This window comes from Prionailurus viverrinus, chromosome D2 (assembly GCF_022837055.1).
Source record: "Prionailurus viverrinus isolate Anna chromosome D2, UM_Priviv_1.0, whole genome shotgun sequence".
NCBI classification, from domain to species: Eukaryota; Metazoa; Chordata; class Mammalia; order Carnivora; family Felidae; genus Prionailurus; species Prionailurus viverrinus.
The window spans coordinates 30,745,662-30,873,172 of NC_062571.1; the positions used below are offsets into that span (position 1 = coordinate 30,745,662).

At 40.3% G+C, this 127,511-nt stretch overlaps 3 protein-coding genes across 5 annotated transcripts; all 3 read left to right on the forward strand.

Annotated features, from left to right (window-relative positions):
• Nucleotides 1-3,822: 3,822 nt before the first annotated feature.
• On the forward strand, nucleotides 3,823-19,067 carry SRGN (serglycin). Its single transcript, XM_047825955.1, has 3 exons — nucleotides 3,823-3,979; nucleotides 13,792-13,939; nucleotides 18,114-19,067. The coding sequence occupies exons 1-3, from the start codon at nucleotides 3,904-3,906 to the stop codon at nucleotides 18,379-18,381; spliced, it is 492 nt and encodes a 163-aa protein (XP_047681911.1). The 5' UTR covers nucleotides 3,823-3,903; the 3' UTR covers nucleotides 18,382-19,067.
• Nucleotides 19,068-38,253: 19,186 nt separating this feature from the next.
• On the forward strand, nucleotides 38,254-69,877 carry VPS26A (VPS26 retromer complex component A). Of its 2 annotated transcripts, none has more exons than XM_047825851.1 (9): nucleotides 38,254-38,363; nucleotides 45,345-45,494; nucleotides 55,532-55,607; nucleotides 56,770-56,926; nucleotides 57,787-57,951; nucleotides 60,729-60,835; nucleotides 63,388-63,456; nucleotides 66,192-66,334; nucleotides 69,280-69,877. In XM_047825851.1, exons 1-9 carry the CDS (start codon nucleotides 38,361-38,363, stop codon nucleotides 69,391-69,393), a joined length of 984 nt encoding a protein of 327 aa, XP_047681807.1. In that variant the 5' UTR covers nucleotides 38,254-38,360; the 3' UTR covers nucleotides 69,394-69,877. The 2 variants fall into 2 exon arrangements, with proteins under 2 accessions (XP_047681807.1, XP_047681806.1); XM_047825850.1 differs by lacking the exon at nucleotides 38,254-38,363 and adding an exon at nucleotides 38,495-38,713.
• A 12,051-nt stretch (nucleotides 69,878-81,928) lies between these two features.
• SUPV3L1 (Suv3 like RNA helicase) lies at nucleotides 81,929-108,589 on the forward strand. Of its 2 annotated transcripts, XM_047826173.1 has the most exons (15): nucleotides 81,929-82,309; nucleotides 88,939-89,016; nucleotides 89,843-89,950; nucleotides 91,242-91,356; nucleotides 92,523-92,691; nucleotides 94,579-94,690; nucleotides 97,241-97,318; nucleotides 98,668-98,759; nucleotides 100,143-100,323; nucleotides 100,871-100,964; nucleotides 101,894-102,113; nucleotides 103,385-103,465; nucleotides 103,843-104,019; nucleotides 107,063-107,211; nucleotides 107,848-108,589. In XM_047826173.1, exons 1-15 carry the CDS (start codon nucleotides 82,033-82,035, stop codon nucleotides 108,278-108,280), a joined length of 2,364 nt encoding a protein of 787 aa, XP_047682129.1. In that variant the 5' UTR covers nucleotides 81,929-82,032; the 3' UTR covers nucleotides 108,281-108,589. The 2 variants fall into 2 exon arrangements, with proteins under 2 accessions (XP_047682129.1, XP_047682130.1); XM_047826174.1 differs by lacking the exons at nucleotides 81,929-82,309; nucleotides 88,939-89,016; nucleotides 89,843-89,950; ... (1 more) ...; nucleotides 92,523-92,691; nucleotides 94,579-94,690 and adding an exon at nucleotides 95,633-95,680.
• Nucleotides 108,590-127,511: the final 18,922 nt, after the last annotated feature.

Consider the following 127,511-nt stretch of genomic DNA (forward strand, 5'->3'; position numbering starts at 1 on the left):
CAGTTCTTAAGTGCTGATCTCTGATTCAACTTTCTCTCTTTTTTTTTTTTAAGTTTGTTTGTTTGTTAGTTAGTTTATTTATTTATTTATTTATTTATTTATTTAGAGAGCAAGAGAGAGCACACAACCTGGGAAGGGGCAGAGAGAGAAAGAGGGAGAGAGAGAATCCCAAGCAGGCTCCATGCTGTCAGCAAAGAGCTTGACACCTGTGCCTCCAACCCACCACCCGTGAGGTCATGATCTGAGCCAAAATAAAAAATCAGGACGCTTAACCGACTGAGCCACTCAGTTGCCTCTGATTCAACTTCTTTGATATCATTGTGCCCCAAAGGAGGGAGATACAAATTAAAACCACAATGAGATACCACCTCACACTAGTCAGAATGACCAACATTAACAACTCAGGCAACAACAGATGTTGGGGAGGATGTGGAGAAAGAGGGTCTCTTTTGCATTGCTGGTGGGAATGCAAGCTGGTGCGGCCACTCTGGAAAACAGTATGGAGGTTCCTCAAAAAGTCAATAATAGGGGCGCCTGGGTGGCTCAGTCGGTTAAGCGGCCGACTTCGGCTCAGGTCATGATCTCGCGGTCCATGAGTTCGAGCCCCACGTCGGGCTCTGTGCTGACAGCTCAGAGCCTGGAGCCTGTTTCAGATTCTGTGTCTCCCTCTCTCTGACCCTCCCCCGTTCATGCTCTGTCTCTCTCTGTCTCAAAAATAAATAAACGTTAAAAAAAAAAAAGTTAAAAATAGAACTACCCTATGAGCCAGCAATTGCACTACTAGGTATTTATCCAAGGGATACAGGTGTGCTGTTTCAAAGGGGCACATGCACCCCAATGTTTATAGCAGTGCTATTGACAATAGCCAAAGTACAGAAAGAACCCAAATGTCCATCAACGGATGAATGGATAAAGAAGATGTGGTATATATATATATATATACACACACACACACACACACACACACACACACACACACAATGGGGTATTACTCAGCAATCAAAAAGAATGAAATCTTGCCATTTGCAACAATGTGGATAGAATTAGAGGGTATTATGCTAAGCGAAATTAATCAGAGAAAGACAAATATCATATGGCTTCACTTATATGTGGAATTTAAGATACAAAACAGTTGAACATAAGGGAAGGGAAGCACAAATAATATAAAAACTGGGAGGGGGACAAAACATAAGAGACTCTTAAATATAGAGAACTGAGGGTCGCTGGAGGGGTTGTGGGTGGGATATTAAGGGGTATTAAGGAAGACACTTGTTGGGATGAGCACGGGGTATTACACATAGTGGATGAATCACTGGAATCTACTCCTGAAATCATTATTGCACTGTACACTAACTTGGATCTAAATTTAGAAATTAATTAATTAATTAATTAAAAAAAAGAAAAAAGCAGTTGCTCAACTGACTAAGCCACTCAGGTGCCCCAAAACAGATCTGCTTTTAAAAAGACCACCCTGAAACCAATAGCTAGTGGGAAGCCATGTTGTTGTTTTTAATATTTTGTTTATTTTTGAGAAAGAGAGACGGAGTATGGGCAGGGGCAGAGAGAGAGGGAGACACAGAATCGGAAGCAGGCTCCAGGCTCTGAGCTGTCAGCACAGAGCTCAACATGGGGCTCGAACCCCTGAGCCTCAAGATTATGACCTGAGCCGAAGTCAGATGCTTAACCAACTGAGCCACCCAGGCACCCTGGTGAAAAGTCATGTTTATGTGAAGAGGGGAGGAGGCGGGGTACATTACTTTTTAGATGTGGAACTGGTGTGTGTCCTGTTCCAGGTGATTGTTAAGGAATGAAGATGCCCATGTTACGGGCAAATCAATTGCGTGTGAAATAAAACAGATGCATTTAAGGTTGCCTGGTAACTGAAGAATGAAGTCCAGAACAGAATTTGCCTTTTAAAATTATGGAGAACAGGCTTATTGTACAGGGTAAGGTTTAAGGACAGATAAATATCCTCTTTGGTTAATGGAGGAAATTGGGGGCAAGAAGAATGGTAGGTCCCCAGCCCAGAGGGGCGCCGCTAACGCACTCCTCATAGGGTACGCCGTGAGCTTCCTCGGGCACCCTCTCATTGGTTCCCCTCACCATTGTCAGAACCGGAGCAGGGGGCCCAACGTCCCTTAGCTGCTAAGTGAGGGAGTCAAGTTAGGACCCAGGACTTCTGGATGCCACATGCATTTGTCCTGCTCCTCTGCAGCTTAAAGAAGACTAGGGAAATGAAACTGGAGGAAGGCTGTTTGGGAAAAGAAACTGTTGGTTGTCAGAGTAGCGGGAGAAGAGCAAATGGTTGAGAATGCGGCACCATTAAAAAAAAAAAAAATCACCATGATCCAGAGAAGGAAAAAATGAAGTACCCAAAGGAAAAAGGCCTCCAAAATGATCATTTTCAATCAGGAGCTCTAAGCAGTTCTGTGGTTTTGCAGGGCTTACTGGAGCTATTGTTTTCGGGCCAGGGCTTTAAATTGGGGGATAGGGTTAAAAAAGACCAGAGATGAGGGCTGTTATTTCAAGCTGAAACCAATATTCCATACTGGGGAACTCACTAGGTTTGTGAGTTTTGGGGTTGGGTACAGCTAAAGAGGGGTCCCTGGTCTCACTTCCAGATGGTTCTGAGGACCGTCAAGATGTGCATTCTTCATAGCTCTTGTGGACTTAGACCACAACTACTCAGCGATTAGATTCTGAGGCCTGTCCTTAGCAGGAAATGGTAAAGGAATCAGCAGGAAGCTGAAAACAAGAGAACGGAAACCCCTCCCTCCTGTCAAAGGACCGACAACAGTGAGGGTGAAAATGGAAAGTGGGGGCTGTAGGGATAGGCATGTGGAAATGGAGAGTGGTTGAACCTTGAATAGAAGGCAACAGTGTGTGTCCCCAGGCGAGAACACGTGTTCAACTGTTATGTCTATCCTGCAACTTTAATGTGGAGCCTCTACCCGGTGTTCCTCAGTCCCCCAGAAGTCTATGCATGATTCCCAGGACCTGAGAAACAGCCACTCCTTTAGTTACAGGGGGCAGCGCAGCATGAGCTCCAGCAGCCCACTGGGCGGACACAACACACCTTGTTTCTGATGCCCAGCTCATTCAAGGCCAGAGAACCCAAAATTCAAGGTGGAAACTTTTACCAGGAGAAAAGGTGAAAGCATAAATGGAATTGCATCATAAGAAATACTTGGTGTGGAGGGGCAGAGAAATGCAAAGTCGTTTTTCTGTTGTGCCCAAGTGCTTGGTAACCAGAAATCCTCGCTCCATTCTTGAGGCAGAGGGAGAGCCAGGGATCGATCCAATGGAAGCAACAGAGTCCAATAAGAAACCTGTTCTCTGAAACCGGAGAACACTTTTTTTGTAGATGAGAACTCAGCTTTGAACTTTTACCTCTCAAGCTCGACTCAGTGACTTGTGCTACTCCTGACAGAAAGGAAAATTAACATTTTATGTTGAAGGTCCTCAGTATGAAAAGGCAGTGCCCAGCTCCCCCTCATCCACAGGGCCGTGGACTCTTCATGTTAAAAATCTTGTGTTCAGATTGCTAATTGAGGAGAGGAAAAACCGACTCTACTGAATGCTGATTCTACTGTTTTAGTGGGAAAACAATTTCTAACAGGCAAGTGTGAAACAACAAAACTTTTGAAAAAGCAGACCTGGGGAGAGTTCAGTGCAGTTTCATAATGGGTATGAATAGTTATTTTGCTGTCTTTTTTTTTTTTTTTTTTATCTTTCTGGGTTTTGATGTGGATCTCTTTCTATTTGTTCAGGAAATTGTGACGTGTGTTCTGGGCAGGGTTTGAGGTTTTGGAACTTTTTCTAAAAGGGACAGAGTGCACCCTGCTACATTTCCTAATCGTGAAGTTGGTGTCCAGGCAGCAGGACCGAAGTGAGCTGGTCACAATGCAAAGGCTCCTCCAGGGCACTACGTTTGTCCTGGCTCTTGCCCTCCTCCTGGTTTTTGATTCTTCAGTTCAAGGTAAGACCCGGGAAACTTGTACCCCCCGCCCCCCGCTGTAATCTTTGTAAGCCCCATGTTTCCCACAAATGATAATATTCACTTTAAGATACAGAATGTATTGTGGGAGAAAGTATGCAAGGAAAAAATATTTGGGGTGGCTAAACTCCTTAATGTGAGTTTGGTTAAGTTTGGTACCAAGAAGGATGAGGCTCTGGAGGCAGGTGTGGCCTTGTAAGCTCTCACAATGGTTGAAACGTGCTCTTTTATTTTGGGATGAAAAGGTATAGTTTATAAACATTTTTTTTAATGTATATTTTCTTTTATTGAGAGAGAGAGAGAGAGAGAGAGAGAGAGACAGAGGGAGAGAGAATCCCAAGCAGGCTCAGCGCTGTCAGCACAGAGTCGCATGCGGGGCTCTATCCCACGAACCCTGAGATCATGACCTGAGTTGAGATCAAGAGTCCCACACTTAACTGACGGAGGCACACAGGCACCCCTAGTTTATAAACTTTCAGAAATTCAAGAAAGTAATATAGAAAAATACCTATGTGTCTATGGAGAAAGTGGCACTGTTGAGTGCCTATCCCTTAGGGTTTCTATCAGTCCCAAGTTTTCCTATATTATGGTGGTGTCATAATTACTCTAACAGTGGGAAATGATATATTTGTAGAAATCAGAGTAAATTTGTTTCTTTTTCCCTTTTTAAAAAAAACTTGGTTCTTAGTGAAAATTCAGTTATGGCTAGACATAGTACAAACCCTCTCAGAGTTTATAAAGAGGCCAAAGAATTTTAGTGTCTGTGCTGTTGCTCAGAGAGACATTACATCTGGAAATTTCTTGTTAGATTTCTCTATGATCCAGGGTTGTTTAGTCAGACTGAAACAACTTAAAGTCTTAATGACTAAGACAACGAAAATTAACAGTTTGTAGGAAAGATACAATTTCTTCTCCTTTGGTAAATAAGGGATCATGTCTAAACAAGGCAGAAGGTCATGACCTGATAAATAGACGGGAGAATTTATGGTAGAAACACATTTAAGGTTCCCCAAATTGTACAGGAAATACTGACTCCTAGTGACATACATGTCTCGGATTTGTTTCTTCAAAGTGACTCTAATGGTCTTGTTTTTACTTTTGGTGGAAATGAAATCATATAGGGGATCTCAGATATGTTCGTCATGTACTGGAAATTTATAAAATTATTTTCTTCTTGTTATGCATTTATTGAAGAAAATAACAGCAAGTAGTGTTGCTGAAACTTTTTTATGAATCTATTTATTTAAAAAAAATTTTTTTTACATGTATTTATTTTTGAGAGACGGAGAGAGACAGAGCACAAGTGGGGGAGGGGCCGAGGGAGAGGGAGACACAGAATCCAAAGCAGGCTCCAGGCTCTGAGCTGTCAGCACAGAGCCCGAGGCGGGGCTCGAACTCACAAACCACAAGATCGTGACCTGAGCTGAAGTCAGATGCTTAACCAACTGAGCCACGCAGGAGCCCCAAATCTATTTATTTTTTACAGTATAAAACATTATTGATTGTAGGGAACAGGCTTGGGTCTTTTAGGGAAAATCTTCAGCTTGATGAGGTAATTCCCTAGTGTGTTGTGACAAGATCCAGGGTAATGAGGTCTATATTTGTAGCACAGATTTGAGTGACCAGTTGGTGGGGAGAGGGGGTGGGGTGTGGGGGGAGTCCACCCTGGCAAGAGCTAAGTTAGTCTTTACGTATTCAGAATTTCCCTCAAATATCACGTTCCCCACAAAGATTCAGTAGGTAAAACTGGAATTAAAGCAAAAACATTCCTTATGTAGTAGGTATTCATCAGAAAGAAGTGAAGAAACCATGATGAAACTGTACAAAGTACTAGCATTTATATCATCACCTGGTAGGTTTAGCTCTTTGTTGGAAAAGGAACCAAGAAAGAGAGAATGAATGAACTGAAAAACTAGGGTATTTCCAAAGGAGAAGTGCACTTGGTGTTGGAATGAAGGGTTTGTGCCCACGTCTCAATAGGAAGGGAGGGGCGCCTGGGTGGCTCGGTCAGTTAAGCGTCCGACTTCGGCTCAGGTCATGATCTCACGGTCCGTGAGTTCGAGTCCCACGTCGGGCTCTGTGCTGACCGCTCAGAGTCCGGAGCCTGTTTCAGATTCTGTGTCTCCCTCTCTCTCTGCCCCTCCCCTGTTCATGCTCTGTCTCTCTCTGTCTAAAAAATAAATAAACGTTAAAAAAAAAATTCAATAGGAAGGGAAATAGATGCCCACCCGGGGCTGTGTGTGCGAGTGACGGCAAGCTCAAGGCTGCAGTGGAAAGAGCCACGCCACTATTTCACCACACATCCACGTGATGCCAGGTGTGATCTGACAGTGTTTTTCCTCCATCTTTTAAAAAATATTTACTCAAACCACTGGTTTGACTGAACTGATCAAATTAACTAGGCTTTTGGCTTGCTTTTACTGCACATATTCAAAATATCTTAGATTACTGTATTTGTTTGCAAAGACTGCCCAGTATCCCAGACTGGTGTGGCTTAAACAACAGAAGTTTATTTCCTCACAGTTCTGGAGACTAGAAGTCCAAGATCAAGATGTCGGTGGGGTTGGTTTCATTCTGAAGCCTCTTTCCTTGCCTTGAAGATGCCCATCTCTCTGTGTCTTCATATGGTCCTTCCTCTGTGTGTGTCTGTGTCCTGATCTCTTCTTCATAAGAGACACCAGCCATATTGGATTATAAGGACCCAGCCATATTGGATTAGGGTCTATCTATATGACCTCATTTGACCTTAATTACCTCTTTTTAGTCCCTATCTCCAGATACAACCCCATTCTGAGGTATTGAGAGTTAGGGCTTCGACACACAAATTGAGGGGACACAACTCAGCCCCTATCAGTTACTGTAAGTCAAACCCAAGTAAAGACATGACGTAAAATCATGTCTATTAGGGGCAAAGAAATGGAAATTTGGCAATGCATGGGAGACCCTGGAGAGCACAGGTGGCCATCGATTTAATGTAGAGCTCCAGGGGATTATTGATTATTGATAAGGTCTGTGAATCCTAAAGTCTTTTATTGCCCCCCTTTTAATTTTTTTCATGTTTATTTATTTATTTTGAGAGGAGAGTGGGGTGGAGAGGGACAGAGGGAGAGAGGGAGAGAGAGAGTCCCAAGCAGACTCCGCATTCTGTGGGGTGTCATCTGACAAACCATGACATCATGACGTGAGCCAAAATCAAGAACTGGATGCTTAACTGACTGAGCCACACAGGTGCCCCGCCCCTCTTTTTAAAAGATGCCCATAAAGAGAGAAAATGGAAAATCCACGAGCAGTTGTGGCCAGATCATGTGTTCACTCCACACTATTGGGTTATAGTAGATATTGATTCCACCCATGTGTGCTGCTGTTTGATTGTAAAGTGATTTCATGTACATTCTCTCGTAAATGATCATCACATTTCCTGTGAAGAGGAATTAACACCACTTTATAGAAGAGAAGATTCATTTGCTTTTTAGACCAACCGCTTGCAAAATATTTTGAGACTTTAGGCCAGAAGTGGCCATCTGATTTCAAGGACAGAGTTAACTTTCTACTGCAACTTGACTGTCTTCTAGGTAGAGATTTTCTTTTTTCTTTACTGGTCTTTTCTTTTCTCTTCTTTTCTTTCTTTTTAAAGTTTTTATTTTTAAGTAATCACTATATCCAATGTGGGACTTGAACTTACAACCCTGAGATCAAGAGTAACGTGTTCTACTGACTGAGTCAGCCAGGTGCCTCAAGTTTTTCTTTCTTTAAAACAAAAAACCTTGTTTTGGCTGTAGTAAACTTGCTATAAAGTTTACCAGCGAATTGAGGTATAGAGAGGGAGAAATTGAAAGTAAACTGGGAACATTTACAGCTTGGCAAGCCATGCAAGGGTGGGGGAACCTTATCTATCTTGTAGAATTGATTGTCTAGTAGGAAGCAACTCCAACTTAGTGATGTCTGTTTCCATGCTACCCAAACAACGAACAAAATGGCCTTTTTTTTTTTTTTTTTAACCCTCCGCATGGCAGTTTCTGCTTAAGTTTCTCTAACATACCTGCAGCAGATATCCATTAAGAATAGGAAATTGGCTGGGGCGCCTGGGTGGCGCAGTCGGTTAAGTGTCCGACTTCAGCCAGGTCACGATCTCGCAGTCCGTGAGTTCGAGCCCCGCGTCAGGCTCTGGGCTGGTGGCTCAGAGCCTGGAGCCTGTTTTCGATTCTGTGTCTCCCTCTCTCTCTGCCCCTCCCCTGTTCATGCTCTGTCTCTCTCTGTCCCCCAAAAATAAATAAACGTTGAAAAAAAGAAATTAAAAAAAAAAAGAATAGGAAATTGGCAAATTGTGATGATGTTGGGGAAAAATTGGTACTACAATATATAAAGATGCAGAGAGATTACTGGGGTAATGTTCATTCACAGAAAGCATTTTGTATAAAGTGGGACTAGTGACTTTGTGTGTATGTGGGGGTGGCGAGCAATGAGGAAAGGGTTCTAAATAATTTACCCTTCTTTTCCCTGGAATCTACCACAAAGTTCACCAGCAGATCCAGTAGGTGGGGCCTTTGGAGAAGATAACCCTTGTGTCCACTAACATTCTCTCTTTTATTTTTTCCAATTATGGTAATCAGTAATCATGAGGCATTTCTCTCAAGCAAGATAGGAGTCAAGATATTCCCACAACATCGGGGGCTGGAACTGTTGAATTCACATCCTGCCAACACCCTTCAATAGATATGTCAGGAACATCGTGTCTGTAACCATGTTCTTTATTTTAATCCAACTGAAAATTATCAATCCCAAATTAGATACACTTTTCTGGGGGGGGGGTGACTTCTACCTTTGATTTCTTTATGAGTTTTTAAACAGCTTTATTGAAATAGCATTCACATACCATAGAGTTCATCCATTCAAAGTGTACAATTCAAAGTTTTTAAATTATATTCACAGATATATGCAACTATCACTATAGTCAATTTTAGAACATTTTCGTCAACCCCCAAAAGAAGCCCCTCTTTTTTTAAAAAAATATTTTATTTTAAAGTAATCCCTACACCCAGTGTGAGGCCTGAACTTACAACCCTGAGATCAGGAGTCATGCATTTTACCCACTGAGTCAGTCAGGCATCCCAAGAAGCCCCTCTTTATAAATTTTAAAAGCTGAGACTCTGAATTCTGGGGGGAGTTTTGTATTTTAGAATTTGTTTTCATGAGTTTATGAAAGCTGTATTATGCCAACAAAATGATAGGGTCTTTCACCTGGACGCTTCCCCGTAAAGTTTTAGTTTTACTTTTCTGTTTAACTTCCTATCTATGCAAACATTCTCTCAGCTTGATAGCACATCGGCTGCCTGTAAAGGAGAAGGCAAACATCTACAGTGCCCAAAATGTTAGCCTCTGAGCATTTGAAGTGGGGTGAATCCAAACTGAAATGTGCTGTTAGTGCAAAATATGCACCCAGACTTACATGAAAAGAAAAACGTAAAATATTCATTAATAACTTACATTGCTTATATGTTAAATGGCAATATCTGAATACATTGGTTAAATGAAATGTCTTGAAATTAATTCCACTTGTCTCTTTCTACTTTAAAAAATAGAGCTGCTATGACATTGAAAATTCCACACGTGGGCGCCTGGGTGGCCCAGTGGGTTAAGCGTAGGACTTAGGCTCGGGTCATGATCCTGTGAGTCCGAGCCTCCGTTCAGGCTCTGTGCTGACAGCTCAGAACCTGAAGCCTACTTCAGGCTGCCCCTCCCCCGCTCTGTTTCTGTCTCTCTCAAGTATAAATAAACATTAAAAAAAAAAGAATATTTCATACATGGTTGTCTGAACACTTCTATTGGACAGCGCTGTTCTAGACAGCACAGAGTGTGAAGACATCGCCCTCTGCTGGACATGTTGGATTTTTTCTTCTTTTTTTCTTTTTTTTAGTCCCACCTACAAGGCAGGGCTTTTAAGTAGCAAGCACTCAATGCCAAACTTACGCTTGAGGAAAGAATCAGAGGAGAAAGGTAAACCATACCAATACCAGGTGCAAAGATTTGTGCTAGATGTTTTACATACTTTCATCTCACTGTAAAGGAACTGTTTGGGATACTATTATTCATCTTTGAAAGATGAGAAATTGAGAATCAGACAGATGCTAAATGGTAGAATGAGTGTTTAAATTCTGATGTCTTTATAAGTTGTCCACTAGCAGAGATTGGTCATTGTGGTCTCCTTCTCATCGGAGAAACTAGTGTTTAAGGAGCTCTGACCATGGTGCCAGTTATTATTCTAAGAACCTAACATTTATATCTCATTATCAGATCTATTACTGTTCTCATTTCATGGATGAAGAAATTGAGCTACACAGAGGTTAAGTAAGTTGGTCAAGGTCACACAGCTAGTAAGGGGCATTGGATGTCATCTTGCTACCTTACCTCCAGTCTCCAGACAGTGACAGAACTAACCTATGTTGGATGACTAGCTGTCTCAGGCCAGATACAGTTAGCGATATTCAGGAACCATGGGGAAAATTGTGATAGTAGTTCCAAAGGTAAGAAAGAAAGAAACAAACAAACCAACCAACCAGCGGGAGAATATTTACTTTCTTACATTAGTGTCTTTATCTTTGCAAGGAATATTGTTATTTATAGAAATTTATAAAACAAAATGAGAAGAAAATCACCAAAGAGTCTATCACTATATTTTTGTGGATTTCCTCAAATTTCTCCCCAATATCTGTTTACATGGTTGCATTAACAACTACTATGCAGCATGGTGTTCTGCCTTTTTCACTCATTTTTAAATATAGAGTTTCCCATGATGTTACATAGTCTTTTCTATAACCACTACTTTTTAACTTTTTTGTCAATATTCCCTCATATGAATGACTAATAATGAGATTTTTAACTGTTTTGATCTAGTTATTTCCTGTTTCCCTAGTTTAAATAGTACTAAGGTGAATAGTTTCATGTATTTTTTATACATTGTATTTTACCTATATCTATATATCTCTTTATAGATATAAAATGTGTATCATATATCTTAATGATGTAATAACTTGGTTAATCAGAGCTATTAGGACAAAGTTGAGTACAAATAGACATAATAGAGAATCATAAAGAAAGAGGACATTTTGAAAAAGTTCTGTGGTTCTGCAGTCTTTTAAGAACAAAGTCCTTGGCCATCCTATTGAGAGGTAAAGTGAACTTGACTTTGATATCAACCTCTGATAATTGCTGTCAGAAGAGAACAGGACATAGTATGTGCATACTCTTCTAGAAACAGATACTGGGGGTGACCCCAAAACTCCAAAGTTCATGGTCTCTGGGGATGTTGGGTAATGAGATTAGGGGTCATTTTTCTTTTTTTTTTTTTTGTTTAATACATTTTTCAAAATTTCCTATAATAAGCTCATATTTCTTTTCTCCTTTTAAAAAATAAAGTTATTTAAGTTTATTTATTTTAAGAGAAAGAGAGTGTAGAGGAAGGGCAAAGAGAGAGAGAGAGAGAGAGAGAGAATCCCAGGCAGGCTCCATGCTATCAGCATGGAGCCCTATGTGGGGCTCGAACACACGAACCATGAGATCATGACCTGAGGCAAAACCAAGAGTCAGAAGCTTAACCAACAGAGCCACCCAGGCGCCCTGTAACATAAATGTTATTTTAAAAAATTGCAACAAAAGCAGTCTAGATGTAAGGAATATCTAAACAGACTGCCCATTTCTAGAGGAGAGTGCTGTAAAAGGTAAAGACACCTTTCCATTAGACCCTGAATTAAAACAATGTCAGGAAACCCTGTCAAATTGCTGTAGGAGTCCATTTATGTAAAATTATAGAAGATATAAACTAATTTTTTAAGTTTATTTATTTATTTACTTTTGAGAGAGAGAGGGCGAGCAGAGGAAGGGAAGAGAGAGAGGGAGAGAGAGAATCCCAAGCAGGCTTCGTGCTGTCAGCACAGAGCCTGATGCAGGGCTCAAACTCATGAACTGTAAGATCATGCATGACCTGAGCCAAAAATCAAGATTTGGAGGCTTAACTGACTGAGCCACCCAGTAGTCCCTAAACTAATTTATGATGACAGGAAGCAGATGAATTGTTGTAGGGGGCTTGCAGAAGTGTGTCAAGAGGAGGGAGGGCAGTCAGGGTCCTTCCTTCCTCTGTCTTCTGCCTACCAATCCCCTCCACAAAGGCAATCAGTATGTTGTGTAACTTTTCAGAGGTTCAAGATACATATATGCAAGCATATATGTAAATATATTCTTAAAAACACAAACACACACAAATGTTAACACAATGCACAGTGTTCCTTACTTTGTTTTAAATTTAATAATCTACCTTGGAGAATCTATATCAGTGTCCAGAGAGCTGCCTCATTCTTTTTTTTTTTTTTAAGTTTATTTATTTGTTTTGAGAGAGAGAGCAACTGGGATAGAGGCAGAGAGAGAGAGAATCCCAAGCAGGCTCTGCACTGTCAGTGCAAAGCTCAACGTGGGGCCTCAAACCCACGAACCACAAGACGTGGCCTGAAATCAAGAGTCCGACGCTTAACCAACTGAGCCACCCAGGCACCCCTGCCTCATTCTTTTAATAGCTGTACCTTAACATGTAATTTTCCAATCTTTTACTATTGCAAAAAAAAAAAAAAAAAAAAGTTGCCGTGATTGTCCATAGCACTGGGTTTTTTGTTTGTTTTCTGAAACAGTTGTTACCATTTCCACTTTGATCTGTACAGACAACAATGTACTGGGTTTTAAAACCACTTTTCCTGCTTTTCAAGGATTCTAAACATGCCCTTTCTTGCTAGGTGATTATTAGTTGCCCTTGTGTGAATAAAACATGGGCTTCGGGTGGGGAGGAGATGAACCTTTTGAAGTATGGGGAAGTATTTCTCACCACCGGGCTTCCATTCTTGCTAAAGTGAAGAATAGACAGTTTATTTCATGAATTAATAAGGCATCTCCTGTATTACCTTCTAACACCAGATTTGGAGACTTCTGTGTAGAAACTAAACTCAAAAGAAGCTGTGACAAACTAGGGTATTCCAACCAGTCTGTCCCTCTGCGAATAGAACAGCCTGGTTCTTCTGAAATCTCTGACTGGATCTGAGGGCAAAGAAAGAGGGCAAGTTTTTATTAACTTTTCATTCCTAAGAACATCATATGGCCCTAAAGAACTAGGGCCCCGTAATGTCTTAGGTACTACTTGGTGTCTTCCTTAATCTTTCTGAATGTGATTTGGCTCATCTCTATAAGAAGGGGCAGGCTTTGGGGGTCAGATATGGGTTTGAATACTGGGCCCTTCAATACCCATGTGGCCTCAGTTTTCCTTTGCGTAAAGTGGAGAGAATAGTACAAAAATAATAATAGTTAACACTACCAAGTGTTTATTGTGTTCCTGGCACTATGTTAACGTCTTTACATGCATTTCTCATTTAATTTTGAGGACCAGCTTATGAGAAAAAACGACACTGTTAGCATCTTCATTTCACAGAGGGGGCTCAGGGAAGTGAAGGTTTCCCAGGTCACCAGTAGCATAGCTGGGACTTTACTCCAGGTGGCTGATTGCCCAAGCCTATTCTAACCTTAAACCCTGGGCTACTTTATGGGGTTGTCGGGAGGACAATGTATCTAAAAGGCTGGCGCACAGTGGATGCTGCTATTCTATTTATGGTCATACTATTTATGGTCTATTTATGGTCATGCCCACACCTTACCTTCTACCAAATTTAGAATTCATTTAATCAACAATTTCTTCTGGACAGAGTGATGAGAAGCTGTGTGAGAGGTACTTAGTAACCACATGGGTTCCTTTTTTGGGGTAGGTTCTCCTGTGCGGAGGGCCAGGTACCAGTGGGTACGCTGTAATCCTGAGAGTAATTCTGCAAACTGCATTGATGAAAAAGGACCAATGTTCAACCTGCTTCCAGATGAAACCAACAGAATCCTCCCTCCAAGGACTGACCCTTTTTTGTAAGTGAACTTTCTCTGATCTTACTTTCACTGACTGCTGTTGAGACCTTGGCTTGGAGATGGGAGGGTTGTCCAGTGTGTTTTTCTTCAGGCTCTTGCCTTGGTGGCTTGGTTTTCGCCACACAGTACACGGTAAAGCTGTATACTGTATTTACTGGTGTGTGAGATGCGCAAGAATGCACGATTCATCCAAACTTTTGCAAGGTCTTTTTGTGGTGGCAGAGACAAAAACCAACTACTTTTCACCAACAAGTATTGGAAATGATTGAGCATTATTCTGTTTATGTAAATAGAGCATGTTATATATTAAAATCCAATAGGAGTCTGGCAACTGCGTGCATAAATAAAATGCAGTATTTCGCTAGAGTGGACTATTATTTGGCCAAATAAGGAACGAATTGTGCGATCACATGGATCTATCCTGAAAACATTATGCAAAGTGAAAAAAACCAGACACAAAAAGCCACACCTTGCATGATTCTATCCATATGAAATGCCCAGAATAGTCAATTCTACAGAGGTGGAAAATAGATGAGTGGTCACCAGGGGCTGGAGGAGAGGGAGGAATACAGAATGATTGCTAATAGGGGTTATTAAAATATCCTGAGAGGGGCGCCTGGGTGACTTGGTCCGTTAAGCGTCTGACTTCGACTCAGGTCATGATCTCATGGTCCGTGAGTTCAAGCCCCACGTCGGGCTCTGTGCTGACTGCTCAGAGCCTGCAACCTGTTTCGGATTCTGTGTCTTCCTCTTTCTCGGCCCCTCCCCTGTTCATGCTCTGTCTCTCTCTGTCTCAAAAATAAATAAACGTTAAAAAAAAATTTTTAAATAAATAAATAAAATAAAATAAAATATCCTGAGGTTAGATAGTAGTGATGAAAAAAGAAATTAGGGAAGAGAAGAATAAATGGCCATGGCTTATCAGAGACAAAGCCAAACCTCTTCTTGATGAAATAAAACCTGATTTAAACTTGCAAAAAAGATCCAATAGGAATTCATAAGTAACAAAAATGGAATTGTCTTCGAATCAATTGTTTTAGTAAGCAGCAAAGTCGTATAACAGGTAGCAAAAATGCGTTATGAAAAGGATTATCATAAAGGTTTAATCTTCAGACTTGGAAGATTAACCCTAGAAAATTACTCTCCTCAAAGCCAGGGAAGTCATCATGCCCAAACCAGGTGAGGCCATCATCACTCAGCAGGGGAGGGGGGAGGTCCTGGCGGGGGAGGGGGGGGTCCTGGAGACCCTCTTCGTTGCTGGCACTCACTGCATAAGAGATTACATCGTCACCATCCTCAAAATGTCGCTCTGCAATCCTGCTCCTATGCCTCTACTTCCTTTTTTTTTCTTTTTTTTTTTTTTTATAACCTTTATTCAGTATTGAGAGTCAGAGAGACAGAGCATGAGCGGGGGGAGGGGGAAGGGGAGAGGGACGGGCAGAGAGCATGGGAAACACAGAATCCAAAGCAGGCTTCAGGCTCTGAGCTGTCAGCACAGAGCCTGATGTGGGGCTCGAACTCACGAACCGTGAGATCATGACCTGAGCTGAAGTTGGATGCTTAACCAACTGAGCCACCCGGGCACCCCTCCTGTACCTCTTCTTTTAGTCCACAGCATTAAGCTTGAAATTGATTTTGTAGCATCCTCCATTATTTTAACTTCTGAGTTTCCACAGTAATTCATTTAAAGCTAAAATGTTGGAGGAATAACCCAAGTTCTCCCAAACAACTATTTTTACACCATTTCTTCTCTCCTTAAGTCTCTACAATCTTCTCTTTCCTCAGCCGGGAAATTTTCCATCTCACTCTGACACCCCAGACACTTAGGAGTGAACAGTTCTTGCTTCTGTGTTAGTCCCAGGCCCATTTGCCCTCCTATCCATTCTTTTTCCTTTCCTCTTCCTTCTCTCTATTGGGTAAGGGGTGAGGACTCATCCCATGGTCTGCATCTCTCAAGGTCCCTGATCTGTGGCTGAGTTTGGACAATGGAAGGCACAGAAGGGAGACCAGAGAGCTTGAGAGGCAGGGAGAGATCAGGATGTTTCTTCTCCTCGGTCCCTGCCTTGAGTGGCACCTCTGGCAGGACTGTGTCTCCTCCATGACTTCGGCTCCCACCAGATACCCCTAGTAGCTGGGCTCAGGGAAATCCACCTCCTTCCATTGTCCCTTTAGCCCAGGGGGAGAAGTATCTTCTCTCATCTCTGGGTTTCCTCGCTATCCCCTATCTGGCTTCACTGCTTTTCCATCACACATTAAGTAGTTTCCTGTGTTAAATATTGAGATGAGTTTCCTGATTGGACTCTGTGGCAGCTTCTAGGGCCATTCCTCCTTGTTCTGGGGATCCTACCTCTACACGCCTTTTCTAGGACTTCAGTTCTGCAGTGACTCCTGTGAGACCAGCATCTTGTTTCCACCGGGGTGCAGAATTCTCTAGCATCTCAGGCAGTTAGCTAGAATCCCTTCTTTGACTCTGCATCCTGTCCAGCTATTGCCCGTTCTCTGCTCCTCTTCACAGTAACACTTACCGAAAAGGATGCTTCCTGTCTCCCCATCCCTCTACCCCTTCTGTTTGGACTTCCGTTCATTTCTACCTTCCCCTCAGAATGTTTGGTGAGGTCACAATTACTCCTGGTTAACACATCCACTCTTTACTTCTCTGTGTTTGGCTTTCTCAACTTCTTAATTGCCTTCAAAACAGTTGATGCCCCCACCCTGGAAATGCTTTCTTCTCTAGGCTTCCACGGCCCCACCTTATCTTGAGTTTTCTTCTACTTCCCTGACTATTCATTCTCCTCTGTTCAATATTTAATATATTGATATGGCCCTGGCTCTGTGCTGGGCCTCTTTTCTATCTGCATGCTTTCTTTAGGTGACCTCATTGTTCCGTGTTTTTGATACTCTGTGTGTGTGCGTGTGTGCGTGTGTGTGCATGTGTGTGCGTGGGTGCGCATGCGTTTCCACTTTTCCGGTGCCGATCCCTTTTCCCTGACCCCACAGTCTAAGCTAGCCACCTGGTCACCCTTTCATACATTAGTCTGTTTCACTTCTCTGCATAGCATTTAGCACCATCTCATAGTTTCCTGATTTATTCACTTTTTATGGTCTGTCTTCCCCAATAAGTTCTAAATTTCTCGAGGAGGGACCTCATCTGTTCGTCCCCATTCTATCCTAGGCACTTAGAATAGGGATCCGCTGTTCAATATTTACTGAAGGCATGCATGCATGATGCTCTAATCTGTTGTATGGCCTGTGGTTCGCTATCTTCATGGAAAAAATGACCCATAGACTATGAAACACAGTTTTTGTCTCTGATATTTAGTTGTGTTGTTGTACCACTGAGGGGTAGCGACATGGCTCTGGTCTTTTGGTGCTGAGTGGACTTCTAAACCACCAAACTGAACCCAACTGAATGAATATATTTACTTTTTTTTTTAAGTTTATTTATTTATTTATTTTGAGACAGATAGGGAGCACAAGTGGGGAAGCAGCAGAGACAGTGGGGGAGAGAGAGAATCCCAAGCAGGCTCTGCACCGTCAGCGCTGAGCCCAATGCAGGGCTCGATCTCACGAACCATGAGATCATGACCTGAGCCAACATCAAGAGTCAGACCTTCCGAGCCACTCAGGTGCCCCAATACATTTACTGTTTGAGAGGAACTTGAATGTTAATATGGTGGCAAACATAACGCTTAACTTGTCACAAAGAATTTCTTTAGATTCAGTTGTGCTGAAGCACTGTGAATATTAGAAGTTTTGTAGAAATTTTAAATTTGGGAAAAATGTCATCTATCTAGGCTGACTTACTTGTTTGTGCTTTCTTTAATGGAAGAAAATGGGAAAATATATCTTTCTTTTTTTTTAATAAATGTCCTCTTAATTTACCAAATACAGGATTGCTATGCTACTGATAAGAAAATTAGCATTGCTTATATGAGTCTGCAATGTGTAGATGTTGATAGATAAATGCAATGAGTTAAGTCTAGGCAAACATGTAGAAAGGCCTGATTGATTTGTTTTTTGTTTTAAAGCATTGAATAACTGGGAAATGTGTAACTTTTAATTTGAGCAACTGGGTGGCTGCATTAATTTTCTACCTTAAAAATTTTTTATGATTTTCTTTCGTATGTCTCAAACTTCACTGTTTTTCTTTTCCATTTTTTTGTTCTTACTTCAGAATGACAGGATCCCAGAACTTGAATGATGTCTTCCCTCTCTCTGAGGACTATTTTGGATCTGGATCTGGATCCGGATCCGGCTCTGGCTCTGGCTCAGGATCTGGAAGTGGCTCTGGAAGTGGCCTCCTCACTGAAATTGACCAGGAATACCAACCAGTAGATGAAAACGATGCTTTTTATTACAACTTTAGGCCTCTCAAGAGAAATCTGCCCTCAGACAACCAGGACTTGGGCCAAGATGGACCAGAAGAGAATTTCATTCTGTGAAAGAGAGGGTTTCCCATTTTGATGCCAGGCAATGCATTCTATACGTTTTATGTACTGGAGTGAAATGATCAATTCTGGAATAAAAAAAGGTTTATAGGATTTCAAAAACATCTGAAAGAAAAGTTTAGGTTTTATCACCTTTTTTTCTTCATGAATTCTTCAAGCTTCCTTCACCTATCCTGTTGTCCTGGAAAATACCTGCATTCCCTTTGTATCGTATTCAACCAACATCACTATGAAATTACCTAGACTGCCCACGCCTAAAAAATGGCTTTAAAGAATAACTTAACCTGTTTAAAAAAAATTCAGCCTGAGAAGCAAATTGACAAGTGATATTTCACACCCCAGTCTTCAGAAACCTGACACTGATTGTGAATTATATTGATATGCCCCTTTTCTTATGAAAAATCCAGATGAAACACTGGGTAAATTTATAGAGTGGGTGGGTAATTGACAAGTCCCCTGTAAAGTGTACCACTCTATTGTTACCACTGGATGTGCTGGGAGAGCTGGTGGGCCATGTTTGCTGAGAACTACGATTGGTGTTACAATTAGAAACTTAGGACCCAAACTAAAGCACGACTGTGCTCGGAATACTTCATACTGCTTTCCTTTTTTTTTTTTTTTTCCTGGATATCTGTGTATTTTCAAATGTTCCTCTATTAAAGCAGAACTATAATCAATGAGTCAAGCTGTCTGGGATCTCTTGTTATAATAGATAAATTAAGAAATAATCATTTTTGCTCAGATGTTTCTAGAAGTCTTATCGACAAGATATCAGCAAGATTATTTTACAGAACAAATTTTGCAATCAAATCCTATTAACCAGCAGATGAAGAAAACAATTGTGGTAGAGCGAAGTTATTCTTGTCCAGGCGCCTCTTCTTCCTGAAGGCTGTTCCCATCTCTGTTCCCCTGAGTTCTGAAAAGCTTGTCAGCATCGTTGTCATGAATCCTGTTCTTCCTTTATTTATTTATTCTTATTTTGTCTTGCTTCCTTCCATTCCCCTTCCAGGTTATCTATCCTGAGAATGCTCCCTTAGAAACTTACTGCATTGCTACATGGAGAGTCCAGCTGGTGACAGTTGGCGACAGGAACATAGAAAGCAGATGCTAAAATGGGATCTGGGAGCTAGATCACCTGCTGCCTGACTGGCAATGAGGACCCCATCCCTGGCCAGAGATGCAGCACAGGGACAGGACAGCACTGCAATTACTGAAGTTTTCACTGACGATGACCTGGGGGATACTAGGGCTAGGGTGTTGGGCATTGAGAAATGCGAGGAAGTGGTAATTATAAAGACAATAGTATTGGATGGCTATTGCTAGAAGCAAGTAATGCTTTTTTTTTTTTTTTAATTTTTTTTTTCAACGTTTATCCATTTTTGGAACAGAGAGAGACAGAGCATGAACGGGGGAGGGGCAGAGAGAGAGGGAGACACAGCATCGGAAACAGGCTCCAGGCTCCGAGCCATCAGCCCAGAGCCCGACGCGGGGCTCGAACTCACGGACCGCGAGATCGTGACCCGGCTGAAGTCGGACGCTCAACCGACTGCGCCACCCAGGCGCCCCGCAAGTAATGCTTTTAAAAGAGACAATGAAAGACCAAGGATGGTTAATTAAAGGCTAAATGTGAAAACAGATGGGCTTCCTTCGCAGCATTGGGGCACGCCTCAGACACATTGCAGTTTCAGTTCCAGACCACCACAATAAAGTGAGTTTTGCAATAAAGTGAGTCAAACGAATGTTCTGGTTTCCCATTCCATATAAAAGTTATATTTATACTGTAGTTTATTAAGTATGCTATAGCATTGTGTCTAAAAAAAGCCAAAAACAATGTACATACCTCAATTTAAAAATACTTTATTGCTAAAAAATGCTAACCATCATCTCTCAGTGAGTCATAATCTTTTTGTTAGTGGAGTAACTTGTCTTGATGTTGATGGTCGCTGACTCATCAGGGTGGGGGTTGCTGATGGCTGGGGTGGCTCCAGCAATGAAGTTTGCCACATTCATTGACTCTTCTTTTCACGGATGATTTCTCTGTAGCAGGTGATGCTGTTTGGTAGCATTTTATCCACAGTAGAACTTATTTCAAAATTGGACTCAATCGTCTTGAACCCTGTCCCTGCTTTGTCAGCTAAGTTTATAAGATATTCCAAATCGTTTGCTGTCATTTCAACCATCTTCACAGCATCTTCACCAGGAGTAGATTCTGTTCCAGAAACTATTTTCTTTGCTCGTCCATAAGAAGCAACTCCTCATCTGTTCAGTTTTTTTTTTTAACGTTTTTTATTTATTTTTGAGACAGAGAGAGACAGAGCATGAACGGGGGAGGGGCAGAGAGAGAGGGAGACACAGAATCGGAAGCAGGCTCCAGGCTCCGAGCCATCAGCCCAGAGCCCGACGTGGGGCTCGAACTCACGGACTGCGAGATCGTGACCTGAGCCGAAGTCGGACGCTTAACCGACCGAGCCACCCAGGCGCCCCTGTTCATGCTATTTTGACTGCTTCCCATGAATCACGAATGTTCTTAACGGCATCTAGAATGGTGAATCCTTTCCCGAAGGTGTTCCATTTACTTTGTCCAGATTCATCAGAGGAATCGCTATGTATGACAGAAATATAGATATTAAGAAATATATTTCTTTAAATGATAAGACTTGCAAGTCTCAGTGTCTCCTTGACCCAGGGCTGCGGAATGGATGTTGCGTTGGCAGGCGCGAAAATGACATTACCTCTCCCTCAGAGCTCTCGGGTGCATTGCCAACGAACAGTAACATTTTGAAAGAAATCTTTCTTCTAAGCAATAGTTCTCATCAGTGAGCTTAAAATATTCAGTATATCGTGTTGTCAACAGAAATGCTGTCATCCAGGCTTTGTTCCATTTATAGAGCACAGGCAGAGTAGATTTAACATGATTCTTAAGGGTCCTTAGGAGTTTTGGAATGGGAAACGAGCCCGGGCTTCAACTTAAAAGTCACCAGCTTTACTGGCCCCTAAAAAGGGAGTCAGTCGGTGCTTTGAAGCCTTGAAGCCAGGCATTGACTTCTCTCTAGCTGTGAAAGTCCTACGTGGCATCTTCTTCCAACAGGCCGTCTTGTCTATATTGAAAATTTGTTATTGAGTGTAGCCACCTTCACGAATGATCTGAGCTGGATCTTCTGGAAAACTTGCTGCAGCTTCTACATCAGGACTTGCCGCCTTACCTTGCACTTCCACGTCATGGAGAAGGCTTCTTCCCTTCAACCTCACGAATCAACCTCTGGTAGCTCCAAACGTTTCTTCTGCCGCTCTCTCACCTCTTTCAGCCTTCAGAGAGCTGCAGAGAGTTAGGGCCTCGCTCTGGATCGGGTTTTGGCTTGAGGGAATGTTGTGGCCGGTTTGATCTTCTATCCCGACCACTCCAACTTTGTCCATATCCGTATAAAGCTATTTTGCTTTCTTATCGTTCATGTGTTGACTCGAGTACCACTTTTCGCTTCCTTCAAGAACTTGCCCCTTGTATTCACTACTCAGCTGTTGGCGCAAGAGGCCTAGCTATCCGCCCATCCTGGCTTTCGGCACGTCTCCAGGCCTTCGTCACTAAACTTAGTCATTTCTAGCTTTTGATTTAAAGTGAGAGATGTGTGACCGACTCTTCCTTTCACTCGAACACTTAGAGGCCCTTGTAGGGTTATCAATTGGCCTAATTTCAATACTGCTGTGTTTCAGGGAATAGGGAGGCCTGAGGAGAGAGAGAGAGAGACAGAGAGAGAGAGGAGAGACAGGGGAACAGCTGATTGGCGGAGCAGTCAGAATACACATATTTATTAAGTTTGTCATCTTGTTTGGGTGCAATTTATAACACTCCAGGACAATTACAATACTAACATCCAAGATCACCGCCCACAGATCACCGTAACAAGTATGGCAACGAAAAAGAAATATTGTGAGCATGACCAAAATGTGACGCAGAGACACAAAGTGAGCAAACGCTGTCCAATGTTAAACTGTCAACCTAGCCAAGTCTGTCATGTAAAGTCAGGGCCCTGACTGGAAAAAAAATGGGACCCTGAGAGATGACATCCAGGTTGATACATTCAGATCTCGATGCCCCTGATTCCCTCAAGCCCTCTGAACTTCAGCGGCCCACTCCTTAAGAAGTAGGTCTTCCCTCTGGCTTAAGGGTGGTTAAGAGGCTTGTGCCCTTCAATACCACACGCAGGCTCCCTCAAGGTCTATCCCTAACTTCTCTCCTTACCCATGAGATGCGTAACTACAGCTACAATGAAAATGAACGGGGAAATTTGGGGCCCACTAAGAAAGAAAGGTAATATACTCTGCGGGTTCTGCAGAACCCAGCTGTCATGTACCTCAGCAGTGAGTGTCTATATGACTTAATTCGAAGAGTGCTAGATTAAGGGACAGAGGTAAAACATAGACGTAGTATTCTGTTTGTTTTTTTTTTTTTTCAACGTTTATTTATTTTTGGGACAGAGACAGAGCATGAACGGGGGAGGGGCAGAGAGAGAGGGAGACACAGAATTGGAAGCAGGCTCCAGGCTCTGAGCCATCAGCCCAGGGCCTGACGCGGGGCTCGAACTCACGGACCGCGAGATCGTGACCTGGCTGAAGTCGGACGCTTAACCGACTGCGCCACCCAGGCGCCCCGTAGTATTCTGTTTTAACACCCTGGCAAGAACTCCGGGAGAAGGTGTTGACGCCATGCTAGAATGGCTCTTAGAAGCTAGAAGAAAGCAACAGCCCTTCTTAAGTGGAGTAGGAATGCTTACATCCACCACAGCAGGCCGTGGAAGAAGGGGTAAAAGGGTTTAAGGAAGTGAGCACGTTACACGAACAGACTGTCTTGAAAACCCCCAAGAAGATTTTGTTCTACGGGAAGCCCCAAGTGATAAAGAATACGCTGGTGAGAAAGACGACATCTCTGAGCTATCAGTAGTAACTTTCCTCTGAAGGGCAAGGTTAATGGTACAGATGTTGCTGCAGAACTGGGCTCACTAATAGCAATGGGAATGAGAGGTTCTCGAAACAACAGAGGCCAGGTGGTAGTGCAACCGTTAGAAGCCAGGCGGTGCAGTTACCATAATAAGCGGCAGGGGCAGGTGGAATCCAGGGGAGCCTGCTGGGCAGAGTCATGGAAATGTCATCTCTAGAGGTAAGAGAGCTGGTAAGCGTTCTGCATCCAGTTCCAATGTGTGCCTGAGGGGTCGTGTGTGGGCCAACACCAGCTAGCAAGTCAAACATACACACACACACACACACACACGAATATTAGGTATAAAAAAGAATGAAATATTGCCATTTGCCACAACACGGATGGACCTAGAGGGTATTACGCTAAGTGAAATAAGTTAGACAGAAAGAGACAAATACTATATGATTTCACTTCTATGTGGACTCTAAAAACAAAACAGAAGTGGACTCATAAATACAGAGAACTGGTGGTTGCCAAAGGGAAGGTGGTAAAGGGATGGGTGAAATAGGTGTTGTCTGTTTAGCTGTTTTCTGACGATCCCTTTTTTATTTATTTTATATTTTATTTTTATTTATTATTATTATTTTTTATTTATTCCTGGGCCAATCTGAGTTATTTATGTAAACCATCTCCTGCCACAAGCAAAGGGATGGAAGGTCAGCATACTGGTCGACATTTGATACACGTAAGGAAAGGTGAGCTTCAGGTCCCACATACTTTTCTGGTCTGCGTGCGGAGTCATGGTCCAAACCAGCGCTGTGGTCCTCGCCCCCCGGGGCCGTGGTCCAGGTTCTCTTTATTCATCTCCGTAGCCGGTGGGAAGTGGATTCACGTGGGAGTCATGGAATAGAGTGGGATTACCATCTCCCCAGGGAAAGGGCTTGGCCCTGATGCGGAGATGGGGGGAGGCGACCAACTAGGGTCTCTCGCGCTCTGCGTGATGCGAATTCAGGAAGACGTTCCGCATGCTCACTTCCACGCCAGGAAGAGCTACGAAGTAGGTGAGGGCCTTTCACGTGCGAGCTGAGCCCTCCTCGCCGTGGGCGCCGCTGGACGTGGACCAGTCCCAGCTGTGCCCCGGACCGACCTGGCAGCCCCGGAAACCGGGACACAGCCACCTCCCCCCATTTTCGACCTGGACAGCCTCGGCGCCTGATGATCCCTTTTTTTATACTTAAACTGTGAGCGCTGACACACGACTGGGGTTTCATACTAGTTTTTTCTTCTTGTAAGAGAAATGATTCATTCTACCTCTGGGGTCGTTCCTGGTTAACCGCCCGCGCTAAGGCCTGGCTGGGCCTGCTCTCCTGGCCCCACGCGGTGCCTGGCCTGTCCCAAGAGGGAGCCTTCCTCTCGTGGGTCCTCATATGACAAGCAGCGAGGGGAGTGCCAGCTGCACCCCCGTGTCTGTGATGCCCGTGGCAAAGAGAAAATCTGCTGGAATAGATTTCTTCGGGGTAGGAGAGCTCACTAAAATGTTGATTACAAAAAAAAAAAAAAAAAAAAAAAGCAATAAGTACAAACCTCCAGTTATGAAACAAATAATTCATACGGGTATAAAATGCAGTGTAGGGAATATAATCAAGTATATTGTAATAACTTTGCGACAGATGACAACTATACTTACGGCAGTGAGCATTTAATAATATATACAAATGTTGAATTGGGATGTTGTTTACGTGAAACTAACATGATACTGTATGCCATCTGGGCTTCAATTAAAAAATACATCCATTGTTGGGGGGGGCACCTGCGTGCCTCAGTTGATGGAGCACGAGACTCTTATTCTTGAGGTTATAAGTTCGAGGCAGACGTTAGGCATAGAGATAACTTAAAATCTTAAAAATATATATATATATATATATATATATGTATATGTATTGTTGAAAGTAGTTCCCATATAATAAATGAAAAAAAAAAGAAAATAGCTGTGAGAGGAAATTCTTCCTGTGGGCAGAGCTTCAGGTGGTGTAACTGGTCATTTACTCTGTGTGGAAAGAGAAGTAGCCTAAGGTTAAAATATATACACTTTCATGGGTAGTGGTGGATGTTTTGGTCAGGGGCCTAAAATAGAAAGATTGTAGATTGGGGACTAAGAAGTCTGAGGTAAAGGTATGTGAATGGCCTAAAGTAAGACGTAGAGTGTGAAAATATGTTTTTAAAATAAAGTTTATTTATTTTAGTAATCTCCACACCCAATGTGGGGCTTGAACTCACAACCCCAAGATCAAGAGTCGCTTTTACAACTGAGCCAGCCAGGTGCCCCCAGAGTGTGAAAATCTTTGTATCAAATGTAATGCCCATCAGAAAGCATCCGTCCCAATCTTTATAGCATTTTACTTTTGGTGACAGTTGTTAAGTTATACCCTCATCTTCCCATTAATAAATCTGTGATTTTTCAGGAGGAAGTTTGTGAGTTTTTTTTTTTAATTTTTTTTTTCAACGTTTATTTTTATTTTTTTTGGGACAGAGAGAGACAGAGCATGAACAGGGGAGGGGCAGAGAGAGAGGGAGACACAGAATCGGAAACAGGCTCCAGGCTCCAAGCCATCAGCCCAGAGCCTGACGCGGGGCTCGAACTCACGGACCGCGAGATCGTGACCTGGCTGAAGTCGGACGCTTAACCGACTGCACCACCCAGGCGCCCCAGAAGTTTGTGAGTTTTTATGCTCAATAGGGTGTTACCGTCATGAGAGCTATTTTTTTGGCTCCCATAACTATTCCAACAGAGGGAAAAAAAGGCATGTTTTACTGCTTTGTGTTTTCTAGTTAAGTGTTACATCTTACATATTTGAAGAATAGAGGAGTGCCTGGGTGGCTCAGTTGGTTGAGTGTCCTTCTCTTGATATTGTCATGGTCCCAGGGTTGTGGGATCGAGCCCTGCATTCTGCTCTGAGCGTGGAGCATGCTTGAGATTCTCTCTCTCTCTCTCTCTCTCTCTCTCTGCCCCTTCCCCTGCTCATGCTCTCTCTCTTTAATGTAAAAAAAGGAAGAAAGAATAGATAGCCTAGGTTGATTTTTTTTTGTAGTTTCAAGTTTTTATTTAAATTCCAGTTAGTTAACATACAGTGTAATATTAGTTTCAGGAGGAGAATTTACTGATTCAGCATTTACATACAACACTCAGTGCTCATTATAACAAGTGTGCTCCTTAATGCCCATCCCCATTTAACCATCCCTAGGTTGGTTTTTATTTATAATACAATACTTTTATGGAGAAAGATTTTAAACTAGCCACAAAGGAACTGTAGAATATTTCTATCTTTGGAGAGGTAATTAGACTGAATGAAAAAGTGTAAGTTTTAGAACTGCAAAGTCCTGGCTTAATACCAATTTCTCTCTTTATTAGCTTTGTAACTCAAGGCAAGTCACTTAATTTTGCTAAGCTTGTCCAGGGAAGGAAATAGTGAAGGGGTTAATTGTGTGAACTCTGAGGGCAGGTTACCTGGATTCAAAACTCTGTCACTCACCCACTAGGTAACCCTAGATCAGTTACTTAACCTCTCTGTACCTCAGGTTCCTCCTCTTTAAAATGAAGATAATGATAGTGCCTACCTTACAGGCTTATTGAGAAGATTGATTAAATTAATGTATGTAAAGTGCTCAGGACAATGTCATTGAGTGAGTGATCAAAAACACAGGCTATTATCATCATCAGTATTATAGGTTAACAATATTTGCCAAAGGGTGGTGGTGAAGATCAAATAAGGCAATATATGAGATACGGTTAAGCTCAGTGTTTGGCACATAGTTAGTCCCTAAAAAAATTCTAATCATGGAAATGTGTGTTATAGCTACTTCATAAGATTATTTTAAAGGTTCCATGTGCCAGGTACTGCGCTAAGTGATGGGGGTACAGAGAGAAACAAAGACCTACAACATAGCCTTTGTCCTTGAGCTTAGAGTCTAACAGAGACTGAATGAGAATCAACGTGTCAGTCTCGCCTGGCACAAAAGCAGACAGATGGAAGTGAATATTCTCAGACACATAAAGGAAGTAGAAGCCAAGTAGATTTTTTAAAATTCTGATTCTTTTACTTTTGGGTTCTATTTGTCAATCATTGCCATAATTCTAGGGCTTTTTAGAGGGGGAAGAGTTAGGGTTTCTTCTAATTTGTACTTTTGAGTAAGTAATCCATCATCATTTTTCTCATATGATACAATCAACAAAAATCTACAAAGGATCAAGTTACCAGGAATAAACAGTTAAGAATATTCCCAGTGTAACGGGGGAAACACATACATAGCTGTAATACATTTTACGTTATATTTTTTCAAATCTGTAATAATTATACACAAAAATCTAAGGTAACAAAGAGGAGGCAATGATTGATTTTGCGAAAGCGTTTTGTCTCCATTCCCTCAGCATGCAGTCTGTTTTACCAGCTGAGTCACTGCTTAAAATATTAATACAATTGATCTTTCAGAACTCTATTTGTCTTCTTAGGTTTACACTAACCCAAGGTTTCTCAGCTTTAACATTATTGACATTCTGGACAGGATACTTCTTTGTTGTAAGGGGCTGTCCTGTGCATTGTAACATGTTTAGCAGGATTTCCGATCTCGGTAGCACTCCTACAGACTTGACGATCAAAAATGTCTTCAGGCATTGGCAAAAGTCCATTGGAGAGAAATATCCTCTCTTCTTGAGAACCACTGCACTAAACCAATGATTATTTTGGGACTTAAGTCTTATCAGTTATGTTTCTAGCTTATAATGGTATAGTATGATTTATCACTTATAATTGGTTCATAGGAACTTGGAACGTTACTATCACAATCATGCAGCTAGTTGATATGTGATTTGTTACAGAGGAAATTATGCACAAATCTACACTTTCAAATGTTTATATGTTGATTACTGGATATTTTATTTCTTTATCTTCTCAAGGACAAAATGCTAATAAAATGAGACTTTCAGAGAATAATAAACAGTTCTTAAGAATTAAAAAAATATAATAGTATCTATTAGCTAATTATTGCTTTTAATAAATTACCTCAAAACTTATTGGCTTCAAATAACAATAAACTTCAATTATTTCATAGTTTCTGTGGGTCAGAAATCTGGGAGTGGATTACCTAGGTATTTCTGGTTAGGAGGTCTTCTCATGAGGTTGCAGTTAGGATGTTAGCTGGGTGGCAGTCATCTGAAGACTTGACTGGGATGGGAGGACCAGCTTTCCAAAATGGTTCATTCACATGGCTGGCAAGTTAGTGTAGCTGTTTACAGGAGGCCTTGACCCTCACTTTGTGGACCTCTCCATTGTGCTACATGACATGGCTGCTGACTTCTCTCAAAGTGAATGATCTGAGAGAGCAAGTCAGAAGCAGCCTTGGAAGTCACACACTATCACTTCCACCTTTTTTGTGTTGGGCATACAGAACAACCTTGATAGAATTTGACAAGGGACTACATCGAAGTATGGATCGTTGGGAGCAATCTTAGAGGCTGGCTACCATAACATGGCAATAAAAAAAAATTATGAGCATTGGGACAGAAAGTTGGGGAAAAGAGAGAAATAAAAACAACAGCAAACCAGATAGGTGGAAAATAGGAAAGAAAAAATATGAAAATGGCACAACCAATCCAGTAAGCCCAATATATGACTAATAGAAGATCCAGGAAGAGAGAGGAGAGAAAAGAGGTGAGAGGAAATCAAAGAAATGTATCAAGGTTGCAAGATACAAAGTCAAAATAGAAAACCATACACACAAGCATTAAAGAATTAGAAAATGTAATTTTAAAATTCCATCAAAAATATAAATGCTTAGAGCTAAATTTAGCAGTAGATGTATAAGACCTCTACACTGGAAACTACAAAACATGGCCGAGAGAAGATCTAAATAAATAGAGAAATATACCATGTTCATGGATTGGAAAGCTTGATATTGTTAAGATGTCAATTTCCCCCAAACTGAGCTACCAATCTCAATAAAAATCATAGCAGGTTTTTGCTGTTGTTTTTGTTGTTGTTGTTGTTTTGGTGGAAGTAGATTAACAATTCAAAAATTTGTGTGGAAATACAAAAAATTTAACCAAAACATTCTAGAAAAAGAACTAAGTTCCAAGTAATTACACTTCCTTACATCAAAGCTTACTATAAAGCTATAGTAATCCAGACAATGTGGTATTGTATAAAGGTAGACAAACAGATCAATGAAATAGAATAAAAACTTAAGAAATAGATCTATAATTATATAGTCAATAAATTTTTGACAAGGCACCAAAGCAATTTGATGAGGTAAAGAAAATTATGTTCAATAAATGGTGCTGGAATCATGTGGACATAAGTAAGCCCTCAAATCCCACCTCATGTTATTTGCAAACTTTAATTTGAGATGGATCACATACCTCAATTTAAAAGCCAAAATTCTCAGGTCATCCAAAAACATTTAGAAAGTAAATAGGCAAGCTATAGACTTAGAAAAAATATTTTCAATTAATATATCTGATACAGGAAATGTATCCAAAATATTTAATAAACTAGAACTCAATAAGATAAACATCCTAATAAAATATTGACAAAGTCTTTTTTTTTTTTTTTGGAAAGAGGATTTTTTACTTTTTATTTTATTTTTTAATGTTTATTTATTTTTGAGAGAGAAAGAGACAAAGACAGACAGACCATAAGCGGGAGAGGGGCAACATGGAGGGGAGACACAGAATCCAAAGCAGGCTCCAGTCTCTGAGCTGTCAGCACAAAGCCCGAAGTGGGGCTTGAAATCATGAAGTGTGAGATCATGACCTGAGCCAAAATCCACTGCTTAACCGAGTCACCCAGGTGCCCCAAAGATTAGCAAAGTCTTAACAAACACTTCACAAAAGGAGGTATACATATGGCCCACAGGCACATGAAAATGTGCTTGACATTAATCTTCAGGAAAATGCAAATTAAAACTACAGTGAGAGTCGCTTGGGTGGCTCAGTCGGTTAAGCATTCAACTTCGGTTCAGGCCATGATCTCACAGCTCATGAGTTCAAGCCCTGCGTTGGGCTCTGTGCTGACAGTTCACAGCCTAGAGCCTGCTTCTGATTCTGTGTGTCTCTCTCTCTCTCTCTCTCTCTCTCTCTCTCTGTGCCTCCCCCACTCGTGCTCTCTCTCTCTCAAAAATAAATGATTAAAAAAACCTACCGTGAGATAACTACACATCCATAATGGCTAATATTGAAAACATTGACAGCACAAAATGTTGGCAAATATGTAAAGATGCTAAACTTTTAAATACTGCTGATGGGAGGGTAAAATGGCACAACGGTTTTGGGAAAGGGTGCGGTAGTTTCTTAATAAATATATACCTGTGCTACCCAGAAATTCCACTTTAGGTATGTTCACAAAAGGGCTTGTATATGAATGCTAATGGCGCTTTCAAAAAACAGATGTCCATTAACGGGAAGAAAGGAAAAATATTCTGTAATCTATTCATACAATGGAATACTACTAAGCAATAAAAACGGACAAACTGCTGAAAACATAGAATAACATGGATGAATTTCAAAATGATTATGCTCAGCAAATGAAATGAGACACAAAAGAGTACTTACTGTGTGGTTCCATTACTATGACATTACAGAACACTCAAAGCTAACCAATATTGAAAAAAATCAAAATAGCATTTGCTTCTTGGAGACGGGGTTGGTTGAGACAATATAAGGTTTTCTGGGGTTGATGGCAGCATTCATATCTTGATAGAGGTGTAGGTTAAACAAATGCATGCATTTGTCAAAACTGATCAAATTGTATACTTAAGACTTGCATATTTCATTGTATGTAAATTATATCTCAATTAAAAAAAAGGGGGACACTGAGATAAAACATTGAGTACATTTAAGAAAAGAACTATGTATTTTTGAAAGAAACAATTGCTGTTTACAATGGTGACTTGAAAAAGGGGAAAAAAAGAGTATTTACCGTGATTACAACTGTACCGGCTAAAGTTAAAGAGAATAAATATATTCTATTTATATATTCTCTCTATATTTTCTACTACATATATATCCTATAAATATATTTATATATTTATCTATATATATCTATATATATAGATAGATATCTATATATAGAGATGGTATATATTTATATATATTTTTTCATATATATCATGTTACAAATTTTATATATTATATATTTGTATATTTTAAAATATATTTATATATATTCTATATCTATTTAGAATACATACCTATATTCTAAGTTGAGAAAAAAAGTGTTTTTATACTCAGCATACTGTAAATTCGATTTTAAGGTTTTCATTCTTTTGGTGTATTTATTCTTTTTTTTTCCTTTTTCTTTTTACTTATTTGAGAGAGAGAGAGAGAGAGAGCAAGGGAGAGGGACTGGAGGAGAGAGTGACAAAGAGAATCTTGAGCAGGTTCCACGCTCAGCACAGAGCCTGACATGGGGCTTGATCCCATGACCCTGAGATCATAACCTGAGCTGAAATCAAGACTTGAATGCTCAACTGACTGAGCCACTCAGGTGCCCCTCATGTATTTGTTCTTGATTCCCTTTATTTAGCTTTGGCTGTCAACTCTGCAAATAGCTGCTCCTTTCCACCGTCACAGGTATTAATACAACTTTTTAGTTTTCATGAATTTCAACAAATGGCTATTTTTCTCTTAAGAGGTTGCTGGTAGGTAAAGACTCAAATTATCTTCTCACCTAATACTTTTTTCCTAAACCTGGTCCTTCTGTTTGTGAAAGTAAATGCTCATAAGTTAGTCATATTTTCCCCACCTCTTTTATTTGCAAAGGGCAAATTTACAGATGTCACAGTCCTTGCCTGGAAAAACACTGTACTTACAATCCAGCTTTAACATTCTGGCTTGCCAAATAAGTAGATAGGTAGGTAGGTAGGTAGGTAGATAGATAACTTGCTCAACAGCTCCACTGCCCCTTGTATTTATTACAATAACATAGCTATTGGGTTTTGATCAGCAGAACAAGTCATTAGCACAAATTGGCCTTTGGCATGACCTTCTTTGCCAGCTCTTATTCATACTTGGCTTCAGCGTTTCTTCACTGCTGCTACTTTTCTTTCATTTATTCTCCTTAATGTGTTGATATTTAGGCCCCCAGACAAGAGTGGGTGGGAACCAGAATAGCAGTCAAGATAACAGGCATATCTTCTAAGTATATATATAAAAAAATCATCTTCTTTTTTCATTAGTAATGTCATTTCATGAAGATTTGGCATTGTTTTTGTGATTTTCTTCTCACAGTTCAAATGACAGTATCAGCATCAATACAGTTATGAGTAATATACTAATACCTAATACAGCTTTAAAATAACTTTTGGAAATTTAGAAATCATTGGACTCCATCCAGGTTCTATCTGACTTATTAAACGGGCTTTGACTATGCTCTTTATTATTATTATTTAAAATAATTTTTTAATGTTTACTTTTTTGAGAGAGAGAGAGAGAGACAGTGCACGAATGAGGGAGGGGGAGAGGAAGGGGGAGACACAGAATCCAAAGCAGACTCCAGGCTCTGAGCTTGTCAGCAGAGCCTGACATGTGGCTCGAACCCATGGACTGTGAGATCATGACCTGAGCCAAAGTCGGACGCTTAACCAACTGAGCCACCCAGGCACCCCTAGTATTTATTAATGTCAAGTGGGTAGTCTGGTAGGGTTAAAAAGAACTGTACTGTAAGTCAGGTCATCAGCTCTTCTACCCTCACCATTTGTATAGTCTTGATCCTAATAAGAGTCGGGACTAGTTGATCTCCACTTAGAGATCTAATTAAAAATTAAGTCAAAATATTTACTGTGGGTTTGCTGGGTTTTAGGTACTGCAGTCGGTCAGAGGTATGGGATGAAGTTGTAACTTTTGGTTCCTTCCCTAAACTGGTAAGGAAGAGAAACTATTTAAAGGGAGGTGACTCCTCCTTTCATATTTCAGTTTAAATGTCACTTTCCTACCACCCTATCTAAAAATAGCTCTTTTCTGAGGCGCCTGGGTGGCTCAGTCGGTTAAACAGCTGACTTCAGGTCAGGTCATGATCTCGTGGTTAGTGAGTTCGAGCCCCTCGTTGGGCTCTGTGCTGACAGCTTGGAGCCTGGAGCCTGCTGTGGAATCTGTGACTCCACCTCTCTCTCTGTCCCCTCCCCAGCTCATGCTATGTCTCTGTCTCTCAAAAAATAATAAACGTTAATAAAAGAAAAATTTAAAAATAGCTCTTTTCCAGTCATGTCACCATGTTTATTTCTTTTTAGTGCTTTCTTCTATTTAAAAATTTTATATTTAATTACTTGTTTATTGACCACTTTCTACACTAGAACATAAGTGCTTGGGGACAAGAACCTTATTATTATCATTCATTATTATTATTATTACTTTCTAATTGGTTCTATCTCCACAGCCTAAAACAACACCTGTCATTTAGTAAGCACTCAATAACTATATGTTTAATGAACAAATGTCTGCATCCCAGAATCCAAATATCTGGCTTCAGGAAATAGTTATTTGATGGAGATTCCTATTTAAAAAACAACAACAACAACAACAACAACAACAAAACTATCTAGAAGGGGAAAACATAGAACACATTCCCTCTTCTTAGATTTAGCTTTACTTTCTTTGCAGCCTTAAAGTTTCATTTGTTTTTGTTTCATTATTATCTATATTTTATTAAAGTTTACTTATTTATTTTGGAAAAGCGTGTGGCAGAGGGGCGAGGCCGAGAAAGGGGAGAATCCCAAGCAGGCTCCTTGCTGTCAGGGCAGAGCCCCACAGGGGCCTTAATCCCACAAACTGTGAGATCTTGACCTGAGCTGAAACCAAGAGTCAGATGCTTAACCGAGTGAGCCACCCAGGCATCCCTTTACCTATATTTTAATGCTGATTTGAGCATCAACAATAACAGAGACGAACTTTAAAACATGTACAGGGGCGCCTGGGTGGCGCAGTCGGTTAAGCATCTGACTTCAGCCAGGTCACAATCTCGCGGTCCGTGAGTTCGAGCCCCGCGTCGGGCTCTGGGCTGATGGCTCAGAGCCTGGAGCCTGTTTCCGATTCTGTGTCTCCTTCTCTCTCTGCCCCTCCCCCGTTCATGCTCTGTCTCTCTCTGTCCCAAAAATAAATAAACGTTGAAAAAAAAATAAAATAAAAAAATAAAACATGTACAAAGATGTTATCCCACTCCACTAAATAGGAATTTTAGAGACACACAAAGGAACACATTTAACCACAGTGTAGGGCTAACCCACAGATCATGGTTTTTACAGAAATTTCTACTTTATAAACTTGGTTTAGGATTTTTTGCAGCTAAGGTTATGAAGGATGTTGATGCGCAGTTTTCTTTCCTGTAATGTCCTTGTTGGATTTTGACATCAGGGTTACTCTGGCCTAAGAAAAAGAGTTGGGAGGCATTCTCTCCTCCTGTATTCTCTTAAAAAGTTTGTGTAGAAAGCTTGGTATTGTTTCTTTGTTACAGTTTTGTAGAACTCACCAGTGAAGTCTGCAGCCTAGATGAATTTTAGGGTGGGAAGATATTAAATTTTGTGTTCAATTTCAGTGATGTAAGACTGTTCAGATTTTGTATTTCCTCTTATGTTCGTTTCAGAAAGTTGTTTTAATGGAACATGTCCATTCCCCTAAGTTGTCAAACTTATTGGCATAAAAGTTGTTCACATATTTCCCTGTTATCCTTTTGATGTCTGTAGGATCTGAAGCGATGCCTTCTTTTCCATTCCAAATATTGTTAATTTGTGTTTTCTCTTATTTTCTTGATCAGTATTGCTTATCAACTTCATTAGTCTTTTCAAAGAACCAACTATTGGATTTCTTGATCTTCTCTACTGCTTGCCTGTATCTATTCCGTTGTCTTCCGTTCTTATCTTTGTTTTCCTTCCTTTTACTCTCAGAGTTTAATTTTTTTGTTGTGGTAAAAAAACACACAAAATTTACCAACTTAACCATTTTTAAGTGTACCGTTTGGTAATGTTAAGTATATTCACATTGTGAAACAGATCTCCAGAACATTCTCATCTGGCAAATCTGAAGCTCTATATTCGTTAAGTAGTGACTCCTCTTTCCCCCTTCCCTCAGCTTCTGGGAACCATCATTCTACTTTTTGTGTCTATGGATTTGACTAGATACTTCATATAAGTGGAATCATCCTGTATTTATTTTTTTGTGTACGACCTATTTCACTTAGCATAGTGTCCTCAAGTTTCCTCTATGTTGTAGGGGGTGATAGGATTTCCTTCCTTTTCAAGACTGATTAATATTGCATTTATCTGTCTGTGAGCATCTGGGTTGCTTCTACCTCTTGGCTATTATGAATGAATATGAGTGCTCCTATGTGCTATGAACATGTATGTGCAAATACCTCTTTGAGACCCTAGTTTCAATTATTTTGGATACATAGCCAGGAGTGGGATGGCTAGATCATGACAGTTCTATTCTCAATTTTTTAAAGAACCTCCACGCTGTTTTCCATAAGGGGCCTTGACATTTTGTAATTCCACCAGCAGTGCACAAAGTTCCAATTTCTCCACATCCTCACCCATACTTGTTATTATTTTTAATGGTAGCCACCCTTGGGGCGCCTGGGTGGCTCAGTTGGTTAAGCGTCTGACTTCAGCTCAGGCCATGATCTTACAGTCCATGAGTTTGAGCCCCTCGTCGGGCTCTCAGACCTGGAGCCTGCTTTGGATTCTGTGTCTCCCTCTCTCTCTGCCCCTCCCCTGCTCATGCTCTGTCTCAAAAATAAATAAAAACATTAAAAAAAAATAGTAGCCACCCTGGGGTGCCTTGGTGGTTCAGTCGGTTAAGGGCTGACTCTTGGTTCCAGCTCAGGTCATGATCTCACTGTGAGCTCGAGCCCTGAAGTGGGTTCCATACTGACAGTGTGAAGTCTGCTTGGGATTCTCTCTCTCTGCCCCTCCAGTGCACACACACTCTCCCTCTCTCTCTCTTTCCCTCTCAAAATAAATAAACTTTAAAAAAAGTAGCTGCCCTAATGGCTGTGAGATGCTATCTTGTAGTTTTAATTTGCATTTCTCTGATTAGTGATGTTGAGCATCTTTTCATATGCTTATTGGGCATTTGTATATCGTCTTTGGAGAAATATTTGCTCAAGTCTTTTGCCCATTGTTTAATCGTGTTATTTGATTTTTTGTTATTGAGTTATAGTATTCTTCCTATAGTCTAATACTAAGAATATATGTTTAGCTGTAGGAGTAATTTATATAGTCTTAATATCTTATCAGATATATGATTTGCAACTATTTTCTCCCATTCCGTAGGTTTCGCTTCCACTCTGTTGTGTCCTTTGATGCATAAAAGCTTTTAAGTTTGATACAGTCCCATTTGTCTATCTTTGCTTTTGTTGCCAGTCCTATGCCTGTCATTTCTGTTGCTTTTGGTGTCATATTCAAGAAATCATTGCCAAGTCCAAAGATCTTCCCCTATGTTTTCTCCTACCAGCTTTATAGTTTTCAGTCTTAAGCCCATTTTGAGTGAATTTCTCTATACGGTGTAAGGGTCCAACTTTACTCTTGTAAGTGGAAATCCAGTTTTCCCAACACCATTTGTTGAAGAGACTGTCCTTTCCTCATTGAGTTGTCATGCCATCCTTATTGAAGATAATTTAACCATCCCTGTGAGGACTTACTATATATATATTTTAGATAAGCTTTAAGTTCACAGAAAAGTAGAGTGCAAAGTATAGCTCTCATATACCCCCTGCTCCTCTCCACGTGTTCATATGCTTTTACTTCCAGATGTGAACTTACATTGCTGATTTTTAAACTCTTCTTTTCAAATATATACATTTAAAGCTACAGACCTCCCTGTAAATACTTCGTACCATAAATTCTGCTATGTTGTATGTTTTCTTTTAGTTCAAACTATTTTTAAGTTTCCACTAACGTCTTCTTTGACACAGAGGCTTAGAATTATGTTGCTTAGTTTCCATATGTTTGTGGATTTTCTGACTATCTTTTTGATATTTCTCGTTGAATTTTTTTGTGGCTAGAGACCATACTCTCATTTTATGCTTGCTTTATGGCCCTGCGGCACAAACTGGATTTTGTTTTACGATGGGATAACGATGGCGCGTTCAGATTATCATTTTTTTCCTGCTTTGGTCAGGTACAGAATACACCGTGGTGGTTCAACACTGCTTTTAAAAACTAAAACAGCCTCCCATTCAACTGGAGGGCCTCTAGGCTACACCACAGCGTCAGGATGCGGTTAAAACCAGAGTAGTGGCTAGTAGCATCACCTGTTTTAGGAAGGCTTCCCCCACCTCACGGACTGGCTGGGCTGCAGGGCCTGGGGGAGGCGGGGCTAGATCGCAAGCTATCCGCGTACTTTACAAAGCAACGGATGTAGCACCCTCACGTTTTTTCTATTGGTCGGCTCTTCAGAGGCTACAAAGCTAACAAGTTCTCAAAACCCAGAACCTCTCAGAAGGAGCGGGAGCTGGGCAGAGTTCCAGAAAGATGGAAAAATGCATAATCCCTGGATGAAGAGAGCACGTACCCTGCGAGGCCTAGGGAAGCAGGGCCTCGGGTAACAGCGCCCCTTCGCCTCGGAGGGGCCCTAGTAACCCACCCAGGGAGATAACCCCCCCCTCCTTTTCCAGTTACTCAAACTTCCACAGGGAAGAGGAACTGGGCGTGGCAAAGCCCGTTAGCCGACCGCCCCTCACGTGACGGAAGAGAGGGAGAGGAGGGCCTGTGGTGCCTGCGTCCGCCCAGGCCCCTCCCACTTTACGTCATCTCAGTGGCCCCGCCTCCTCAGCCGTAGGGTGGAGCACGAGGCCCCGCCTCCAAACTGCCAGTCCTCGAGGGCCTGGCTGGCCAGTGGGGCGGGGCAAGAGGCCGGGAGGGGACCTGAGCAGGGGGAGAGGAGGAAAGGAAGGGAGGGGTCACGTGCGGCCAGCGGCTCCAGGTCACGTGACGGGCGCTGGGGCGGAGGGAATCTGGGCTGGGAGTTCTCCTGAGGGAAGCGGAGTGAAGTGGGGGGGACGCGGCGGCGGCGCTGACAATGGTGAGTGCGCGGCGGCCCGCGCGCTCGCCTCCAGTCCTGGCCCTACAGCGCGCGGCGGGCCCGCCAACGGCGGGCCGGGTATCCCGGGTGGGGCGGAGGGGAGCGGCAGGAGGGGGGCGGCGAGCAGGGCGGGGAACCGGGTTAGGCCTGTCTAGCCACCCCGGGATCGGGGAAGGGCGGGCGGGGCCGCCTTTTCCCGGTCTCGCAGAGGCCCGAGCACCTGCGGGCGGCTGCGCGCTCTCCTGGCCATGTCGGAGCCTCTGCCCGCCTTCCTCGACCGGCTGTGGGGGCCCTGGCTGGGTACTCGGACCCCGCCTCTGCGGGGGCTCAGCGCCGCCTCCCCTTCCAAGGTAGCTAGTCCCTCCGCTCCTTCCGGACAGCCTAGCTTCCCTTCAGGTGGAGTGACCCGGGAGTCCCCCAGTTCCGGGCTGGTGGGGGGGGGGGGGTACTGGGTCACTCTCTTTCAGTGTCACGAGCTTGATAAACTCCGGGTTGTTGTTGTTGTTGTTTTAATCTCTTTGTGGTGACATTCTGCCGTATCCTGACCCCAGTTCAGCCTTGATTTTGACACTTGTAGAATGGGAGAAAAAAAGGAAAGGACGTTGAAGTGGGATGATTTTAATTCAGACACTGGTTTTGTTTTGTGCCCGCTAGTTTAAGCTTTGGCTCTCATTTCCTTCCCCAAGCCATTTTCTAGAAACTTAACGCTTCGGGATGTTGAAATGGCCTAGGGAACAGAGAAGGGAGGGAAATCGGAGTACTCCAACCGGTTCGTGAGAAGCACAAGGCGTTTAACTTGGTGTGTGTGGGCCGTCTCTAGATTGGATCTCATTTGGCTCACTTTGTGGTATTCGTTTGATTTTAACAAGTGTACGTTGAGTGCCTACTGTGTGCTCTCTTGATACTATTAGCTTTACCAAAGCTCACTGGTTGAGTAAACTGAGAGTTTTGGCTGAAGCAGAAGCTAGGTTTATTTTAAAAAAATTAAAAATAAATTGTTTCGAGTGAATACATCTTAAACTCAGAAATCGTGTTGATTTAATTAAAATCAGAAAAGTAAAAGACCTATTCATTCTTAAACTGGGGGCCCTTTTTTTCATGCAACAAATAATTACTTAGGCTGGCCAGGGGCCACGAGCAAGACTGAAACAGGCCTTGCTCTCTTGCAGCTTACAGTCTAGAGGGAGGTAAACATCTGTTTGTACAAATTATTTATTTAACGTGGAAATTACAGTTGTGATAAATCTAAAAAGGAGACCTTGCCTAGTGAGGGAGTTAGGGAAGTCTTTTTTAATTGAATATAATTTGCCAAGAAGACATAAAAGGCCCTCCTATTTATTGCTTATTTTTAAAATTACTACTTTTAATAAGCTTTTGAATAGTTTAAGAGCAATTTATTTTCAAGTTACTCATCAAACATAAACTGAATTGTAAAGCTTTATAACACAAATGGACATAAATGTAACCTATGCAAGAAAATTTGCTGTTTCATTGCTTGTGTAAATTTTGAGAGCCTCCCTATCTACTCACCTTGAGTTGCATTTCTTTACATCCACTGGAGGTAGTGAAATTTCTTCAGTGAGGGCTAAAGAGTTTGTTGGCTTTTAACATATTCACATGTAATTTTGCTGGGTGGTAATGCCCAGTATGGGTTTATGAATTATATGGAAAATCTTAAGTTAACCTAAAGGTGATAGGAGGGTTAGGCCACAATTAGAAAACTGTAAAAACAATGCTGTAATCTTTTAATAGTCATATATATTGCAGGTTAGCTACTTAAAGGCTACCTAAGAGTTTTGACTTGTATATTATTGTCTAATATTGCTCCTGAAAATCTCATATTTTAAATACTCACTTGAAGATATGAGTAATCTTTCAGTTTAGTACATGCCTTCTGTAATTTCAGCAAAAGCCTATGTTAATGTATACTAACCTTCTTTACAATTTTCATTCACTTTCTACCTCCTAGTCTTCACCATCTTGTCAATTATGTATTTTGATTTCTTTACGTAACAGGAAAATGATTAAAATTTGATGTGAATAATTAAAAAAGATTTTAATTTTATGACTTTTGTTTGAAATGACGAAGATGCATATCTTGTAGTAAAAACTTCAAAAGCAAGACTTTGGGTAGACAAATCTTTTTTCTTTCAACTCCTTTTAGAAGGAAAACAAAGGGGCGCCTGGGTGGCTCTGTCGGTCTGGTCGCTTAAGCATCTGACTTTGGCTCGGGTCATGATCTCAAGGTTCATGGGTTTAAGCCCCCCTTGTTGGGCTCTGTATTGACAGCCTAGGGCCTGCATCGGGTTCTGTCTCTCCCTCTCTTTCTCTCTGCCCTCCTTTCCACTTGTGTGTTCTCTCTCTCAAAAATACATAAACAACAAAAAACAAAACGAAGGAAAAAAGACAAACTTTTTCCTCAGATGTCTTTTTCTCTCCGTTGTCTACTTGTTACTTGTAAGACATTGACAGTTTTCTGGAGGCCTTTGATAAGACTAGTTTGTTTTTGATGTGTCCTAATGTGAAAAACTGGGTGTTAACCTGGTGCTGAATTCTCATGGTGTTTGTTAACTTAATCTTGTTAAAATGTTACAGTTTATTAATCTATTATGCTTCTGTATGTATTATAACTAGGCTTTTAAAAAAAATCTAATCTGTCCCCATCTTAGTGTTTTGACAATTTATGTTGAAAAGTAAGCCTACTTTTTAAAGTTTTAGTTGTGAAATACTACATGCATACAGAAAGTAATAGAGGATAACATAGCTTTCACATATTTTTAATGCGTAGGAATTTTTAATTTTTACCTATCATGTCAAAATAAGACTTACTATTTAACTATATAATTATGTTATTAGTTAATTGTGAAGTTTTATAAGACTAGCAAGTGTGAGCGGGGGAGAGGCAAGAGAGAGGGAGAGAGAGAATCCCAAGCAGGCTCTGCGCTGTCAGTGTAGAACCCCCATGTGGGCTCGATCTCCTGAACTGCAAGATCATGACCTGAGCTGAAATGAAGAGTTGGTCGCCTAGCCTGACTGAGCCACCAAGGTGCCCCTCTTTTACACCACTTTAATTAGTGGCAATTTTGATTTTGATCTTTTAGTGTCAGCTTTCAAATCCTAAGTTCTCTGTGTGTTAAGTATCCATATGTGGGAAAAGTTACCATAATATTTGCTTTTATTTGTAAAAGAATTTTTGAAGTTTTCGAATCTCATTTTTCCTGGAAGCAGCTCTGGGAAGTACTAAAGGGGAATGAAAAAATTGAATCTTATTTTCCTGCTTCTATTTTATATCTTAAATGAGGTTGTTGTCTTCTACCCTTTCATAATTGCTCCTCCCATAGCAGTTCCCACCTTCCCACCCTTCCCTGCCACCTTGGCTGGCTCAGTAGTTTGCACATAGTTGATAATTAGTAAATATCAGCAGACTGATTTTGAGCTGCTGTACATTGTCATATCTGTAGCCCTTAGGAGAACATAAACCATCTTGAGCAAGTTTTGAATTTAAAACTTGGGAGTGTGAAAGCTAACTAGGAAGGGACAGTGCATATGACCTATCACTGATGTTTTTCATTCTAAGTTCAGAATCATTTTCTGATTAAAATTAGTTTTCTGGTTAAAATTGACTTTGTTATTTGTAATGTTGCCAGGAAAGATTAAAACATTGCTGAAAGGAAAACATGCTGCTTGTGATTTTGTAGTATGTCAAAAATACAAATCTGGCAATTTTTTGAGTTGATTTCTTGAAATTACGATATATTTATTTTTAAACTTGCCCATTTTTTTTTTAAGTTTATTTATTTTGAGAGAGAGAGAGCACAACTTGGATGAAGGCAGAGAGAGAGGGGAGAAGGAGAATTCCAAGCAGGCTCTGGCTCTGCACAATCAGTGTTGAGCTGGATGCGGAGCTCAAACCCACAGACCGTGAGATCAGGACCTGAGTGGAAACCAAGAGTCAGACGTTTAACCGACTGAGCCACCCAGGCATCCCTGAAATCACAATCTTTTTGTTAATATAGGATTAATAAAACCCAGCAGGCTCAGAATTTAGGAAAACACTGTCTTCTTTGATCATGGTATCATCCTGTGACCTACTGAGTTTTAAGAGGATCATTAGCTTGCTTGCTGTTACTCTGCTACCTAAGGACAGAATTGAGATTTGATGCAAGTTCCTTGCTTTAGACTTATCTACTGCACTGATGGCTGACTTTTGGGGGGAGGGCTAGTTTCACCAAATATTCCAGATTTAACTCCTTTCTTTTGTATCTATTTTTTATTATGAGGACAGCATGTGTTTTTAACTTTTTTATATTTAATTTTTTAAGTTTTCTTTAATGTTTATTTTTGACAGAGAGAGAGAGAGGCAGAGAGAGAAGTAGATAGAGGGTCTGAAGCAGGCTTCACGCTGTCAGCCCAGAGCCCAATGTGGGGTTTGAACTCAAACTGTGAGACCATGACCTGAGCCGAAGTCGGGCACTCAACCGACTGAGCCACCCAGGGTCCCCAGAACAGTATGTGTTTTATTCAATATTAATTTAACATTCAGTATATATTTTAATGCTTTCTACTAAATCCCACATACTACCCATTGCTACTGTGTCTTCAGTGATGAGCAAAGGATAAAGTATCTGTCCTCACAGAATTTACGGTTCAGTTAGGGATTCAGGTATTGAATAAGCACACAGTATAATAGATGATGAAGTAAAAACTACATGGTGTTGTGAGGCCTAAATTTGGAGACTCTAGTTTCAATTAGGAAGGAAAGGAAGGCCTCTTTATGGAAATGAGTCAGACTGAGACTCAGAGGATGAATTAGTTAGGTTAAGGATACTTGGTCTAGGATGAGAAAGAAACTGGCAAATTTGATTAACTTGGATAATTTGAGGCTGGTGTGGTTGGAGGTAATGGGTAGAGCCAGTTACATGTAGGCCACGTTAGGGAATACGTGTGTGTGTGTGTGTGTGTGTGTAACAGTGAAGTACAGAAGAGTGCACAAATATACAGCTTGATGTATCTTCACAAAGTGAATGAACCTGTGTAGGAAGTGCTCTGATAAAAACAAACAGCATAGGGGGGTGCCTGGGTGGTTCAGTTGGTTGAGTGACCCACTTGAGCTCAGGTCATGATCTCATGGTCTGTGTGTTTGAGCCCCGCATCAGGCTCTGCTGACAGCTCAGAGCCTGGAGCCTGCTTCAGATTCTGTGTCTCCCTCTCTCTCTCTGCCCCTTCCCCACTCATGCGCTATCTCTCTCAAAGAATAAATAAACATTAAAAAAAAATTGAAAACACAACAGCATAACTAGCCCTCTAGAAGCTCCCTCTGTGCTCTCTTCTAGCCACTTCCTGATTTCTAATACTAGAGTGTATGTTACATGTTTTTGACTTTTTAATAAACGGAATAATATTGCATGTGTATTCTTTTTGTGTCTGGCCTCTTTCAGTATTAGTGGGTATGTGTGTGTGTGTGAGTCATCTGTGTGTATAGTTGTGTCTCATTCCTTTGCCTATTTATGAATAGACTAAAATTTATGTACCCATTCTCTTGTTGATGGATATTTGAATTGTTTCCTATTTGGAGCTGTTGTGAACAATGATGTTATTAACATTCTTACATTTGTTTCCTGGTTCATGTGTAAGAGTTCTCTTTAGGGTAGATAACTAGGGGTGTAATTGCTGGGTCATGGGGTATGTATATCTTTAGCTTTACCAGATAATGCCACCTGTTTTCTAAAGTAGTTGTTCCCATTTGTACTCTCACCAGCCTGTTGAAGGATTTTAAACAGCATATGATCAGGTTTATGTTTTTGAGAGATTACTATGGTTGTGTAGGGCAGACTAAGAAAGGATGTAGGATGACAGGATAGGAGATGGTTCTTCATGTAAATTTTATTATTTATTTATATTTTAGAGTCAGAGGGCCAGAGGGAGAGGGGGAGAGAGTGAATCTTCAGCAGGCTGTGTCCCCAACACAGAGCCTGATGCGGGGCTCATCCCACAACCCTGAGATCATGACCTGAGCCGAAGTCGGATGCTTAACCGACTGAGCAATTGAGACACCCCAGCTTATACATTTTCTTCGGAAAAATTCACAGAAATTTAGTCAGTCTCCTCTACTAGAGCCAGTTTTATTTATTCCAAGGGCTTACACAATGTAACACATCCTGTTCAGACCCATATCGCAGTGCATTTTATAGTAAGTAGTACATGGTAATAATTCATTTGGATCTATACGCATAATTTGGGTTTTATGAGTTCTGCTATATGAAAGAGCCACACAGAAGAATAAAGGTGACTTTTCAAACCATATATTAAGAATTAATTTTTAGGGGTGCCTGGGTGGTACAGTCTGTTGAGTGTCTGTCCCTTGATTTTTGCCCAGGTAATGATCTCACAGTTTGTGGGTTTGAACCCCACATTGGGCTCCACACTAACGACATGGAACCTTCTTGGGATTCTCTCTGCCCCTCCCCTGTGCACTCTCTCTCAAATCAATAAAAAAAAAAATTTTTTTTTTAGATTTCTGGTATATGTTAGTAATTATTTATAGCATTTACCTATGGCAATGATTGAAATTATAGCATGTTTAAATTTTAGTTTTCTTTTTGTCTTTTAAGAAATTGTGGTAAAAAACATATAAATTTGTCCTCTTAACATTTTAATGTACAGTACAATATTAGTTGTATGTGCATTGTTATACTAAATTTGTTTAGGTTTTTTGTTTTTTTTAGGATTTTATTTTTAAGTAATCTCTATACCCAATGTAGGGCCCAGGCTCACAACCCCAAGGTCAAGAGTTGCATGGTCTGACCCAGCTTGGGTGCTCCTAAATTTGTTTAGTTTTGATGTGGAATTTAAGTTCTTATTTCCTTGTTGTACTCAACAGATTTGCAGTCTGTTTAACTGTAGGTCATAGGTAATTTTACTTGAATTACAAAATGTACTGTCTGACAACACATAATTATGGGCATTTTCCTTTTATTTCAGAGTTTTCTCGGAGGCTTTTTTGGACCCATTTGTGAGATCGATGTTGTCCTTAATGATGGGGAAACCAGGAAGATGGCCGAGATGAAAACTGAAGATGGCAAAGTAGAAAAACACTATCTTTTCTATGATGGAGAATCTGTTTCAGGAAAGGTAAATCTTGTGTTTGGGAGAACTACCTAGTTGTAGGATATTAGAATTAGTCATCAAAGTTGTCTGTGCTGTTTCTAAATTTGAATGATTTTGTTGGAGATGGAAGGTTTTTTGGGAAGGTCAGCTAAAATCCTTGATTCCATTAGAGCATCTATAGGAAAGATTTTTTTTTTTTAAAGTTTACTTATTTATTTTGAGAGAGAGAGAGAGAATGGGGCAGGGGAGGGGTACACGAAGAGGGGGAAAGAATCCCAAGCAGGTTCCACACTATTAGCGCAGAGCCTGACTTGGGGCTCAAACTCACGAACTGGGAGATCATGACCTGAGCTGAAGTCAAGAGTCACTTGACTGACTGAGCCACCCAGGTTCCCCTACAGGAGAGATTCTTACTGGAAGGATTACAGGGACAGAGTCTAAAATTGTACGCAGAATTTTGTGTTTGTGACTATGCATGTTTCGCTTTAGCTTCTTCATTGGGGCTGTGATGCACTCAAAAGTTTGTTTCTCCTTTTACGTTAAGTTGAGTTGTAGAGATTGGGGATAATTCTTTAGTATACCTTTCTAAAAATTTCTTTCTCATTCTTTGTAGCTTATCTCTCTACACTACTACTGTGGTGTCTGTTGATCTCATTTCTTGGTACCCTGTAGAGGATTTAATGTACATTTGGAATGTATCTATGCATAGTCAGATACGTTTATGATACCTTACGTAAGGTTTCACTTTTGCCCCTTTTCCTTATCAAGCAATGTAGAAGAAGAATCTTTTTTTGTAGAAGAATAATCTTACACCTTAGCAAATATGATTGATACCCATTAATCATAACTTTTGTTTGTTTGTTTTTTAATTTTTTTTATTAGTTTTCTTTATTTTTGAGAGGCAGAGAGAGACAGAGTGCTTGTGGGGGAGGGGCAGAGAGAGAGGGAGACACAGAATCGGAAGCAGGCTCCAGGCTCCAGGTTCTGAGCTGTCAGCACAGAGCCCGATGCGGGACCCGAACTCAGGAACCGTGAGATCATGGCCTGAGCCAAAATAGGACGCTGAACCGACTGACCCACCCAGGTGCCCCGTTTGTTTTTAAGTCTAGAAGGGAACATTTATTGTCTGGTTTAACATAATCTTATGTCATCTGGGCCAATTAGGAGTTCATGGCTGATGTTTATAGGACAAATAAAGGAAGAGGACAAATTTAAGGAAATAAAGCTACTTCAGTGTGGTTTTTAAAAAACAGTAGGCCTTCAGATTATATTTTTGGAATTGCTAGAGATCATATGTAGACCTAATCAATAACTATAGACTACATTTTTTAAAATGATAAAACCTTTTGTAGATAAATGTTTTCTGTTGCTCAAAAGATACCGTATCTGGAATCTGATTATTTATTGACCTGAGATTTTTTTTTTCATTTTTAACCTTTTTATTGTAAAATAAAACACGTAGAGAAAAACCACAAAATAAATATAAGGCATGTTTTCTTGTAATTACCATTGATGTCAAGAAAGAGAACTTTGCCAGTTGTCCCTGTGTCTCATCTCAGTCAGTTATAGTCTCTTCTCAAAAGAAGCCAGCCACTATGCTTTCTATAATAATAAAATCCCTTGTGTTTCTTAATCGTTTTTGTTCCTTTAAAAAGATTGATATCGCTTTTAAATCTCTTTCAATCTCTGGTTCCCTCTTTATGACTATCTTTTCTTTAAACTTTGAAGAACTTGGGACACTTGAACTGCAGAGTTCTTTGTGATTGGATACTCATGACAGAGTTTTTGCCTTGTAAATCGGTAGCTGAATTTAGAGACTTGATGAGACACAAGTTAAATTCTATTGGCAAGAGTATATGTGGGTAGTGTTTTTGTTGTTGTTGTTTTTATCAGAGGGCTACATGATATTTGCTTTTTGTATCTATTTTGCAAATGTTGTAACTGCTGTTAATATTGATTCCTGACATACCTTTAGAACACGTTATTAAATAGATGACTTATGAGTATTTTGAAAAGATAGCTTAAAAGAGAAGAAAACAAGCATTGATTATCTGTGACCCAGCATGTTCACTAAGAACAAGTCTAGGTTTTCTGAAATATCTGAATATAATAAAAAAGATTGTTGGATTAGAGTTGGGAGATCTAGCCATGACTTTACCAATCTTGGTAGATAATTCGGGGCAGTCATTTAACCTTATGGATTTCACCTTAAAATTAGGTTGGACTGAATAATTGGTTTCCAGACTTGGCTTTGCATTGTAGGGACTCTGCATAAAAATCCTGCATATATTAGATCTAGTTTTGAAGTTCTAAGAGGTCTGATATCCCATCCAAAGCAAGAATAAATTCTTTTTATGGTATTCCTGACATGTGAATTTCTGTCTGCATACTTTTTTTTTCCAGAACTTTTTTTTAAGAATTATTTTTTTAAGCAGTTTTAGGTTTACAGAAAAATTGAGAGGGAAGTACAGTTATTTCCTGTATACCTCCTGCCCTTATACATGTATAGCCTCTCATTATCAACATCACTCACCAGAGTGGCATAGTCTTTACCAAGGACAAGCCTACATTGACACATCATAATCACCCAAAGTCCATAGTTTACCTGAGGGTTCAGTCTTTTAATGTTGATATTGTGTGAGTTTGGACAAATGTATAATGACATATATCCCTCATTATAATATCATACAGCATAGTTTCATTGCCTGAAAAATACTTTTCTTTGTACTACCTGTTCATCTCCCCTGTCCTCCCCCGCCGATTGTTCTGCCAGTTCGTCTTCCCTGTCCTGCCCCCTAAACCACTGACCTTTTTATTGTTTCCATAGTTTTGCTTTTTGCAGAACGTCATGTAGTTGGAATCATACAGTATCTAGCCTTTTCAGATTGGCTTCTCTAACTTTGTAATACGCAAGGTTCCTTTATGTCTTTTCACAGGCTCATTTCTCTTCGGTGCCAAATAATATTTCATTGGATGTATCACAGTCTTTTCTTTTTAAAGTTTGTGGGTTTTTTGGGGGGGTGGGGGCACCTGGGTGGCTCAATTGGTTAGGCGTCTGACTTAGGCTCAGGTCATGATCTCGAAGTCTGTGAATTTGAGCCCTGTGTTGGGCTCTGTGCTGACGGCTCAGTCGAGCCTGCTTCAGATTCTGTGTCTCCGTCTCTCTCTGACCCTCCCCTGCTTGCTTGCTGTCTTTCTCTCATTAAAAAAAAAAGAATTTCTAAAGTTTTTTTTTTTAACTTATTTATTTTGAGAGAAGGAGAGAGACAGAAAGAGTGGGTGGGCAAGCAGGAGGGGGGCAGAGAAAGAGGTGGAGAGAGAATCCCAAGCAGGCTCTGTGCTGTGTGGGGCCCAAATTCACAAACTGTGAGATCGTGACCTCAGCTGAAATCAAGAGTCAGATGCCTGATTGTGCCACCCAGACACCCCACATGTGCTACAGTTTATTTATCCACTCACCTACTGAAGCACATCTTGGTTGCTTCCAAGTTTTGGCAATTTATGAGTGAGCCTACTACAAACATCTTTGTGCAAGTTTTGTATAGGTATAAGTTTTAAGCCCATTTGGATGAATACCTAGAAGTGTGCTTGTTGGATTGTGTGGTAAGCCTATCTTTAGCTCTGTAAGAAGCTGCTAAACTGTCTTTCATTGTAGTGCTACCATTTTGCATTCCTTCAGCAACGTGTGAGAGCACCTGTTGCTCCACATCTTTGTCAGCATTTGGTGTTGTCAGCTTTCTGGATTTGGTCCATTTTATTTATTTTATTATTTTTTTTTAACATTGATTTATTTTTGAGAAACAGAGTGAGACAAAGCGTGAGTGGGGGAGGGGCAGAGAGAGAAGGAGACACAGAATCTGAAGCAGGTTCCAGGCTCTGAGCAAGCGGTCAGCACAGAGCCTGATGTGGGGCTCGAACTCACAAACTGTGAGATCATGACCTGAGCCGAAGTCGGATGCTCAACCAACTGAGCCACCCAGGCGCCCCTGGATTTGGTCCATTTTAATAGGTGTGTAGTGATAATGGGATGTTGAATATCTTTTTTATGTTTATTTGCCAAATGTTTATCTTCTTGGTTGAGGCTCCTGTTCACATGATCTGCCTAATTTTTAATTGGCAGATTTTTAAATTGTTTGTTTTCTTCTTGTTGAGTTTTAAGAGATCTTTTTATGTTCTGGATAACAGTCCTTTACCAGATGTGTCTCCTGCAGATATTTTTTCTCATTCTATGGCTTGTCTTCTCATAGTCTCATTCCCTTGATTGTTACATGGTATTAATTTTGATTTCCCTGATGTTCAGTGAAGTTGAACTACTTTTCATAGATGTATTAGCCATTTGATATCTTTTATGAAGTGCCTATTCAAGTTTTTTGGGGAGTGGGGAGAGCTCATTTTTCTACTCAGTTGACTTTTTTCTTATTGATGAATAATATTGGAGAGACAGTGCGTGAGAGTGGGGGAGGAGCGGGGGCGGTGGGGGGGGGGGGGAGGTGGACAGAGGATCTGAAGCGGGCTTCGCTGCTGATAGCAGCGAACCAAAACTATTGAGATCATGACGTGGCCAAAGTTGGCCGCTCAATTGACTGAGCTACCCAGGCGCCCCCTTGTGGCTGTCTTTTGATGAATAGCTCTTAATTTTAATACATTACAAATGTTACGTTTCCTTATTATTATTTTTTTAAGTTTATTTATTTTGAGAGAGCACGAGCCGGGGAGAGGCAGAGAGAGAGAGAAAAAGAGAGAATCCCAAGCAGGCTCTGCACCATCAGTGCAGAGCCCGACATGGGGCTTGATCTCGCAAACTGTGAGATAATGACCTGTGTCAAAATCAAGAGTCTTAATGACTGAGCCAATCCAGGTGCCCCAATTTCCTTTTTGTTAGTATGTTTTGTATCCTATTTAAGGAATCTTTGCCTACGTTATGGGCATGAAGATATTCTCCTGTTACCTTTCTCCTGTAAATTTGTTTATTTTACACACTTCACATTAAAAATTTTTTTTAATATTTACTTATATTTGAGAGAGAGAGAGTGCATGAGTAGGGGAGAGGCAGAGAGAGATGGAGACAGAATCTGAAGCAGACTCCAGGCTCTGAGCTGTCAGCACAGAGCCTGACTTGGGGCTCGAACTCACGAACCATGAGATCATGACCTAAGCCGAAGTCGGATGCTTAATGGACTGAGCCACCCAGGTGCCCCTACACTTCACATTTAGAGCCTCAGTTTGCTTGGAGTTGATTTTGTCTGTGTGACATAGGAGTCAAGGCTAGTTCCCCCTACCCCCCACATGGATATCTGGTGAACCCAGAACATTTATCGTTTCCTTCATTGCACTGCAATATCACCTTTGTCATAGTTTAGAGGTTGTATGATTTTATTCCAACTTCTCTGTTGTGTTCCGTTGGTCTATTTGTGACATTTGCTTTCTTTTCTTTTTTAAAAAATAACCTATTGAGTATAACTCACATACCATGAAATTCACTCTTTTGAAGTGTACAAGTCAGTGTTTTTACTATATTTGCAGAATTGTACTGCCATCGCCACTAATTCCCTAACATTTTCATCACCCCAAAAGAAACACCATACCATTAGCAATCGCTTCCTTAGTGCTATACACTGAATATTTGTGCCTTCTTAAAATTCATGTGTTGAAACCTAATTGTCAACGTGATGGTATTTGGAGATGGGGCCTTTGGGACATGATTAGGTTATGAGAGCAGAACCCTTATGAATGGGATTAGTGCTCTTATAAAAGAAACCCCAGAGAAATCCCTTATACCTTCTGCCATGTGAGAACACAGTAAAAAAGATAGCCACCTGTGAACCAGAAAGAGTGCTCTCAACCAAGTCTGGTGGCACTTGATCTGATCTTGGAACTTCCTAGCCTCCAGAACTGTGAGCAATGAATTTCTGTTGTTTACAAGCCATCCTGTTGACAGTATTTTGTAATAGCAGCCCGAATGGACTGAGACACCTAGCAGTCGCTAATCTACAAATCTTTCTTTCTCTATGGATTGGCCTTTTCTGGATATTTTATATATATGGACTCGTACAATATATAGCCTCTGGTGTCTAGCTCCTTAATGTGATGTTTTCAGGGTTCATTCCTTTTTAAAAAGTTAGTAAAGGGGCGCCTGGGTGGCGCAGTCGGTTAAACGTCCGACTTCAGCCAGGTCACGATCTCGCGGTCTGTGAGTTCGAGCCCTGCGTCAGGCTCTGGGCTGATGGCTCAGAGCCTGGAGCCTGTTTCCGATTCTGTGTCTCCCTCTCTCTCTGCCCCTCCCCCGTTCATGCTCTGTCTCTCTCTGTCCCAAAAATAAATAAACGTTGAAAAAAAAAATTAAAAAAAAAAAAAATAAATAAAAAGTTAGTAAAAAAAAAAAATATATACTAAATTTGCCATTTTATCCATTTTTTAAGTACAATTCAGTGGCATTAACTACATTCCCAGAGTTGTACAACCATTACAGAATTTGTTCATCACCCCAAAGAGAAACTTTGTACCCATCAAACAATAACTAGCCATTTCCTTTTTCTCCCAGTCCCGGATACCTCTGGTCCACTTTGTTTTCTGTAAATTTACCTGTTCTAGTTATTTTTTTTTTAATGTTTTATTTATTTATTTATTTATTTATTTATTTATTTATTTTCAACGTTTTTTATTTATTTTTGGGACAGAGAGAGACAGAGCATGAACGGGGGAGGGGCAGAGAGAGAGGGAGACACAGAATCGGAAACAGGCTCCAGGCTCCGAGCCATCAGCCCAGAGCCCGACGTGGGGCTCGAACTCCCAGACCGCGAGATCGTGACCTGGCTGAAGTCGGACGCTTAACCGACTGCGCCACCCAGGCGCCCCTGTTTTATTTATTTTTGAGAGAGAGAGTGTGAGCAGGGAAGGGATGGCGTGGTGGGGGACAGAAGATTCAAAGTGGCCTATGTGCTGAGGGCAGCAAGGCCAATGCAGGACTCAAACTCACGAACTGCAAGATCATGACCTGAGCTGAGGTCAGACGCTTAACTGACTGAGCCACCCAGGCGCCCCTGTAGTTATTTCTTTTTTTTTTTAAATTTTTTTTTTTTTTTCAACGTTTATTTATTTTTGGGACAGAGAGAGACAGAGCATGAACGGGGGAGGGGCAGAGAGAGAGGGAGACACAGAATCGGAAACAGGCTCCAGGCTCTGAGCCATCAGCCCAGAGCCCGACGCGGGGCTCGAACTCACGGACCGCGAGATCGTGACCTGGCTGAAGTCGGACGCTTAACCGACTGCGCCACCCAGGCGCCCCACCCTGTAGTTATTTCTTAAAGGTGGTCATACAAAATTTGCCCTTTCGTGTCTGCCTTATTTCCTTTAGCATAATGTTTTAAAGGTTTGTTCATGTAGCATGTATCAAAACATCATTTTTGGGGCGCTGCACTGTCAGTGCAGAGCTCAACACGGGGCTTGAACTCACTAACTGTGAGATCATGACCTGAGCCGAAATCAAGAGACGCTTAACTGACTCAGCCACCCATTTGCCCCTGTGTATGTTTTATATATGGATTGTTTCCTTATGTTTTGTTTTCATGGCCTTTTACACGTATACACATAGTCTCACATATCTCAAATTACTTATTAATAGCAAAGGGGAAAAATAGTAACTTCAAATTGGAGAAACCTGGTAGATCACCTTGACCAGATGATCAAAGTTAACATCACCAATTGGCATCATGTACTTCCTCATAAGATACACTGAGAAGGATACAACTTCATTTTCTGCGATATTCTTGGCAAAAATGCATAAACTGAGTCTAACTGTGGTAAAACATCAAACAAAACCCAAATTGAGGGATATTCTACAAAGTAAGTGACCTATATTCTTAAAAACATCAAGGTCAAGAAAGGCATTGACTGAGGAATGTTTGAGATTAAAGGAGACTAAAAAGACATAACTGTATGTAACATACGATTCTAGATTAGAGCCTGGACAGAAGGAAAAAAGGGTATAAAGTACATTATTGGGACAGTTGTTGGAATTCGGATATGAACTGTGGAGTTTTAACTTTCCTGATTTTGATAATTGCACTGTGATTATGTAAGAGATTATAGAGGAGCATGATGCTTCCAGATTATTCTCAACTGTGAAAAAAAAGTTATGTATCTATGCATGCACATATATAGAGAGATAAAAGGTGGTAAAGCCTATGGGACAGAATATAAACATGATGAATTTGAATAAAGATTATATGGAATTTCCTTGTGCTGTTATTAAATCTATTTTGTAAATTTGAAATTGTAATAAAAGTTACAAAATTGTAACAGTTAGTATTAAAACTTTTTAACCCAGTTCACTATCCTAGTTTAATTTATGTTTCTATGCTCCCTTTTAGAACAGCTTTTAAATATGCTTAATTATGTTTTCTAACTCTGGGATCCTTTAGATTCCAGAATATTTTGCATTAGGCTTAAAAAGCAACTGTTTTTGACATCAGTAGGAGATCAAGGACAATTTCAGAGTTTAGATAATTTGATAGGAAAATGAAATAACTTTGCATTTCTATCTTAATAATAGGGTTTCAGAATGTTTTTTGAAGGTCTGTACATTTAAAAAATACCAGACACAGCCATGTTCAAATGAAGACATTCCCAAAACCTGTTACCAAATAGACATTTTAAAAAGTATGTTCTTCTTACCTGTTTTATTAGTATAAATTAGAGAATAGCTCTAATTCCTGCTTGGCTTGTGAAACAGCTGGGAGTATGCTTGTTTTATGCTAGTTTTATGCTTGTTTTATTTGTGGTTCAAACCTAAAATTCAACTTGTTAGTGTATGTGGAGCCTCTAAGTACTAATTTTTTTTCCTTCAAGAAGTATTTTTCTGATTTTGAAGGTGTTATTTGCCTATTGTAAAAGAGCAACAAAAGAAATCTTGAAAACTACAAAGAAGAAAACAAAATTACTCATACATTCCAGAAGTAACTGTGGTTAAGAGTATTTCTTTTGTGTAGTTTAAAAAATACAATTGGCATTATGCTTGTATACAATTTGACCATGCTTCCTTCATGTAACATACCATGCACATCTTCCCACATCATTAAAAATTCTTTGATCTTATTATTTTTAAACTTTAATAATATTCCATCATATGATGTACCACAATTTGTTTATTCTTTCTCTGAGATATTAATTTGGAAGGCAAGTAACTAACTCATTCTGGTTACAGATATGGAAGATATAGAAAAATGAATATTTTAGTTAATATAGTTTTCAAACAGAAGTAATTGGACCTCTGCTTTTATTGACCCTTGATTACTGTTATCTTTTGAGAAGCATTATTAAAAATGCTTTTTTGAGTCATGTAAATATTTTTTATAGTAAAGAATACATCTGGAAGTATGCTTTTTTATATGTTAGCTAATCCTTTAATGTTTGGAAAAAATTTTCTTAATATGTATGTACTTTACGGATATTTTGTCAATTCAAATTAAAAATTTATAAAATTAAGTTTTCCATTTGGCAGATGTGAATTTAGGAATTTAAAGATTATATATTTTACTTTAAAAATATGTGAGATAAATCATACTCAAAATTTAAATCTTTAGAAATTCTGTTTTTAGGGTGAGTAGCAGATTCAGGGGCAATAAACATGGCTTTTAAGGTTAGGAATTATAACAATATATTTTTGGTTACTAAAAGCTGAAAATGATCTTTTTAAGTAAATTCTTGGAATTAGTGATTACCTTACATTAAAATGCTATTGTGTAGAATCGTTTAACTATTTGACTGGAAAACGCATTTGAATAGTTGAAACTTTTCCCTTTTTTTGATTTGAGTATAGTTCTCCAGCTTATAAAGGATTCCTTCCTAACAAAGCAGGTGCTTTTAAATTTATGTATAAGTGATTGTATAAGTTATACCTTCTCTACTGCTATAAAGTCATCATGATCTAGGTATGTGGTGGTGTCTCAAACTTCAGAAATGAATACCTGAAAGGCTTATATATTGCGTTCATCTGGAAGGAATCTATTAGTAGGCCCACTCAAAGGATTGTTAACATCTTTTATAATTTCATGTTTTGGCAGGTAAACCTAGCCTTTAAGCAACCTGGAAAGAGGCTAGAGCACCAAGGAATTAGAATTGAATTTGTAGGTCAAATTGGTGAGTTTTAAAATAGTATTACTTTTTTTTTTTTTTTTTTAATGATAACTGAGTTTGAAAAGGGTTGGATTTGGCACTTACATACGTGAATTAGAGCTTAGCTTTGTGGAAGAAAGGAATTGATTTTGCATAATAAAAGATGATTTGTAAACATTAAAGCAGGTTTCTTTGTATTGTATTAAATGATACTTGACTCAACCTGCCTTTATTTGTTATTAAACTTAGTTACTAAAAATGAAAGGAGTTAGGTGAGCTACCAGCCTTGAGAAATAATTCAAGTAAAATTAGTTGACTCACTGAAATTTCCGTCTGCCTACATCTTTCACCAGCTTTACAATTTCCAGTGTCACTTTCATCCTTCACTTTCTAATTACCCATGCCATTTGTCTTCCTAACCTAATGTGTGCCTGTAGCCAGACTCACCTGTCAGAAGATTCCATGTGAAAAGGAGGGATGTAATTTCTTCTTGACTTAGATCAGCTTCCATAAATATTTCCATATATGTATTTCAGAGGCATTCTTGATTTAGTAGGAGTTAAACTCTATAAATCTTTTGCTACTACAGATTCAGAAAAGAGAAAAGAAAATGGGTCTTTCTAATGCAGTATACATAGCTGGGTTTTAAATGTAGCTTTCTAAGTTTTTCTATACATTTTTAAAGTGTCAAAATTGGAATGGGTAGATACTTGTTTCTGTATCTATTCCAGATGAGATTATATTTGAGGGGGCAAATTTTAGTAATTCACTGATAGTTGAAAAGTTTTTTGTATTTGTATATTATAGTTTTATCAATATTTGTATAATATATTTGCCTAACTAAAGCAAAACAATAAATGCTTTCTGCCTTGAGGGGAGGAGGTTCAAATAATTGCTGGAAATGTGTCTATTAAAACAGCTTCATATTGGGCAAACTCTACATTAAAGGGATGAATACGTTATTAATAATAGAAATTTTCATTGTGCTGTGATGCTTGAATTTTTTTATGCCTAGGTGGAGCATAATGAAGGGAATAATGGAATTTATATCATAGCTCTAGTGTATTAGAGACAAATCCAACTAATTATTTTGGTAAAAATTATTTGCTTTGGAGTTGGAAGTTTGAATTTTAATGAAACAGATATTAAATGTAATTGGTCGTTTTTGCTTTTTCAAATTTCTTAGAACTTTTCAATGACAAGAGTAATACTCACGAATTTGTAAACCTAGTGAAAGAACTAGCCTTGCCTGGAGAATTGACTCAGAGCAGAAGTTATGATTTTGAATTTATGCAAGTTGAAAAGCCATATGAATCTTACATCGGTGCCAATGTCCGCTTGAGGTATGAATGCATATTAGCAACTGTAGATAGTGTCAAAAACAGAAAGTAATGGCTACTGTTGAATGTCTCATTAGAACTTTTTTTTTTTTTAATTTTTATTTTTTTTAATTTTTTTTTTCAACATTTATTTATTTTTGGGACAGAGAGAGACAGAGCATGAACGGGGGAGGGGCAGAGAGAGAGGGAGACACAGAATCGGAAACAGGCTCCAGGCTCCAGGCTCTGAGCCATCAGCCCAGAGCCTGACGCGGGGCTCGAACTCACGGACCGCGAGATCGTGACCTGGCTGAAGTCGGATGCTTAACCGACTGCGCCACCCAGGCGCCCCTAATGTCTCATTAGAACTTCTAATTACAATTCTGGACTGAAAGGCTTTAGATTTTTAGGAATTCTGCCAAATATTTTGTTTTGTCTAGCTAATGCTCATCTGAGGTAACAATAGTCTTCTATCATAGATTTAGAGAACCCCATCACGAGAAGTTTGGTTTAGTCATATACTTCTTTTGTATGAATCATCCCCTAGGTACTTTCTTTGTCTGGTAAACAGAATTACCTTAAAATCCATTAGTTTCCCAACAAATCCCATTTAGTGTATGGTTAAGAAGTGCTAAAGAGAGATTTCCCCAAGTAGGTGTGACCATACCACTTCAAATGTGTGTAAAAAAGTATGTACACTATTCTTAAAATTGTTGTTTGTATTTTTTTGATGGGGGCATTTAAAAATTTGAATTCGTAAATGAAGTAAGTTGATCCCAAAGGATCAGCAAGGAGGAAAGCTGAGTTGCAGTTAATGTTTGCTTATTGAAGACACTGAAATTTATGGTAGGAGATTTAACTTACCCTCTCCTTTAACTTCATAGGTATTTTCTTAAAGTGACAATAGTAAGAAGACTCACAGACTTGGTAAAAGAATATGATCTTATTGTTCACCAGCTTGCCACATATCCTGATGTTAACAACTCTATTAAGATGGAAGTGGGCATTGAAGATTGTCTACACATAGAATTTGAATATAATAAATCAAAGTAAGTACCTTTAACAACAGATAACTTAAATGTTCAGGGAAAATTAACAAGCCTTTCAGGTCTTTGTAAATTGGTCAGGGTAAGGGTAGAATTGACATTAATCGGATGTTAACAGCCCAGTAGAATCTCTGAACAGAAAGAAACTTTTGGCGTCCTCTAACTCAGTGCAGGTGTCTTTTGTATTCTATTCCTAATAGGTCTCTGCTTGTTTTTTGTTTTTTGAGAAAGAGAGAGAGCACAAGTTGGGGAGGCGGGCAGAGGGAGAGAGAGAGAATCTCAAGCAGATTCCACACTCAGTGCGGAGCCTGATGCAGGGCTCAGTCCCATGACCCTGGGATCTTGATGTGAGCTGAAATCAACAGTCGGATCCTCAACTGACTGAGCCACCCAGGTGCCCCGGTCAATTTTTGTAGAGGATCTTACCATCTCAGAGGGCAACTAATACCTTCTGTCTGTAAAAATTTACCTTACTGGGCTGATATAACTTTAGCCTAGTTATCTTTTAAAACTAAAAGAGAACACATGTGAGAGTGAGCACAAGTTGGGGAGGGGCAGAAGAGAAGGAGAGACAGAATCCCAAGCAAGCTCTGCACCATCAGCTCAGAGCTTGATGCGGGACTTGAACTCACGAACTGTGAGATCATGACCTGAGCTGACATCAAGAGTTGGATGCTTAATCAACTGTGCCACCCAGGAGCTCCTATTATTTTTCCCACTTAATCACATTTAATACCCTCTTGTGTACCTTTCCATGGGGGAGGGGAAGGTATATATCACGTTTATATAATGTTGCATTTTTACAGAAATGGGCTTCTGTTTTGTTTATTGTTTAATGCCTTTTTAAACTAATATGGAATAATTTAAGTATAGACCAGAGTATATGGACACTGTAGTGAATCCTCAGGTACCCATTGCCCAGCTCCAGTAGTTACGAACACATGGTCAGGTCTGTTTTATCTGTATCCAGCCCTCACACTCCTCATAGATTATATTGAAGCCAGTTCCAGACATGGAATTTCATCCATAAAAATTGTGCATCATTTTTAATAGAACGGTAATACTGTTATATCTAAAAATATTAATAGTTTCCTAATACCCATACTATATCCAATCAGTGTTCACATTTCCCTGATTGTCTCATAAAATATCTTTTTCCCCCACATGGTTTGTTCAAATCAGTATCCACACAAGATTTGTTCAAATCCAGTGTATCCAAACACATTTCATTTGGTAGTTTGACTCTTAAATTTCCTTTAATTTGTTTTTTTTTCCACTAAAATTTATTTGTTGAAGAAATGGATGTATACTTTTATCCCCTTCCTGTTTACTCTTCTGTTAAATGACTTTTATTACTTGTCACTCGCCAGTGTATATCACTAAAAACGTGATATAGACATGCCTTCAGGGTCTCAAATCATATTATTAATAAAATTATAAATTGTTTAGGACCTAAAAGCTTGTCACTGGAAGCCTCCCTTCAGCCTGACATAATTACGTTGATCAATTCCTGGGAAATTATTTTGAGATCCAAACCTGGGAGAAGGTTAAAAAGCCCTCTGGGTATTGTAGTGATTTCTAGGTTTATTACCACATTATTTCAGAATACTTGGGAAAGGTCTTTGATGACTAGATATCACAGCAGCAGACTCAACCTGTGGAGTCTCTTTATGGCCAAGTGCTTTGTTAACTGTGCTATTCTAGCACTTAGAGTAAGGACACTAAACTCTTGTGCAGAGTTTTGATGTTCAGAAACATCATTATACACCAAATAAATATTGCAAGCATGAAAATTGTAATTTTTTGCGCTTAAGTTCTTTGGAAACTAAGCTCTAAGTAAAGGACCTGCAGTTAATCAGGCTAATTCTTCCTTTGAGGTATATTGATAGTCAAGTAAAAGCTTGATTCCTGTTTTTTTGTTTTGTTTTGTTTTTTGTTTTTCAACATTTTATTTTATTTTTGGGACAGAGAGAGACAGAGCATGAACCGGGGAGGGGCAGAGAGAGAGGGAGACACAGAATCGGAAACAGGCTCCAGGCTCCGAGCCATCAGCCCAGAGCCTGACGCGGGGCTCGAACTCCCGGACCGTGAGATCGTGACCTGGCTGAAGTCAGACGCTCACCCGACTGCGCCACCCAGGCGCCCCGGTTTTTTGTTTTTAATGTTTATTTTTTGAGACACAGAGCGTCAGTCAGGGAAGGGCAGAGAGAGAAGGAATCACAGAATCTGAAGCAGGCTCCAGGCTCTGAGCTGTCAGCACAGAGCCTGACGCGGGGCTTGAACTCATGAACTGTGAGATCGTGACCTGAGCCGAAATCAGACACTTAACCGACTGAGCCACCCAGGCACCCCGATTCCTAATTTTATAGTAAAATAATACTTTTTTGTAAAAAAGGAACATTAAATAATATGAAGAGTCAAAATGGTACTCTTTTTTTTTTTTAATTTTTTAAAAAATTTTTTTATTTTTTTTTTACTTTTGAGAGAGAGAGAAGAGAGACAGAGCATGAGCAGGGGAGGGGCAGAGAAAGGGGGAGACACAGAATCTGAACCAGGCTCCAGGGTCTGAGCTGTCAGCACAGAGCCCGACGTGGGGCTTGAACTCATGGAGCTAAAATTGGACACTCAACCGACTGAGCCACCCAGGCGCCCCCAAAATGGTATTCTTAAATAGTTACTATCCTAAAGATGTCTGCTAAAGCCTTTCAGGACATATTTCATTCTTTTTGTTTGTTTTTTAAACTGATATTTAGTAAATGAGGTATATTCTTTCCCCAAAGGTATCATTTAAAGGATGTGATTGTTGGGAAAATTTACTTTTTATTAGTAAGAATAAAAATCCAACATATGGAGTTGCAACTGATCAAAAAAGAGATCACAGGAATTGGTAAGTCAAAAAAAAATTTGAATTAAAATTCCTGTTTTAGTTGATATTTAAAAATCTTAAAATATTGTTTAAACACAGTAAATATACACATTGGATACAAATTTTGATACTTAGTATTTAATAATCATGCCTTTTAGAAATTAATTTTTATAAATATTTTAAAAAGCATCAAAATTTGTAGGTTATAAATTCACACGTTTCAAAAATAAAGTGTAAAAAGTTTTACTATACAGTAAAAAGTGTGTACTTCAGCTCATAGGTCATATAAGTTTTAAAATGCTTCTAGATATTTATACATATACAATAAGTGCCTCTATATTGTACCCTCCCCCTGCTTTTAGTTAAATGTTTATGTACAATACATGCTTTGCTTTTTCGCCTAGCAGTATATTTTAGAGATCTCTCCATATCACTGGATAGAATATTTCCTCATCTTTTTTTATAGTATTCTTTCTATGGATATATAGAACTTAATTGGTCTGCTACAGGTTGTTTCCAGTCATTTCCTTCACTTAATAATGTCATTTTACATGTGTGCAAGTGTGTGTGCAAGATAAAAATCTTAAAAGTTGAATTGTTATTTCAGAGGGTATATTCATTTGTGATTTTGATACATATTATCAGTTTGTCTTCTTTAGGGGTTCTACATTCCAGCAAGGAATGTAGAAAAGTGCCTCTTTCCTCCTGTTCTTACCAACACAACATTGTAAAATTTTTAGCTGACATAATGGGTAGGGGAAGAAGGTTCCCCATTGTAGTTTTAGTTTTCTCATTCTGAATGAAGGTGAGCATCTTTTCCTGTGTGTAAAAGCTATTTCTTTTCTGTATACACTGCCTATCCATATCCTTTGCACCATCTGTATTATTATTAGTCTCTTACTGATTTGTAGAAACTCTGTATATATTAGGGAAATCAGCTTTTTTTTTTTCTGTATTAGAAGCAGCAAAACTTTTCCCAGTTTGTCTTGCTTATGATGGTTTTTGCCATGTAGAAATTTTTGATGTTTGTGTAGTCAGATTTACCAGTTTTTCCTTTTATAGACTCTAGGTTTTATGCCACAGAAAGGCCTTTTTCACACTGAGGTTCTGAAAATAATTTTCTGTGTTTGATTCTCCTAAAATAATATAGTCTGGGGATTTTGTTTAAATTTTTAATTTCTTTGGAATTTGTCTTGATTAAGATATGAGGTATGGATCCAACTTTAGTTTTTTCAAGATGGCTGACCAGTTGCCCCAGAATTATTTATTATAACTGCTTTTTAATTTTAATTAGTGTATAGATTTGTCTCCTTTGTTGGATTTTTGCTGAAAATAATTTTAGGCAGCACTTTGTTTTGTAAGTTTATTTATTCATTTTGAGAGAGAGAGAGCATGCGGGAAGGGGAGGGGCAGAGAGAGGGAGAGAGAGAGAGAGAACCCCAAGCAGGCTCTGTGCTTGTCAGCGCAGAGCCTGACATGGGGCTCGATTCCCAGAACTGTGAGATCATGACCTGAGCTGAAATCCAGAGTCGGATGCTTAATCACCTGAGCCACCCAGGTGCCCCTAGGTGACACTTTTTAAGAATTTATAATTGAAGGGGCGCCTGGGTGGCGCAGTCGGTTAAGCGTCCGACTTCAGCCAGGTCACGATCTCGCGGTCCGTGAGTTCGAGCCCCGCGTCAGGCTCTGGGCTGATGGCTTGGAGCCTGGAGCCTGTTTCCGATTCTGTGTCTCCCTCTCTCTCTGCCCCTCCCCCGTTCATGCTCTGTCTCTCTCTGTCCCAAAAATAAATAAAAACGTTAAAAAAAAAAAAAAATTAAAAAAAAAAGAATTTATAATTGTAGTCATAATTAGAAACATCTGTGATATCTTAATCTCCATTTTCACCTACTAATAAAAGTTTAAGTGATTTAAAGATATTAAAATAAAGTGTTGGGTTCCTTTTTGTTTAAAAAGAAATTATTTAAATACTTTTTCTGGTTATAAAAATTGTCTGATTCTATAAAAGTTTAAATAAAAAATAATCTGTACTCATTATTCAGAAGACGTAGCCTGCATATTGTGGGTATTTTAGAACAATGGGATCATTAATATATGCTTTCGTATACTTTTTTCACTTGCCGTATCTTGACTTTTTAAAAATCTCTGGGATCAAATAATCTCTTAGAAGATAAATACCCAAATTTAAAAGAACTATGTCAATCAGGTACTCAGTTTGATGTTTTCTCTGTGTTATGAAATAAAACAATTTGGATGTTGCAGAGAAAACTAACATGTCAGTGGTTATTTCTGATGTGCATTGTTAGTTTCTATTTTGGTAGATACTAGAAATGATTGAAGGAGCTCTGAAGAATATTCTTTCTGAACTATGTGTTTGGGAAGATTGGAGTGAATCATTCAGTTGAGTGATAAGTAGATTAAATAAATGTACATGGAGAAATAGAAAAGAATGAATAACATTTTCACAAAATGGGAAGATAAATTAATAATGTAGCTGGAAAATACGAAGTTATAAGCCTGGAAATTATATTCTGGAAATAGTTAACGTAATGTCATTTACATTATTGTGCTAGGACCCAGTACCACCACAGAAACAGAAACAATTGCTAAATACGAAATAATGGATGGTGCACCAGTAAAAGGTAAGATAACATACTTTCCATGTACTACTTTTTGTGATAGGTAGTGCAGATGTGTTCATGGAAGTTTAGTTTGAAAGTATTTAGTTTGAAAATTTTTAGTATAGAAGTATTTGTGAATTTTTAAAACGATTCTTAAAATACTGTTTTTAAGGTCATCTTTGTATAGATACTGAATGACTGTAATGATATTTCCTGGTCCGAAATAAGGTTTGATTTTTTTTTACTAAGTTTAAATTTAGTATTTAGAAGAGACATTTATATATTCTCTAGTTCTGAATTTGTAATATTTTGGTTGTCTTCTGTTAGAGTAGTTTGTCTTTTTTTTACTCATTAAATACAAGTTACAGTATAGCTGAGCATTAATTTCTGTGGGGTTTTCTGTGGGATTTTGTAGTCCTTATAGTAGCCAAGAAAACTAGCAGTTCCATTATTATCTTCAGTATCCAAAATAATGAATCCAGTATTTATCATTTTATTTTTTTAAGATTTTTTATTTAAAAAAAAATTTTTTTTTTCAACGTTTATTTATTTTTGGGACAGAGAGAGACAGAGCATGAACGGGGGAGGGGCAGAGAGAGAGGGAGACACAGAATCGGAAACAGGCTCCAGGCTCTGAGCCATCAGCCCAGAGCCTGACACGGGGCTCGAACTCACGGACCGCGAGATCGTGACCTGGCTGAAGTCAGATGCCCAACCGACTGCGCCACCCAGGCGCCCCAAGATTTTTTTATTTTTTAAAGTAATCTCTACACCCAACATGGGGCTTGAACTTACTTACCAGCCCCAAGATCAAGAGTAGCATGCTCCACCAACCGAGCCAGGCAGGCGCCCCAGGATTTATCATTTTAAATTTATGTCTTTGTTTTTTTCTCACTCTGTTAGTAATTACTTAAAAAAAGTAGCTTTCATTTACTGAGTGCCAACTGTAGATGAGGCATTATACTCTGAGGTGCTCTAATGTTTCCTTTAAGTTAGGTGATGGTATAATGTTTCCTTTAAATTAGCTGATGGTATTCCTTATTCCACAGATGAAGCTGAGATGCAAAGAGCTTTAAAAAACTTGTTAAAGGTGATATAGTGTAGGGGAAGCAGAACTTTACCTCTACCCATCTTAGATTTTCAGCTGGGACCCTTTAGCAGAGAGACAGATAAATAATGGAAAAAAAAAGTTTACTAATGGATGCAGTGGACATCATAAAGGAGAAACCTCAACACAAATAGCTCAAAACACTGGCAGGGCGCCTGGGTGGCTCAGTTGGTTAAGCGTCCAACTTTGGCTCAGGTCATGATCTCATGGTTCGTGAGTTCGTGATCCCTGCATGGGGCTCTGTGCTGACAGCTCAGAGCCTGGAGCCTGCTTCGGATTCTGTGTGTGTCTCTCTCTCTGCCCCTCCCCTGCTTGCATTCTCTCTCTCTCTCTTTCAAAAATAAACACTGAAAAAAACTAAAAAAAAAACAGCTTAAAATTTCAGCTTATATAACATCTTCAAAAGAACAATAAATTTGGAGAGATGACCAGACAAAGGAAAGCAGAGCAGTTTTAGGCTTCCAAAGTTAGGGTAGACTGTGGGAAGGTAAATATATGGGAGGAAACTAATGGAGTAAGGTTTGTGTGTGGATTCTTTATCAGCCATCCTTGGGCTGGTAAGACTCTGTCTTCATTAAAAGGACAATTTATATCCTGCCTTTAGGCAGAAAATGGGGAGCCTTTTCTGCTTTTTGCTGCTTCCTGATTGCCTGCAGTTCAAAATAATTTTATGTCCAAGAGGTAGATTTTGTGGTGCAATAATTTGGTTTCCTTCAATAGCTAATTATTGCAGAGTTGGAGTTAGAGCCCAGGCCTTTCTGGCTTCAAGACCTGTGTGTGTGCACTTCTGTGATGCAACATTATTTTGTAAAATTTCAGCAGCCACAAATTTTTATGTAAAGTAATAGGTCATATATCTTTCAGGAAATAGATGTGCACAAGAAAAGTATTACATAAAAAGGACTTAACAGAATATGCAAATAGTTACCCTTAGGAAAGGAGAAACTTTGAGAATCCGAATAGTAGTCTTTTTGGTAATGAATGACCAATCCTCATTCTGAACTCATTTGTTGTTTTGGATGAATTAGTTAATTCGTATTAAAGAAATTATGCACGTGGTTAGAAATTATGGTAAACTTCATGAAAGAATAACAAAACTACTAAAATAGGACATATCTGTTGGCACCATTCTAAGCTTTTTACATATATTAACTCATATGGTCCTTACAAAGTCTCTACAAGATGGGTATTACTGGTATTCTACATTTCACAGATGAGGAACTTGAAACAGAATGGTTAAGTGACTTGGCCAACGTCCCACAGCCAGTAGGTTGTAGAACTGGGATCTGAATCCAGTATTCCAACTGCAGAGCAGTGGTTCTCATCTTGCATAGTTTTGCTCCCCCCCCCCCCCCCCCCCCACACTCCTAGGACATTTGCTGTTGTCTGGAGTTTTTTTTGGTTGCCACACTTGGGGAGTGCTGCTGACATCTAGTGAGTGGAGGCCAGGGATGATGCTTAAACTCCTACGGTGCACAGGACCTCACCCACAACAGGGAATAATCGGGCCCAAAATGTCAGTAGTGCTAAGTCTGAGAAACCCTGGTTTAAAGTTTTCTGTTATGCTGCCGTCTCATGAAGAGCTAAAGTGTTAGTGTCTTGTTTATAATGCTTCTTTAGAATTAAATGGAAATTGCTTTTCTTTCAGGTGAATCAATTCCAATAAGATTATTTTTAGCGGGATATGACCCAACTCCAACAATGAGAGATGTGAACAAAAAATTTTCAGTAAGGTACTTCTTGAATCTAGTCCTTGTTGATGAGGAAGACAGAAGGTATTTTAAGCAGCAGGTATGGCACAACCCAGGCTGATGTTTTGTTCTATGGCAGTTCTAGAAACACCTGGAAAGTACTCACTTTTCTACGCTTTATAGTACTGAGCAAGTGGGGGTTTCTATGAATATGCTAGGAAAGCAAGTGTGAGTGGAATAGTGTTGGGATAGATTTGTTCCCTGTCATTCTGCAGAACACCAGAATGGGCTATCATTTGGCAGCGTTTTTATTTTTCTCTTGGAAGTTTTGTATTTTTTTTGTTTTAACTTGTTTTATTTTTTATTTTTTAAAATTTATATCAAAATTAGTTAGCATATAGTGCAACACTGATTTCAGGAGTAGATTCCTTAGTGCCTCTTGCCCATTTAGCCCTTCCCCCCTCCCAGAATCCCTCCTGTAACCCTCAGTTTGTTCTCCATATTTATGGGTCTCTTCTGTTTTGTCCCCCTCCCTGTTTTTATATTTTTGTTTCCCTTCCTTTATGTTCATCTGTTTTGTCTCTTAAAGTCCTCATATGAGTGAAGTCATAGGATTTTTGTCTTTCTCTGACTAATTTCACTTAGCATAATACCCTCCAGTTCCATCCACATAGTTGCAAATGGCAAGATTTCATTCTTTTTGATTGCCAAGTAATACTCCATTGTGTGTGTGTGTGTGTGTGTGTGTGTGTGTGTGTGTGTGTATATATATATATATATATATATACACACACACACACCACATCTTCTTTATCCATTCATCCATCGATGGACATTTGGGCTCTTTCCATACTTTGGCTATTGTTGATAGCGCTGCTATAAACATGGGGTGCCTGTGTCCCTTTGAAACAACACGCCTGTATCCCGTGGATAAATGCCTAGTAGCGCAATTGCTGGGTCGTAGGGTAGTTCTATTTTTAGTTTTTTGAGGAACCTCCATACTGTTTTCCAGAGTGGCTGCACAAGCTTGCATTCCCAAGGTTTTGTATTTTTTTATAAAAATAATACCTATTGTTTGTTAAAAAAAAGTCAGGCAGTAAAGAACAGAATGAAGTAAAGGTCAACAAAGTTTTCCAGACAAATTTGTATATGTGTATTTAGACCATATTATGTGTGTTGTTCTTTAATTTGCTTTTTCACTGAATAGTGTCTTGAATATCTTTCCTTTATCAAAAAATGTAGATTTCCATTATCACTTTGAATGATTGCATTAACTTGATGGATTCTGGGTTTCCATTTTGTTGTAAATGTACTTGAGATGACCCAAATCTAATAATTTTTTTTATATATAATGTTTATCATAAAACTTGTTCTCATTTGAAGATCAATTGCAAGCCTTTGGTGAATTTTCAGTGAAGATTGTGATTGGAATGGTCTTTTGTATTCTGAATGAGATTAATAAATACTTGAGTGTCAGTTGAGCATTCAAAACTAAATTAGAAATTATTCTGTGCTGGGGCGGCTGGGTGGGTCAGTCGATTAAGCCTCTGACTCTTGATTTCAGCTGAGGTCGTAGTCTCACAGTTTTTGGGATCAAGCTCTGAGTTGGGCTCTGCACTGACAGCATGGAGCCTGCTTGGGATTCTGTCTCCCTCTCTCTCTGCCCTTCCCTACCTTGAACATGTGTGCGCATGCGCGTTCTCTCTCAAAAGAAATAAACTTAAAAAGGAAATCATTCTGTGCTGAGTATCGTGAAGAATACAAAAACTACTTTTTATAAACATACTTTGTCTTCAAGGTCCTCACATTTCATATATGCAGAAAAAGAAAAATTATATAAGTCAATTAAAATTTTTTTTATAGTTTATTTACTTATTTATTTTGAGAGGCAGAGACAGCATGAGCAGGGGAGGGACAGAGAGAGAATCCCAAGCAGGCTGTCCCACACTGTCAGTGCAGAGCCCGATATGGGGCTTGAACTCAAGAAACTGTGAGATTATGACCTGAAACGAAACCAAGAGTCAGCTTTTAACCGACTGAGCCACCTAGATACACCCCTAAATTAACTAACAAAAAACTTAAATAATAGTTTGACAATAATTTAGAAGAGAGAAAAACTTTTGCATTGATACTGCCGTAATGCTGTATAATTAAACATAGGTAATTTGTAACTCAAGATGGATTATATAAACTTTACAGTTTCCAAAATGTTGCATGTGTAGCCCTATGGAATAAGTACCTTGCTTCCCTTGGGCATTCACTTGGATGTTTGGTAACCAACATAAACAGCCTGTCATGACTTTATGAAGCAAATGATTATAGGATTTTTTTGAATTTTAGGAATTTAAAAGAGACTCAGGATGTATTGGTTAGGGTAAGATTAAATAGGCAGAGGAATGAGTATTTGAAAAACATATAGAAGTTGTAGGGCAGGTTTATTTGGAGTGCATTGGGAGCAGAGAGTTAACTCATTTTGGCTGGTGGGGGGAGTGATGTTGGCAAAGGTTGGATAAAGGTTAAGAAGGACCTTGAATGCTGGTTGGAGGTTTATCCTAGAGGTGCTGAGAACTCCTGAAGTGCAATCCAAGCAGTGTTTTAGACGAATCTAGTCGTGATTGGAAGGATGGGCTAGAAAGGGGCCTCAGGCACTGGAGGCAGAGCCATCTACCCAGAAGCTCTTTTAAGTGTCTAAGGTTGAAGTGACAGGGTTTGAACTTGGATAAAGGCAAGTGATAGCAAACCAAAGGGTAGATTTTAGGAATTATTTAAAGCAGTAATAGCTAGAACTTTGTGCTGTGGTGCTCTGGATTGGGGGTGGTGGTGTGCATAGGTGCTGATGGTGGGGGGGCGGGGAGGATTGGCAGAAGGGGTGGTCCAAGATTAGAATTGGAAGAAAGTAGGTCACTCAGCAAAGAGAACAGCTTTTGTTGGGAGAAAAATTAATTTTGTTATAGTAAATATTGAAATGGCATTATTTCCATCATGAAAACTTAAGGCATAATATGAGAATATTAATTTGTCGATGTCTTGCATTTGTTTTACTAGGAGATCATTTTATGGAGAAAAGCTCCTGAAAAATTGAGGAAACAGAGAACAAACTTTCACCAGCGATTTGAATCACCAGACTCCCAGGCATCTGCTGAACAGCCTGAAATGTGAACTGAATAGGAGAAAAAAAGAAAAACAAAAAACTCCTATATCCATTGAGGTTACGTTCAGCAGGTTAAAGATGGTTGCAGCTTGTAGGGGGGAAAAGGCCAAAACTCCATTTATAATAGTCTTCCTTTATCTTACAGTGCTGCATTTATTTTATTATACAACTAAATTTTCTTCATGTATATACATTAAAAAAAAACGCTTTCTTTGAAACACTGGAACTTTCTTAAGCTGCCATTTTTTTTCTTTTCTTTTTCTTTTTTTCTTTACTGCACACTTTGATTTGATGATAAGCACTCAGATATGCATCAACATAAACATTAAAGATTTTCACGTGAGTAGGCTGGTATTTGTAATTTGCTTTCTTCGTAATGTTGATTATAAATACTTTGTCCTTTTTCATGCTAATAATTACCTCTTATTCTCTACATGCAAAAAATTAAATATTTTGTGTTCAAATAAAAATAGAAAAATTGAGTGGACCTTACATCCTGCAAAGATTTAAAACATGGTGTCTCAGTATTTTTGAGAACTACATTTGTTTCTACATGTGTGTTTGGGAAAGACATATGGAGTGTTTCACCATAGGTGCTTCTTAGTCTACTATTCCATGGCTTCCTGAATTGTATCCTCTTTGAAGCCTTCTGTGGTGTGAATGTTAAACTTATTTCCCAAGAGATTATGTGGCATCTCCCCGAAGCCTGCTTGCCTGCCTCCTTCCTTCCTTCCCCCCTTCCTTCCTTCCCCCCTTCCTTCCTTCCCCTTCCTTCCTTCCTTCCTTCCTTCCTTCCTTCCTTCCTTCCCTTCTTCCCTTTCTTTACTGTCCGCCCTTCCTCCCTTTCTTCCTATTTCTCTCCTCCCCCTTATCCCCCTCCCCCGCCTTCCTCCCTTCCTTCTTCCTTTCGCTTTCTTTTCTTTCCTCTTTTTCTTTTCTTTTCTTTTCTTTCTCTTTCTCTTTCTTTTTTGCCATATTAAGTAACTATTTTTGCCTCTGTCATCCAGCAGCTACCACTGTATGTTTTCTGCAATGTTGAGTTGACTCTATGTTGGCATTTTAAAGTTTGTTAGAACTATATAATTTTTCCGTAAATACTTTGAATTTTTTTTTTTTTTTTAAAATTTTTTTTTTTTTTTCAAAGTTTATTTATTTTTGGGACAGAGAGAGACAGAGCATGAACGGGGGAGGGGCAGAGAGAGAGGGAGACACAGAATCGGAAACAGGCTCCAGGCTCTGAGCCATCAGCCCAGAGCCTGACGCGGGGCTCGAACTCCCGGACCGCGAGATCGTGACCTGGCTGAAGTCGGACGCTTAACCGACTGCGCCACCCAGGCGCCCCACTTTGAATTTTTTTTTAATTTAAGGCATCTTTTTACCACATATATACAAATAGAATATTCTTGCCTTCACAAATATTCTCTTCCCTTGCTAGGGGAAAATTTGAGGATAGGGAACTCAGGAGGACCTGTGAAGCATGTAGTTATCTAGATCTGGACAATTTCATATTCGGTAAGCTGGAACTTTGGCTAGTTCAAGCTCAGATTTAAACTTCACCCACTCTGTTTAAATTTTGTTAACACTAAATTCAAGTCATTAGTTCGAAGTCTCCAAAAAGAAGGTTTCAGTCATCTGTTCATATGCATGGGGTCTGAGCTCAGATACACTAAATGTGGGGTGTAGGAACTAAAATGAAGCCTGCTGTGTGAAACTACTTTCACATAGGGTTCACTGGTTTTTGTACCAATATTTTTTTATACACTTCAGCGCAAGTCTTGTCAGTTAACCTTACCTTATGAGTAAGCTAAGTAACCTAAATTACATTTCTTTAAACCTGTTTACTACTGTGGCACTTTGTTGATAAAATGGTCAGTAACCAACTTCTTTACTGGCAAAAGGTTCCATGTACCATGTGCTGGAGCATCTATTTTAAATGTGGCTCTCTGTGAATGGTAATGTTTTCCTTCATGTAAGTGCCTGTTCAGAGTTTCAAAATTTAAAAATGCCAAATATTTTCATGGTCACTTGCATGTAGTAATTAGGGAATATTCAAAGAAATTTTGAAAACCAGTTGTATTTAACCAGCCTCAAATTGTGCAACCATGATGTATAATAAAGAATTTGAAATGATACAGAACTTGCTATTTGAATCATTGAAAGAGTTCTATTCTCAAATCTCATTGTCAGGTTTATCGTTGAAGCCACAATTGCTCATGGTTTAGGAAGCTATAATTGTGACAAGTTTTTATAAATATTGTCAGTTTCAATTTCAGATAGTTATATAATACTTTTAATTAGGTGGCTTAAAACACTGTCATAAATAAGATGCTTATTCACTTTGCTTGAGACTTTGTTGCACAACCAATTTGAAGAATAAACATTTGAAATCAATATTTAGTGAACTGAGTAAAAATTTGGCCAATTAGAAATAAACTGAAAAGGAAATTTGTGTCTTTAGTAAAAAGTACAGGGGCACCTGGCAGGCTCAGTGAGTAGAGCATGTGACTCTTGTCAGAGCTGTGAGTTGGAGCCCTGTGTTGGGTGTAGAGATTACTTAAGTAATTTTTAAAAAGTACAGGGGTGACTGGGTGGCTCAGTCAGTTAAGTGACCGACTCCTGATTTCAGCTCAGGTCATGATCTCAGGGTGGTGAGATCGAGTCCTGTGTCAGGCTCCATGTTGAAATTACAATATCTGCTATAGTGGTTCTCGACCTTGGCTGCATGTTCAAATCACTTTATATTTTTAAAATAACCATGCCAGGTCCTACCCAAACTAATAAAATCAGAATTTCAGGGGCCAGGATATCAGCATTGAAAAACCTATCCAGGGTTGAGAACCACTGTCTAAACCATGTTAATAGTTGTTTCCATCACTGGTGAAGAATTTTTTTTTTTCAGCAGAACTAAAAAAAAAAAAAAATTCAAGAGGGTCAAAGCTTAATCATTTTGAATTTCTGATAGCAAGAACATCATGAATTAAAAGTCACATCAGTTTTTAGAAAAACTAGAATTTGGGGGCACCTGGGTGGCTCAGTCGGTTGAGCGTCCAACTTCGGCTCAGGTCATGATCTCACGGTCTGTGAGTTCGAGCCCTGCGTCGGGCTCTGTGCTGACAGCTCAGAGCCTGGAACCTGCTTCGGATTCTGTCTCCCTCTCTCTCTCTCCTCCTCCTCCCCCGCTCACACTCTCTCTCAAAAATAAGCATTAAAAAAAAATTATTTTTTTAATTAGCACACTTAGCCAATTCTAACTTAGGCTCTATTGAACTTGAGAAGTAGCTCCCAAAGGAGTTTTATTATTTTGAAATCATAAAAGGGGGAAAGTATATAATTAGAAAAAGAACAAGTGGCTGGCAGTGTTTTGAATTGTTGGGGAGGAAAAACTTCATCTACCCTCTTGGATTCTGTGTTTGGGAGCCTGCTGATTGACAAAAGACAGGCAAAAAAAAGATGGACTTAGTATGAGGGAGTTCACAAAAATGCGATTTAAAGCGATAGTTAGAATTTGGGGCCTTATAGATCATCTTGAGAGGGGAAAGGGGTAAAAGACACTTACAAATGACTTCTTAATAGCAGAAGTTGGGGGTAGAAAGGGCAGTTATGCGGAAGCACGTGACTTAAAGAAAAAGGATCGTAACTATAATCATTTTGTGAGAAAAGTCTTGAGGTGTCATGCCAACCATGTCATCACTAGTGATGAGATAATCTTCCCTGGTTGCTCCCTGAGAGGGGATTTATGACAATTGAGTTCTTTTGGGAGGCTTTGCTTTTTAGGCAGAGGATTTCAGGAACTCCAATGTCTTCTACTCAAAACGTTTATGCCACAGTGGCATATTCCAGACCCCTTCATCAATATGGATCAAGTAGTTGGAATACTCAAGTCTTAAGTACCAGGTGAGTCAGTCAAGTCTTTAATTTCATTCCTTTTATATTTAACTGAATCTGTCAAACTTGCATAAAGGCATTCTCCAGGGGCTTATACTAGCCTGGATTGGAATGTAACATATTTTAAGTTTCAAATAAAGGCATAATGAGGAAAATGTGCCCCTTATGTACATCCTATTTTAGGCTTGGGGCCTTTGATGAGCGTAATTCTTATGTCAGTCCCCTGTCAAAAATCTTTTAGTGACTCAGTTGCAGGAGAAAGCTTAAATACTGTAAAACAGTTCCAGTTACTCGAGACTCTGGAGAATGCCTGCTCCCCTGCCAGCACTCCCCTAGCTTTATAGTAAGGCTCTCCTGTCCAGTCTTGCCAAACACTATTTCCATCTCCAAGTCAAAGAGCTAGATGTTTCCTTGCTATGTTGCCAAGACATGCTGTGCACACCTCCAGGACTGTGCTTGCCACACTTTTATAAAAGACTTTTTAATTTTACGGATTTTAAGCCTCTTGGCTCAGTCCTGTTTTGGTGTACTTTGTGCGTATTATGTAATACACTCAATATCTGAATAAATGAGTGAAACTTATTTTCCTAGTGATAATAAAATTAGGTGTCCTCCTTTAGGAAAAAGTGAGTCTGATGAGGGACGGGAATGGAAAAATGTTCACCATTACCCCAGATGACTGACCTCTCGCCTGCATCGTTTTGATAAGGATCAAATACATGCTAGTTGCTACATTCTGGTCTCATGACTGCCTGTACATCTCACCCAGTTAATATCAAGCTGAATGATAAGCACCAGAGACATCTTGTGAAAGTATTTTAGGAGTAGAAACTTGAAGAAAACATTTATAACCTATGTACATTCCCTCCTTGTTGAACACTAAGCATATAACCACCAGCTTCATACAACAAAAGTGCAGCTCCTGCCCAGGGCCCCGTCCCTGTGCTGCTTAAACTTACTAAGTTGCTTTGTAAAACATCTCAAGAATTCCTTCCTGACTGAGCTCAGTGATCCCACAGTTTTGGGAGCCCATATGGGGATTATGGAATGAATCCAAGTGCCTTGATGTGGCTTGATAAGTCATCTTTATCCCCAATCTTTCTTACTTGTTCCTTTTTGGAGATGTACTGAATAGTTTAACCTTTCGGAACGTGTCTTTCCCGAATGCTCAGGACAGAACCTTTTGCCCATGGCGACACTACGGGGAGGGACAAACTCCTGACACCTGGCTGGATCCCAGTACCTTGGCCGTAACGGTGTTGGGCTCAGAAACATCAGGCTCTCCCTGTTTTACCTGTTAAAACTTGTATTCTCCTCAGGCACAGGAAGGCCATACATGTCATTAGGAAGGCTGCTTACCTTAAGACTCCTGTATCAGGTTTCTTCCTAAATAACGCAGTGTGATCCCTCCATGAGCATAAAATCCAAGATATGTCTGTCTGACTGTGTGCTTCCTGAAAGGGACTGGTCAGAACTATTACTTGGGGCACTCACCCAACAGGGGACCACTCCCTTGGGACTGGATCATGGCTAAAACTCACAAGAAAATTGCCTGGATTAGATAGGAATTCTATACTTTCATTTTCTCATGTCTCTCATTTGCCCTTACCCAGGGGTTGTTTGGCATTCCCAGTCCTGCTCTCAGATTGAAAAGTAGTTCTAGCTTAGTTTTGTTATGCTTGATAGAGAATAGCTGCCCCTTCTTAAAGGCCAGGACCTCTACTCCACCCATTAATACTAGATCTAGAGACTTACAAAGGGTATTATTATTGGTCACTGAATACATCAGTTCCTTCAAAATGGAAGGAGGCAGCCCCAATCTTTGTGGCATTTCAGTCCATTCACCGGCACCAGCACCCGCTGTAGTCCAGAATGCAACGGGGAAGCAGAGGGAGGTTGACATCCCTTCTCAGGGAGTACAAAGGAATCAGAGCAGTTGAGAAAGAGGGATGCCTACCTCCACTCTGAATCCCAGAAACCTTAGAGCCAGTATTCCTGATGGGATGCCATTCAGAAGCAAAAGGGGATTTTGGTAATGGACTCGTAGGTAATTAATGTACTCTCCTCGTTCTGTGGGAATTGACTATGGGATCAGCTTCCTCAATCCCAAAGGATTCCCTCTTAGGCTATCTCCCACTACATTGGAGTCAAATAAAAAGCACCCCAAGCTGTTGGACTATAAGAGATAGAAACCCAGTCCCCAAGGTGCACAGCTCTCTTGTAAACAGGTGGCTGTCCAGGGGCGCCTGGGTGGCTCAGTCGGTTGGACGTCTGACTTCGGCTCAGGTCACGACCTCACGGTTGGTGGGTTCGAGCCCCACGTGGGGCTCTAATGCTGACAGCTCAGAGCCTGGATCCTGCTTCAGATTCTGTCTCCCTCGCTCTCTGCCCCTCCCCCGCTCATGCTTTGTTTCGGTCTCAAAAATAAATCAAACAAAACAGGCGGCTGTCCAGATGCTATACATACCTCCCTCTTTTTCTGAAGTCACTATCTCTTTGCTTTTTGTGTGTCAGGTCTGGAATGTATCTTTTTTGTTTGTTTATTCATATTTGAGAGTGAGTGAGAGAGACAGAGAGAATATGAGCAGGGGAGGGTCAGAGAGAGAGAGAGAGAGGAAGATATAGAATCCAAAGCAGGTTCCAGGCATAGACCCCCATGTGGGGCTCGAACTCATGCCAAGATCATGACTTGAGCTGAAGTTAGACGCTTAACTGACTGAGCCACCCAGGTGCCCCAGATCTGGGATGTATCTTAAAAAGACTGGATGAACGTTGCCTGACTCTTACTTTATGTGGGGTGTTCTCCATCATTCATTTCCTGGGTTAATTTGAGCCAATTGTCTGGTTAGTTTACCTCAGGACAAGGACTTTAAGGAATATTCCCAAAGCAGCTGCCAAAACTCCTTTTGTTTGGGGGAAGTTCCCTGTCTTCTCCGGCCCAACATGGAGTGCCTATTTTCACTTTGTGTTGGTGGAAAAAAGAAAGCGTGCATCTGCTCATTTGTCAGAGTGGAGGAGTTTTAGGACCAGGAGTCCTCTCTACTGCCCGCTGGGCTTTTACCAGCCTCCAGTCTTGCTGGCCAAATGCCACCTACTCCGCCTCCACCCTTCTCCTCCTCCTCCCCTCCTGTTTTCACACCATCACTGGTGGGCTGGGCCAGGCCGACTTACGTAACCGGCTCCTATACCATCCTCCATGCCTCCAGCACCATTGGCTCCTGCTCCTCCTACCCTCACTATCAAAGGAGCAAAGATCACCCCTCCCTGGACTTAAAACACCCACTTCAGATTTCCCCACAGGCACCCCAGGTAAAAATCGGCACTGGAGAACAAACGGATCGACTTCTAGTGGACCCAGCTGCAACTTATTCAGTATTTAAGCGAATTTAAACGTTTTTTTAAATAAGCATTAAAAAAAAGTTTATTTTGAGAGAGAGAGAGAGGTGCGTGCAGGGGAAAGGCAGGGAGAGAGAGAGAGAGAGAGAGAGAGAGAGAGAGAAAGAGAGAGAGGAGAATCCCAAGCAGGCTTCATGCTCAGTGGGTAGCCCGATGTGGGGCTTGATCCCATGACCATGAGATCATGACCTGAACTGATATCAAGAGTCAGATGCACAGTGACACCTGAGTGGCTCAGTCGGTTTGGCGTCCAACTTTGGCTCAGGTCATGATCTCACAGTTCATGAGTTCAAGCCCTGCATTGGGCTCTGTGCTCTCATTACAGAGCCTGCTTCAGATCTTCTGTCTCCCTCTCTCTCTCAAAAATAAACAAACATTAAAAAGACAAAAGTAGACTAAATAAAAAAGGTTTAGGAGCGCCTGGGTGGCTCAGTCAGTTGGGCGACTGACTTTGGCTCAGGTCATGATCTCGCAGTCTGTGAGTTCGAGCCCCGCATCGGGCTCTGTGCTGACAGCTCAGAGCCTGGAGCCTGTTTCAGATTCTGTGTCTCTGTCTCTCTCTGACCCTCCCCCCTTCATGCTCTCTCTGTCTCAAAAATAAATAAACATTAAAAAAAATTAAAAAAAAAAGGTTTATAGGTAAAACTTTTAAGTAGCTTTCAAAATCTTTGGTAACCTGCAACTTTGAAGTTTTGCTAAGTTAATGATACATTGAATTCATTGGATATCTGAGTCTTTTCCAAATAAAATAATACAACATTGATTATTGAATGTAGGTTTCTCTGCTTTTGGCTTCTTATTGCAGAGAAACTGTGGGTACCTTCTGTTGGCAAATGTGCTTTGTGCTTTACTGAAAGATTGTACTATGGAAAAATCTATGTTTTTAGAAATTACGAAATGTATTCATGAATTTCAGCTCTAAAAGAATTCTGGTCTAACAGTTCACAATTGGTTATTACTTAATTTTCATTGGAGAGGAAGGTTTCTAAAAGTTAAAATTCTGCTAAATGTAAATAAGACTGATGGAAATAAGGAAATAATTCTGTAGGTAGGGAAGTAGGATATGCATGAGAAAAATATAAGGAATGGGAATACCTTTTGTTGAGAGAAAAAAAGGTAATTTTGAGATGGGTTGTTTAGAGAAAAAAGGCTTAGGACACAATCAGAATGAAAAAAAAATGTACGCTTGTGAAGGTAAATCTTTGGAAAAGAATTAAAAAAATTTTTTTTTAAATGTTTATTTTTGAGAGAGACAGAGCACAAGTGAGGAGCGGCAGAGAGAGAGGGAGACACAGAGTCTGAAGCAGGCTGCAGGCTCTGAGCTGTCAGCACAGAGCCCCACATGGGGCTTGAACTCATGAGATCATGAGAGATCATGACCTGAGCCAAAGTCAAACGCTCGACCACCCAGGCGCCCTGAGGAAAAGAATTTTATGTGTGATCAGGACTAAGGTTGAAATGGATGGATTTTAAAAGTACATGGGTACAAGACTGATGGGACACCTGGGTGGCTCAGTCAGTTGAGCATCTGACTTGATTTTGGCTCAGGTCATGATTTCAAGGTACAGGAGTTTGCACCCTGCGTTGGGCTTTGCACTGACAGTGAGGAGCCTGCTTGGGGTTCTCTCTCTCCCTCTTTCTCTCTGCCCCTCCCTGCTTGTGCTCTCTCTCAAAATAAACTCAAAAAAAAATAAAAGTACGCTGGTATAAGACTGAAATTCTGCTTTTCTGTACGCTAAGAAGACAAAGTTTTCTTGGATTGCTGGTCTGCTTTTGATAAAACGTGAAAGTTTTTTTCTTTATCTGCTCAGAAAACCAAAGCTTCTATGTTTTGTCTGTATCAGGTCTTTGATTACTTCAAGTTAAAACTTTTTTTATATTAAAAAAAATTTTTTTAGTGTTTTATTTATTTTTGAGACAGAGTGTGAGTGGGGTAGGGGCAGAAAGAGAGAGGGAGACACAAAATCCGAAGCAGGCTCCAGGCTCCGAGCGGTCAGCACAGAGCCTGATGCGGGGGCTCGAACTCATGAACAGCAATATTATGACCTGAGCCGAAGTTGGACGCCCAACCGAGTCACCCAGGCACCCCTGTGCGTCACTTCTGACTTCCTCAAAACTTAACTGATGACTAAAAGCCTAATAACATAAACACATATTTTGAATGTTATATGTATTACCCTATTCATAAAGTAAGCTACAGAAAATGTTAAAAACAATCGTAAGAAAAAATATTTGTATAATACTGTACTTCTCGAAAGGGCCTGGGTGGCTCAGTTGGTTAAGCGTCTGACTTTGGCTCAGGTCATGATCTCACAGTTCACGGGTTTGAGCTCCACGTCGGGCCTCTGTGCTGACAGCTCAGAGCCTGGAGCCTGCTTCGGATTCTGATTCTCCCTCTCTCTTTGCTCCTCCCCCACTCACGTTCTCGCTCTCTTAAAAATAAAATATGAAAAAAAAAACTAAAAAAAAAATACTGTACTTATCAAAAGAGGATCCACATATTGGTAGACCCACAAAGTTCAAACCTGTCTTGTTCAACTGTACTACTCTAGAGACACAGTTATGACACAGTTTTAGTGCTGGACGGTAGTTGTACTGGGTCCTACGGCATACAAGAGAGGCACCCAATGTTTTCAGACGTAAGAGGTGAGGAATGATGACATCATAGCTGGTATGTAGTTCTGGCATGAATAGAATGATAGATACAGGAAGTAGAGAGACGGTATAAGGAGAGTTAGTTTAGGATGGGCCTTGGATGCCATACAAATTAATGGAGTATGGGCTTTATCTGAACACTTATTCAGAATACACTGAAGGATTTTAAGCAGGAATAACTTAATCAGATTTGTGTTTTCAAAGCATCATTACAGTGACTGCGCAAAGTCACAAAGATGGAGGCTTGAGAGCAGGCAAGGATACTAGTTATGATGATTGCATTCTATGGAGTCTCTAATAAGTACCAGGTGCTGGTAACAGTACTGTAAACATCTCCCAAGGGGAATGACAGCTCTCTATCCTGTAAAAGCAAAAATCTTATGTTGACTATTCCCGTTTCAATGTTTATGGAACTCTGCTAATGGCTGAAGAGGAAAACCTATATACACTATCATAAAATTCAGACCACGATTTATACCTGCAAGGAGGTACAAAGTTACCACTAAAATTGTTTTAAGATTTTTTTTTTTTTCTGCAAAGCTGTATTGGACTATGTTACTACCTCCATAAGATTAGTAACGACTGCTGATTCTGGCCCCCAAATTATAAACGGTTGTCAGGCATACTAACAAAAGGAATAATAATAACAAAAGGCATATTAAATTTTTGGCTTGTTCATTCCCCTAGTTTCCAAATCTGATGAGACATCCTTGTTTAATGGCCTTTTATATCATATTTAAATTGTCCTAAGGATTTCTTTGTTAAGTCTCTCTATTCCATAAACATGGTCTCTACCATAATTCAGACACCCTAATCTACGATCTTTAGCTAGAAATTTTGGAGAGTTGTAATTGGTTTTCCTCCCTGTTTTTTTGGAGGGATGGGGTGGGGGAGACAGCTGTTCCAGTCTATCCTAGACACTTTCTAAACTGACTGCTCAAAAATTTAACAACAATTTGCCAAACACAGAAGGAAGCCTGTCTTACTCCTGGCATTTAAATTTTTTCAGTATGCCTTTTCCATAGTTAAGCGTCTGCTTACACCTTTCCTCTGAAGAGAATTTCCTTACAACTTCCCTATTTGTCTTGTTTCATTTGCTTTTAAGTCTGGCAGAAACTTCCTTAAGGATCTGAGATCGCTCCTTTCTTTGACCTCTCACTGGCCTGAGTAACAAGCATTTGCATTACTTAACATGTACAGTTCCTATCACTAAAACCAGATCTGAAATTATTTGAGAACAAAGGGTTATCTACTTGTATTCTGAAGTTTGAAATATATTCTGTGGGGCGTCTGGCTAAGTCTTGAGCATTTGACTCTTGATCTGGGGTCCTGAGTTCCCGCCTCATCTTGGGGCTAGAATTTACTTAAAAACAAGTATAGGCTTAGTACATAGGCTTAGTCCATTGGGCTCAGGTCATGATCTTCTGACTAGGAGTTCGAGCTCCCATCTAGAGTCTGACAGCTCAGAGCCTGGGGAGCCTGCTTCAGATTCTGTGTCTCCCTCCCTCTCTGCCCTCCCCTGCTCACTGCTCACATTCTGTCTCTCTCAAAAATAAGCAAACATTAAAAAAAAATTAAAAACCAAACCAAATATATATTTATATATTTAATATATTTATTAATATTTATGTATTATTATATAATATAGAATATATAATATATACAATATATATTATATATTATTTTATATATTAATATTTCTATATTTAATATATTTATTAATACTATTATAAATATTAATATATTAATATATATGTATGTGATCAGCATATACATCAATATGTATATATCCTGGGAATGAAAGGCACATTAACAAATTGTTACTGGTATCCTATTTGACGCAGGAGTATTACATATCACATGACACGTCCCTTCAAGTTGCAAGATCTTAATGTTTCAGGTATAAGAGAGATGTGGAAAATATAGCAGCATATTTTGAATTAACATGTTGCAAACTCCTATGACACAGTATTCAACCTATGCAAATGAAACGAAACTCCGGGGGTACTGAGGACATATTTTAGTGCTATGCGGTTGTGACATCTCAGCTGCCTGGACGACGTACACAAACTGCTCATACTAAAAAACGAGTACTTACACAAGTGTCACACAAGGGGTTTCCCTAAGAACTTGCAGAAAAAAATTCCTTAGCAACACTCCTGAAGGCCAGATCAGGTTATGCCCTCTCACGCTATTCTAACAGAAAACCAAAGTTAATAATCCAAGAAACTTGAGAAATGCTCTTTAGTGCTCCAGTCAGCAAGTCACGCTGGTGCCCACAGCAGAAGTAACCCCCCAACCAGCCTGGTCAACACTGCGCCCTGCGGTGTCCACACTCTTCTGAACTCGCGCGCTCTTACAAGGCCGGCCTGAGTCACGTGACACAGCTCTCAGGCCCCCTCCCCTCATCTGTGACATCATCAATGGTGCCTGATTACTTTCTTTTCTTTAGAGAAAGCCGGCCCAATCAATAATGAAAAAGAGAAAGAATATAAGAACTTCATCTTTTCCGGTTTTTATTTCTAAGCGTTTCCTCTTCTTTATGAGCAATCGCACCACACTACCTTCTCCTTATTGATCGGGCGTTATCCCGGGCAGTTCCCCTGCGCGGTCTGGGTCTTTCTGGACTGTAGGCACTGGCGGGTGGCGTCATTGTCCACCGCCAAGTCCCGGGCTGCTCCCGCCGGCCTCCTTTAGGGCGTGCGGCCTCGATGTCCTTCTCCCGGTGTGCCCTGTTGTGGGCTCGGCTCCCGGCGGGGCGCCGGGCTGGCCACCGGGCAGCCGTCTGCTCTGCCCTTCGCGCCCACGTCGAACCCCTTACTGGGGCTTTGGGGCGCGTGTCTGCCGTTGCCTCCTCCTCCTCCTCCTCTGCCTCGGGAGGCTCCAAAGCCCCGAACACGTCCTTGTTCGTGCCGCTGACTGTGAAGCCCCAGGGCCCCAGCGCGGATGGCGACGTCGGGGCCGAGCTAACCCGCCCCCTGGACAAGAGTGAGTGCGGGAGCCAGCGAGGGCGGCGGGGGTGTCTGCAGGCCCACGCGTGGCCGCGAGGAAGCCGCATCCCCTTTCCCTGGAGAACCCGGGTCCCCTCAAGCGTTGTCATCGTGCCTGTCAGTGTCTGCCTACCGCGCTGGTTTGTGAGCCCCTCCATGCTTGGGGCTGCGTCTTAGTGATCCTTTTATATGTCGCCCCAGAAGTGGTCTTTTTCCTTTTACTGCTCTCTGTGAATCGTTTCAACCCTCTTCCGATGGGCCGATTCGCCTTTCTTACGTCGTTCGGTGGACGACCGCTTTTTTTGGCATCCTTTTTTGTTCCTTCGCCCCTGCCCAGAACTGATACCCCTGAGAAGGGGCAAGGGAGGTGTCAGTGAAAAGCCAGAGGAGGATCGCTTTAAGGAGTCTTTATAATTCACTGGCGCTTAACACTCCAGAAACTTACAGTGTCGCGGGGAGAAAGGATGTATGGATAACCAAACGTAATACAAGTTAGAACATGATAAGGGTGTCCTCGCCTAAGGTGGTCTGTATCCTGATCATCCAGGTGATGGTCTGTATCCTGATCATCCAGGACTCCAGAGAGAAAGGAGTCTGCTTAGCATCAGTAAGTGGCAGTGTGTTTTGTTCCCCAAACTAACTTTGGATGGGTTTGACAGGGAGGCATGCGGATGGTTTCAAAAGGATTTTCAGATTATAAGGTTGTAGTCTTTAGTTTCTGAACGATTAAGGAGGCAGGGAATTACCTCAGACCAAATGAAGCTCTGGGAGGCCGAGGGAATTGTATAGCTGCACAGGGCACTAGCTCTCCAGAAGCTGTTTTCAGGCAGTTCACTTCAACAAGCAACATTGGTCACTCCTATTGTAATTTTTGTTGTTGTTAATTTTCTTTTTAATTTTTAAAAAAATTTACATCCAAATTAGCATATAGTGCAACAATGATTTCAGGAGTAGATTCCTTACCCATTTAGCCCATCCCCCCTCCCACAACCCCTCCAGTAACCCTCAGTTTGTTCTCCATATTTATGAGTCTCTTCTGTTTTGTCCCCCTCCCTGTTTTTATATTGTTTTTGTTTCCCTTCCCTTATGTTCATCTGTTTTGTCTCTTAAAGTCCTCATATGAGTGAAGTCATATGATTTTTGTCTTTCTCTGACTAATTTCACTTAGCATAATATCCTCCAGTTCCATCCACGTAGTTGCAAACGGCAAGATTTCATTCTTTTTGATTGCCGAGTACTACTCCGTTGTGTGTATATATATGTGTGTGTGTGTGTGTGTATATATATATATATATATATATATACACACACCACATCTTCTTTATCCATTCATCCATCGATGGACATTTGGGCTCTTTCCATACTTTGGCTATTGTTGATAACGCTGCTGTAAACATGGGGATGCATGTGTCCCTTTGAAACAGCACACCTGTGTCCCTTGGACAAATGCCTAGTAGCGCAATTGCTGGGTCGTAGGGTAGTTCTATTTTTAGTTTTTTGAGGAACCTCCATACTGTTTTCCAGAGTGGTGGCACCAGCTTGCATTCCCACCAACAATGCAAAAGAGATCCTCTACTCCTATTGTAATTTAAAAATGTAGACTACAACATACTATAGGCCAAAGCTTGTTTTGGGGGGCAGAAGTACAAATACTTAAAAAATTTTTTTTAATGTTTATTTATTTTTGAGAGAGACAGCGTGTGAGTGGGGGAGGGGCAGAGAGAGAGGGAGACACAGAATCCGAAGCAGGCTCCAGGCTCTGAACTGTCAGCACAGAGCCTGACTTGGCGCTCGAACTCATGAGCCATGAGATCGTGACCTGAGCCGAAGTCCAACGCTCAACCAACTGAGCCACCCAGGCATCCCAAGAAGTATCATACTTTTACTGAAAAATGTGTTGGAACTCATGGCTATTCCTTTTTTTTTTTTTAAGTTTATTTATTTATTTTGAGAAAGGAAGAGAGAGCACGAGCAGGGGAGGAACAGAGGGAGAGAGAATCCCAAGCAGGTTCTGCGCTGTCAGTGCAGAGCCTGTAGCAGTCAGTCCCACCACTGTGAGATCATGATCTGAGCCGAAATCAAGAGTCTGGACGCTTAACCTCCTGAGCTACCCAGGTGCCCCAGTATATGCTATTCTTTAACCAGTTCTTCAAAGACAGTGTTAGGCTAGCTATTTCACTTAACATGGGATTTGGGAGGTCTTTATTTTGGGGTACTTTTAATAATGTAATAATACTGTTAAAATAATAATTTTAATGTAATTATTGGTATTAATACTATTTATTTATCTTAAGGTTGTGGTAAAAAAATACATAACAAAACTTAACCATCTTAATTTTTGGTGTACAGGTCAGCAGTGGTTAAGTATATTCGCATTGCTGTGAAACAGATCTCCAGAACTTTTTATCTTGCAAAACTGAAAACCTAAACCCATTAAACAAGTTTCCTCGTTTATTTTACGTATTTTTTTCAACATTTTATTTAAATTCTAGTTAGTTAACATGTCGTGCAATGTTGATTTCAGGAGTAGAATTCAGTGATTCATCATTTATAACACCCAATGCTCATCATAACAAGTGCCTTCCTTAATACCTATCTCCCATCTAGCCTGTCCCCCACCCACATCTCTTCATCAACCCTCAGTTCTCTAAGAGTCTCTCATAGTTTGTTTCCTTCTCTCCTTTTACCCCCATCCCACATATTCATCTGTTTTGTTTCTTAAATACCACATATTAGCAAAATCATATGGTATTTGTGTTTCTCTGACTTACTCTGTTTAACATAACACACTGCAGCTCCAGCCACATCATTGCAAATGGCAAGATTTCATTCCTTTTGATGGCTGAGTATTATTCCATTGTGTGTGTGTGTGTGTGTGTGTGTGTGTGTGTGTGTGTGTACATATGCATGCCTGCGCATATGTATACACACACACCATATCTTTATCCACTCATCAGTCAATGGACATTTGGGCTTTCCATAGCTTGGCTATTGTTGATAATGCTGCTGTAAACTTCAAGGTGCATGATTCCCTTCGAATCTGTATTTTTGTATCTTTTGGGTAAATACCTAGCAGTGCAGTTGCTGGATGGTAGGGTAGTTCTACCTTTAACTTTTTGAGGAACCTCCACACTGTTTTCCAGAGTGGCTGCACCAGTTTGCATTCCCACCAACAGTGTAAGAGGGTTCCCCTTTCTCCTCATTATCTCCAGCACCTGTTGTTTCTTGTATATAAGTTTAGCTCTTCTGACAGGTGTGAGGTGGTATCTCAACGTGGTTTTGACTTGTATTTCCCTGATGATGAATCATGTTGAGCCTCTTTTCATATTTCTGTTAGCCATCCATCTGACTGTCTTTGCAAAATTGTCTATTCATGTTTTCTGCCCATTTTTTAACTAGATTGTTTGTTTTTTGGGTGTTGAGTTTGCTAAGTTTTTTGTAGATTTTGGATTCTAACCCTTTATTTGATATGTCATTTGCAAACATCTTCTTCCGTTTTAGTTTTGTTGATCATTTCTGTCACTGTGCAGAAGCTTTTTATGTTGATGAAGTCCCAGTAGTTCATTTTTGCTTTTGCCTCTGGTGACATAGAAGAAGTTGCTGCGGTCAGGGTCAAAGAGGTTGCTGCCTGTGTTCTTTAGGATTTGGATGGTTTCCTGTCTTACATTTAGGTCTTTCATTCATTTTGAATTTATATTTGTGTATGGTGTAAGAAAGTGGAGGAACTTCCATTCCTCTGCATGTTGCTGTCCGGTTTGCTCAGCACCATTTGTTGAAGAGACTTGTCTTTTTTCCATCGGATGTTCTTTCCTGCTTTGTCAAAGATTAATTGACCATGTAGTTGTGGGTCCGTTTCTGGGTTTTCTGTTCTGTTCCCATTGATCTGAGTGTCTGTTTTTGTGTCAGTACTATACTATCTTGATGATTACAGCTTTGTAATATAGCTTGAAGTCCGGGATCGTGATGCTTCCAACTTTGCTTTGCTTTGCTTTTTCAAGATTGCTTTGGCTATTTCAGATCTTTTGTAGTTCCATACAAATTTTAGAATTGTTCATTCTGGCACTGTGAAAAATGCTGCTGGTATTTGGATAGGGATTGCATTAAAAGTGTAGGTTGCTGGGGCTCCTGGGTGGCTTAGTCGGTTAAGCGTCCGACTTCGGCTCAGGTCATGATCTCGCGGTCCGTGAGTTCAAGCCCTGTGTCGGGCTCTGTGCTGACAGCTCAGAGCCTGGAGCCTGTTTCAGATTCTGTGTCTCCCTCTTTCTCTGACCCTCCCCTGTTCATGCTCTCTTTCTCTGTCTCAAAAATAAATAAACGTTAAAAAACAAAAAATTAAAAAAAAAAGTGTAGGTTGCTTTGGGTAGTATGGACATCTGAATGATATTTGTTCTTCCAATCCATGAATGTGGAATGTTTTTCCACTTCTTCGTGTCTTCCTCAATTTCTTTCATAAGCTTTCTATAGTTTTCAGTGTACAGATCTTTTACCTCTTCGGTTAGATTTATTCCTCGTTATCTTAATGGTTTTTGGTGCAGTTATAAATGGAATGAATTCCTTGATTTCTCTTTCTGCTACTTCATTATTGTGGTAAAGAAATGCAACAGATCTCTGTATGTTGATTTTATATCCTGTGACTTTACTGAATTTGTGTATCAGTTCTAGTAATTTTTGGCGGGGTCTTTTGGGTTTTCTACATAGTCGTCTGTGAATAGTGAAAGTTTGACTTCTTCCTTACCTGTTGAGATGGCTTTTATTTTTTGTTGTTGTTGTTGTTTGTTGTCTGCTGAGGCTAATACTTCCAGTCATGTGTTAAATAACAATGGTGAGAGTGGACATTCCTGTCTTGTTCCTGACTTTAGAGGAAAAGCTTAGTTTTTGCCCATTGAGGATGTTATTAGCTGTGGGTCTTTTGTATATGGCTTTTATGATGTTGAAATATGTTCCTTCTATCCCTAGTTTGTTGAGGGTTTTTATCAAAATGGATGCTGTGTTTGTCAAATGCTTTCCCTGTATCTATTGAGAGGAGATATATATATATATATATATATATATATATATATATATATTTTTTTTTTTTTTTTAATGTTTATTTTTTTTTTTGAGATAGCGCCAGCAGGGGGAGGGACAGAGAGACAGGGACAGAAGATCCAAAGTGGACTCTGCTGACAGCAGTGAGTCTGATGCGGGGCTTGAACTCACGAACTGTGAGATCATGACCTGACCTGAGCCAAAGTGGGACACTGAACTGACTGAGCCACCCAAGCACCCCAAGGATCATATGGTTCTTATCGTTTCTTTTATTAATATGGTGTATCATATTGATTGATTTGTGAATATTGACCCATCCCTGGAGCTCAAGAATAAATCCCACTTGATTGTGGCGAATAATTCCTTTAATGGACTGTTGAATTAGATTTGCTGGCATCTTGTTGAGATTTTTTGCATTCATGTTCATCAGGGATAACGGCCTGCAATTCTCCTTTTTTGTGAGATCTTTGTCTGCTTTTAGAATCAAGGTAATGCTGGTCTCATAGAATGAGTTTGGAAGTTTTCCTTCCATTTCTATTTTTTTGGATGGCCTTTCTGTGTTTTGTGGGCAAAGACTGTATTCTCCATTTTTGCCTGCCTTTCCAGCAATATAGCATGTGTGCCTGGATCAGTAGAATGTTTATCTCTGTGGAATAATGCAGTGATATTTAACATGTACAGTGTTAATACAATTTCAGCTTGATTGATTAAAATATTTTCACTTATGACATTATTGATTTATAGTGGCCTGTTTCCTCAGCAGACATCTAATTCAGCTTCCCCTGTTAGCACAGTGATTCTCTGCTGTCACCCTTGAAATAGTTTTCTAAGCCTTGTTTGAATACTTCCAGTGACAAGGAGCTGGCACTTTTTTGAGGCAGCTTCCTTCACTCTTCTCATTGTTAGAAGTTCTTGTATAAGTTCCACTGAAATCTGCATCCCTTACTTCCCACTGGCTTTAATTATGCCATCTAGAACAAAATAAGTGTAGTCTGTTCTTTTTTTTTTAATTTTTTTTTTATGTTTATTTATTTTTGAAGCAGAGAGAGACAGCATGAACAGGGGAGGGTCAGAGAGAGAGGAAGACACAGAATCCGAAGCAGGCTCCAGGCTCTGAGCTGTCAGCACAGCTGACTGGCGCTCCAGTCTGTTCTTCTTAAAGCCATCCTCTTCCAACTAAAGATCATCCCTCACCTCTTGAGTCATTTACATAAAAACATGATGATCTGGTCCTTGCGGTACTGGTTGTCTTTCTAGATACTTTTTGGCTGCTCACTATTAGATGTTTAGAATGCTTGTAAGTAAATGAAACAATACAGTTATCTAAAAGTGGCCTGATGGAGGCTAGGGACCATGTCTAATCCTGTGGTGCGTTGCTTATTCTTCTGCAGTAAACAGGAATATTCTGTTGTTTGACTGTAATTTTTCTGGACAGCCCATTGCACTATTAAACCATAAAGAGCTCGTGGTCAACTAAAACCTTTAAGTGCTTACAGCGCTCAGTAGACCGCTGGCTTGAGTATTAGGATTTCAAGTATCTTTTGCTCTTTGGGCTTTTCTCCATCTGGAAAACCAATGTTAAGCAAATCTTTCTTTCAGATGAAGTAAAGAAGATCTTAGACAAGTTTTACAAGAGGAAAGAAATTCAGAAACTGGGTGCTGATTATGGACTCGATGGTAAGGCTACTAGCATTTCTATTAGAGATATTATTTTATTACTTCTTAGATTACATCTTTGTCAGTATTGTGCGAGACCTAGTGTGCCCTGGAAATAAGTGCATGGGTGTAGTCTGGAGGATTTCCCTGACCTTTGCTTCTGTCTTGGCAGGAGCTGGGCAAGATGCATCTGCTGTGCTGGACACACAGCAAGGGAGCTGTTGTTTAGCTTTCCTTCCTGTTGTGCTAGGATTTCACTTTTGGTCAGATGATAGTAAACCAGTTGTAGACCCCCGGCCCCACCTCAAAAAAAAAGTCACTTTGAATTTTTTTTAATGTTTATTTATTTTTGAGAGAGAGAGAAAGATTCAGAGCACAAGCAGGGGAGGAACAGAGAGAGAGGGAGACGCCGAATCTGAAGCAGGCTGTAAACACTGAGCTGTCAGCACAGAGCCCGACACGGGGCTTGAACCCAAGAACTGTGAGATCATGACCTGAGCCGAAGTCGGACACCTAACCGACTGAGCCACCCAGGTGCCCCCCACCAAAATCACTTTGATGAGTTAGGTGTGTTGCGTGTATATACACTTTATAAGTTTATTTACTTATCTTGAGAGCGTGCACATGAGCAGGAGAGGGACAGAGAGAGAGAGGGAGAGAAAGAGAGAATCCAGCAGGCTCTGTGCTGCCAACACGGAGCCCGATGTGGGGCTCGGATGGTGAGATCATGACCTGAGCTGAAATTCAGAGTCCAGCAGTTAACAGGTGCCCCTGTATATGTACACTTATAAATAAGAAATGAAATGAAGACTAAGTCTTACCTATTTTGGTTTTGTATTTCCTGCAGCTCGTCTCTTCCATCAAGCATTCATAAGCTTTAGAAATTATATCATGCAATCTCATTCCCTGGATGTGGACATTCACATTATTTTGAATGATATTTGCTTCAGTGCAGGCAAGTGTTTAGAGACTTTTCAAAATCTCTTTAAAAATGTGTTGAACATACTTTGTATTTCTTCCCATACTTCATGTTTATTTCTCTGGTCAGAGCTTATTAACATCCTGTAAATAATTCCATGCTTTCATAGGAGGCCTTTGAGGTCTTTTTGCTTTAAAATTTTTTTTTTTTAGGTTTGTTTATTTTTGGGAGAGAGAGAGAGAGAGAGAGAGAGAGACAGAGCATGAGTGGGGGAAGGGCAGAGAGAGAGGGAGACACAGAATCTGAAGCGGGCTCCAGGCTCTGAGCTGTCAGCACAGAGCCTGACACAGAGCTCGAACCCACGAACGGCAAGATCATGACCTGAGCTGAAGTCGGACACTTAACAAACTGAGCCACCCAGGCGTTCAGAGGTCATTTTGCTTTTATAGTGGGTCCCTGAACTGGTTATTAAATCAACAATATATCTTAAGCTTGAGAAAGGCAGGGGCCTTGACCTTCTGCTCCCCACTCTGTGTTGTATACAGGCCGCAGTGAAATGAACTCTCACAGAAGACAGAAGTAATACATGGTGGATTCCATTTGTTTCTGCCACTGACTTTTTTCTCCCACATATCAGGACAGAGTTCTTTTTTTTTTAAATTTTTTTTTTTTTAACGTTTATTTATTTTTGGGACAGAGAGAGACAGAGCATGAATGGGGGAGGGGCAGAGAGAGAGGGAGACACAGAATTGGAAACAGGCTCCAGGCTCTGAGCCATCAGCCCAGAGCCTGACGCGGGGCTCGAACTCACGGACCGTAAGATCGTGACCTGGCTGAAGCCGGACGCTTAACCGACTGCGCCACCCAGGCGCCCCGAGGACAGAGTTCTTGATGTAAAAGAAAAAAATACAAGAACGTTATTGTTGTGTTCCCGTTGGCAGTTTGGCTTTGGTTATGGTTTTTAAATGTAAAGTGTTTGCACGTCCATTTCTGTTCAGTAACCGTAGGTCTTCTTTCTAATGTATATATCCAGGTTGTTTATTTTTAACTTAACTTTCACCCAAGTTGATCTTTACCTATTTATATTGGAGGAGTAGAGCATGGTGGTTGACAGCCAATTTGTTGTTTCTGTAGAAAGTGTAAGTGAAATTAGGAAGAAAACATAAGACGAAGCAGGATGTCAGAAAAGGAATTCCTCGCTCCAGAGTTTTTTTTTATCCTGGGGGCAGTGTCCCCTGAAGTGGCTCACTAAGAGGAAAAGTTTCACTGAGTTTGGTTATGGATAACTTGTAGACTGTATGTGTTAATGTAGTGTTTTATTTTTCAGCTCATGTGGATGATTTATTTCCATTTTTCTTGAGACATGCGAAACAGATATTTCCTGTGTTGGAATGTAAGGATGATCTACGTAAGATCAGTGACTTAAGAATACCACCTAACTGGTTAGTTTCTTTATTTGTGGATTTGAGATTTTCAGTTTCTGATCTTGGGAGATTAGTGATCATTATATATTATTATATATGTCATTATAATATTTTTTTGTTGTATGCTGGACAAGAAATCATAAGGAGGCTAGGAGTTGTTTTCCCTAGAAAAGCAGGCAATTAATTCTGGTATCTCCCCTTGATTCTGATCAAGTTAGGTTGTAGGTTTTATTAGGACAAATCTAGAGTAGCCCTTAGTTTAGGGTGTTGGCCTTACAACTCAAGTGTGGCCTTTCCAGTGTGAGCTCTCACCATTTCCACACTGTGGCTGGAACTCCAACATCTAGCGCTTTGCCACCCCTTTGAGACTTTATGCCCAAACCCTTTGTGGTTTGGTGGGCCCTGCCCATGTTCAGCCCAGCCCTTGGTCAGGGATCCACAGGGTAGCCTCACATAGACTTCAAGGCATCCTCTCCACTGAGCCCTTTCTTCTTTTCCACAGTTTGCTTTCAAATTCCACCTGCTTTAGCATCTCTGAATTTTCTCGCTACTGCTCAGCTTGTTGGGACTGTCATACTTTGCTTGGGTTCCACCTCCTTGTGCCCTCCTGGGGTGCAGTATGGCACAGCTCAAGTGTTCCTTTGTTTCAGGACTTGTAGTCCTACACTGTCTGCTGTTTATGTCCCTAAGCAGCTGTTGCATATACTGTCCAGTTTTGTACTTGTTTATGGTGGGAGGGCAAGTCCTGTACCATTCATCATGGCCAGAAGCAGAAGACTCAATTATTATATTATATATGTTGAAATTCAGAAGGCTAGGCATATTTACTTACAGGTTCATGTGTTTAGAGCTGTGGAAATGATGTGAACATGTCTATGGAGCAGGATGGGGTTTAAACTTATTTTAAGTAACTTCTGAAGAAAAGGGACTAGTACAATAGCAAAAATATCCAAGAAATTAATTTGCATTTAGATTTTTCTGTCCTCTAGTTAGTAAATGCCAGTCTTGGAAAATAGTCATTATTTTATTGTGGATCTGAAACTTGTCATTTAATTTTAGTTTCCAAAGATGCTCTCTTGTGAATATTAACAGGATGTTTCATTGGAATAGTTTTCAGTTGATACCTTTGCCAAGATAGATTTTGAGGTTAATGGGATTAAGCTGTTTACCTTCTTATGTTTCAGGTACCCAGAAGCCAGAGCCATACAGCGGAAGATAATATTCCATTCAGGCCCCACAAACAGTGGAAAGACTTATCATGCAATCCAGAAGTACTTGTCAGCAAAATCTGGAGTGTATTGTGGCCCTTTAAAATTATTGGCACATGAGATCTTCGAAAAGAGTAATGCTGCTGTCAGTATATTACCAAGTATTTGCTTTTTTTCTTGTTAATTTTCTTGTTAATTTCTTGAAAATTGCTAATTTTCTTGTTAAGGGGGACTGGGCAGGGTGAAGGTGGGAGTTGGGAAAGGGCATATGTAGTAATTTGCCATTAATAAAAGTTGTCATAGTTCATTGTACTTTGTAAGATGTACCACTATTTTATGTACAATTGAGAAAGAAAAAGATGCTGTCAACTGACTCTGACTTGTCATCAGTTGTTAAAATATATTCTGATTTCAGAGATAGTAAAATGTGAAAAAATGTGTATTGAATGAATGAAACACAATTATCACAGACTATTTCACAAATACAGAGAAGTGCAGAGAATTACACACAAATAACCTGAACCCACTCCCCAACTTCCATCAGATTCTAACATTTTGCCATACTTGCTCTATTTAGTTTTTTAAGAAATAAAATACTGATATAGTTGAAACTCCCTCTGAAGTCCTCCTTTGCTTCCTCAGTCAACATAACTCCTATATGATATTTACTTTCCCTTTTTTTTTAGATCAGACTATGATGCTATCAAAAAAAACTAATGATAAAGACTGACACCACCTTTTCAAACCTGAAAAGGACCGAATGCCCTGTAGTCTGAGGCATCGTTTCACTAAATGGGCCACATTTTGGTTCACTGTTTTATTATGACTTTATAATGTAAGGTGAACCAGTTTGTGAATATAACTTGTATTCTCTGTTTTTTTGTTCTGAATAATTTGTGTAATTTGCATACAAAATGCCTCCTTATCCATAAATATTTAAGAAAATATTTCCTCAGAACAATGACTTTGTTTTGCATAACCACGTGGCATTTCTCTACAGCAGGGTATATAATATTGATAGAATACTATTACTTAATCTACATTCCATATTCACATTTTGCCAGTTGTCAGTAATACCACCACCACTCTCTTCCAACCCCCCAGTATTCTGTCCAGGTTGCCAGCACTGTATTTTGTTCTCCTGTCTCTAGTTTCCATTAATCTAGGACAGTTCCTAGGATCCTTCTTTCATCTTTCATAACCTTTACGTTTTGGACGACTAATGGTCATTTGTGGTAAACTGTCACTCAGTTTGGACATGTCACCTGTTTCCTTGTGATTAGTTTTAGGTCACTAGGGAGATGGGCTGTCCCAGATTGCCTAGACTTTCCCAGATTTAGCACCAAAAGCACTTTGTCCTAAGGAATGCCTTAATTTCTGGGCAAACTATTATACGATAGTATTAATGTTGCTCCTTGTCAAGGAATTATATTAGGAGATCTTTCTGTTTTTGTTTTTTTTTTTTAAATAATTCTTTTAATGTTTATTTATTTAGAGAGCACAGAGGAGGGGCAGAGAAAGAGAGGGATAGAATCCCAAGTAGGCTCTGTGCTCACAGTGCAGAGCGGGACACTGGGTTCCATCTCATGAACTGAGATTATGACTTGAGCTGAAATTAAGAGTCGGATGCTAAAAAAAAAAAAAAAAAAAAAAAAAAAAAGTTGGATGCTTACCCAACTGAGCCACCCAGGCACCCCAGGAGGTCTTTCCATTCTTAAATATTACTTATGGTATTCTTCCTGAATCCAGAAACAATTCACATTTGTTTTATTTTAATAAACTGCTACAGTGCAGAAATATACAAAGTTAAGTGAAACTGCTACACTGTCTCATGTTTTTGATACCTGAGAATTTAGCTAATTAGAGGTGTTTCCAAGTTGACATACTTTGTGTAAGACCGGCTTTCATAAAATTTTTTTAAAGGTTTGGGAATAAATTTGATGGTAATGGTGAGAATATTAAACAACCCAAACTTCTTTTTGCTATTATTTTAAAGACGGCAATAACTCCAGATATCTTTTTGTCACCTTAGGGCGTGCCGTGTGACTTGGTAACAGGTGAAGAGCGTGTGACCGTGGAGCCAGACGGGAAACAGGCTGCCCATGTTGCTTGTACAGTTGAGATGTGCAGCGTTACAACTCCTTGTATGTACATGCCATTTAAGAACCTTTACGGTTTAGTAATTTTTTCTTTTAAAATATAGTTAAACATATGAAATGTGTTTTTATTGTGAAAAAAATTTTAAATTGAGACGAATAGGACAACAGATACCCAGTGCTCACCAGTGCTCACTAATAAATGTCAGACTCTGGTGATGTTTGCTTGTGAATGTTCCTCTCCCCTTTTCTCTTAAAGGAACTAAAATGTTAACAAGTATAGTTCCTTTTTTGATCCAACTGCTGTCAAGTGTTTGGTGTATATCTTTCCTGTCTTTTTTTACATCACCGATACATGTTACCTATCGATACTATGGATTGTATGATTCAAAACAGTCAGGTGATTATCATACTGTATTATTGTTCCACAACTTGCTTGGTACTCTATGCAGCATGTTTTTAGAACTAGTCTTGTTATATGTATATTATATGTTTATCTTATGTGTATAATATGTATCATAAATCTATATATCGCGTTTATTCATTTAAACTTATAACGAAAATTCCATCTTACAACTAAAATTGTTAATTCCCCTACTAAAGAATATTTAGGTTGTTTAAGGTTTTTCATTATTATATATTGCACTGCAGTGAACTTCTATTTAAGTAGTTTTGAAAATATTTTGTTTAATTTTATTTTTTAAATGTTTATTTTGAAGGGGGGAGGTGTGTGTTAGCAGGGGAGGGGCAGAGAGAGGAGAATCCCAAGCAGGCTCAGTGCTGTCAGTGCAGAGCCTGACATGGGGCTCAAACTCACAAACTGTGAGCTCAAGACCTGAGCTGAAACCAAGAGTGGCCGCTTAACTGACTGAGCCACCCATTCGCCCCTGAAGATATTTTAAATAAAAATTAACTTTTCCTTACCAGTAAGCAGTCATATCTTTGTTATAGAAAATATAAACATAAATGCAAAGAGAAGGAAAAAACCCATAACCTCCCAGTCCTACTCATCCAGAATCAACAAGTGTTAACGCTGTGGTGTGTATTTTCCAGATTTCTTCTATGTTTATGTTTGTATTGTGTATGCATATACTTATGTGTGCATTGTGAGTGTGTATATTAAATAGGAATTACACATTATGTACTCTAGTTAGCTTTTTCATTTTAATAATCAACTTTCTGAGTAGATAGTTTTTTTTACAAATGAATTTATTATAAAAGTAACACATTGTAGACATTCTGATAGCACAGGAGTTCATAAATCAAAATTCCCTCTTCTGTCTCTTCTAATCCTGTTTGTATGTACCCAATTGGAATAAGTAATTTTTAATCTGATGGTTTTTCAGTGTAAAACGTCCTCTCTGGGGCACCTGGGTGGCTCAGTCGGTTAAGCATCCGACTTCAGCTCAGGTCATGATTTCACGGTCCGTGAGTTCGAGCCCCGTGTCGGGCTCTGTGCTGACAGCTCAGAGCCTGGAGCCTGCTTTGGATTCTGTGTCTCCCTGTCTCTCTGACCCTCCCCCATTCATGCTCTGTCTCTCTCTGTCTCAAAAATAAATAAACATTAAACAAATTAAAAACACAAAACAAAACAAAAAAACAAACAAACAAAAAAACGTCCTCTCTTTTGTTTCCTAAATGTTATTATGGGTATATTAATTTTTTTTTAATGTGCTCTTCTCAACTCCTTGGTATTTGAGGAAGAAGATTAAAATAAAATTGATATGACACAAGGAGAATAAAATAATATGGTTGAAAACATTTTGGCAAGGGCATCTGTGTGGCTCAGTCGGTTAAGCGTCTGACTTTGGCTCAGGTCATGATCTCATGGTTTGTGAGTTCGAGCCCCTCATTTGGCTCTCTGCTGTCAGCACAGAGCCCACTTTGGATCCTCTGTCCCCCTCACTCTCTGCGCCTCCCCCTGCTCGCTCACTCGTTCTCTCTCTCATAAAAAACATTAAAAAAATAAAATCTTTTTGGCGTTAGAAAATAAAATGAGGCACTGATTTTTGCCTTAGTGATGAGGTTTTAAAACCCATAAGAATGAGCATAGCTAGAGCTCAGGAAATTACACTTTCTATCCCATTTTCTGCTCCTGACACCTGTCTGGGTTCATATGATAGAGAAGCTTCATTTACAGTAGGACTGTCTGCTCCTTATTCCTGGAAGCCTAGATGCTTACTTCTTTTACTACCCTGTGGATGTGTTAGTTCTTATTAAGTAGATTCCCCAGGCTCCCTCTGAGATTGCAAAAAATAGGACAAATGAACCTACTAGATGTTGTATCGCCTGGGTTAGAATTTTACGTTTTTAGATCTTAAGCTTATACAGCTTGGGCCAGTGACTTAACTTCTCTGGGCCTCAGTCTATTCTTCTATAAAACGGCTAGAATGTGATACTAACGGCATAGATTTGTTGTAAGGATTAAATGAGTTAAAATTGTAAAGCACTTAGAACAAGCCTGCCAGAAAAGAAGTGCTTCGTGAGCAAGCGATAGTGGTGATTATGGTGGTGATGAAAGCTTGAGTTTGGGTGCTATAATTTGTTTATAGTATTATTTAAGTATATTGTATTGCTCATGACGAATTTTTATTTTAGATGAAGTGGCTGTGATTGATGAAATTCAAATGATTAAAGATCCAGCCAGAGGATGGGCCTGGACCAGAGCGCTTCTAGGTTGGTGGTCTTAATGCTAACACCCGTGCTTTGTGACCTCTGCACGGAGTTGCGTTTCTCTGCTTGACCTTGCCAGATAGAGTTCTTAGGATCCTCTCTTTTTGACACAGATCAAACAAAATGTCAGCCTAGTGTGAGTTCTTAGTTCCTAAATATTATTTTAAAAATGGGAAGTCCAGTTTTCTTACTGTAAAGTTAGCATAACCGGTTAAAGTTAAAATGTTCAAATCTTGCCACCTTTACACAACCATCTTAACATTTTGGTGTTTCATGCGGTCTTTTTCCTCGTGCATATGGTGTTTTGTGAATATATTATTTTGTATCTTGTGTTTTCTTCGGTTCTCTTGTTTCATAGATTTTTTTCACACCACATATTAATATTGCACATTCTCCGTTGAAGAGCTATACTATTTTTTTCCACAGAGTTGAACATTTGTTCCTATTATTGATAGTGCTACAGTAAAAATTTCTGTGGCCATAGCTTTTTATTTATTTATTTTATTATATCTTTAGGATAGGCTCCTGGAATTAGAGTTCTTGAGGTCCATGGACATGAATGAATATTTCTACTGCTCGATATTGGAGTGAATTTTTGATCATTGTGTTATAGGGCAGGTGTTTGCAAACTTAAAAACAAATAGCTGAACTCTCTCTCAAACAAATCATATACCTTAAAGCCTGTAATTTAAAATGAGAGTGGATCTGCTCAGTGGTAAGGAGCTTGGAGTTTCTTTTACCCTCCGGTCCCCAACCTCCGAGGTACCTCAGTCATTCCATTGGAGCCTAATTTGAAAAACACAAGTATAAGATTCAGTACTAACCAGCAGAATGCCAGGTTCTGGTCCTTTGCTGGCTTTGCTCTGTAGTGGACTCAAAACCATAGCCAAAGCAGTTTAAAAGCACTGAGATTGGAGTGCCTGAGTGGCTCAGTTGGTTAGGCATCTGACTCTTGGTTTTGGCTCAAGTCATGCATGATCTTACAGTTTCATGAGTTCAAGTCCCGCATTGGGTTCTGTGCTGGCAGCATGGAGCCTGCTTGAGATCCTTTCTCTCTCTCCTTCTCTGCTCCCTTCTACTTGCACCGTCTGTGTCTCTCTCAAAATAGTAAAATAAAAATAAAATAAAATATAAATAAAATAAAAAAACACCGAGATTTATAGAGATAATCTTTGCCCGCTAGAAGGTTGTCGTGAGGTTTGAATCAAAGAGATAATTATCAAAGAGATAATATTGATGAAAACACTTGGTAAAGTTATAGAGCAATCGGTAAGGAAACTTCAAGTATTTTTGTTATATAAAGTGTGAAATATTTCGTATCTTTAAAAAACTATCGATTTTGCATTTAACAGGACTCTGTGCTGAAGAAGTCCATTTGTGTGGAGAATCTGCTGCCATTGACCTGGTTACTGAGCTCATGTACACGACGGGAGAGGAAGTGGAGGTAGATCACATGCTTTGTTCTCAAGGTGGCATAGCAAATAGCTTGGAGTACCCCAGCAGTGGCTTCAGGGGTCCCAGATAGCGGCAAAGTCAGAACTTAACTAAAAAGGAAGTGTCATTTCCTCACAGTTGGCTAGATCATACGTGTTTGAACCTCATGATCCGGAATTCCGGCGGAATGACCATCACACCCCAAGCCTTCCAAAAGTACAAGAGACTCGTAATCTTCTCTTGACAACGCCTTATGGAGTGTGAGCAGTTCTCTTTAGAATTAAATAAGTCAGGAATGTTGGAAGTTTGAGGCTTAGCAAAAGCATATGGTTTTCAGAATTTTGGATGTCAGAGATTAGGGCCTTTTTTTTTTCCAATATATGAAGTTTATTGTCAAATTGGTTTCCATACGACACCCAGTGCTCATCCCAAAAGGTGGAGATTAGGGCCTTTTGCTAGAGATAGTTTGTATCCCTTTCTCCAACTTGGAGAGTAGAAAATAACTGGTTTCCTTTCAATCCTAATTTTTTGTGGTTTTTTTTTTTTTTTACTATAGTTCTTTAATAAGATGAAGAAATACTTAAAAATTGGTTCATCAGTTTTGTGTTCAGCTTTCAGAGAGAGGGTGGGATGTAGTGGAAAAAATTCTGGGTTCTAGTCTTGGCTTTGCTGTTAACTAGCTTCGCGTTGTTAGGCAGATTGCAGAAGGCTAGAACCGAAGGAATCCTTATCAGACCTGATCTTTTATGTGGACTTTATTTTGCTTTTTCATAAAATTGAAATAATAGTTAGTAAACCTCTGAACTTACCAAGTTGCCACAAAAATCGAATGTATATGAAAGTGCTTTGAAACTCTGCGACATGGGGGTGCCTGGGTGGCTCAGTTGGTTAAGCGTCCGACTCTTGACTTCAGCTCAGGTCACGATTTGTACTCACGACCTGATTTGTGCTCACGACATGATTTGGGCTCACGGTTTGTGAGTTCGAGCTCTACGTCTCGGGCTGTGCACTGACAGCACAGAGCCTGCTTGGGATTCTCTCTCTCCCCTCCTCTCTCTGCCCCTCCCCAGCTCGTGCTCCCTCTCTCTCTCTCTCTCTCTCTCTCTCTCTCTCTCTCAAAAATAAGTAAACTTTTAAATAAAGAACATTTAAAAAAAATTTGGTATGCTGTATATAACATTTTGTTAATTTAGAAAACACCAATGAGAACTGATGGTGACATTTATAATATGAAAATAAATGTTTTTCTATATTGTAAAATACCATGTAAATGTAAAAACATTGGAACTTGTCAATTTTTAGCTGCTTTTGATTGCTCTGCCCATTTTTCACCTAATAGTGACAGGAAGTTGAGTTAGTTGTGTTATTTTACAATATCATGTCTTTATTGTAGGTTCGAAACTATAAGAGGCTTACCCCCATTTCTGTGCTGGATCATGCACTAGAATCATTAGACAACCTTCGGCCTGGGGATTGCATCGTCTGTTTTAGCAAGAATGATATTTATTCTGTGAGTCGACAGATTGAAATCCGGGGATTGGAATCAGCTGTTATATATGGCAGTCTCCCACCTGGTAATTATTGGCTTTCATCATGACAGGGACATGAAGTCTCTTATTTTTGCCATTTATGTTGAGATGTGTATAGAAAACACAGTAAAAGGTACTGAATAAGGTTGTTTGATACATTAGTAATTTGTTATGGGTCAAATAAAATAAATATATTTCTCTAGTTCATCTTGGTGGGGATAGAAGTTTTTTAATTATAGCTCTTGCTGCTCTTGTTAGACTGTATTTTAAATGTTGAGTTGATGATTTTGTTACAGAAATGTCATTAAAATATGAGCTTGGTACATCGTCTTAAAGGTGTAGTCCTGAAATCTCTTTATAAGTGTTCTCAGAAATGGGGCTAGTAGGGGATTGTGTTGCTCTATGTCAGGATATTTAAAGGAGTAGGAACGAAAGATAAGTGGCTCTTTGAGGACATAAAGCAGTAAGTTTGAAACAGTAAGAGTTTTATTCATAAGAATGGAGAATGAGAGATGAGGGTTCTAAGATCTACTTAGTGTGATGTGGTAAAAGATTGAGAGCACTGAGCGAACGTAAACTGTTCTTGTTTTAGGGACCAAACTTGCTCAAGCAAAAAAGTTTAATGATCCTGATGATCCATGCAAAATCTTGGTTGCTACAGATGCAATTGGCATGGGACTTAATTTGTAAGTAATTTGTTTTTAATAATCATGGGTATTCTGTGGGTTTTCTAATTGGAATTAGAATGACCAAACACTTAACGTTTAGGAGAATGGGTATTATAATACAGTCGTGAGGTTTATCTTGGTGACATCTCTTGAGGGAATAAAAAGAAAATATCACATCGCACTAGGGATTTTGAATGACACTGTCTCCCACTAACCTGTTATAGTATCTTACTTTATTTTCAGTTTCTCAGCAGGTGTCTGAGTGCCCATTATGAATGTGGGGCTGGCCAGTATCTCTAGGAGTAACAGTGTTGTGTCTAAGTATTTTCTCTGAGGAGTCAAGGCAGTTACACCTTTTGGAATCCAAGAAGTATTCAAAGCTATTAATGGCAGCCAACTTCTTTATTTTAGAGAAAGAGAGGGAGCAAGAGCAGGGAAGAGGGGCAGAGGGAGAGACAGAGAATCTTAAGCAGGCTCCATGCACAGTATGGAACCTAACCTGGGGCTTGATCCCATGACCCTGGGATCATGACCTGACCCGAAACCAACAGTCAGACGCTCAACAGACTGAGCCATCCAGGCTCCCCAATAGGAGCCAACTTTTAAAAACAGTCTGATAGCACTTTATATGGTTTACTGGTAAAAAAAAAAAAAAAAAAAAAAAGTCATTTTCTATACCTTATTGAAGTATAATTTACACACTCCACAGTTCATCCATTGTAATTGCACAGTTTAATGGTTTTTAGTAAATTTATACATTTGTTAAAAAGTACTATTTAATGGGAAGGAAAAGAATTACTGACAAACCTCTCTTATACTGTAAAGAGTGGACAAGATTGTAAGCAGGTCTAAACTAGCACTGGAGTGAACATTTCTGTAGTGACCCAAATGATGGGGAGTTTTTTATACATCAGTCTGTATTGAGATTACTTTTATTTCTATTTCAGGAGCATAAGAAGAATTATTTTTTACTCCCTTATAAAACCCACTATCAATGAAAAGGGAGAGAAGGAAATAGAACCAATTACCACCTCTCAGGCCTTACAGATTGCTGGCAGAGCTGGCCGATTCAGTTCAAAATATAAAGAAGGAGAAGTGACAACAATGAATCGAGAAGATCTCAATTTACTAAAAGAAATTTTGAACAGGCCTGTGGATCCCATAAAGGTAAGGTGTAACGTGTTCATTACTTGGCTGCGAAGGACAGTCATTCCTTCCTTCACTCACCTTCCGGACCCTTGCCTCAGACACCTGGAAACAGAAATAAGCAAAAGAAAGTTTTGTGCCATGAAAATCCTGTCAAGAAAGCCCTACTTTACTGCTTTGGAGAGCCCTAGGGACCCCTTCATTAGAGAATGGTGAGCAAATGGAAGATCCAGATTGAACGAGTTTAGTAAACCTGATTTTCCTTGAGTTCTTTCTGTACTCTAGCATTGGGTGGGGAGAGGGGCGTAGTTGCCTCAGGTGGGCACCCCGCTGTGACAGCCAGCTGAAAAATTGTGAGAAGCTTGAATGTAGAAGAAACTCTTGAGTGTGGGGCAAAAACAGTACTAAGCGATATAACTTTGAGCCGGTTCGGACGAGGTTAACTTTCGGTTAGTGTGGTTATTGAGGCAGCAGCGTATGTATTTTAGTTATAAGTTTGTTAACTCATAATTTAAGTTGCCTAGAAAATTTACTTATAAATTAACGTGGCTCATCTCGTTTTTCAGTGACCCTAGTAAAAGGGGAATATAAATGAGTCGATGCAAGGGAAAATTCCTGGAGGAAAGCTGTGGTTGAAATCCTTTCTGTAGCTTTTGTTAAGAGTTCCGTTGCTAAGGACACACCCCCATTTCCCCTGTGTGCCTCATTTCTTGTGCCCATGCTCTTTGTCCCTCCCATGACTCAGGTCTGTCTTCTTTCCTCCTTTCCTCCTTTCCTCCTTTGCTCTTTGTGTTTCCCATTCCTTTTCTCTTTCTCTTTTTGCTTATACCCGCCTTATTAATACTGGGATGCAGTTGAAGAGAGACTGGCCTCCATGTAGACATTCTCTCATGTATTTATCTATGTTTGTCTGTCAGTTTTATTGCCTTGGTTAAAGCCTTTGGGTTTTCCTTGTTCATTTTTGTTCAGTGAAGATAACAGAGACCCTGGAAAGTATTTTTGGTACTCTGTCAGATCATCAGAGGTTTGAGAAATACTAACTAAAATGCCAGCGAAAGGTTGATGAGCCAAATCAGTGGGTATAATTGGTCAGGGTCACTAAACCATCTCATCAGCTTTCTCAATTGGTGATAAATGGGAAAGTGACATTGCTTTTTTCTTTTTTACTCAAATTCTTGTCATTTAACTCATTTGGTGAGAGCTTAGCCTGAATATAGGACTTTATAAACAACTTAAGAAAAGTTGTCCTCTAAGAAGGAGAAACTTAAGAGTTGTTCTTTCTTTTACTAAAGGCAGCTGGCCTTCATCCAACTGCGGAACAGATTGAAATGTTTGCCTACCATCTCCCTGATACAACACTTTCTAATCTCATTGTAAGTAAAAACTTACTTTTAAATCTCTCCTAAAATATCTAAAATATCTTTTCTAAAAAGGTTGATATTGCAGACAGTTACTAATTAACTTCGTGGGCATCAGTGGATAGTCTATTTTTGTGATATTGTTATTTATGAGGTTTATCTTGAAAGTGAAAACCTCCTCTCAAAATCTTCTGGAACTTTTGTCTTGAGGAATTTTCTGAGTATTTCAGGTTGGGAAAGCTATAGGGGAGGTCTTTTAGCCTGTGAGGACAGTGAATTAAACAGGCCTTTCTAGAAGACTGTTAAGGATTCAGAGATTGTCTTTTGTAGGCTTGAGTACTTTATTCATGCCCACTTAGGCAGTCCAATAATGTATCTTTTTTTCCCTTCAGGATATTTTTGTAGACTTTTCACAAGTTGATGGGCAATATTTTGTCTGCAATATGGATGATTTTAAATTTTCTGCAGAGTTGATCCAGCATATTCCATTAAGTCTACGAGTGAGGTATGTTTTCTGCACAGCTCCTATCAACAAGAAGCAGCCTTTTGTCTGCTCTTCGTTGTTACAGGTAAGCCTTTATCTTTATATTTTGAGTCGTTTCAAGTCAATGCATTTCCCTAAACAGTACTTTGTCATTCAAGGTAAAACAGTTGGAGAGTACTTTTCCATAGGAGATACTATATAAGAACTTATATATAAAGTGGCTCTTTTTTTTCTTAAATGACAAATTCTTTTGAGGGAAGGGGGTCTTGCCTGATGATATACGTCTTTTTTTTTTTTTTTTGCCTGCTTTTTATTTTTATTTTTATTTTTATTTTAAGTAGGCGTCATACCCAGTGTGGGGTGTGAACTCACAACCCTGAGATTAAGAGTCACATGCTCTACTGACTGAGCTACCCAGGTGCTCGCTAATATACTTCTTTCTTAGTAGCATTGGTTAATATTTTTTGGAAGGGAAGGGGAGTAGGGGTTAGTGGTGGTCATAGTATTCGGTTTTCCTGATTATAAGGCACTGATCCAGGGATTGCTGTCTTCTGTGAGTTTGGTGCCGGGCTTTTAGCCCCTTCTTATTCATTTGCATAGGGATACAAACCTCTGCCTTCTGAGGAGCATTTATGCACCCAAAAAAGGGGGGCAGGGAAGGGCAGTGGAAGCTGAACTTCCAGCCTCCTGCCATGTCCTCTCACCTTGCGGAGCCCTTGCCTCTCCCCTGTTGCCTCTTCCTAGAGTGCCCTCCCTGTCCCACTAAACCCAAGGGCCTCCTCTTGGAATCCTCCTCTAAAAAAAAAAAAAAAGGGGCGCCTGGGTGGCTCAGTCGGTTAAGCATCCGACTTCAGCTCAGGTCATGATCTCGCGGTCCGTGAGTTCGAGCCCCGCGTCGGGCTCTGGGCTGATGGCTCAGAGCCTGGAGCCTGCTTCCGATTCTGTGTCTCCCTCTCTCTCTGCCCCTCCCCCGTTCATGCTCTGTCTCTCTCTGTCTCAAAAATAAATAAACATTAAAAAAAAAAAAAAAAAAGGAATCCTCCTCTGACTCTAGTCTTGCCCCTGTCTTCTATATAGAACTCAGCATTCTGCGTACTGGCTGTGTTCTCACCAAATCTGTTTCTAAATTTATGTTCGAAATTACTTTCAAATTGCATAAATAATACATAAATGCTTTCTCACTGCATGAAGTTAAAACATTACGGATAGGTTAAATTGGGCTACCACCCCCAATCTCAGTCTTTTGACAGAGCTACAGTTAACAGTTTGTGTCATTGCAGACCTTTTCCGTTACATTTGCTTACATATGTGTACATATGGAAATTCTAGTTTTGTGGGTGTGTTTTCCCATAAATGTTATGATGAATTATTCTGCAACTTGCCTTTTTCTTTTCCCTTTAATATGTCTTAGAGGTATTGCACACCCAGGTATTTACTTAGGAAATATGTTTCTTAGAGCTGGCATTTATGAGAGAGTTAGTTAGCATAAGGTTGACATTTCTGGAATAAAGTCTGAAATGCTATAAAGTGACCTGGGTGGGGGCACCTGGGTGGCTCAGTCAGTTAAGCGTCCAACTTTGGCTCAGGCCATGATCTCGCGGTTTGTGAATTTGAGCCCCGCGTCGGGCTCTGTGCTGACAGCTAGAGCCTGGAGCCTGCTTTGGATTGTGTGTGTCCCCCTCTCTTTGCCTTTCCCATGCTCATGTTCTGTCTCTCCCTGTCTCTTGATAATAAATAAATGTTAAAAAAAGATTAAAAAAAAAAAAGTGACCTGGATGGAGCTCGGGTCCGTGGTCCTGACTCTGTTTTACCACCCTTCAAACAGCTGTTCTAATGAAGCAGAAGCATTTTACTAAGGGGTAAGAAGTCTGGAATGGTAGAGGCCGGCAGTTGCTTATGTGTTCTGATACCGTTAGCATATGAAAGGTAGAGATTTTTCCTTTTTTTCTTGATCACCATTATGACTGAACTTTAAAAGACCTCCATCCCATTGATGGCCTCTGGTGCCCCGCAGGATAGTTGTTTGGAAATGGTGTTCCAGGGAGCTCCTTTAGGGCCAGCTGTTGGACGGAGGTATCTGAATGGATAAGTATCTCTCCCTTCCCCTTTTTGGACAGCTCCATACTTGGCTCTTTTACGTATTGGATTTTTACTAGTTTGTGGCCAGAAATATTAAAGTTTGGCTTGTCCTGCTCAGCAGGTTAGCTTGGTCACATTTCCATCCTTCATGGCTATTCTGTTTGGCATGTGTTAGCAGAATGCATGACTGAATTTAATAAAATCATAACATTATTTAACCACAATTGTTCTAAAACTGCCTCGCCTCTCTGAAGTATGGACCTTACTTAGGTTAGACATTTAGAGATAATTTTCCCTAATCAGGACATGAACGATTTGAAATCAGCTTATTCTTGAAGCTAAACTTTTGCTCTACGGGTCTCACATGGTTATATTTCTGTCTCCTATAGTATATTGTGATGCATAATAATGCCTGGCATTTGTGGGGGTTGGGGGCAGCCTGGTTTTCCGAGCACATTCTCCCAACAGTGTCCTGTGGTTCAAGAAGGAGGTATGGTGGTCTTGTGGTATTGATGAGGTCGCTGAAGCACAGAGTGATGGCTTGGCCAGAGCCACACGGCTAGTGAAGAGGTGCAGAGTCTGTTTACTAGCTTGATCGACTCATGCCCAACCTTGCACCAAGCCACCTCAGAGTTTCTTTATGATAAGGAATGATATTGACAAGATACAGCTTATATTTGCAGTTACAGGACCATTCCATAAAGGGGTAGAAATGAGAGACTTCAAAAATATCTGTCCAAAACTTGTAACATTAAATGTTCATTAAAGTTAACAGAGTTAGGCTCTGTTAGTTTTTGTATGACTTCTGATGTACATATTATTGCCCTGGCTTTGGAAAATGAACGAAAGCACCCCCCCCCCTACTTTTTTTCTTCAAGGTATCTTTATGAAGTATTAAATATTCTTAAAAGTATGGAAAAGTATAAAGAAGGAAAGAAACCAGCCTGTTGAAACACAACCGCAGTTAGTGTTTTGTTGTGCTTTCTGTTTCTGATTGCAGATATAAGTGCATTTTGATTCTTTCACCAAACTCTTTTCTTCTCTCTCAGTTTGCCAGGCAGTATAGCAGGAATGAGCCACTGACCTTCTCGTGGTTACGCCGATATATTAAATGGCCATTACTTCCACCTAAGAATATTAAAGACCTCATGGATTTAGAAGCTGTCCATGATGTCTTGGATCTTTACCTTTGGCTAAGGTATCACATTTTTCCTTTAGCTACTCTCATTTTTCTGAGTAATAGGGAAAATCAAAGGTTTTATGAATGGTCTTTTGCTCTCTCAAGTAAAGGCACATTTTTACAGGGTGCTGTCTGTTATGTTTATTGTCCATTATGGCAGTCGAGTCTTGTTTATACCCATTCTAAAAATGACTAAGGACTTCTTATGATTCTAGTTCAGATAGGTAGGTGAGGAAGTGTACTAGGTTCTTGCTACACAGATGGTGGTCCCCGGACCAAAAGCATTGGTATTACCTAGGAGCTTGTTAGAACTAGAGAATATCAGGCCCACCCCAAACTTAAACTACATTTTAACAAGATCCCCAGGTGATTCATTTGTATATTAACATTTGAAAGGTGCTGCTTTACATCAGTGATTCTCAAAGGAGGGGCCTGTCCCCCTTAAAATATGATTCACTTAAGATATGAGTGATGACCTACCCTCATAATGACAGTATTCCTCAGGTGTGTTGGGGCTGAGCAAAGGCACTGGACAGAGTCTGCAAAAACAGAGAACATTTGGGGGCCAGTGTCCAGATGTAGGTCCATCATTGAGATAAGCCTAATGATTCTGATAAGGGCTGTTGCTATATAACATAATATGTCTTTTCCTAGCTACCGGTTTATAGATATGTTTCCAGATGCCAGCCTCATTCGAGATCTCCAGAAAGAACTAGATGGCATTATCCAAGATGGTGTACACAACATCACCAAACTGATTAAAATTTCAGAGTCACATAAGCTGTTGAACTTGGAGAGCTTGTCGGCAGAGAACCGGTCCCGATTGTCAGGAACTTTAAAGAGCCAAGCTAGAAGGGTGCGCGGCACCAAAGCTGTAGGGAGTAAAGCTGCTGAGCCACCTGTCCCCAATGGAGGAGAGAAATCCCTAGCTTCCAGACTGGTGCAGCAAGGACTCCTCACTGCAGACATGCTGAAACAGCTAGAAAAGGAGTGGCTGACACAACGAACTGATGGCAAAGAGAGAACAGAGCCTGGGACTTACTCAAAAGGGACAAGAAGAAAGAAGAAGGACCCTGATTCGGATTAGTTTTATTTTATTTTTATTTTTGCCAATAAAAATCTATTTTAAAATCCTTTTTTCCTCATATGTATTTACTGCCTGCTACGGTATATGGCTATTACGGGGTTTTTGTTTGTTTGTTTGTTTTGTTTTTGTTTTGCTTTTTGCTTGGGAAAATTAGCTCTTAAAGGTAACTGCTGTTTGTGTCAACATTTAAAAATTACGGAATGTCTTAGGGATTTTATTTAAAGCTTTATATAGTGGCCATTTGTAGTATAGCACTAAGACAATGCACTATAAGGAACTGTGAATGAGAATAAAATCAGTTTGGTGAAATGTTTTGACCAGTTTCCTACACCATTGCTGAAGATGTCATGATTGAAGTTTTTTGACACATGTTGCTGTTACCCATGTACCAGAGGCTGTTCTTGGTGCTGGATATAGGCAGAAAGCAATACAGATAATGTTTCTGCCATCATAGAGGTTGTATTTTGATATGGAACAAACAGGAGTAAGTTGACAAATGATGTCAGCTCTGTAAGGGCAAAGACTGTTGTCTGTCTGGTTCACTGCTATACTATGGTTCCTGAAATACAGTCAAGGCAAATCAGTCTTTCTGAAATAAGTGGATATAATTTCAGAGATATGCTAGGAAGAAGTACAATAAGGGGAGAGAATGACAAAAGTTGGACAGATCAGGGTACAGTTTCTTATCACTGCCAAGCTCATTGACCTTGCCCTCTCTGGGGCTTGGTCTCTGCATGGACAATAATACCTACTTAGATTTGTCCAGTAGGTTAAGTGTGATGAGATCCCACTTAGCACAGGGCCTGGTATACAGGAACTCCTTTGTAAATGAACCTGAATGTTTGGGTTCATTCTGGGCTGTGAATTGAGCTCTTAGGTTGTTTTAAGAGCTGAACTAATTTCTTCAGCAACTGCTAAATTGAGGCTGACTTCAGACTAGGGATTAGACCTGATTTGGTTGAAATTGGGTCAGGGAATAGCCAAGTTTACCAAACTAGCCATCTCTCTGGCTTTTTCTTCAGTAGTTCAGAGTTCAGATGATACTTCATTTAATTGAGATGGCAATCTTTATTCTTTTGACTTTTGCTTTTATGGAAATACAGGTTGAACAGGTGGCACTGACTAGAGTTCTCCCCTGCTTCTGGGTAAAGAGTAGTGAAGTGCCTGGAAGGGCATATTTCTTTTGATATTCTGCACGTGAGCAACTTCAGCTTCTAGAATTTGCTTTCTCCTGTGACTTATACTATAGCAGACCTGGTGCATCTATTCTTGCCCAGATGGTCTCAAGAAATATTCATGAACTGACCTGTATAATGGATGTGATGTCACTGTATTTAAGTGGTAAGGCACATCACTTTGAATGTTGTAATTCTGCTACTTTCTCCAGCTTAGGAGCCAAGTTGGTGAGTCAGAGAAGACACTTAGGCAAGACACTTGCAAACATAGGTCAGTTAAATGTTAGTGAAGACCCAGACGAGAGGAGAGGGGGTGGGAGTGCTGTTAGGGAAGGGCTGCTTAAACACTGAGTTAAGGAGAGTTTATAAATAGTGATAAATCATTTACTCTTTAACCCTTCTCTTTGTGGGGGAGGGAAAACGTTGTGGTTAGAAGAAGATACTAAAGAAAGATGAAACCAGGAAAAATGTAACTTTGAAAGGAAAAATGTAATTGGAGGGGCCCTGAATAATTCTCTGCAGTGTGCTTACAATTGTCACCATGAAAACAGCTTGGTTTTCCTTCCACTAAGGTCATGTTCTCAACATTTCAAAAACAACTTTTTTTGTTTTTCCTTGCAGTTTTCTAGCAGGTTTTGAAGTTCTTGCTTGAAAGCCCTCCTTGGATTATTGTGGATTCAGCTTTACATCAACATGAGGCTTAGATGCCCACCTCAGTTCCATCAGAACAGATCTAGGTAATTCAATAAAATGTGCATAGTACATAACTGGTTAGGAATAATAACCAATGGCTTGTAATGCTTTTGTGCACTGTATTTGTGGACTAGTGTAAATCTGCAGAATAGATTTGGGTCCTTTGAAAAAATGACTTCTTGTGAATCATAGACATAGAAGACAATCATCGTAAAACACCTAGCCTCTTCTAGCTTACGACTGGGAGTCTATAATTACGATGCACTCCTTCTAGGTGTGTCCACCTCAAACCTGTTGGGGTACAATGACAGGTTATGCTTTGTTAAGAGACAAGTGAACGTATAAATGAATCTGGCTATTTTCTGTCCTCCATTTCTAAAGCTATAAAATACATAAACTTGAGCAGAGATAGCAATGTTTATAAACAGACTTCTGAGTTATCACTGTTACGTAAAAGCCTGTCACTGAACATAGGGGGACAATTTCAGACAGAGATGATAGATAACAGTTGTCTTTATGGGCAAAAATGCTAGAGAACAACAAAAAACTTTTGAAATAGGATTGGGCAAAGAAGACAATGCAAGAAGCTACTTTTGGTAATGTTGGGTAGAGGAGGTGCTCTTGAACTTGGTTCTTCAAGGGTATACTTTTATAATCTACCTTAAAATTCACTATCATGTGCTTCCTATCCACTCTAAGCCCTTGAAAAGCCCCTGGTGCATACAGAAGCTTCAGGAAAGGCTTGTAATCTTAGTGACTGCTTTGAACTGCCGATGGACACACCTGTAAGTGGCAGTGAAATTGAAATCCCTGCTGGAAAGTCATCTTTTTTTTTTTTTTTAAGTACTTTTAATCAGGCCAAGACATACATATATATATGTAGGTATGTATATATGTGTATGTGTGTGTGTGTGTATTTTTAATCCCTGAAGTAATCTGCAATGTTTACAAGTTGCCTTACTCTTTTCTCTTAATAGCTACGTTTTCATTTTCTTAACATGTGTATCACTCATTGTTATCCTTTTAAAACTGATAAATGGATGTTGACCACATTCTATAAAATTCCCTTTTCATATAAGTATTTGAAGTATAATAAATTCAAATTCAAAACAAATTCATGATACAAATTCAAAACAAAGCTTACTTGGAGATAACTTTCCTCTAAGACACACTTCCGCACATTAACCTATCTCTAATCTATATACATAAGCCAAATAAGCTTAAGCTATTTAAAATTTTTTTTTGTCAAAGGAATATATACACAGCTGAAAAACAGAGACAAGTACTCCCAACTCTATTATCTGTTTCTTCTAGAATTTACCTCGTTGACGCGACATAATATGCATCTACTATCTTCTGAGTTAGCATTTTAAGACATTAGCTGCTGATTTCCTGTTAGTATCAGGTGAGGATTTAGCTTTCTTAAATTGCTCCTTTGCTTAAGTCACTCATTTTTTTCCATTTCCCTTTTGATATAGCTGTTACTAGTTTTTTTTCCTTTGTACTTTTTTGGGTTGTTGTTAAATCAGTATTTATGTATTTATTTATTTTATTTATTTATTTATTTTTTTAAAAAAAAATTTTTTTTTTCAACGTTTATTTATTTTTGGGACAGAGAGAGACAGAGCATGAACGGGGGAGGGGCAGAGAGAGAGGGAGACACAGAATCGGAAACAGGCTCCAGGCTCCGAGCCAGCAGCCCAGAGCCTGACGCGGGGCTCGAACTCACGGACCACGAGATCGTGACCTGGCTGAAGTCGGACGCTTAACCGACTGCGCCACCCAGGTGCCCCAGTATTTATTTTTTTTTTGTTAATTTTTTTTTTCAACGTTTATTTATTTTTGGGACAGAGAGAGACAGAGCATGAATGGGGGAGGGGCAGAGAGAGAAGGAGACACAGAATCGGAAACAGGCTCCAGGCTCTGAGCCATCAGCCCAGAGCCTGACGCGGGGCTCGAACTCCCGGACCGCGAGATCGTGACCTGGCTGAAGTCGGACGCTTAACCGACTGCGCCACCCAGGCGCCCCAAAATCAGTATTTAGAAATTATGCTCATAACTTAAAAAAATTTTTTTTAATGTTTGTTTATTTTTGAGAGAGAGAGAGACAGAACATGAGCAGGGGAGGGGCAGAGAGAGAGGGAGACACAGAATCTGAAACAGGTTCTAGGCTCTGAGCTGTCAGCACAGAGCCCAACATGGGGCTCGAACTCAGAACAGAGAGATGACTTAGGCTGAAGTCAGACTCCCAACCAACTGAGCCACCCAGGCACCGCTATGCTCATGACTTTGGTACAACTTTATAGGTCATTTCTCTATCTTTACTTTCTAGCCTATCGAAACCTTAGTTTATCATAGTGTTTGTTTCTTAGAGCTCTTTATTATAATTTCATAGTTCCTTTTTTCATTTTGAAAATAAAAGGAGTGACGATAACGTAATGTCTACATCTGAGAAGAGATTTAGATACACGTTTGAAAAGAAAGGGTCACAATTCAGAAGAATAAAGGGGAATATGACAGTGAGGGAAACAGAAGGTAAGAATTTTGTTGCTTCGTGTGAGAATGTTGGCATTCTAACAGCTGACTGTCCCGAGGTCTAAGAAAGTAGTAAAACCTTGGTTTGTAGGCATAATTCATTCCGGAAACATGCTTGTAATCCAAAGCACTCCGTATATCAAGGGGAATGTCAAGAACCATTTGCTCAGTTGTGATCATGTGACATTCGGCGACATGTACTACTGGTTTTGCAAGACATCACTTGCTTATCAAGTTAAAATTTATTAGAAATGCTAGCTTGTCTTGCAGAACACTCACTCAGAACAAGATACTCGCAATCCAAGGTTTTACTGTAGATGCTTCCAGTGCTGGGCTTTTTAGTGGAGACTTGGAACCATCAGAAGAAAAGACTGCCTTGAGAGATGATGGAAGAAAAACCTCCTGTGACTTGGTCTTCTATATTCTAAACAGTGGTTTAATTTCATCACTACCTGCTCCATAAACTGTGACTTAGATACATATACAAATTAATATAAATGAATTATCAACTCTGCCTGCTGTTATTTAATTTTTAGTAATATTAGAACTAATGTATTTTTACATATTTTAACTAAGTCTTGCCCTGATCTTAAAGCTCATCTTGCCTGTTTTCCTAGGCAAATGCTCTTCTCCCCCTACTAATGTAATGCATCAGGTATGCCTATATATTATTTCATTTACTGACAATCTTAGTGCAGTATTTCTTAAACACTGTTACCTTATTAGCTGAATTTAAACTGCTCAAAGCTAATTAAGAATGCTATAAAATGTAACCAGAGAATATAAATGCTTAATATTGTCATAGTAAAAAAATACTGAAAAATGTGTCAGAAAGTACCCCTTTCAATCATTCCCAGAAAGTCTTATTAAGAAATTCCTTATAGATTCATATAAGCTTTTTATCAGTTATGACCTTTCCTAATTAGCCCAAAGTTAAATTTCTCTTTTTGAACTTAAAACACTTATTAGAAAAAAATACTGATTTTTTTTTAAAGTGTCATATAGTTCCTCCACTCTGCCTCTCCAGCTCAATTATTTTGAGTTATCTTAATTTTGTTTTGTGGATGCAATGTCTTATTTTCCTAAAGACACAACAAATTTTTTAAAAGTTTTCTTCTATTTCATATATATATATTCTCTTTGGTTTGATTTCTGCCTTTCTGGTAACTTTTCTTGAGTGTCTAGTAATCTTTGGCTCTGTTCATATTTAAAAGTGAGGAATTAAGCTAATAGGAAGCTCTGTTGACATGGATGGGGCTTATTAACTTCTGGGTTTTGATGCAGGTTAATTGGATCATAAGATGGCTTTTTTAAAAGTAAGAAATAATTGATGTATAACATTGTATGAGTTTAAGCGGTACAAAGTGTTAGTTTGATACATTTATATATTGCACTATGGTTACTACAGTAGCATTAGCTAATGCCTTTACTATGTCATTTTGTATTGAGACCAGTTAAGATTTAGTCTTCTAGTAACTTTGAGGTTTATAATATAGTACTGTTGACTGTAATCACTTTGTTATACCTTAGATCTCTAGAACTTACTTATCTACTTGTTGTAAGTTTGCCCCCTTAAACAACAGCTCCCAAAGTCTCTATTCCCTAGTCCCTGCTAATTACCATTCTACTCTCTGTTTACAAATTCAGTTTTATTCATTTATTTATTATTTATTTATTTTAATTTTTTAATGTTTGCTTATTTTTGAGGGGGAGAGAGAATCTGAGTGGGGGGGAGGGGCAGAGAGAGAGGGAGACACAGAATCTGAAGCAGACTCCAGGCTCCGAGCTGTCAACGTAGAGCCTGACGCAGGGCTCGAACTCATGAACCGTGAGATCGTGACCTGAGCTGAAGTCAGATGCTTAACTGACTGCGCCACCCAGGCACCCCAATTCAGTTTTTTTAGATCCCACATATAAGTGACATACAATATTTGTCCTTTTCTGTCTGACTTACCTCACTTAGCATAATGCCTTCAGAGTCCGTCCTTGTCACAAATGGCAGGATTTCCTTGTTTCTCATGGCTGAATGATCCATCTTCTTTATCTGTTCATCCATTGACAGATACTCAGATGATTTCCGTATCTTGGCTATTGTGAATAATGCTGCTGCGAACATGTGTGCAGATATCCCCTCATGATACTAATTTCAGTTCCTTTGGACACATACCTAAGAGTGGGATTGTTGAAACTTGTGGTAGTTCCATTTTTATTTTTTGTTTTTTTTGAGGAACTGCCATACTGTTTTCCATAATAACTGTACCAATTTACATCCCCACCAATAGTATATAGGGTTCCCTTTTCTCCACATTCTTGCCAACATTTGCTATCTCTTCTCTTTTTGATAAAAGGCATCCTAACATGGGGAGGTGATATCTCATTGTGGATTTGATTTTCATTTCCCTGATGATTAGTGATGTCAAAAACCTTTTTGTGTTCTTTTTGGCCATTCGTGTGTCTTCTTTGGAAAAATGCTTTTCAGGCCCTTTGTTCATTTTTAAATTGGATTTTTTTGTTTTTTTGCTATAATATGAGTTCTTTTTTTTTTAAGTTTATTTATTTTGAGAGAGAGAGAGAGAGAGAGAGAGAGAGAGAGAATGGGGGAAGGACACAGAGAGACAGAGGAATCCCAAGCAGGCTCTGCTTTATCAGTGTATAGCCTGATGCGGGGCTTGAACCCATGAACTGCAAGATCATGACCTGAGCCAAAGTTAGACACTTAACTGAGCCACCCAGGAATGCCATGAATTCTTTTTTTTTTTTTTTTAAGTTTATTTATTTATTTTGAGAGAGAGCAACCAAGTGGGGGAGGGGCAGAGAGAGAGAGAGAGAAAATCCCAAGCAGGCTGTGTGTGTGTGTGTGTGTGTGTGTGTGTGTGTGTGTGTGAGCACAAAGCCAGATGTGGGGCTCAATCCCCAAACCATGAGATCATGACCTGAGCTGAAATCAAGACTCAGTTGCTGAACCAACTGAGGCACCCAGGCGCCCCTCATATGGGTTCTTTATATGTTTTGAATGTTAGTCCCTTATCAGATGGGTGGTTTGCAAATATTTTCTCCTATAGATTGTCTTTTCAATTAATTGTTTCCTTTGCTGTGCAGAAACTTTTTAGTTAAATGTAGTCCTACTTGTTTATTTTCATCTTTGTTGACTGTGATTTTGGTGAGTTAACTAAGAAGTCATTGCCTAGACCAATGTCAAGGATTGTTTTCCCCATGTTTTCTTCTAAGAGTTTTATGATTTCAGGGCTTACATTTATTTTTTTTTAAGTTTATTTATTTATTTTGAGAGAGAGCAAGTGAGCAGGGGAGGGGCAGAGAGAGAGGGAGAGAGAGAATGCCAAGCAGGTTCCACACTGTCAGCACAGAGCCTGACACAGGGCTTGAATTCGTGAACCATGAGATTGTGACTTGAGCCGAAATCAAGAGTCAGATGCCCAACTGACTGAGCCACCTAGGCACCCCTCAGGTCTTACCTTTAAATCTTTGATCATTTTGAGTTACTTTTTGTGAGTGGTGTAAGGTTAGGGGTCCAGTTTTATTCTTTTGCATGTGGATATCCACTTTTCCCAGCACCATTTATTGACGAGACCATCCTTTTCCCATTGTGTGTTCTTGGCACCCTCATCAAAAATTAGTTGACTGTTTATGTGGGGGGTTATGTGTGGGCTCTCTGTTCCATTCCATTGATCTAGCTGCCTGTTTTTATGCTTGTACCGTACTGTTCTGATAAGTATAGCTTTGTAATATAGCTTGAAATCAGGTTTTATGATATCTGTTCTTTCTCAGGATTGCTTTGGCTATTGGGTTATTAGCTGGCTTTTTCAGTGTGTTTCCCAAATATCAGCATCTATAAGGTTTAAAAAAATAAACTTAAAAAATTTAGAATAGTTTTGCTTTTATTATTATTATTATTATTATTATTATTTTAATTTTCTTAATGTTTGTGTTTTAGAGAGAGAGACAGAATGCGAGTGGGGGAGGGGCAGAGAAAGAGGGAGACACAGAATCTGAAGCAGGCTCCAGGCTCGGAGCTGTCAGCACAGAGCCCGATGCAGGGCTCAAACGCAGGAACCATGAGATCATGACTGAGCTGAAGTTGGACGTTTAACTGACTAGGTGCCCCTAGAATAGTTTCAGGTTTACAGAAGAGTTGCAGAGATAGTACAGAGTTCTCATATACCCCCATACCAAGTTCCCTTATTGTTAGCATCTTAACATTAGTGTGGTACATTTGTCAGAATTAATGAACCAATAAAGATAGATTATTATTAACTAAAGTCCACAGATTATTTAGATTTCCTTAGTTCTTAACCTAATGTCCTTTTTCTGTACCAGGATCCCATCCAGGATACGTTGTTACATTTAGCTGTCCTATCTCCTTGGGCTCCTCTTGGCCATGACAGTTTCTCAGACTTTCTTGCTTTTGATGACTTCAATAGCTTTGAGCTGGACTGGTCACATATAATTTTTTTAAGTTTATTTATTTATGTTGAGAAGGGGGGCGGTGTAGGGGCAGAGATTGAGGGAGAGAGAGAGAATCCCAAGCAGGCTTCACAACATCAGCAGAGAGCCTGATGCGGGGCTTGATCTCACAAACTGAAATCATGACCTGAGCTGAAACCAAGAGTTGAACACTTAACTGACTGAGCCACCCAGGTGCCCCTGGACTAGTCACATACTCTATAGAATGTCCTTCGGTTGGGACATTCAACAGAGCCTGGAGCCTCCTTTGGATTCTGTGTCTCCTTCTTTCTCTGCCCCTCCCCTGCTTGCTCTCTGTCTCTATCTCAAAAATAAATATTTAAAATTTTTTATATTTTTAAAAATGTTTTTATTTATTATTTCTGAGGTATCAGCACAGAGCCTGATGTCGGGCTCGAACTCACAAACTGCGAGATCATTACCTGAGCTGAAGTCACACACTTAACTGATTAAGCCACCCAGGTGCCCCTATTCAATTACTTCTTTTTTTTTTTTTTTAAATTTTAAAAATGTTTTTATTTTTGAGAGAGAAAAAGAGAGCAGGGGAGGGGCAGAGAGAGAGAGCAGGGGAGGGGCAGAGAGAGAAGGAGACACGGAATCTGAAGCAGGCTCCAGGCTCTGAGCTGTCAGCACAGAGCCCAATGTGGGGCTCAAACTCACAAACTGTGAGATCGTGACCTGAGCTGAAGTCAGATGCTTAACTGACTGAGCCACCCAGGTGCCCCTCCTGAATATTTTTTTAAATTCACATGCATTAAATTCCTTCTTTGTGCTATAAAGTTCTATGGGTTTTGACAAACATTGCGTTATGTATTTACTGTTACAGCATCATACAGAACAGTTTTACTGCCCTAAAAACTTCCCTGTGCTTCACTTACTCAATCCTCTTCTTTAAATTTTAAGTTTTATTTATTTATTTTTTGAGAGAGACAGAGACAGCATGAGTGTGGAAGGGGCAGAGAGAGATTGAGAGAGAGAGAGAGAGAGAGAGAGAGAGAGAGAGGCGGCGGGGGGAGAATCCCAAGCAGGCTCTGCGCTGCCTGCAAAGAGCCCCATGTGGGGCTTGAGCCCGTGAAACCATGAGACTACAACCTGAGCTGAAATCAAGAGTCGGACACTTTACCGACTGAGCCACACAGACACCCCATTAATCCTCTACTTTAAACCCCCTGATTTGTATATTGTCTCTATCCTTTTGCCTTTTCCATATCTAAGGCCATTTAGTTTTACCAGAGGAAAAACTGGATCCCCTGACTCCTCCCAGGGAGGGAGGAAGGGGATGTCTATGGATAGATGTCTGCTGGCAGAAACTGGGCAGAAAGTGGTTCGGGGGTCTCACTGCCTATTTTGAGGCTTTCACTTGGAGACCACATTTTCAGTTTTGTGCCCCATTCCCACTTCCCACGGTGCCTGGTAGTCCCGAGTCCAGAGGCTTTGGGGTTCCATCTCTCCAGTGAATAAAAGCCCACTCGCTGGTACGGCTGGTGGTTGGTCAGTCACCCCGGGCTCTAGGTGGAGGGGCATACTTGATGCATACTGCTTTTTTTCTTCGAAAGATCTCCCATTTTTGGCACTATGTCTTGCCTCCTGCTCTTCTGAGGTACCAGGGCCTGCAATTCCCGAGCATTTCTAGAGTTGAAAATGTCTTTTCGCATTTCTCAGCAAAATCACTCTCTGCAAGGTTTCCTCTGCTAAGCTGGTCTCTGTCGGCTTTCTACCTTTCAAAATTACGTTAAGATCTCTTATTAATCACTATTTCATTTCCTTTTCCTGGTGGGCTTACCACTTGTTTAACCAGAAGTCTCGTTTGCTTTTACGAGTTTGCTGGTTTGTGCAATTGAGGTTGTGACTACTCCGAAAAATGTTAAAAGCCACACAGGTTGAATTTCCTTGTGTGACTGGTTTCTCTTTAACATATACAGCTGTTTTTAAAGTTTATTTATTTATTTTTGAGAGAGAGAGAGAGAGAGTGTGTGTGTATGAGCAGCGGAGGGGCAGAGAGAGAAGGAGAGAGAGAAGAGAGAGAAAGCATCCCAAGCAGGCTCTGCACCATCAGGGCAGAACCCAGCCTGGGGCTCGAACTCACGAACTGCGAGATCATGATCCGAGCCGAAATCAAGAGAAAAACGCTCAACCGACTGAGCAAATACAGCTCTTAATGTAGAGTTGTGATAAAAATAATTGTGTGCAATTTATTTTTTTATAAGCATTTCCAATCCTTTCTGGGTCAGGACTAAACCTATAAAAAATGATCAGTAGCATTCTTTTGAAACTTGCTGAAGTTAACGTTTCTGCTTCATTTGTGGTTGCTCCCATAGAGACACCATAGTAACTGTAACTCTTGGCAGGGCTTGGAAGTTTCTACATTGACTTTCCTGTATGGAAGTTTGCTCTCTCACACACACTCTTATTCTTTTGCAGTAAGTGGAATACCAGCAGGTTAGACTGATTTACATTTTGGACAACTTAATTTTGGATTTATCATTAAAAAGAATATGGAACAGAATTCAAGATCTGTTTCCTTTTGTTGAACAGGAATAGAATATTTATAGAATTCCTAATTGTTCCAGTCATGCCAGTAAATGGAACTGGTACCTTCTAATGGTTTATGGTTATGCTTTACTGAAGGTGTTGAATGGGCTACATGCATTTTCTTATTCTTTTTTTTTTTAATGTTTTTATTTATTTTTGAGATAGAGACAGAGCATGAGCAGGGGAGGGGCAGAGAGAGAGGGAGACACAGAATCCGAAGCAGGCTCCAGGCTCTGAGCCATCAGCCCAGAGCCCGACACGGGGCTGGAGCTCATGGACCGCGAGATCGTGACCTGAGCTGAAGTCAGACGCTTAACCGACTGAGCCACCCAGGCGCCCCGCATTTTCTTATTCTGAGGGACCAAATGGGATGAAATGAAAGAGCAATTTTAAGAAGGGGTCCCCAGCCATGTGAAGGCTTGGATTAAAGAAATGTTTTTCATGTGCCTACCGTGGGCCACATGGATTCCTTTGTGATCTCTTTTACTTTGGAGTAGCTACGAACCCTTTGCAGATATGAACCTAGGGCCTTCATCTTCAGTTGAGGGCAAAGCCAAAGTGGGATCCCAGGGCATGTGCATTCTCCATTGTGCTGCCTGGGGCTTTAGGCTGCTTTTCCCAGGTTGGGTCCCGTGTTTCCTTATGCTTTGCTTCCAGGTTAGCGAGAGCCAGTATAGCACAGAGGCTAAGCGTGGGCTCTGAAGCCACACTGCCTGCATTCAAATATTTACTCCACCATGTACCAGTCGGGCCCTGTGCCTCAGTGTTTCCACCTGTAAAATGAAGAGCATGAAATGATAGTTGCTTGGGCAATTAATATTATAAAGCACTTAGTATACGCTATAAAAGTGTTTACTAAAGAAATAGGTGCATTCGGGGCGCCTGGGTGGCTCAGGCAGTTAAGCGTCCGACTTCAACTCAGGTCATGATCTCACGGCTCGTGAATTTGAGCCCTGCGTCGGGCTCTGTGCTGCCAGCTCAGAGCCTGGAGCCTGCTTTGGATTCTGTGTCTCCCTCTCTCTCTGACCCTCCCCTGCTTGCATGCTGTCTCTCTCTCTCTCTCTCTCTCTCTCTCTCTCTCTCAAAAATAAACAAAAACATAAAAAAACTTTTTTAAATAAATTGGTACATTCTGTTAAACTTCTAGTCCTCCTACCATGCTCAGTGCTTAAAAGAAAGCAGGTATTATCTTTAGGCCTTTCCATAAGGGAGAGTTCTATGGAAACAGAGATGTGTATAGAGCTGAGAGCGTTTCCCTTCTTTCATCTTCCCAAATGAAAGATTTGGGTCAGATGGGTAATATCCTTTAATGAAAATGTCACTTAGCGGTGCCCACCCTCGAATGGGTGTTCTTAAACAAAATCTTAGTGCTTATAAGACTCACACCCAGATATCCTTGAATAGCTACATAGAAACTTAATAAGAGTGAAAAATTCTAAGTTGTTGGGCTGGAATAATCAGATGAGACTTGGCGCAATATTTTGTCTTTATTCTATAAAGTGAGGAGAGGGAGGTACAGGACTCCAAATGTATGTGATCTTTATAATGGTTAAACTCAGTTTAGTTGGCTAGCTCAAACCTGGAATGTAGGTGCAGATGTGCTGACATTAAAAATGGAAAGATGTAACAGGTGAACATCCTCCGATACTGTCTGCCTGAGGAAAATCCCCAAGGCTGCCTATCTGTGCACATAAGCAGCCATGAGATTGTAGGGACCTTCGGTCAGGGCTTTGTGGTTTTTTGTCCACTGGCCATTGTAACCTTTTACCCTGATGGTGAATAAATCAAGGACGGTCGGTGCCACACTGCACTGCAGAGGTGACTTTTTTTTCCCTTAAGTTTATTTGTTTGAGAGAGAGAGAGAGAGAGAGAACACCATTGGGTAGGGACAGAGAGAGAGGGGGCAGAGCATCCAAAGCAGGCTCCTCTGTGCTGACAGCACGGAGCCCGAGGTGGGGCTCGATCATGACCTGAGCCCAAATCAGATGCTTAAGCGACTGAGCCACCCAGATGCCCCTAAATGGAGGACTTAAGTATTGTTATCACTTGTGGGCAGGTGATCTGCCCCAGGATGTCATCCCCAGCCTGTACGGACTCCGGCATAGCACGTCTGTTTCAGAATACCAACGATTCCACATGGTTTGGGGCACTGAATGGTTTCATCAACTGAAGGTTAACTTTTGTTTGCTTGGATAATAGACAAAGTAAAGGAGTGAAAAGAGAGTTCATAGTCTGAGGGGTGAACAGACTGAAAAGGATGGGGTTTCTCAATCTGGGAGACAGTTTTATATCAATCTGAGGGAAGTATCTGGAGTAATTTTAGTCAAACGCTGTGTGCTTACGCTCGACTTCCAGAGGCTCAGTCACATGATGGATGGGTAAAGAGCGCTGTCTGGAGAATCCGTGGCTTCTGAAGAGGCCGCAGTTGAAGGTTCTTTCACCAGGCAATTGTTTGGTAATCATTTTGATTAATGAGGTTGTGTGGCAGAAAAGCAAACAAAGCCGAGGCAGCTAAACTGAAGATCAGGTATATGTGGGAGCCAGAAACATTGGGGGGCGCCCGGCAGACCTGCCTTAACATTAGTTTGGTTGCTAATTTGGGGAAGCATTTGATTAATATTTGGGAAGTTATGGTCAGAAATTCCTCCATTTGTTACTTCCCCTCACCGGGAAGACCTTGTTGGAATGGTATCCCTGTATGTCGCTGTCCAAGTGGTCGGAATTTTTGACAACAGTCCAGCCGAAAGCTGGTGCTATTAATAGGTATCAGTTGAGTATCCATTGCAGGGAGGAAGACGAGAGGCGACATTATGTATCAGTTAAAGGCTAGGCCCTGGAATGAAACTCCTGGGTTTGATTCCTCACTGCACCGTTCACAGGCTTTGTGATTTTGAGTCAGTCACTTAACCTTTCCGGACTTCAGTTTTCCCATCTATGAAATGGGAACAGTAAGTGCTCCCTCCTTGCTAGCTGCTGTTGTTAACACTACAGTTGTTACTGATTTTGTTAGCTGACCAATGACTGCAGAAAGAGTGCAAGGTCTAAAGTACCCACACGCTGGCCCCTTTCTGGGTCCTTCTCACATCCAGTATGAGTGAGATGAGTAAACCAAATTTCTCAGTGGCATGAGATATTTCTGCCTCTGACTTCAGTCTTTCTCTCCGGCAGCAGCTTTCCGGTGAGTACTTGGTGACATCAGTCCATTCTTTCTCGTGTATATTTTTTCCTGGGTCACTACCTATGTAATCAAGGTTTTCTGGCTTATCACTGTGACTAGATAAACTTTTATTGGTTCTCTTCCATTACCACGGGCTGTTGGCCAAGAGATCTGATCTGTCACAAATGGAGGGATTTGCCTCAACATTCTTGAAATCTCCCTGACCAGGGCAGTGTTTTAGTCTTAATTAAGACAGTGCTACGGAGGGGCAGGGAGTCAGGAGTTACATCCCTGGATTGAGAAGAAAAGGACAAAAGAGAAAAGGCTGAGACCAAACATTTGCCGAGCAGTTCAGCTGGTTCAAAGTTGGCTTTGTTTAACGCCCAACCTCTCGGATTTTCCTTGGCTGAGTGGGCTTGGTGGAACGCTGGCTTGAGAGTGTTGCTTAGCAATGGGATTTTGTGGCACCCAATTCTCAAAAGAATCAAGCAACCCATCACCTGCCTCCCCTCCACCAATCCTCAGCTGCCGTCCCAAGCCTCCTATTAGACAATCAAGTGTATGCTGGAGGGAGGGACCAGAGCGAGGGGGCGAAGTTTAATCATTGAACTAAGCAGCCTGGAGGTATTTAATCTGTAGCACCTAGTTCCTGGAGGCCTCCAGCCTGACCGGGAGTGGGCAGCACTCCAGAGACACGGGAGTAAACACTGCACAGAAATCTCTGCCCATCTCAGGAGAAACCAAACTTGGAAAAAATGTTTGCCGTACACTTGATGGCATTTTACTTCACCAAGCTGAAGGAGGATCAGATCAAGAAGGTAAGGACTGGCAAAGCTCAGAGATACCTGGCTCATTCTTGACTGAAAGAACTAATTGATACCGTGGCTGCATCCAAAGGGACTTAAGCAAGCTTATTAGAGAAGACCCAGGGAGCACAGGACCAGCAAAGAGCTCACGGAGTGGGGTGCGGAGCAAATCTCCCACAGGCTGGGCATTAGACATTGTCCTCGGTCTTGCATTTCACTCTGCACTTCCTGGCAGATATCACTGGGTGTGGATGAGGCGAAAGTCTTTAGAAACGTGGAAGACAATCGTGTTTGATGTCGGGGATATTTGAGGGGAAAGGCTACAAAGGAGGGGAGAGAAATTTTGAGAACCTTTCAAGTAATTCACATGATTCTTCATGTGCTTGAAAGAATAGAAGCATGGGAACCAACCAAGAGGGATGTGGGTTTTGATGTACAATAGTTGAAATATTTATTATTGCCATGGCTGTTGGCCAATGGTAGGCTGTGCATTATTCCGCCACTTTGCCCACGAAACCTCTCCACAAAATTGATTCCAAGGTAGGCTGCTTAAAAGTTGCCAAGGCTCACCATTCTCTGCTGGCAGCCTGGAAGGAGCCCAGCCTGCCACACCAGCCACTCCAGCTGCCGAGGCAGCACCCTGGGCGCTAGTGTCTCTCAATTTACAGATAACAGAAATCCTCTCAGGAGGCGGACTTAGCCAAAGCCACCCGAGTATTTAAGGTGGAGTGAGGATTAAACCCAAGTCTCTGACTCCCCTAGCATTCTTTCCGTTGTGCCGTGATGCCTCCAGGCTTTTCAAACACAGAGAGGAAGCATGGTCCCTTACAGCCCTCATGTGCTTGGTGGGACAAACCTCCACTAAATTCTGTTCATCAGAGAATTGGGTTAGAAGTTATAGCAAATCTTAAAGTATTGTGAATCAATCTGATTTAAGCTGTCTTAATTTTCACTTATTGATTAGTTTCACGGAGTCCTCTACTGGCTTCTTGAGGAGGTAGGAAAGTCCTAAAGAGTACAACTTAAAGATTCACTTTCCATTATTACCTGCTTAGTAAAGAAGAAACCTGCATGTATCTCTGCAAAACACAAGAGAGAAGTCTTTGGAACCTTTCCATTTGGTTCTGCGAATTAGTTTCATTTCCTTGGTTCCTTTTGTTACATCCTAGAATCAGGTGGGACCTGCTTGTCCGCCAGCCCCAGGTTGCAGCCTCCACGGATTTGTTCGGGTCCTCTGCGAGGAGGGTGAGCCTTTGTCAAGGCCTGAGGTTGACCCTTCCCACCTCCCTCCTCTCTCCCCTTCAAGAAAGCTGAAGAGTGAGCTGAGGAGGGGTAGTCAGGAGCACCTTGTGGCCACCTGAAGTAACAGGTGACTGGGATAGTACGGGCATCTGGTTTATTGGTTGCTGGATGAGTCACAGGTTCTGAGAACACGGGCTCGTGCCCTCCTCCACGTGGTGTAAACACACCTGGTCAAAAGGCACAGGCCCTTTCTCTCTCTCCAGGGTCAGGTAGTCTATCCCCTCCTTAGTTTCTGTGCTTCCTGCCTCCAGAGTGTCAAGATCCTGGGCCATACTTGCCTGGGAGGGTTACCGTTTAGACCCTGGAACAATTTTTTTCAATCTCCCTACACCAATGTTAAAACAAAGACCAAACAAAATAAAACCAGAAGGGAGAGAGGGAAGGAAGGAAGGAAGGAAGGAAGAAAGGAAGGAAGGAAGGAAGGAAACACCTCTGTGATAGCTTCTTTTCCAATTCAATATATTGACATTATTTGACCTACTGATAACATTGGGCTGACTCTGGTCAGTGACCTGCAGATTGTTCACTCATAAGAGAAGGGCTGGTTAGGTTGTCAGTATGTCCTTTTTACGGTTCAGTAAGTCAACATTACGAAAAGGGGAAATGTTACCTTTATTCCCACCCCTCTCACAAACACTGTCAGATTTGCCCGGTGGAAGCTGTTATGGTATGTTTTTACAGTTGTATTTCTATCTCATCTACAATTCTGACTCTTGTGTCCTTCACTTACTGTTATATTGTAACCACTTGTGTACATTTCTCCCATTTCTTCATTATTATCATTTTATTATCCTCTGATAGTCAATCCTGTTGGATATACTGTAATTTAATCTTTTCCCTCTTGTTGGACATTTGGCTACTTAAAAACATATTTTTTAACGTTTATTCATTTTTGAGAGATCGAGAGAGACAGAGTGCAAGCAGGGGTGGGGCAGAGAGAGAGGGAGACACAGAATCCGAAGCAGGCTCCAGGCTCTGAGCTGTCAGCACAGAGCCTGATGTGGGACTCGGACTCACGAACCGTAAGATCATGACCTGAACGGAAGTTGGATGCTTAACCAACTGAGCCACCCAGGTGCCCCTGACATTTGGCTACTTCTGAAAACATTTTTTAACAGTTAAGATATTGTTATGAGAAACACTGGAATGTGTTTACTGTTATCCATCTTTGTGATCATCATAAGGTTAGATTCCCAGAACTGAAATCACCGGGTCAAAGAGGTGAACCTTTTTATGACTCTTGATTCATATGGGACCTTTGGACTAAGTGATCTCTAAAGTCACTTCCGGCTCCCACATTCTGTCATTCGGCAAGTCTGAGCTTACGTTTTTGAATTTGCTCTTCTATGTTAAATGTACCGTGTGTTGGCTCTTTTGTTTAGAAGATATCCTGTTTCACGGTCTCAAGAGTCTTTCCAAATGTGTGCTTGGTTTTCTGCAACTCAAACACCCTCCCTTAGTGCCTGCAAAGGATGTGCCTGGTTACACAGGCCCCAAATCACCTGTTTGGATTTAAAATACAGCTTTCCCTCCCCAACATATGTTTCATTTTTCCCGTCTAGCTACTGCACTAGGTCCTGTGGGAGGTACAAAGAATAAACAAGAAATTGTTGCTAAGCTGACATTCTTTCTGTCACGACCTGAACTTAATGAAACAGCAGGAGCGGAAACCCAAAGGTCTGAAGGACTCTTAACTGCAGCTGGCAAATGACCCCAATGGGGCCTCAAACCCATGTCTTGTACGTGAGGGATGACACTATGGGGACGTGGGAGAAGTTCTGTTGGGCGCTGAGCAAAATGAGCTGTAGGTCCAAGGGCGCATTTCAGGGTCCTTGGGGTGGAAAGGGAGCAAGTTTAGTTCCCGTGTAGTACATCTCACCCTTCCCCAAGCCCCAATTACTTGGGTCACGTCCCTTCTGTCGGTTTTCTCTGTGTGTGTGGCTGTGCCAACCAATTAGTCATAAACAGACTCAGGGTGAACAGGAAGCCCTTAATGAAGCATGACCTGGTTCCATCCTATCTCCTCAAATACACTGAAAGCCCAATTGTCCTTTTTGCTAATGGCTCTCTGATGGTTTTCTGGCCTCTCCCTGGCCCCCAAGTCCCTGGAGCCATGCGCCATTTCACTGGCTTGGGTCTCCATATTGTCCCCAGCCTAAGCTGGGATGCCGCCCAGTAGGCCTGGCTGATGACTAGGCACCTGTCCTGTGATAAAGGTCATGTGGCCCCTGCACTTTCGGTGTAATGTCTCTGTCGGGCTCCTGTGTCCTGCACAGAGCTGTGAAGCAAAACCAGGCAAAACCAGACTGGATTCTAGTCCCACGGCTGCCATTCACTTACAGCTCTCCCAGTGTTGCTTCATGACTCTGAGGCTTGGAGTCCTCATTTCTCAACCAGAAGCAAGAATTCTGGCCTCACCTGGCTGCCTCAGAGCCATGTCAGGGAGATTGAACGAGGTTGCCTACATGAAAGCACTTTGTAGACTGCAACAAATGTTCTTAGCCTTTGAGAAAAGTGTGGGAGAGTGATTCCTCTAGGAATGTGCTGGG

What these genes read in the sequence shown, in the direction of transcription:
- SRGN (XM_047825955.1), top strand. Translation starts at nt 3,904, where the DNA reads ATGCAAAGGCTCCTCCAGGGCACTACGTTTGTCCTGGCTCTTGCCCTC. An exon ending in TTTTGATTCTTCAGTTCAAG is followed by an intron (nt 3,980 to 13,791) that starts GTAAGACCCGGG and finishes TTTTTGGGGTAG; the next exon opens with GTTCTCCTGTGCGGAGGGCC. An exon ending in CCAAGGACTGACCCTTTTTT is followed by an intron (nt 13,940 to 18,113) that starts GTAAGTGAACTT and finishes TTCTTACTTCAG; the next exon opens with AATGACAGGATCCCAGAACT.
- VPS26A (XM_047825850.1), top strand. Translation starts at nt 38,612, where the DNA reads ATGTCGGAGCCTCTGCCCGCCTTCCTCGACCGGCTGTGGGGGCCCTGG. An exon ending in GAGAATCTGTTTCAGGAAAG is followed by an intron (nt 45,495 to 55,531) that starts GTAAATCTTGTG and finishes ATGTTTTGGCAG; the next exon opens with GTAAACCTAGCCTTTAAGCA. An exon ending in GAAGGTATTTTAAGCAGCAG is followed by an intron (nt 66,335 to 69,279) that starts GTATGGCACAAC and finishes TTGTTTTACTAG; the next exon opens with GAGATCATTTTATGGAGAAA.
- SUPV3L1 (XM_047826173.1), top strand. Translation starts at nt 82,033, where the DNA reads ATGTCCTTCTCCCGGTGTGCCCTGTTGTGGGCTCGGCTCCCGGCGGGG. An exon ending in TGCTGATTATGGACTCGATG is followed by an intron (nt 89,017 to 89,842) that starts GTAAGGCTACTA and finishes TATTTCCTGCAG; the next exon opens with CTCGTCTCTTCCATCAAGCA. An exon ending in CGACGGGAGAGGAAGTGGAG is followed by an intron (nt 98,760 to 100,142) that starts GTAGATCACATG and finishes TCTTTATTGTAG; the next exon opens with GTTCGAAACTATAAGAGGCT.